This window comes from Antechinus flavipes, chromosome 6, assembly GCF_016432865.1.
Source record: "Antechinus flavipes isolate AdamAnt ecotype Samford, QLD, Australia chromosome 6, AdamAnt_v2, whole genome shotgun sequence".
Lineage (NCBI taxonomy): Eukaryota > Metazoa > Chordata > Mammalia > Dasyuromorphia > Dasyuridae > Antechinus > Antechinus flavipes.
This window is the reverse complement of record NC_067403.1, coordinates 57,081,704-57,225,882: the sequence shown is the minus strand read 5'-3', so window position 1 is coordinate 57,225,882 and position 144,179 is coordinate 57,081,704.

Sequence of the window (144,179 nt, the reverse complement as noted above, 5' to 3'; positions counted from 1 at the left end):
TTGTAGGATACCTGTGGGGTTCCATTTTTGATGAGCTATTTAATATTAATCTATATTTTCTATCAAGATTAGTTATAGAAATATGTATGAATACATACAATTAAATCTACATGAATTTTAGATATATAATTTCTTGTTTTGTTTGGTTATCTAAAATTATTCTTTCTAAAATTTTAAATCTTTAAACAAATACAAACAACATCTTTCTATCCTAAAGGAGTCTGACCTTTCATTTCTAATTAGTTTTTATTCCAGAAAAGGGGAAAAAACAGGCTTCTAATTCTTAATTTGGCAACTTTACATATTGTTCTATATTTATAAGTATGGAGATAGATACAATATACTGTGTATATAGGAACCATTAATGTGAATATACTATTATTTCAGTCCTGAAATGGCCATGATTTAGTTTACTGAATGATCAATTAGTATTTATTATGTACCTACATGTTCCAAGCACTGTTTTAAATGTGGGATAAAATTTTGAAAAAAGCAAAGAAGATCTTAAAATCTAATGAAAGAAGACAAAACACCAAAAAATGCTTGAAAAGAAGCTGGGAGAGAAACTATGCAGCACAAAGAACGTTGTGGAAATCGAAAAGATCAAATGTGTGTATTTATGCAGCCTGGTAAAAAATAAGGAAAAAAATCAGGGACCTAAGGAAATGTCTCCTTTGTTTCTTTTCCTTAAATGTTTATAGCTCCAACATTTAATCAGAAGGGCTTGTGAATCTGAATACTAAGGCTGCCTGGATCATGCAAAATGTTGAGATTTCATAGTGATTAGTTCTTCAGAATATGGGAGAGAAACCAAAATCTAATATAAGTGTTGTAGAGTAGTAAAGAAAAGACTAGAATGAGTATGAACCAGTGGAAATAAAAATATATCTTGTCATGCCCAAAATAGCTTTCTGGAGGATCTCTGGGTGGGCCTTGGTCTTAGGCAAAGTGATAAAGGCAGGAAAGCCACCACTAGGATGGTCAAGGATAGAATCTGGAGTCTGACTTTCCAGTCTTCTCAGCCCTTAAATACCTCAGTATGATTACACTGTTATGTCACACTAAGTATATGTCAACTAGAGTGATTACATCATTCTATCACACTAAGTATGTGTAACTAGAGAACCATTATCTCCTCAATCACACTGAATAAGCACCCTGCTGTGAAATATCCTTGCTTCAAGTAGAACACATGGGGTCATATCCTCCCTAACTTTTCAGGGAGGGAGGTGAGAAATTCCAAAAGGAAAACTGGGAAGCCAAACCAGATATTTTTAGACTTAAGGGTCTTATACCTCACTCAGAGTCCCCCCACTACCTGCAGCCCTCTATAATATCTGGTGAAATTGTACAATGATAATGAGAAGCAACAAAACAATAATACAATCAAATCTTCAACATTGTTATTTTTTTTTGTTCTGTTTTGTTTTTTATTCATGTCAGTCTTGTCTGACTCTTTGTGACCACATTTGAGGTTTTCTTGGCAAAGATAATGGAGTGGCTTGCTATTTGGGTCTACAGTCATTTTATAGGCAAGGAAACTGAGGCAAATAGGATGAAAAGACTAATCTAATGTCACACAGGTATGAAGTATCTGAGAACAGATTTAAAATCAGAATTTCTTTACTCTAGGCTCACCTAGATTGCCCTATGAAACTCCTAACATACATACATATGTGGGGCAAGCATATGAGCTAGAGATAACTCATGAGCCAAGACCATAGTTTGGCATGGAAACACATTTTAAAAGACAAATGAACTTTTTTCTAGAGTCAAGGGTTTATTTTGGGAAAGAAAGGTTATAAAATTGGATAGGAGGCATTATCTTATATTGTGAATGGATGTGAATATCCGGTTATGAAATTTGGGATATGCTGTAGGCATAGCCATTCCAATAGGCAAACATTGTTTTTGAATATGGGGATAACCTGTTTTCAACTCTAAGTTTGTATTTTTAGTGTTCTTTTACTTATAAAGGCAAATTCTGTAGCAGTTCTGAGCAGACAAGGGACATAATGAAGCGACGCAAGGAGATTATTGAAGTAGTCCAAACTTGAAATAATCATCAAATAATTTTCTGAAATAAGGAGTTGGTAGTGGAAGTGCAAAGGGAGATTTAAGTTGAAGAGACGATTTCAAGGGAAATGAACAGTTGTAAGGGATAAGCAAAGCAATGAATTTAAAAATCTGAAAAAAAGAATATGAATTGGAGTGTAAAGAGAAAATTCACTTTTGTGAATTTGAATGATAAAAAGAAATACCTATCAGAAAGCTGAAAGTGAAACATTGTTACTCAAGAGAAAAGTCAAGATGGTTAGAGGTATAGAAACCATACAAATATAAGATACAAGTGAAGCTTTGGCAGTGGATAAAAAAAAATCTACTTGATATATATTTAAAAAGATAGTATTTATTTGACCTACACTTCCAATTCTATGCTTTAAGTAACTTCCAATGTAGAAAATCTCTTCTCTGTTGAAGGGTAAAACTTACATGTATTAAGTAATCAGAAAATTTTCTGAAAGAATATCAAGTTTGAGTGACTTGGTCATGGTAACCTGGCAGGTATGCTTCAGAGACAGAAATTGAATCCATGTCTTAGTGATGACAAAGGTAGTTTAAACTAAGCTCTATATAAGCTAGATGGTACATCTAAAGAAAATCTTAAGGTTAAAGTTAACATTTCTGAAAAGATTCATGTGAATAAGACAAAAGGGGAAAAAAGAAAAACCTATAAACGAAAGACATCAATTTATTTCAGTAAATATTAGATGCATATTGTATTTGAAATATACAAATATGAACTAAATAATAATAGGTGGAAGACAGATCAAAAATAGATAAGTAATAGATAGATCATAATATAAATTGCCAATAATTATTTATTGAACAATGGCTCTTTGCCAGGCTCTGTGATAAGCAATAGGGATAAAAACACATTAAATTAAATACAGCTGCCCTCAAGGAACTTACAATCTAATGGAAGAAGATTAAAAACAAAAAAAAGTTTGAAAAGGGGGTGGGATGAAGAGCACAGAAAATCCAATGTAGGGAAGCAATTAAAAAGTCAAGGGAAATAGCAAAAGTGCAACCAAATAAGAAATGAAATTTGCTAGGTTTAGCTCACTCTGTAAGTGGAAGTTTTGGGGTTCTAGTTTTCGTCTTTCACAGTTAAGGTGGAGAGTAGGGGTAAGGTAGCATCCTGCGACTGGTGTGATTTGTTTCCCCTATAATGAGATTCCTGGAGTATGGTGGAAAATCAGAAAAGTCATTAAATAGTAGACCCACTAGAAAAAAAATGAAGAAAAAAAACTTTCATTACATACATATCTTCATTCCATTATCAAACAAAATTACTGCTTTTATAATCCTTTACCTCTCTGCTCTAATAGCAATACTTTCTGAAGCAGAACCAGAAAAAGTCAAGAAATTCAAATAATACAGACATTATACTGGATAGAATCTCATCAAACAGCCTTCTTATCACAGAATTTTACTTTACTTTATAAGCAATCTATCTCAGAATAAGGCTCAGTGCCAAGAGTTTGCCAACCTCATATATATATATACTCACTAATTCACTGAATCCTTTCACTATACAATCATGTTGTGCACTATCATCCTTCACAAGCTTCTTCAGTCAAAACTTACTCATTTATGTCTTCACTCCGCCATAAAAATAGTTCTTGTACTTCCCAAACTTTTTTTTTTACCATAATTCCTGAATTCTTCAAATCTAGAACTCATTTCCTATCCAGGCTTGCAGTATTCTTATCTAGAAGGGGACCTTCCTTATTGCTTTTCTCAATTAGAATGTAAGTCCTTTGTAGCTCTTTTCAATAATGAGATGTGTTAGGCCAGCTCTAATGATCTTCTGATGAAGAGAGAGGATTGGAAACTGAGTGTGGATCACAACATAGCATTTTCACTCTTTCTGTTGTTGTTTGCTAGCATTTATTTTCTTTCTCATTTTTTCCCTTTTTGATCTGATTTTTTTCTTGTGTAGCAAGATAATTGTATAAATATGTATACATATGTTGGATTTAACATATATTTTAACATTTTAACATATGTTGGATAATTTGCCATCTAGGGGGAGAAGTAGAGGGAAATGGAGGGAAATTTGGAGCACAAGTTTTGCAAGGGTCAGTGCTGAAAAATTATACATGCATATGTTTTGAAAATAAAAAAAAAACTTAAATAAAAAAGACTAAAGTGGTATAAAGCCAAAACATATCATTGACATAAATATGTATTTAAACATAGTTAGGCAATGATAAATTTCATTCAGAAGTACTCACTTTTTGATAGAGAAGAATAATGGGACTACATTTATACATAGAAAAGAAGATCCCAGCATGCTGAAAAGGATATTTTGGAGAGAAAATGGAATTAGCAGGAAGAAAGAACCTGTCAAGAGTCTATTGAAATAGTGTGGCCAATACCCTATAGCCTCCATGATTAAATATATTTTCCCCATATTTTGATGTTATTTACTTAATATCTTGAAATTTAAGTATTATACAGCTCTTATATATCACTCCACATCTCTCAGATTGGCTAAAATAACAGAGAAGTGTAATGATGAATATTGGTGGTGATGTGGGAAAAATGGGGATACTAATGCATTGTTGGAGTTGTGAAATGATTCAACCATTCTGGGAAAGCAGTTTGGAACTATACTCAAAGAGCTATAAAATGTACATATCCTTTGGTCCAGCAGTGTCTCTTTTAGATCTGTACCCCAAATAGATCATAAAAGAGGGGAAAGGTGCGCAAAAATGTTTGTAGCATCCCTTTTTTTAGTGGCAAGTATTTGGAAATTGAATGGATGCCCTTCAGTTGAGGAATGGCTGAATAAGTTATAGTATGTCAATATAATGGAATATTATTGTTCTATAAAAATGATAATCAGGATGATTTCAGAAAATCTTGGAAAGATATAATGAATTGATGCTAAGACAAGTGAGCAAAACTAAGAGAACATTATACACAGTAACAACAAGATTATGTAATGATCAGCTGTGATGAACTTCCCTCTTTTCAATAATCAGGAGATTCAAGATCATTCCAATAGACTTATGAAGAAAAGTGCCATCCATATGCAGAGAGAAAACTATGAAGATTAAATGTGAAACAAAGCAAAGTATTTCCACGTTTGTTGTTGCTGCTGTTGTTTGTTTGCTTGCTTATATTTCCCTATTTATTTATGTTTGTTTGTTTTTTACTCAGCATGATTAATATGGAAATATGTTAAGAATAGAATGCATTTAACTTGTAATCTTTCTTGCTGTTGGGGTGAGAAAGAAGGAGGAGATGGAGAAAAATGGGAAATGCAATATTGTATGAAGATGAATATTGAAAGCTATCTTTGCATGTATTTAGAAAAATAAAATATCATTTAAAAACAAAATTGCGGGAGGAAAGGAATGTAAATCCTTGAGGGCAGGGACTACCTTTCTTTTTACTGATATTTGTATTCCTAATGCCACACAGTGTCTGAAATATGGTAAACACCCAAGAAAGGTAGTAGTGAATGGCAAGCCTGGAATCAGAAAACTCATCTTCCACAGTTCAAACCTGCTTTCAGATGTTTACTAGATGAATGATCCTGCACAAGTCATTTGCCTCAGTTTCCTCATTTGTAAAATGAGCTGGAGAAGGAAATTGAAAAGCATTGCAGTATCTTTGCCATGAAAAAATCAAATGGGGTTACAAAAGTCATACATAAGTGAAAAAATGAAAAAGAAAACAAACAAAAGCTTATTAACTTAAATCTCACTTCGTTTACTTTTGTTTGATCAACTCAGAACACTTTTAAGTGGGAGGAACAACTCATTATGCCTAATCCTTTTTGAACTGTTATCCTTAAAACAAAAACCAACCCTGATACACTAAAATAGGCCCATCAAATAAATACTAAGCTGCTTTTTTTTTTTTTTTTTGGAGTTCAAGTTCAATAACAAAACCATTTGGTATTGGCTAAGAAATAGAATGGAATCAGAGAGAATGAGTTTGAATATGGGCTCTGTCACTTACTACTCATATGGCCAAGTCCTTTAACTTCCTTGATCTCAGTTTCTTTCTATATGAACTCAGGAAGCAGAACTAGATGGACTCTAAACTCTTTTCTAGTTTAAATCTTTGATTGTTAGCAGCACAATCTTTAGAACTTATCATAGAATTGTCAGCGGGATATAATATGTATACAAATTTCATTAATATGAATCAAAATATGAGATTCACATAAAATTCAAAACAAGATAATATGAGAAGCATGAAAGATTAATGTCACTTTTACTTGATTGGAGGTGATAAGGTGATATAGGATGAGGGATTATACTAGAATATTTCTGAATATCTTTCCTGAAAGAAGTGATGCTAGAACTTGTTCTCAAAAGAGAAAAAAATGTTACAAATCACAGAATATCAGAACTGAATAGCAGGCATTTAATCCAAACTCTTATTTTATAGATATGAATAGACAGCAGGAATGGAGATGTGCAGAGAGACCTATGGATTTTAACACACATTTGGAGAATCCTCTTTTGTCTATGAAAGATTGCAATACAAATATTATCAATTTCCTTTCTCAGCTGCATTATTATGTGATGTTCACTGAGTATAGATAATGGTCTGCAATAAGCTTATTTTCATAAAGTTGTGTGAATTTTTTCACTAGGCAATCTGAACTAGTCTTAGATATGGAAAGTGTTATTTTTCCAATATCACTTTGAATCAAATGACTCTCTTAGTGTGTTTTTAAACTCAATGTTAAAAATTTTCAGAAATCTGTGATCTCATTATATGAATAATTAAATTAATGTTTATAGAGGATTTAACACTTTTATAATTCTTAATATGCTTATATTATCCTTTTAATTATTTTTAAACAAAGTTTTTTGGGGACACACTATGTCTATAGAACACTGAAAGCATTTGAAATCTGAGAGAAAATATTCACTACTGCAACAAGTTCATCTATGTTTAGCTTTTGTTGTTGTTTAATATAAATTAAATAAATATCTTATTTCTATTTATTTCTTTTTATTTATTTATATCTGTTATATATATATTATATACATTTATTTATATCTATTTTCTATTTTTCTTGATATCTTTTCCCTAACTATTTCTTAAAAACAAAACACTCACACAACAAAAAGTAAAGTTATTCTAGGATATATTTATTTAGAATTTAAATGAAAAATAAGCAATGTCATGTATTGTCACAAAGAAATAAAAAGCATGTAAGCAATATTTTAATGGCATAGAAAATAAAGACCTCTAGCTTATTGAGATAAGGGGATGGTGGTAGGATATGCTTTCTGGATGTTCATTAGGAAAATTTTGAGCAGGATTTCATTGGTTGAGAAGAGACATCTTGTGATATTCACCAAATGGGATAATATGCATGTTGATGACTATATACTCATTGAAGAAATGAATGTGGCTAAATTAGAAATTTAATTAAATATAAAATGAACTGTATTACATATAGAAGCTTATGAACAGCTAGTTGGATTGTATGCAAGTGGTTGTTATGAAGATTAAATATTATAATGTCTATAAGGGATTTGCTAAAATTTAGGGCCCAATATTTTGTATATTATAGACACTTGATAAAAAATGTTGACTTGTAAATGTAGATAATGTAAATAATGAGAATGTAAAGAATTGGGTGTATTGAATGGAAAGAAAAGGGGAAAAAAGCTCTCTTTTATCCCATAAATATTCATTTACTGACAACTTTACAGGTGAGATTCTACCTTTCATCATGGCCATCAGAGTTCAAATATTAATTTGGTGATAACCTGGATTTACCCAAATGCTTTATTTTGTATTATTGGATTGGCTAAAATCATTGGGGAATGGATTTGGTTTACTTGGATAGTCAAGTCCATCTTTGCTTTACTTCACTTATATCACATTCAGAACTCATAATTCCTCTGTGACAAAGGACAACTATACTTGGTCAAATGGAACAATGAAAAGGTAGTTCCATTATGATATCCAAAAATTGTTAATAAATGTTTCTTAGTCCATTATGATACCTTCCATAAAATGTTTTATTTTTATTGTTTTCCAATCCAAATATATATATATATATATGTATATATATATATATATATATATATAAAACATAAAAAAGAGAATGAAACTGATAAGTCACCGAATTGAGTCATTTTTTGTCCCACATGATCCAGCACAATTGTGGAAACAAAAGATTCCATGAGGTCAAAATAATTTTCTAGTGGGCTTGCAAGATCTTCCATACACTATATAGTTATAAAATATAACATATGCAATTTAATTCTATCCAAATGTGGTTAATTGCTTATTCAAAGATGTCCCATATTAGTCTGTTCTGAAAATTTCAATGTTAATAATAGTCCTTTTAGACTTGCATTCTCTCCAGTCATTTGAATTGAAATCTGTGTCACACTTTCCTATCATTGAGGTAATATGTCCAAAAAAAAATCATGGTCTCATAACTGACAAAAGGATGAAGTAAGAGTTCATGAAAGAGCTCATTGCATCAATCTGCTATACATGAATAGAGTAAAATGGTACCAATTTTTTTTAAAGAACAAAAAAAAGAGAAAAAGATAGAGAAGCCTAACAAAATTCCCTTGAAAGAGAATAGCTTCTCAGCTAAGAGAAAAGAAAGGATAAGGAAATGAGAAAACAGCAGAAGATAAAACAAAACAAAACTCTGGAACAATGAACAATTGTTTGAACATGAAATTATATTAATTCAACAGGGCAGATCAGATTAAATAATGTACTTTAAAAGGATTAAAGAAGGATACTGTTACAGAAAGATGAGGTTTTAATAAAAGGGGGAAAATTAATTATAATGATTGATTATAATCAATATGATGAGACCTGAAAAATTCATAAGAAAAATAAAAAATAGAAAAGGTGCTGGAAAAAAATAGAATAAATGAATAAAATTAATAGGAAATAAAATGATTAAGGCAGAAGGCCAGGTAACAGAATATGAAAAAGTATAACATCAAAAAACAAATCAATGAATGAAAAAAATTACTAAAAATATAAGTTGGTTTCAAGATGAGATGCTTTTTAAATATATGCTTCAAATTGTCCATTTACAAAATAAATTTTATTCCTTAATTAACTAATTTGAAACCTTTATTCATTCTTCACATTACTCAATCATTATTTCTTTCATATAATGAGACTAAGAGAGAGAGTGACTTATTGTATTATCTTAATCTTCCTACTTAAAGATGGCACTTCTACCTTTAGGATTGATGGGAAAAGATAACCTAGAGTCCTTATTAAATTGTATAGATAATATATAGTTTTTTTTTTATTTCACAATTACTATTTTTATAAATTTAAGGAAAATTTTTATAGTTCTGCATTTCCATTTTTCCAGATTTCTTTGCTTAAAAAGAATCAATATATTAGTTTTAAAACAGGCTTTTATTACTTCCCAGTAGCCCATAGCTACCCTATTATTTAAAGCCTTGCTTCACTAGACATATTTCTGGTCTATTGACTTTGTGATTTTCATTTCAGAACATCATTTGCTTAGCTATTCTGTTTTGTTCTTATCCATGGCTAGCCCAATGCATTAATAGTGCTGTAAGCAATACTTCAGAATTGATGAGTAGATTAAGCATGTCTAGTGATATGATTTGAGGGACAGTTGGACAAATGTGTTTGCTTCTTATTTAGAACCTATTTTTAGTTTTTTCTATGCGTGAATTAATTAAAGTATATCAGAAAAAAAAATTTTTCTGTCACCTCCATAGTTATTCTTATATTCAACATTGTTTATCTCTTCTCCCTTTTCTGTTGAATTTGTAGGTGGCAGAATAGCAGACACAATTTTCATTACTTCCATTCCTCTATGTATATAGGATGTTTTTATTTCTAAATATGGAACCTCAGAGTAATAAAAAAAATAAAAACTTGGGAGTTGATACATTCTAGCCTTTGTTTTAGGACATCTAATAAAGAGATCTACATAACACTTGATGAAGCACTCCGTTCTACTTTTTACTACTATCATCAATGACATGATTTTCCTTATACAACAATAAAGTGGAATCCACACCTTTCAACTTCCATCACTTTAGTAAGAAATAACCAACAAAATCCAAAAGCAAGAGATACAAAGAGAAATTCCATTCAAAATAACTATTGACAGCATAAAATATTTGGGCGTCTATCTACCAAAGGAAAGTCAGGAATTATATGAGCAAAATTACAAAAAACTTTCCACACAAATAAAATCAGACTTAAATAATTGGAAAAATATTAAGTGCTCTTAGATAGGCCGAGTGAATATAATAAAGATGATAATAATCCCTAAATTAATCTATTTATTTAGTGCCATACCAATCAGACTTCCAAGAAAACATTTTAATGATCTAGAAAAATAACAAAATTCATATGGAAGAACAAAAGATGGAGAATGTCAAGGGAATTAATGAAAAAAATCAAATGAAGGTAGTCTAGCTACACTTGATCTAAAACTATATTATAAAGCAGCAGTCACCAAAACCATTTGGTATTGGCTAAGAAATAGATTATTTGATCAGTGGAATAGGTTAGGTTCACAAGACAAAATAGTCAAATAGACAAAATAACTATAGCAATCTAGTGTTTGACAAATCCAAAGATCCCAACTTTTGGGATAAGAATTCATTATTTGACAAAAACTGCTGGGATAACTAGAAATTAATATGGCAGAAATTAGGCATGGATCCACACTTAACAGTGTATACCAAAATAAGATCAAAATGGATTCATGATTTAGGTATAAAGAACGAGATTATAAATAAATTAGAGGAACGTAGGATAGTTTATCTCTCAGACTTGTGGAGGAGGAAGAAACTTGTGAACAGAAATGAACTAGAGACCATTACTGACTACAAAATAGAAAATTTTGATTACATCAAATTAAAAAGCCTTTGTACAAACAAAACTAATGCAAATAAGAGAAGCAACAAACTGGGAAAACATCTTCACAGTTAAAGGTTCTGATAAAGGCCTCATTTCCAAAATATATAGAGAATCGACTCTAATTTATAAGAAATCAAGCCATTCTCTAATTGATAAATGGTGAAAGGATATGAACAGACAATTTTCAGATGATGAAATTGAAACTATTTCCACTCATATGAAAGAGTGTTCCAAATCACGATTGATCAGAGAAATGCAAATTAAGACAACTTTGAAATACCGCTACACACCTGTCAGATTGGCTAAGATGACAGGAAAAAATAATGATGAATGTTGGGAGGGGATGCGGGAAAACTGGGACACTGATGCATTGTTGGTGGAGCTGTGAATGAATCCAACCATTCTGGAGAGCAATCTGGAATTATGCCCCAAAAAGTTATCAAACTGCACATACCCTTTGATCCAGCAGTGCTACTACTGGGCTTATACCCCAAAGAGATACTAAAGAAGGGAAAGGGACCTGTATGTGCCAAAATGTTTGTGGCAGCCCTGTTTGTAGTGGCTAGAAACCGGAACATGAATGGATGCCCACCAATTGCAGAATGGTTGGATAAATTGTGGTATATGAATGTTATGGAATACCATTGTTCTGTAAGAAATGACTAGCAGAATGAATATAGAGAGGCTTAGAGAGACTTACATGAACTGATGCTAAGTGAAATGAGCAGAACCAGGAGATCATTATATACTTCAACAACGATACTGAATGAGGATATATTCTGATAGAAGTGGATTTCTTTGACAAAGAAATCTAACTCAGTTTCAATTGATCAGTGATGGACAGAAGCAGCTACACCCAAAGAAAGAACACATGGAAATGAGTGTAGACTGTCTGCATTTTTGTTTTTCTTCCTGGATTATTTCCACCTTCTGAATCCATTTCTTCCTGTGCAACAAGAGAACTGTTTGGTTCTGCACACATATACTGTATCTAGGATATACTGTTACATATTTAACATGTATAGGACTGCTTGCCATCTGGGGGAGGGGGTGAAGAGAAGGAGGGGGAAAATTAGAACAGAAGTGAGTGCAAGGGATAATGTTGTAAAAAATTACCCTGGCATGGGTTCTGTCAATAAGACAAATTACTTTAAAAAATTAGTAGGAAATAAATTCCCTAAATGCAGGTATCGTTTCCTTTTTTTCCCTTAATATCCTCATTGTCTACCACAGCACGTTTAGTAATACGTGTGTGCAGATTGTGTATATGTGTGTATATATAATCTATATAATGTATTTTTATGTGTGTATGTACACTTGTATAAATGTCTTAATTTGCATTTCTCTGATCAATCGTGATTTGGAACACTCTTTCATATGAGTGGAAATAGTTTCAATTTCATCATCTGAAAATTGTCTGTTCATATCCTTTCACCATTTATCAATTAGAGAATGGCTTGATTTCTTATAAATTAGAGTCGATTCTCTATATATTTTGGAAATGAGGCCTTTATCAGAACCTTTAACTTCTACACTTACTAAAATATATTATAAGTTGAAATGACCCAAATTCAATTGCTTCTGCTTCTATTCACAAAATACACATAGAAGACAAATCTGTTTTTCCCCTATCTAATGAGTTTTTTCCCATTCTTGAAAATATTTATCATTTCTTTCTTTAAAATTTTATTTCCTTGGCTAAACATTCTCTATAAATCTCCTTATTATAACAATGGATTTCTTAACTATCATGATTTGAAGTTTTCTCACCAACCTAATTTCCCTTTCCAATCCAGTCTCCAGTTTGTCAGTTATTCCTAAAAACTTGCATTTAGATCTGATCACAAAATAAAAAAAATGTCTAACCAGGACACATATAGAAAGGCTTTATTAAAATGTATCAAGGTTGGTCCATATCTTAATCAAAGGAAAATAGCAAACTCTCATTCTTTTGTTCTTCAATGTGAATTGAAATCTTCTTTATTAAATTATCTGTATTAGAATCAAAGTGAGTATAACAATGCAGATATGTAAAATTCAATAAATATTCTGTGATATTTTTGTTCATTTTGTTAAATATTTTCTAATTTCATTATAATTTCTTTCATGCTATGCTGGGTAGTGTTTCTTTCTTTATAAATCAATATATCAAGTTTAATAGCATATGCAAAGTTCATAGAATCATGGAATCATAGACTTGAAATTCAGAAAAAAACTTAAAGATCATCTTCCTTAATCTCTTCCATTTTTGTCTCTTCCTCACTTAATGATATTTTATTTGTTTCAATTACATGTAAATATAGTTCTCATTATATACAATCTTTGCACATTTAAGGCCTTTTCCTTTCTCATGATCTCCTTGGGACATAGACCTAGTAGTTTTATTGATGCATCAAAGGTTATGTACAGTTTTATTTCCCTTTCAGCATAGTGCTCTCCAGAATGACTGAATAGATTCACAACTCCAAACAAAGCATTTGTGTTTCAATTTTCTTGCATTGTCTCACAAATATATATATATATATATATATATATATATATGTAATTTTCTTTTTCCGTCATATTAGCCAATCTGTGAGGTGTGAGTCTTTAGCTTAGAGTTGCATTTTCTATAATCAATAGTTATTTAGGGCACATTTTTGTTTCCCTCCTCTCTGTTTTAGGTTTTTTTTTTTTTTTTTTTTTTTTTTTTACTTTCCAGATCCAATTTTTCTTGTGCAGCAAGATAACTGTATAGATATGTACACATATATTGGACTTAACATATACTTTAACATATTTAACATGTATTGGAATATCTGCCATCTAGGGGAGGGGGTGAGGGGAAGGAGGGGAAAAGTTGGAACAGAAGATTTTGCAAGGGTCAATATTGAAAAATTTCCCATGCATGTGTTTTGTAAATAAAAAGCTATAATTTAAAAAAAAAAAAGAAAAAAAATTCTAGATTTGTAAGATAATTTTTTTAAATTTTGATTCATATGGCTTTAAATAACTAGATTAACTTAGGCAGTATTGCCATTTTTATTGTATTTGCTCAGACTACCCATGAGCACTTGATATTTTTTTAATTGATTACATCTGACTCTTTTTGTATGGAAAATGATTTGTATTTGTGTTCATATAGTTCCTGACTTTGCCTTGGCAGGTAGACTCCTAAATATTTGATATTATCTACAGTTATTTTAAATGGTATTTCTATTTGTATCTCTTGATGCTGAACATTGCTGGCAATATATTAAAAAAAAATTCTGAGGAGTTATGTGGATTTATTTTGTATCCTGTAACTTTGTTATAGTTGTGGATTTGTTTCTAGTAGATTCTCTAGGGTTCTATAAGTATCATAGATCAAAGAGTAATAATTTGGTTTCCACATTACTTAGTCAATCTTTAATTTCTTTTTCTTCCCATTGCCAAAGCTAACATTTCTAATACAATATTGAATAGTGATGGTGATAGTGAGCAAACTTTTATTAACCCAGATCTTATTGGATATGGTTCCAGTTTGTCCCCATTACATATGATGCTTCCTGATGATTTTAAATCAAAGCCTTGATCATTTTTAAGGAAAACTCTATTTATTCCTGTACTTTGTAGTGTTTTTAATATGAATGGGTGTTGGGTATCAAATGACTTTTCTACATTTATTGAGATAATCATATGATTTTTGTTTATTGTTTTAGTCAATTATACTAATAACTTTTTCAGTATTGAACTAGCTCTGCATTCCTAGTATAAATCCTACTTTGTCATAGTGTATTATTCTGGGAATGACTTTCTGTAACCTTTTTGTTAATGCCTTAAGATTATTGCATCAACATTCATTAGGAAAATTGGTCTATAATTTTCTTTCTCTGTTTTCATCCTACATGGTTAGGTATCAGTACCATATCTGTGTCACAAAAGGAATTTGGTAGGTTCCCCATTTTTTGCAAATAGTTTGCATAAGATTGGAATTAATTGTTATTTAAATGTTTGATAAAATTCACATGTAAATTCATCTGACCCTGGAGATTTTTTCTTAGGGAATTGATTAATAGCTTGTTCTATTTCTTTTTTCTAAAATGAGACTATTTAAATAATTTATTTACTCTTCTGTTAATTTAGGCAAGCTATGTTTTTGTAGATATTCCTCTATTTTACTTAGTTTATTTAATTTATTAACATATCATTGGGCAAAACAACACCTAGTTATTGCTGTAATTTCCTCTTCATTGGTGGAAAGTTCTGCCTTTTCATTTTTGAGACTAACAACTTGATTTTCTTTTTTTTTTCCTTTTTCTAATCAACTTAATTAAATGTTTATCTATTTTGTTGATTTTTTCCATAAAACTAAAGAATTATTTTTATTTAATAATCTTGCCTTTTATTTTTAGAATTTCAAATTTGGTATTTACTTGGGGGGTTAATTTATTCTTTTTTTTTTTTTAGATTTTTTAAAGTGCTAACCCAATTTACTGATATTCTTTTCTCTTTTATGCAAATAAGCATTTGGAGCTTTAAAATTTCCTTTAATAATTGTTGTGGCATTCCACAAAAATAACTCACAAATAATGAGTATGTTGTCTCATTATTGTCATTCTCTTGGATGAAATTATCAATTGTTTCTATGATTTGTTGTTTTACCTACTCATTCTTTAAGATCAGATTATTTAGTTTCCATTTAATTGTTGGTCTATTTTCCCCTGGCCTTTTGTTTCATGTAATTTTTATTGCATTGTGATCTGAAAAAAAATGCATTTACTAAGTTTTCTGCCTTTCTGCATTTGATTTGAAATCTTTAAGCCTTAATATATGGTTGCATTTTGTATAGGTTCCATGAACTGCTGAGAAAAAAGTGTACTCCTTTCTATCTCCATTTAATTTTCACCAAAGTTCTATCATATCTAGCTTTTCTAAAATTCTATTTACCTCTTTATTTTTTTTCTTATTTATTTTGTGGATGAATTTATATAGTTCTCAGAGAGTAATATTGAGATACTCCACTATTATAGTTTTGCCATCTATTTCTTCTTTCAGCTCTCTTAACTTTTCTAGAAATTTGGATGGTATACTACTTGGTGCATATATGTTTGGTATTGATATTACTTCATTATCTATGGTACATTTAGCAAGGTATATTTTCATTCCTTTTCTCTCTTATTTAAATCTTTTTTGCTTTTGCTTGAACTGAGATCAGGATTGCTACCCCTGCTTTATTATTTTTTTTTTTCTTTACTTCACCTGAAGCATAATAGGTTCTGCTACAGCCTTTTGTCTTTATTCTAAATATATCACTCTGCTTTGAGTGTGTTTCTTGTAAACAACATATTGTAGGATTCTGGCTTTTAATCCAGTCTGCTATCCATTTACATTTTAGGTAGAGTTTATGCAATTTATATTCATAATTTTGTATTTCCTGGCATCTTATTTTTCCCAAGTTATGCTTTTCTCTTTCCTTTCTCCCTTTCCCTCCTTCTCAGTATTTTCTTCTGACCATCACCTCTTTCAAGCAGCCCTCTCCCTTAATAGCACCTACACTTTTGCCCTACTACTTCTGTTTTCCCTTCTGTTATTATATTGACTTGGCCAACACATGAGCAACTGGAATTTTCCCAATGATTTAGAATTAATTTTATTTGTACACAACATGTTTTGTAATTATGTTCATATAGTTCTTAGGTTTGTCTTGGCAGAAGGCTCCCAATTATTTTATATTGTCTACAATTATTTTAAATGGAATTCAAAATGGAATCTCTATCTCTTGTTGGTATTTTTTGTTAGTAATATATAGAAATATTGGTGATTTATGTGGGGTTATTTTATATTGTGTAGCTTTACTTAAATTGTTATTTATTTAAAGTAGTTTTTTTTTCACTTGATTCTCTATAGTTTTTAAAGTATAATATCATCTCACCTAGAAAGAGTGATAGTTTAATTTCTTCATTGGCCTTTTATGTATTTCATTTTTTTTTTCTCTTCTTCTCAAAGCTAACATTTCTAGTACTACATTGTAATACTAAAATGTAGTAATAATATGCATTATTGCCTCACTCTAATCATATTATGAAGAAGTCTTCTAAGCTGATCCCCTTTATATAAAATGCTTAATGATGATTTCAGATAGATACTGCTTATTATTTTAAAGAAATCTCCATTTGTTTTAATGCTCTCTTGTGTTTTCAAAGGTTTATGTAAAGATTGTTTCAAAGAGAAACTGGAGTGAGTTCAGTCAACTTCCTGTATTCTCTCTGTCATCTTATCATCTATTGGTATTGTTTCAGGCAGGGTTTGTGACAACTGTAGAGTTAGGAAGGTATAATTTTTAATCTAGCCTTATACAATTACTGGCTGTATGAATGTAGACAAGTTCCTTAAACTCTTTCAATTTATTTTATCATCTTTTAAATATTTCAATAACTCACCTCACAGGATTGTTTCAAGCATCAAACAATATTCAAAAGACTTTAAAAATATTTAATAAATCGATACAAACATTAACTCTTTTTATTATAGTCATCATTACTATTTTTAGTGGTCAAACTTTTAAAAATACATTGATCTCTAACATTCTTTACCACACATTACATTATATAAAATATTTTGAATTGTTTTTCTGATTCACAGATTTTAATAGGATTCATAACTGCATAAGAACTTCCCAATTTATTTGAACAAAAATATTAATAATAAAAAATAATAATAATAAAAACAGCAGTAATCCTATATGGTATTTATGTAGTATTTTTTGGAGCTTATATTTCACTTGATGTTTTAACTATTATTAGGCACTTATTGAGTCCAGGATTCAAAAGGAGTAAATAGTACAATAGGGTTTTAGAGCTTTATAAATCACCATTTTTTTAATCTATGAAGAAAGCAAAGCTTAATAATGTTAAATGGATATCCCAAGATCACAGATATAGTAAGTTGCAAGATGAGGCCTATTATAAAGTTTTATCTAAAATTATTTTGGAAATGACTTATGGCATTTCTCTTGCAAAAATATTTTCTAATGTCTTCCATGTTTCAATACTTCTACAAATCTATGATTTCATCAAACTAGATACTGCCTTAGATTATAACTAATTCAAACTTAGTCCTTCTGAACATTTCTTATTCACATCTTCCAGTAAGCAATGCATCAAATATAAAACAATAGTGTAATATGTGTACAGGAAAATTAATGTTATAATCTAATTGATAAAAAAGAGTTAAAATTTAGAATGATTGACCCCACTGAAGTCAAATGATTTTTTGACTACTACTAATAATAATTCTGTCTTTAGGGCAATAGAGGTTTTCTAAGCAACCACAGCTGTGCTGGGTCAGTGTTGATTCAACTTGGTGCTGACTTTGCCAAGTAGAGTCATTAGCAATGCCCCAAGGCTCTGTGGTGTCTGTCTGGTATTTATGGTCAGAGTCTGCTTAGGCACCCTGAGATTGATTGCACTGTTTCTGGACTCTGAGCTGTCTGTGCTGACATCTGTGGTCAGCTGCCTGGGCCTCACTGTCTTTCTCCTGCTTCCAATTGAAACAGATCTTCTCTGGTCCACTTCCTCCCACAAACTCTGCCCTGTGGAAGTCTCACCAACACACTGAGACTGTTCTGCCTCGGGGCCCTGTTCTGTCTGTGCTGGTGTTTGTGATCAGCTGTTTGTGCTTAGCTACCTCTCTCTCCTGTCTGATTGAAAGGGATCTTTTTCTGGTCTGTTTCCTCCTGCAAATTCTGTGCTCCAGGACACTGATGTTTTTGCACTGGCATTTGTACTTGTTGCCTTGGCTGCCTCCCTCCTGTTTTCAATTGAAACAGAGCTTTTTTGGTGATCTTTGAAATTACCTTCCACTGATAATTTGTAGCACTCCCAATATTTGTGGCTTCTGTCCATCTAGAGCTACTTCAGAGGCTGGATTTCATATTTAATGTGAGGGTTATAAAGGTCAGAGAGAAATGTGTGTCATCTCCACCATCTTGGCTCTAGCCCCCAGAAGTCCTATATATATCAGCTCTTTAAGGAACTTCAAGAGCAAGTGAGAAAGCATCCAGGTAAGATTTATATCTTGCATATGCACTCTCATAGTGGACTTCCAGGTTTTATTTTTGATGGAAATTCAAAAACAGATAGCCTTCTAACCATGTCAGCCAATACTCCTTTATTTCAGGCAGCCCAGGAATCTCATTCTACATATCATCAGGCTGCTTGAGCTTTGAGCTTTACATTTGAAAGTTGGGATAACAAAAAAGGAAGCAAGTAGTATATTAAAAAGCTGTACAGCTTGCCTTCCTTTCCATGCTCCTATGCTCCCTCCAGGGAAAAACTCTTATGGTTTGAGACCCAATGAAATTTGGCAAATGGATGTGACCCATTATAAATTTTTTGGTCATCTGTCTTTTATCCATGTTGTAGTAGACACCTTTTCAGGATTCACTTTTATAATACCAGAAGCAAAAGAGACAGCCCAAGTGGTCACTGAATTCCTTATGCAAGCTTTTGCAATTATGGGTGTGCCACAAGCAATAAAAAAACAGATGGATCTGCTTATACTTCTAAACATTCTGTACACTTTTGTGAACAGTATCAGATTTTACACACCACTGGCATACATTTTAATCCTCAAGGACTGACAATAGTAGAGAGGAGAAACAGAGACATCAAGACGCTCCTCCAAAAACAAAAGAAAGAGGGAGCCACAGATAACCCTAGAGAACTTTTAAATTTAGTTCTTTATACTATTAATTTTTTGGCTTTTGATAAAGATGCACTGGCTCTAGCACACAGGTTTTATAACATACCAGATGGGCAGTATCCAGTATTAGCAGTTCAACTATCTTTAGATAATTGCCTATATGGAGAGATGCAGAAAGTGGTGAATGGAAGGGACCAGATAGGTTAACTGCTTGGGGGAGAGGGTTTGCTTGTATCTCTACAAATGAAGAAGGAATCAGATGGGTGCCAATGAGCCATATTCACCTTGTCCATCTGAGAGAAATGGATAAGACCCTTGAAACAAAGGAAAAGACCCAAGAAATATCTGATGGTTCCATCCCTGAAAACATGTGCCACTGAAACAGCCTGACACCTATATGTATGACAATTAACTCCTAAACATCAAAAATTGTTCAGGAGACTGATGCTGGACTTAAAAATCATTGGATTCCCTGAGACATAAGATTGTTGGAGGACTTCAAAATCTGCCGAAATCATTATGTTTCTTAACACATAATAAGACTGTTGCAGGACTTCAAAATCTGCAAGAATCATTGGATTCCCTGACACAAGATGAGAGTATTGCAGGACTTCAAAACTTGCAGGAATCATTGGGTTCTCTGACACATAAAATACTGGACAATAGATTGGTTTTGGACTGTCTCTTGGCTACTGAAGTTGGTGTATGTGTGATTGTTATTTATATACCCTCTTTCTAGAACTTTATATTCATATTGTTTGTTATATCACTATGTTGATTCATGCTGTTTGTTACCCCACTACTAGCCTGAGTTATATTAATATGTGCTTGTGTAATACCTCCCATGTTGATAGATTTATGTATACCCGTTTCAATTTCAGCTCAAAGGAAACCTGCTAATAATATCTGGTTTGGCTCCCCATTTCCCTTTGGTGTTCTCACCTCCCTTCCTGAGAAGTCAGAGAGGGAAATCAGGGAGGGCATGATCACTTCCTTTTTGATGTTTTCACCTTCCTTCCTGAGAAATCAGGAAGGGCATGACCACCTGTGTTCTAAAACAAAAGAAGGCAGGATATGTAGAGGGCTGGAACTCTGAAAAGGTATACTTAAGATGTTGACAGCAGTGTACTTATAGTTAACTTATAGTTAAACAGTGTGATTGATGAGATAATGATTCTCTAGTTAAGCACATACTTAGTGTGTTGTAATGATGTAGTCACTCTAGTTAAGCACATACTTAGTGTGATACGATGATGTAACAGCTCTCCTAACAGTTGGAGCATGTTCAGTATGCTGTAGTGATATAATCACACTGAGGTATTTAAAGGCAGAGAGAACTAGGGGTCTCAGACAAAGAAGAGTCTCAGTCATAGACACAGAAGATTTGGAACTCCATCTTTGACCAGCCTCATGGTGGCTCTCAAGCATTCATCACTTCTCCACCTAAATACTAAAGCCTGTCATGAGACCCTCCAGAGAGCTTGACTGGACATTATAATTATTAAAACAACAATAATAATAACCCCATTTCCTGCTCATAGTGTAATAATAGACAAATAAATTTGCAAGTTGTAAAGTAAGATAGAAATGCCAAGGTTTTTTTTTTTTTTTTAATATTCTTGTTGTTTTCTTTTTCATTAAATAACATTTCTTCCAATTACATGTAATATGACATTTAATTAAAATGAATTTCAAATTTTTCACTTTTTCATTTTTCTCATTTCTCATTGAAAGAATGAACAATTTGGTATAGGTTGTACAGCTGTGATAATGCAAAACACATTTCTACAAAGTATCAAAAAATAGTAATATTAGTAAAATAAAATGCAGACAAAATAATAAAAAAAAAAGTATGTTTCAATCTATATATCTATACTCAGACTCCATGAATTCTTTTTCTGAGGGTTTATAACATTTTTCATCATAAATCCTTAAGAATTTTCTTGGATTTTTGCATGATTGTACATAGCTGTTATTCACAATTCATCTCTACACTATTGCTGTTACTATATACAGTGTTCTACTCTCTTTCTGCTTATTTTACTTTATATGAATTCAGGTAGGTCTTTACAAGTTTTCTGAAAACATCATGTTCTTCAATTCTGACAGCACAATATTATTTCATCACAAGCTTGCAACTATTGTCCAACTGATGGATACTCTATTTCCACTTATTTTACATGACAAATGAGCTGCTATGATATTTTTGTATATATAGGCTTTTTCCCTTAAAAAAAAAAAAAAAAAACTTTTTGGAATACAAATGTGGTAATGCTATTGCCGGGTCAAAGAATATGCACAGTTTTATAACTCTTTTGATATAGTTCCAAATTGCTCAGCACAATGATTGGGTTAGTTCACAACTTCATCAACAGTATACTAATATCTCACTTTTCCCTCATTCCATCCACAATATGTCATTTTCATTTTCTTCCATATTAGCCAAACTGATAGCTATAAGATGATACTCAGAGTAGCTGTAATTTAAATTTCTTTTATCAGTGGTGATTTGGAAATTTTTATATGACTACAGATAGCTTTGATTTATTCATCAAAATTACCTATTTTACATACTGCAATAATCCTCTTACTTGTTCATAAATCTTTTTTCTCATCCAGAGATCTGAAATGTAAACTACTTTGTGATTCCTTAATTTGCTTATGTGGTGTCATGCTTTATATATAAATCACATGCTATTTTGAAAGGGACTATTTAATTATTACATTTATGTCCTTTGGGAAATACAAAACATAAGATGTCTAAAAAATAACCAAATTGAGAAGCACAATAGGACCCTGCAGAGATGATACTGGAATTTAGAAAAGAAATTAGGACTGAATAAGTAGATATGACAAGGATCTCTACTATCCCTGCCCTGCCCCCCACCTCAAAGAAAAAATCTTTTAAAGAGAGTTAATGATTACATCAAGATTTTTTTTTAAATAGCTAAACAAAATAAACCAATAACTACAAAATGAGTGTTTTTTACATTAGAGGAGGAAGATTTCCCATACTACTAAATTCAAAAGATCATATCAAAACACAAATAAAAGAAACTACGAAGGCTGTCTCTTTTTTCATTTTTTTTAAATTATTAAGTCTATAGTGTGTCTTCTCTTTTGCGGGATCTATTAGTAACAATAAAAAGAAGGGGATTGTTCTGTTATAATGAAAAATGCTTTAAAAAATAAATTGGTCACCAAGACTTTTCATTGGATAGAATCTATTTCTTACTCTGTCTTTGATTCTGTGAAGGAGTAGAAAGAAAGAAATAAGCTCCCTGCTGAATCTAAAGTGGTTAAATTATTAGATCCAGGGGGTCAAATGATCTCTTCCAATGTGAGCCATTTGCTTTGTATGTCTAAGCACTTTCTCATAATTTTTCAGGACACTTAATTTCCTTTATTTTCTCTTGTGCTTATAACATTTTATCCAGTTGTAGAGTTTCTTACTTTGAAAAAGGGGGGGAGCCCATTTAATCATCAGAGTAGGAATTGGATTAGATCCCTTATGCTTTTGTTAAAAGAAAATGAGGTCTACTTTAATACAAAAAGCTAAAGGTTTCTTAATATTTCTTTGATTTTTCCCCTTATAAATAGCCAGAAAATACAACCACCTGCTTAATCTCTTAAAGAAATAAAAATACACCTGCATCCCCCTGGATAGATTGAAGGACCATTTCTTAGCTTTGTAATTTGGGGTAAAGTATAAGCTATGTAAACTTTTGTTTCCTTATCTCTTCATTGAGAAAAATTTACTAAGTGAAATATATCTCTGCTTTCCTTGCCATCTTTTCTTTCACAAAGACAGTTTATATATACACTTCAATGGGAAGACATGCAAATTTTTCACTATAATAAAAGGAATAGTTTAGGGATCACAATTTAATGACATTATTGATGATCAATCTAGCACTGAAATTTACTTCTTAGGCCACATGATCTGATTGTCTTTTTTTTTAATAAATGAGGAAATTGATCCCTAGAGTAGTTGAATGATTTTCTCCAGATCATACAGATTATTAAGTATCAGAGGTAAAATTTTAACCCAAATTATTGAATCCTGAGTCATTGATGTCCTCACAATACACTTGGAAATTAGAATATCTTAATTTAAATTTGACCTCTGCTATTCATTAGTGCTATGAACCTGATTAAATTACTTTTATTTGGGCAGCTAGATGGTACAGTGGATAGAGCATTGGCCCTGGTGTCAGGAGGACCTTAGTTTAAATCCAACCTCAAACAACCACTGTCTTTGTGATCCCAGGCAAGTCATTTAGCCTTAATTGCCTCAAAAAAATTACTTTCTCGATGATTAACTACCGAAGATCCGCATTTCAAGTCCAAGCTAGTTTGACCTATGCTGTAGTGAAAGAAGTTCCCATTATCCACAAGGAATTCCTTACATTAATGATGTCATTGATCCTTCCATTATTCATAAACTCATAGTATTTTATACTAGCACTATGGCACACAAATTGTTGTAGGAAAAAAAAACAATTCTGGGGGAAGGAAGTATAAAATTCAATAAAACATTCAACCAATAATCATTTACTAATTATCTGCTAAGTTTCAGCTATTCTGCTATATTCTAGGAATACCAAGACAACAATTAAATGGCTCCTATCCTGAAGAAGCTATTAGTCTATAAAGGAAATAACATATTTGTTATTGGTTACTGGTTCAAAGCATTAATAAAGATTTAATGATTGATATTGTGGGGAATAATATGAACACAAATTATCAGGTGTGATAGTGCCATCTTTACTGGCTCATGAGAGTTAATTGTTTGAATTTCTTTTAGTAGTTGCCCCTCATCCATTACCAAACATTACAAATTATATCTTTATTTGTTCTGTTGGTTGTATAAACATTAAAAAAAATAGTGAAGAAAATGTGAATAATTAAGAATAAACTTATAAGTTTGTTATGTTTTCACCTACTTCCCCACACACTCAAGATCTGGTTTCTAAACATTTTGTACTATAAGCCTGCATAAAAATATATATAGAAAATATACAAAGTAAATGTGACATTTTTCAATAGGTAATTACTAGCAGTCGGGAAATCAGAAAGTTTTTTCAAATGAAAGTGGGGCATTTGAAATGAGTTTAGAGAAGAATTAAGAATTCTAAGAGTAAGAGATAAGGAATGTTTCTAGAAATGAGGTATAGACTGAATAAAGACATAAAATAGTCAGGAGCAAAGAACTCTAAGCATGTTAACTATAGGTTTGTCTGGCAATTTGATCTCACAGAATTAAAAAGAGGGAGTAAATTTGCCATTGTACTACTTGAGACAAAGGAGGCAAGAACAATGGGGCATTCTACCAAAAAAAAATTAAGTCAAAAGATAGGAGCATGTATGTCATAATCATCACTTAAGAAGCACCAGAAAAAAAAAAAAAGGATAACCTGTGAATAAAGGAGAGAAAAACAAGATGATTCCTGAGTTCCTGCAGGTGTTTTTAAATGTGATTTCATTGTCTTGACTGACCAATAAATCTTTAAACTTGAAGTTAAGAATTTAATCTCCTTAGTGAGCTGCACTGAGGATAAAGACACCAAAAGTTTATCCCACGTGGTTTTTAATCCAATTTTTTCTTTCTTTTTTTTAATAGCTTTTTATTTACAAGTTATATGTATGGATAATTTTACAGCATTGACAATTGCGGAACCTTTTGTTCCAATTTTTCACCTCCTTCCCCTTCCCCCCTCCCCTAGATGGCAGGATGACAGTAGATGTTAATTATGTTGAAGTAGAAATTAGATACACAATAAGTATACATGACCAAACCATTATTTTGCTGTACAAAAAGAATTGAACTCTGAAATATTATACAATTAGCCTGTGAAGGAAATCCAAAATGCAGGCAGGTGAAAATATAGGGATTGGGAATTCAATGTAATGGTTCTTAGTCATCTCCCAGGGTTGTTTCACTGGGCATAGCTGGTTGAGTTCATTACTGCTCCATTGGAACTGATTTGGTTCATCTCATTGCTGTAGATGGCCAGGTCCATCAGAATTGATCATCATATAGTATTGTTGTTGAAGTATACAATGATCTCCTGCTCATTTCACTCAGCATCAGTTCGTGTAAGTCTTTCCAGGCTTTCTGAAATCATCCTGTTAGTCATTTCTTACTGAACAATAATATTCCATAATATTAATATACCACAATTTATTCAGCCATTCTTCAATTGATGGACATCTACTCAGTTTCTAGTTTCTGTCTACTACAAAGAGGGCTGCCACAAACATTCATGCACATACAGATCTCTTTCCCTTCTTTATGATCTCTTTGGGATATAAGCCCAGTAGTAACACTGCTGGATCAAAGGTTATGTACAGTTTGATAACTTTTTGAGCATAGTTCCAAATTGCTCTCCAGAATGGCTGGATGTATTCACAATTCCACCAACAATTTATCAGTGTCCCTGTTTTCCCACATCCCCTCCAACATTCCACATTATTTTTCCCTGTCATTCTAGCCAGTCTGACAGGTGTGTAGTGGTATCTCAGAGTTTTCTTAATTTGCATTTCTCTGATTAATAATGACTTGGAGCATCTTTTCATATGGCTAGAAATAGTTTCAATTTCTTCATCTGAGAATTGTCTGTTCATATTCTTTGACCATTTATCAATTGGAGAATGGCTTGATTTCTTATGAATTAGAGTCAATTCTCTATATATTTTGGAAATGTGTCATTTATCAGAACCTTTGACTGTAAAAATATTTCCCAGTTTATTGCTTCCCTTCTAATCTTGTCTGCATTAGTTTTGCTTGTACAAAAACTTTTCAGTTTGATATAATCAAAATTTTCTATTTTGTGATCAGTAATGATCTCTAGTTCTTCTTTGGTCATAAATTCCTTCCTTTTCCACAGGTCTGAGAGGTAAACTATCCTTTGTTCCTCTAATTTATTTATAATCTCATTCTTTATGTTTAGGTCATGAACCCATTTTGACCTTATCTTGGTGTACAGTGTTAAGTGTGGGTCGATGCCTAGGTTCTGCCATACTAGTTTCCAATTTTCCCAGCAATTTTTGTCAAACAGTAAGTTCTTATCCCAAAAGCTGGGGTCTCTGGGTTTGTCAAACACTAGATTGCTATAGTTATTGACTGTTTTGTCCTTTGAAACTAACAATTCCACTGATTAACTAATCTATTCCTTAGCCAATACCAAATGGTTTTGGTAACTGCTACTCTATAATATAATTTTAGATCTGGTACAGCTAAGCCACCTTCATTTGATTTTTTTTTTTATTAATTCCCTTGAAATTATTGACCTTTTGGTTTTCCATATGAACTTTGTTGTTATTTTTTCTAGGTCATTAAAATAGTTTTTGGGGAGTCTGATTGGTATAGCGCTAAACAGATTAGTTTAGGTAGTATTGTCATCTTGAATATATTTGCTTGCCCTAGCCAAAAGCATTTACTATTTTTCCAATTACTTAGATAAGACTTAATTTGTATGAAAAGGGTTTTGTAGTTTTGCTCATATGGTTCCTGATTTTCCCTTGGCAGATAGATTCCTAAATATTTTATACTATCAGTAGTTACTTTAAATGGAATTTCTCTTTGTAACTCTGACTATTGGATTTTGTTAGTGCTATATAAGAATGCTGATGATTTATCTGGGTTTATTTTGTATCCTGCAACTTTGCTAAAATTGTGGATTATTTCTAATAACTTTTTAGTAGAATCACTGGGATTCTCCAAGTATACCATCATATAGTCAGCAAAGAGTGATAATTTAATTTCCTCATTGCCTACACTAATTCCTTTAATCTCTTTCTCAACTCTTATTGTCAAAGCTAGCATTTCTGATCCAATATTGAATAGTAATGGTGATAGTGGGCAACCTTATTTCACTCCTGATCTTATTGGGAATGGTTGCAGTTTTTCCCCATTACATATGATGCTTACTGATGGTTTTAAATAGATGCTGCTGATTATTTTAAGGAAAAGTCCATTTATTCCTATTCTCTCAAGTGTTTTTAATAGAAATGGATGTTCTACCTCTATTGAGATGATCATATGTTTTTTGTTAATTTGGTTATTAATATGGCCAATTGTATCAATAGTTTTCCTAATGTTGAACCAATCCTGCATTCCTGGTATAAATCCTACTTGATCATAGTATATTATACTGGGGATGATTTTCTGTAGTCTTTTTGCTGATATCTTATTTAAGATTTTAGCATCAATATTCATTAGGAAGATTGGTCTATAATTTTCTTTCTCAGTCTTCAACCTACCTGGTTTAAGTCCAATTTATTTCAATCAACAAGTATTTATTAAGTGCTTAGTATATTTCAGGCACTGAAAATAAAAAAAAAGAGAAAGAGAAATGGAAAACATTCAGATAATGATTCTATGTATTACTTAAATAAAGAACCAGTTTTATAATTTACAAAAATTCTAAAAAACACCATACTTAATAAGTTGGCACTTCATATATCTTTGATAAATTGTTGCAAATGTAGTAGCAAGGGACTTTGAGGAATTGTCCTATTATATGGAATGGAACCAGAGAACATAAGGTTAAATCTGGAAGTGAAAATTAAGAAGACAAGTTATATTGCTTTCTGAACTAGTGAAATGAATATCCATATAGATAAAATCAAAAATTTACAGAATCACTGTTAAATAAATAAATGTGGGGGCATATCAATGATTTCTTTGTAAAAATTCATCACAAAGAGTTAATTCAATGTGCTGGCACTCTTAATCACTCACTTTAGATATTTCAGGATTAAAAATTGATTATATAGTCTATCCATTGATCATATCTTGCTCTTAGTACACAATAAGGGTCTTTGGGGGGCATTAGTATTTCATTTTATGACAACTTTATAATTCATTATGGGTAATATTCCAGCTTTCTCACTCTTAACTCGTACCATTCTATTGACCTTTCAATGTTTTTCAACCTTAATTATGTTTGTATATAGGGGCATATATATGTAGATATGCATGCAAATATTATGCACACATATTCATGCATGTTTATAGAAACACACATCATATATATGTGCATGTACACACAGGTACGTATGTTTTACATTTTTATGTTGTGTGCACATTTCTATTATGTCACATATTTTAATATTTCTAACAAAATCTATAATCATACTCATTGTAGGAATTTTTGATAACAATATTTGAAAGGCCCAAGCAGGACTTTCCAATTAATTATACTTAGTAGGCAATCACTAAGAGAATTTCTTTCAAAACATGCAAAATTAAGATTAAAAAATAAAACATACTGTGGAAAATACTTCACAGAATAAAACTATATGATCCAAAAATACAATAACCAATCAAATATCTATTTCAAAATAGTTTTTATGTTTTGCAAATCAAACCACTTACTCAATATAGAGAAGAATCCAAAAAGAAGCTGGGAGATTACAAAAAATAAACTGTTCACAGACTCAGTATTTCATCCATATAAGTATTTTTTTTTTATTTCTTCAGTGAGAAATCTAAAACATATGATACAAATTTGAAAATACATTGACACATGATAGACCAGCTGAAGCAAGAAACTTTAAAAATCCTACCAGGATTAGATCTTTATTTATGTTTCCCAATCAATATTTTTTTGTAAAGGGTTTTGAAATATAAATAAAAAGTTCAGTGTACTTGAATAGGAATAGAGCCCTACAATTCAAGGTAGATAGCAGGTGGAAGGCTTAAAGACATGAAAAAATATTCAGATGAAAAATAAACTGATTTAACACCCACTTTTTTTTATAAAATAGCAATGATTTGAAAGAAAGCCAAAGCAATTAAAGGAAGAGATTGCAGACTTCCTCTAAACCTTCATGACAAATCCTCATTATAAGACCAAATACCATAAAGAAAGAGGGAAGGTATTTGAGCATTTTTCTTAAAAAATGATCAATCTTGACAAAAGGTTAATTATTCTATCATGCGACTTTCATATAAGTTTATTCCTCTATTACACACTTATGGAATGAGGTTGTTACAAGAAAATATAAATTCTCAATAATAGTGAACATTATAAAACAGATGCTACTATGAATAATCAGCAATTTTAAAAAGCAAGAAAAAAGTTATCAGTAACCAAATATGACTTAAATATCAATCAAACTAAATTTCTTGAGATTTCTCAAAAAGGATGCTTGATTTTCCAAATCTTGTCTTTCACTCTCAGGTAAAACATTGCATACTACATGAAACCCTCCCTTATTCTCCCAACTACTTACACACACATGTATGAATATATACACGTATATGCATATACACACATGTGCATTTAGATAAATATGTACATGTATATTTAAACATACATATACACACATATATACACATGTATACACAAATATGTGCATTTATGATATAACTACAATATGTAACTATATTCAAAACAGTTAACATAATATAAATATTACTACATAGCTATTTTGTATACATAAAATCACCTGTTTCTTCTCCTATATCCTTAGGATATGTACTCACTAAGTTTTGTCTTTCCATTCCTAGTACTTAGTAGTTACTTGTACATCATAATTGCTCAATACATTTGCAAATTAAATGATATTAAAAACTAAAAGTTTATTTTAGCTATAACAAATTAGATTTTCACATAAAACATAATTTGTTCTCTTATGGAAATAATAGGTATACATACACATATATTTATTTATTTATGTATTTATTTGTTTCTTTGTTTATTTATTTATTTGTTTGTTTTTGCAAGGGCTATCAGGCACAGGAATTTTCCTGAATCAATTAAGTAATGACAGTTTCTAAGAAAATAGTAATAATGATATTTCTGTACTATATTTTATAGACACATTCCTTAAATTAATGCAAACAATTTTTTCCCTATTCATAAGAGATTGTTAATGAAATCCTTTATTTTCTTTGCCAGGAATACATACATGCATGCACACATACATATATACTGGTTATAGAGTTCAAAGTTTTAGAGCTAAAATGGGCTTAAGATAAATACCTAGTTCAACAATAAGTTCATCATTTAAAAATTTAATAGAAAATTGTATACTTTTCTTTAGACATATTACTATTCAGACGTGTTCACATTTAGTATGAACTATGAACATTTAATAATGAACATTAGCTTTGGAAAAATAAAAAGTAACCATTATTTTGAAATTTCTGAGTTAGAAGGAATCCTATGAGTTATTTAGCAAGACCTTTTACCCCATACAGAAATCAGATTTCAAATATTTTTTGACAGAATACCATACAATTCCATTGAGAGAATGCTTCTCACCATAGGAAGAAGCTTATTTGATTTTGGGGAAAATTCTGATTATTCCAAAATTCTTCTTCTAATCAATCTGAAAACCTTTCAATAACTTCTTCTAAGTGTCTTTTCCACTTTCTTGAATTAAAATGTCTTCTGCTAAATTTAGTATACATTCATACTAGAACTGTTTATATAATTATAGTTTTATAGCAACTCAAACATGCTTTAAAAATTGAGAAATGATTTAATAAAAATGTAAATTATAGTATTGTCCTTTTTTCTTGGCTCTACAAGTCATCTCTATAAGTCTGTTATGTCCAATCTGACAAAGTTTGTGATAGTTCTAATTTTTCTTAAAATTTAACAACTCTTTGAGGGCCTTCAATAATTCATTCAAAATAAGTAGGTTTCTCTCAACATTTCTCTATTACTTAAAAAAAAAAATCTAAATAGTTTCTGGCTTCATAGGTCATTTATTTTTTGTATGTTTATCTCTGTGTGTATGTGTTTGTGTATATGCATATCCATTTATATATAATTTTGTGTGTACTATAATGGATTCATTGAAAGACTTAGATGCAAAATATAATTGTTTCACATTATGTCTTTGATCCTTGAACTATCCATGGTCAACTCTCAACCAATCTGATCCTCAGTTTCTATGTATAAAATGGGGTATAAATTAAATCTTAAGTTCTTACATAATAGAACATGTAAAACTAATATATAAAGAATATTTTGCAAACTTAAAAATCTACACAATAATTTCCCATAATGTTATTCATTGTATGGTGACAGAAACCAATTTTATAATGTCCTTTTAAAATATTATGCATAAGTCCATAGATATATATATATATATTTAATATTTTAAAGAAAAACTGCCTATGTCTTTTAAAAGAAAAAAATGAGTGTCAAAAATCAACGTTGGTGAACTTATTTTTAATAGAATGTGGGCAGTCAATTAGAAAATACTGATCACAGCAAAAGATTCAGCAAAGAGCAACATGGCTTTGTTTAGCTTAAACTATGACAGTTTTAGAAATCCTAATATTTTATTTTTATAGATACTTATCATAGACTAAATTAAGGTTTCCTTTGAAAAATAACACATGGTAAATGAATAAAATATTGTAATGAATCAGTGTATAAAAACAATTTGAACTTGGTTATGACTTATAATCAATTTTAATTAACTAAATTTCTAAAAGATTTTTGAGTCTGGCTGGCCTGTTGGCTATAATACTCTTCTTGTCTCTATCTCTTGGTTTCCTTGCTACCTTCAAGATTCAATCAAAATTTTCTTTGTCCAAGAAGCTTTAGCTAATCTTCAGTCTTAGTCCCTTCACTGCAGAGCTATCTCCAATTTAGGCTGCATATATCTTGTTTGTACTTATTTGTTTGCAGATTGAAACTCTTGAAAATAAGGACTAGTTTTCTTTTTTAAAATCCCAAGTAATTAGCCCAGTGCTAGCACATAATAGGTATTTCATGCATTTTTTTTGTCTGAACAAAATAAAATTGAAATTAAAGAAGTAAATGTCCATTGATTATGGAAGGACTAAATAATTCATTTTATGTGAATATAATCAAATGCTATTATAATATAAGAAACAATAAAGGATGTGAGTTCAAAAAAAAAAGATGAAACATGAAACTTGTATGAACTGAAGAAAAATCACATGAACAAAAAAGAAACAAAACTGCTAATAGTGTAATCACAATATTGCAAGAACAAATAATTGTGAAATAATTGGGAACTCTGATCAGCACAATGATCAATCATGTTCTAGAAGATTTTCAATCTTAAATCTAATATATGTAAACATACAATTCTCTTGCTGAACAAGAAAAACCAGATAGAAAAGGAAAGAAAACAAAATGCAAACAAACAACAAAAAGAGTTGAAGATGTTATGCTGTGATCCACAGTCAATTCCCACAGTTCTCTCTTTCTGGGTGTAGATGGCTTTTTTTATGACAAGATCGTTGGAACTGGCCTCAGTCATCTCCTTGTTGGAAAGAGTCATGTCCATCAGAATTGATCATCGTATAATTTTGCTATTACCATGTACTATGATCTTCAGGTTTTGCTCATTTCCCTTCGCATCAGTTCATGTAAGTCTCTCCAGGCCACTCTAAAGTCATCCTACTTATTGTTTCTTACAGAACAATAATGTTCCATAACTTTAATATACCATAATTTATTCAGCCATTCTCCAATTGATGGGCAGCTATTCAATTTTCAGTTTCTAGCCAGTACAAAAAGGGCAGCTACAAATATTTTTGCACAAGTGGGTCCCTTTCCTTCTTTTAAGATCTCTTTGGGATATAAGGCCAGTAGTAATACTGCTGGATCAAAGGGTATGCACAGTGCATAGTTAACAAAGCATTTGATAACAAAGCATAGTTCCAAATTGTTCTCTAGAATGGTTGGATCTGTTCACACCCCCACCAACAAGATATTAGTGTCCCAGTTTTCCCACATCCCATCCAACATTCATCATTATTTTTTTCCTGTCACCTTAGCCAATCTGAGAGGTGTGTAATAATATCTCAGAGTGATCTTCCTTTGCATTTCTCTGATCAATAGTGATTTGGAGAATCTTTTCATATGATTAGAAATGGTTTTAATTTCTTCACCTGAAAATTGTCTGTCAATATCATTTGGCCATTTATTAATTATCTATATATTTTAGGAATGAGGACTCTATCAGAGCCCTTAAATGTAAAAGTGTTTTCCCAATTTATTGCTTCCCTTCTAATTTTGTCTGCATTAATTTTGTTTGTACAAAAACTTATTAACTTAATATAATCAAAATTATCTATTTGGTGTTCAATTGTGAGTTCCGTTACTTCTTTGGTCACATATTCCTTCCTTCTCCATAGATCTGAGAAGTAAACTATCCTATGTTCTTTTAATTTGCTTGTAATATCACTTTTTATTTCTAAATCACGAACCCATTTCAACCTTGTCTTGGTATGTGGTATTAGGTGTGAGTTAATATGTACTTTCTGCCTTATTAATTTCCAATTTTCCCAGCAGTTTTTTTTTTCAAATACTGAGTTCTTATCCCAAAAGTTAGGAGTCTTTGGGTTTGTCAAACACTAGATTGCTATAGTTACTGATTATTTTGTCCTGTAATCCTAACCTATTCCACTGCTTGACTATTCTGTTTCTTAGCCAGGACCAAATGGTTTCGATGATCACTGCTTTATAATAAAGTTTTAGGTCTGGGAAAGCTAATCAACCTGCATTTGCATTTTTTTAATTAATTCCCTTGAAATTCTCGACCTTTTCTTCTTCCAGATGAACTTTGTTATTATTTTTTTCTAGATCTGTAAAATGATTTCTTGAGAGTTTTTTTGGCATGACACTTAATAAATAGATTAATTAGATAGTATTGTCATTTTTATTATATTTGTTCAGCCTATCCATGAGCACTTGATATTTTTGCATCTCATTAGATATGACTTTATTTTCATGGAAAGTGTTTTGTATATTGGAATCAGCATATATTTAAACATGTATAACATAAAAATAGAAAATTCTTAATCTTCAGGTTAAGAACATTGCCCACACTCTGATTGAGAGGTAATATACATAAAATAAAAAAATAAGACTGACAAATTTTTGGATAAGGCCAACATTGGAGTTTTTTAAGTAGAAGGGAAGGAAATAAATTATTATTATTGTAAAATGAACTTAAATTGCCATTAACTTCTAAATTATCTTTTAAAGGGAATTATTCATGTGTGCTCCTATTGGTGTTTATTGAAGAAAGAGAGACAGACAGACAGACAGAGAGAGAGAGAGAGAAATAAAGAGAGAGAGAAATAAAGTGAGAGAGAGAGACAGAGAGAGACAGAGAGACAGACAGAGAGAGAGAGAGAGAGAGAGAGAGAGAGAGAGAGAGAGAGAGAGAGAAAAGGGAGAGAGATAGGGAGACTTTAAACATTTTGGCATAGAGCCTAAAAATCAGCAGAACTAATGAGAATAATCAACTGAACCCAAAATAAATGAATAGCTCTCTTTTCAATACATTTCTTTCTGTTTTTTTTCCCTTTACAATGAGAATTCTTTTGTGTGAAAGTTCTGAAGATGTTCATGTAATAAAAATACTAATATTCATATGACAATCTGTTTAGAGTACAAGACAACAATTTAGTAATAGGAAAGTTTTTTTTCTGGTAGAAATAACTGGTTCTGTATGCTTGCTCCCATGCTTTTTAACATTATGTTTTCAGTGATGTTGTCACTTGCCTTCAGTGTGGGTGAAAATAGCATCAACGTCAGCTACTCCATTAATGATAAATTATTTAACTTGAAAAAGTTATAATTCAAGAATAAAATGGAAAGAGAGTTAGTGTATGACTTTTTGTTCATAGATGATTGTGCACTGAATCTGTATCTGAGGATAAGATGGAACAAAGTATGTTTTTTTTTTTGTTGTTGTTGTTGTTGTTTGATCTGTGCTAATTTTGGTCCAATAACATTGGAGAAAAAGGGGTCTTTCATGAGCCAGCACTATATCTTCCATTCATACAACCACTGATTACAACAACTGAAGAAAGTTTGGAAATTGTGATTCTTAGTATCTTCTTAGTATCATTTGCAGGTTTGTCTATGTAGATGATGTGGTTGATGTATGCATTATTAGAGCTAACTGGCTTAGTATTTGGGAGGCTCTGAAAGAAAATGTGAGAGGGAAGAGGGATCAGCCTTCCACTGAAAGTCTATAAAACTATTAATCTGGCTTCATTGTAGTGTGTCTGAGAAATTTGGACAGTCTACTAGCATGATCCCAAAACATCGATTGCTTGTATGTGAATTGTCTTAGTAAAATGCTGAAGATCGCTTGGCAAGAAAAGAAACTGGATGCTGAGGTCCTTTCTTGAATTCAACTGCTTAGAATTAAAACTATATTATAGAGAGTGAAACTCTGATAAGTTGGCCAAAATGTTTGAATGCCAATATACATTTGTTTAAAAGATTACTTTATGAAAAACTCACACAAATCAAACCCTCACAAAGAGATCAGAAGAAGTGATATGAGAACACTCTCAAGATCTCTTTAAAGAATTTTGGTATCACTTGAAAATTTATCAATTGAAAAATGGAACTAATTTATGTATAAATTTGACTAAGTTAACATACATTTAACAGATGAAGTTTTTATATTTTTGTATTTTTGATATTACTTTATCATAAAAAGTACCTTTTAGCAAAATATAGTTTCTATAATTATTTTTTAAAGTAGCTTTTTATTTTTTTCTAAATTCATAATTCTGCCCTTTTTAACTTCAGTTGAAGCAAAATAGATCTAACTCCAGGCCCTTATTTTAACTCTGTGCATCTCTTTCTCTTTAAAGCATGTCTCTTTAAGCTATCTATACCCAGACAGAGATCTGTGGAAAGTGAGTGTAGAGCACAAAATAACATTCTCACTTTTTTTGTTGTTCACTTAAATTTTGTTTTGTTATTTATTTATTTTTCTTTTTGATCTGATTTTTCTTGTACAGCAAGATAATTGTAGAGATATATTTACATATGTTGGATTTAACATATGTCTTAACATGTATAATATATATTGGATTGCTTTCCATCTAGGGAAGAGAGTAGGGGGAATGAGGGAAAATTTTTGGAATGCAAGGCTTTCCATGGGTCAGTGTTTAAAAATTACCCTTGCATATGTTCTGAAAATAAAAAGCTTTAATAAAAAAAAATTTCCTAACAATTTCTCAAAAAAATAAACTTGTCTCTTTAAAAGAATACATAATTTTGTATTCTAATTTTGTTTTCTTTTATTTTTTTTGTAAAAGCTTTTTATTTTTAAATCATATGCACTGATAATTTTTCATCACTGACTCTTGCAAAACCTTGTGTTCCAAATTTCTTATTTCTAATTTCTTGCCGCACAAGAAAAATCAGATCAAAAAGGAAAAAAAAATGAGAAAGAAAATAAAATGCAAACAACAAAAAAGAGTGAAAATACTATGTTTTGATCTACTAAGTTCTCATCATTCTCTCTCTGGTGCAGATTGCTCACTTCATCACAAGATCATTGGAACAATGGAATTTATCATTGTTAAAAAGAGCCACATTGCATTGTAATTTTAATAAATTCTTCTATATACTTCTGTTTATGGATGAACTCATTTCATATGTAGCATTTTACAATAAAAATAATCTGTGCATTGAAAGTATAAGCAATTAAATTAAGTAAGCTATTTTAAAGCATTTGCTATATGCTATTTGCTTAGCAAATAATTAAAGAAGCAAGCTACTCTCTCCTCTCAAGGAGCTTACTTTCTGATAGAGAATTTTTATCTATTTCTTGTGATGAGTTATCCTTTGTATTACTTTCAAATAGTTGAGAGTTCACATTAAAAAGTGTCATGATGGCTACTCTGTGAGTATGATTAGCAATAAGATAACTTTTTTTTTCAGCATAATGTGAATAAATTACCACCATCCCAACTTGATTTTCCTTCAGTCCCTAATGATAATGCCCACAGTTCTCTAATGGATATTTGCTTGTCTATGAATATTTTAATAACAAAATAGTCTCAACAAATCTAGTGCCATTATGCTCACAAGTGACATCAGAGATCCCAAAATCACAATTCCCCTTACCATTTTCTGAATATAGCTGAATGACAAGTTGATGATAAAAATAAATCATTTATGACAAGAAAAGAAATATGACTTGAGGGAATCTGTGTTAGAATGAATATCTTAAAGGTTTCTCATCACAATTGTTAAATATGAAATCACATTTTAAGTTACAGAGCTCAAAGTCTCTTCATATCCCATAGATGAATATGGGGACAAGCACTGAATGAATCCATTCCATGGGTAGCTCGGTGACTAATTTTTATTTCATTACTTTTACAAAATGTAATTCTACTCTCTCCTCTTTAAGACAATTAATTTTCTTATGGAAACCATAATTTTGTACTTAGCATTTTAATAGTCTATATGATTTTTGCTTTTTCCTCAAAAATATGATTTCAGGGAGAAAGAAAATTTCAGACTAACAATTTTTACATTGGGTGAAAATTATACTTTGCTACGTTTTGTATTTAATTTCACTACTTATTTTGCAAACAAATGAGTATAAAATGACTTCAATATTTTCTAAGCAAGTATTATTTTATTAATAAATATTTAAATCCATTTGCTATTTTAAAATGTCATGAAAAATATAGAAAATTTGCTTTGGAAAAAAAATTTATATTAGTCAAATATAGACCAAGTTGAATATTTCTTTGAAATTTGAAATTTCTTGCAATAAAATACAAAATTCAAGCTAATAAACATTGTTCTAACCTTCAAACCTGTTATTGAAATATTAAAAAATTCAATCCAATAAGAATATTAGATGGCTATTATTATATGTAAGGCACTCTGATTGGTATTAATAAAGACATTGTTATTAAAAGAAAAGAAAAGAAACAACTGTGACCTAACATTTCACACCCATAAGATTGGCTAAGATGAAAGCAAAAAGATAATGATAACTATTGGAGAAGAAATAGTAAAACAGGAACACTAATGCATTATTGATGTACTTGTGAACTGATCCACCTGTTCTGGAGAGCAATTTTGAACTACACTTTTATAAAGAGTATACTGTGCATACCTTTTTCATCTAGGATTGTCACTATTGGGCCTGCACACCAAAGAAATCATAAAAGAGGGGAAAGGACCCACATTTACACAAATCTTGAAGTAGCTCTTTTAATGGTGACAAAGGTTTGGAAATTGGTGGAATGACCATCAATTGAGCAATAGTTGAACAGGTTATGGTATATGAAGGTAATCAAATATTCTTTTTTCTAAAGAAACAGTGAGTAGGGAAATTTCAGAAAAAAAAAACTGGAAAAACTTATATGAATTGATGCTGAGTGAAGTGAACAGAATAAGGAGAACAATGTGCATAGTAACAATAGCATTGTGCAGTCAATTCTAATTGACTTGGCTCTTCTCAGCAATACAATCCCAAAAAACTCCTGATGGAAAATGCTATCCATATCCAGAAAAAAGATTCATGGAGTCTAAATGCAAATAGAAGCAAACTAATTGGTTTTTGTTTCTCATGACTTTTTTCTTTTGTTCTGTTTTTCCACAACATAACGAATGTGAACATATGTTTAATATAATTACAGGTGTGTAATCTTTATCAAAGTATTTGTGTCTTAGGAAAGAGGTATGGGAGAGAGGAAGAGGAAAAATAAATTTGTAACTTAAAATCCCATAAAAATGAATCTTGCAAATTATTTTTACTTGTAACTGGAAAAAAATAAAATATTACTTTCCTCCAAAAATAATTATAAAAGACAATTCTTTATCTCTATAAAGTTCACTGATAATATTTCTTACTTTTAATTATGAGTATCATTATTAAGCTTTATTTCTTTTCTTCTTTTTATATATGATCTTCCTTCATTTGAAAACAATAAGGAAAGATAGAGTATGCATTTTGAGGAATAATTTTTTGAAGTCACATATTCCATCCCTTGTCCCCTTATTTTAGACAGGAAGCAAAACAGTTTCCAGTGTTTTGCTTAAGACTTTGAAGATGTTAAATGACAGAGCTAATATAGTATTTGAAATACTTATATTTTGTCTGGCTAAGAAATTTTTAGTGGCATAATTTTATCAGAAATGAGTAGAGCAGAATCTTATAGGAGATATTCTGAAAAATTGCATTGAAATTCTACCTCTTCTATTTACTAGTTCTTCTATCAAGGGTAAGGGGACTTGCCTTCAGTCACCTTAGTATCATCATCTACAAAATTCTAATGAAAATACCTGAGGCCAGTCAAGAAGCAAAATAATTGATGAAGAGTTGAGGTAAAGATCACTCAAAGAGAAATGGAAAAATAAATGGAGACTATCAGAAGGTTACAAAATACTACAAATAAAGGATTGTGCTTGAGAAAAAATGCATAAAGAATCTCATCAAATAATTATCTTAGCCAAAACAAGTTCCAAATGAGGTCAAAAAAGTGAGACAAGACTGAACAACAAGAAGTACCTCAGTATTCTTAAAGTGAGTCACAACATAAATATTAATCTGACAAATCTGAAAACTCTTGGAGTAAATTAGTATTGTGGGTATATTATCTCCAAGTTGATCTTTTAATGTTTCCTAACCTAAATACATTATAATCACCGGCTAATATCTGAGATATGTGTATTTGAAGTAATAATATCACTTCTCTCACCCTGAATAGAAAGTATTTGGACTAAAGGATGTCTAAGGATTTTCTAGTTTTAAAGGAAGCAAGAAAGATTTCCAGTGACTATCAAGTCCAACTCCTTCACTTTATAGATGAAGAAAGGGTGACAGAAGGAAATGAACTGATTTTCCCAGAGTCACACAACTAGTATCTGAGGTATGAGTTAATCCAGAAATTTGAACTCCTTCTCAGAATTAGAATTCTCTTCACATTTATCATTCCTTCCTTACCACAAGACCCTGAAAAGAACATGAGTGAAGAATGTCATCAAGTAATTTGCCCTCAGAAATTATGATGTTTTAGTTGAACAATAAGATTCCTTTATTTGTACTTTGATATTTTGAAAGAAACTCCAGTATGTTGGGTCGATGCTTTGTAGTGAACAATTGAAAGAACATTGTGAATTGCTGCATAAGTTGGATCCTATTAATTATCCCTCTACAACATCTCATATCTGAATCCTTTCTACTAAAATTTCTACTGATAGTTAACACAATGTTGATTCCTCATTTCTATTATAATAATAACCTCCTAACTGGTCTACTTGCCTCATCCTTTCCTTTCTCCAGTCTCCTCACCATACTGATAACAATTGATTTTTCTTTCAGAATAGATTTGAACTTATCAGGCTTTTATTCAATAATCTCCACTGAATTGCTAGTAGATATGTAATCAAAATCAAACTACTCTCCTTTAACATTGTAAGGTTTTCACCTGCAGACTATGGCATACTTTTCAAGGCTTGTTATAGATTACTCTACTTCTTGCTTGTTATAATCAAGGCTAATGATTTATTAATTTCCATCACATATTTCTACTGTCTTTATTCTTTTTCACAAGTTGTTCCCTTTACCCGGAATGCAGTGAATTTTTACCTTTTCATTTTATAAGTTCTGGCTTCCTTTAAAGAATATTGTAACAATCACCTTCTATAAGAAGGCTACCAAATTCATGACTATATCCACTTCTCTATCATTATATATCTTTACATATTTATCTACATTTCCTATATAAGTACATCTATAATTATTTCTAACTTCCAACTAGAGATACAATTATTAATGCCACACACATATACCCATACATATGCATATGTGGATAAGACATAAACATATAAGGGAATGCATATCAATTAAATATTCACTGATTGAATGACTCAATGAAGAACTTTAAAGATCCATAAGTAGTTACCCAATTTTATAACACACGAGAGCAATACTATTACAAATGGATGGCTCCTTGAAAGCCTCAGAAAATAGATTTTATACTTTTTATATCACTAAGTTTGTGTAGCCGATAATATGGCATATGTTATATACAAATGTATAAATGCATGTTTTGATCAGAATCTATGACAATTTTTATGAATGAGTAGTGTAGACACTCAGCTATATAATAGATCAGTACTTTGTCAATAATATGTCATACACATATAAAGTTAATATTCTCTTTTAATATACATATATATATTCAACTGAGATCAATGACAGATTAACTGTCTTGTCCCTGTTCACAAATCTAGTCTGTGGCAATGGCAAATCTTGAACATAAGCTTCCTTGGGTCTAAGACTAGGCTGCTTTCTTCTAAATCACAGTATCTTTCCACATATAAATATGTGTATATTAAGCATATGTTTTATTTTCAAAAAGCTCTCATCTTATGGTTTGAGCTTATAATATGTTTATTGTATTATATTCCTTACCAAAATGATACATTTCTATTTAGTGGTTGCTGACCACAGAAGGAAGGTGTGATTTTGAGTTGCATCCCTAAAGTGTGACTATACAATAATGAAGTTGATTCCAGGAGCCACATGAAAATGATTTGGATTACTTTACAGTCACACCTTGCATGTTTCTGAATTATCAGGGAGAATTTTCATCAACACTGAATATGGTATGACCCTTTTTCAGTATATCTTAAATCTACAGAAACTTCACTGTTATTGCCAAAAAATAAAAACAAAGCAAAATGTCTGTTATAAATATGAAGGCACTGGACAGATTCTGCTTCTAAGGCAAATGACACAGTATCTTTAAAGAACATTGCCTCAGAATGCATGAAAAACTTGTGCAGTGTTTGTGAAAAAGCAATGCTTCATTCCACCAGACAAAACAGCAGTATTCCTTCTCATTCTCATTGAAGTCAGTATGAGATGCTAGATATAGTATTGACATTCAAGTCAAAAAAGTACAGAATTAAAATCCCACTTCTAACATTTGGTAACTAGATAATTTGAGGGAAAATCATTATTTCAGCAACCTCAAAGGAAAAAAAAATTCAGAGTAATTGTGAATCTTCATTATTAGAGATAGGTTCCTTCCTTTAAGGTACTAAGCCTATAAATCCATAGGTCTTTCCCAAATAGCAAAACATTTGTAATCCTATTCTTGTATACCTGTTTTTTTTTTTTAAGAATTATGTCTGATCGACAATTTTCAGATGAAGAAATTGAAACTATTACCACTCACATGAAAGAGTGTTCCAAATCACTATTGATCAGAGAAATGCAAATTAAGACAACTCTGAGATATCACTACACACCTGTCAGATTGGCTAAGATGACAGGAAAAAATAATGATGAATGTTGGAGGGGATGCGGGAAAATGGGGACACTGATGCATTGTTGGTGGAATTGTGAACGAATCCAGCCATTCTGGAGAGCAATCTGGAATTATGCCCAAAAAGTTATCAAACTGTGCATACCCTTTGATCCAGCAGTGTTTCTATTGGGCTTATACCCCAAAGAGATACTAGAAAAGGGAAAGGGACCGGTATGTGCCAAAATGTTTGTAGCAGCCCTGTTTGTAGTGGCTAGAAACTGGAAAATGAATGGATGCCCATCAATTGGAGAATGGCTGGGTAAATTGTGGTATATGAATGTTATGGAATATTATTGCTCTGTAAGGAATGACCAGCAGGATGAATACAGAGAGGCTTAGAGAGACCTACATGGACTGATGCTAAGTGAGATGAGCAGAACCAGGAGATCATTATACACTTCGACAACGATATTGTATGAGGATGTATTCTGATGGAAGTGGATTTCTCTGACAAAGAGATTTAACTGAGTTTCATTGGATAAATGATGGACAGAAACAGCTACACCCAAAGAAGGAATACTGGGAAATGAATGTGAACTATTTGATTTTTGATTTTCTTCCCGAGTTATTTTTACCTTCTGAATTCAACTCTCCCTGTGCAGTGGGAGAACTGTTCGGTTCTGCAAATATGTATTGTATCTAGGATATACTGCTACATATTTAACATATATAGGACTGCTTGCCATCTTGGGGGGGGGGGGAGGAGGGAGGTAGGGAGGGGAAAAAACGAAACATAAGTGATTGCAAGGGATAATGCTGTGTAAAAATTATCCTGGCATGGATTCTGTCAATACAAAGTTATTATTAAATTAAAAAAAAAAAGTAATCTCAAAAAAAAAAAGAAAAAAAGAATTATGTCTGATTTGAAATTTCATTCTTCTTAGAATATAATAAAAGTGAAAATTCTGGCAATGCCAAAATTTAAATATTTCATATAAATTTGTTTTATTGCCCTATTTTCTGATTAATAATCATATTATTGCCTTTTGAAATTTTTAATTAAACATTGATTGTAGAAGAAAAATGGAGTAAGATCAAAATAAATACTATTTGTCTCTATGACTGAATCCTTGAATAGCACATCTCAAGCCTCATTAAAGATTTGCTTACTATGGATTGTTACAGTAGCACCTATACAACATCTACCAATGAAATGGGATGCCATGATCAAATAATCTATCATACGAATAACCTACCATTACATGCAGGGATCATAGATTTGGAGCTAGAAAGGACTATAAAGTTGATCCAGTTCAATTCTCTTTGGCAAGGGAACCAATTTAGAAATGTTGATGGAATTCCTAAAGGTCACATGGGTAGTAATTGTCAAATGGGAAAGCTGCTCAACATTTCTTATAGCATAGTAATGTTTCACCCAAATAACATATTATAACTTGTTCAACCATTTGCCAATTGATAAGCAACCCATATCTCTCTATTTTTGCCACCACACACACAAAAAATAATTACTACATTTTTTTTTAATATTTTGTAAAATGGATACTTTTCCTTTAAAATATATATTTTTTTTTTACATCCTTCTTGTGATGACCGTGTATTTAAAATCAGCCAGAGTCAGGAATTCAGGTTAAGGGAAAAATCTTCAATTTTTATTCTTTTTGAGGTGAAGGGGGATTGCTATAGCAATATGGGCAGCTGTGACAGGAAGCCAGCCAGCAGAGGTGAAGGGAGATTGCAGGTGAAAGGGGGATCAGAGGTGAAGGGGAGTCACGATAGCAATGCGTGCAGCTGTGTCAAGACGCCAGCCAGCAGTCTCTCTTTCTGTTTCCTTCTTCCACTCCCCAGCCTCCACCCACCAAAATCATCATTTCTATACAACAATTCACAAATCCTACTTTCCTGGGAGTTCTTTACCTTTTCCAATTCACAAATTCTGTTTCCCTGCACTTCCTATGAGTTCTTTATCTTTTCCAATTCAAATTTCAGGAAATTGTTAGTTTCTTGCATAGCTTCTCTTTCCTTTCCTCATTTTTCTTCTAGCTCTCTTTTAAGATTTTTAATAATCTCTTCTAGGAGAGCCTTGTGTAATGGGGCCAAATTAGATCCCCTTTTGGGGTATTGTCTGAAACTGTCTGCTATTAGTCTCCTTGGTGTTAAAAACCTGCTCTCTTTCTGTATAGAAGCTATTGGTTGTTCTTTTGATTTTTTTACTCATTTTTTAAAAAGCCTGTAGGGTCTTCTTTCAGGGCAAGGAGGTTGCCAGCTTCCTTTGCAGAGCAGGGATAAAAGCTGTTCTGCAAATGGGCTGCAAAGAGAGGTGAGGTACAGGAGTGCTCTGGAAAAAAGTTCCTCACTGAAAGTGAATCAGTTCTGGATGTCATGGCCATGCTGTGGAAGTGCCCAGCAAAGAACCTTACTGTGCAGATTAACAACTGCCTGGGGCTAGAGGCTGAGCAATGAAAGTGTCACTAACCCAAGCCAAAGCTCACTGTGGGGCTGTGGGTATTAGCAATTTCCCAACGAATAGTCCCAAAGGCATCGGAAGTGACTTTGCCCAAGGAAGCTCTTGTACTACAGAAGCTCTATTGTCCCAGGCTGAGCCCCCCCCTATGCAGATTAGAGGCTGCCCAGGTCTGTGACCCCCTGTTGTGCAGATTTGTGACTGCCCTGGCCTGTGCTGCAGAATTCACCTGCACAACTCTGCTGTGGTCTATGCTGAGTCACTTCTGGTTTGGGGTGGGCATAGCCAGATCTTGTTAGGTTCTGGCATTTTTTAGAGTACCCTCTATCTTTGGCTTCAAGTTCTCTGCTGGTCTACTGCTTTGCAAGCAAAGCAGAGCAGTTAGCCTATGGCAGAGTCGTCTCTATAAATTTTCTAACCATGGAGGTCACTCCTAGCCGGTCTGCTCAATATGCTAGCCTCTAATTCTATGCCTATTTGCATTGGTCTGTTCCTGCCACTCAGGACAAATCTTTTCTGGCAATCTTCCAGATTATCTTCGGCTGGTAAGTTGTTACACTTCCAATCTTCATGAATTTTACCAGTATAGCACTATTTTTGAGGCTGAATTTAACAATTGGTAGTGAGGGTATGAGAGAGCTCAGAAAGTTGTGTGTCTCTTCTCCACCATCTTGGCTCCACCCCCTTACCCCCCCCCCAGGTAATATATTTCATCCTTCCCTAATTAGGGTTTGATAGCATGATTTATGTCTAAATCCCCATTTTTACTTAATTCAGCATACACTGTGAGATGCTGGTCTTTAGCCAGGTTCTACTGAACTACTTTCCAGTTTTCCCAACATTTTTTGTGACTTAGTGATATCTTGTCCTAAATTTTTTTTATTTTGTATTTATTAAACATTACATTGCTATGAACATTTACTACTGTGTATTGTGTGCTAAATCTATTCCATTGGTCTAACACTATTTCTTAGCCCATAGTAGATTCTTTTTATGGTTAGAATTCTGTTGCTACTAGGACAATCCTCCCCCCGCCCCGCCCCGCCTTTTTTTTTTTCATTTATTCCTTTCATATGCTTGACTTTTTGTTTTTCAAGAAATTTTATTATTTTCTAGATATATAAAATATGTATTTATTAATTTAATTGTTTTGTCACTTAGTAAATATATCAGTGTAGGAAGAACTATCATTTTCATAATAACTGTATTTCTCCAGTTTAAATCAGACTTTTTTTAAAAAAAATTTTAATAGCCTTTTATTTACAGGTTATAAGTGTGGGTAACTTTACAGCATTGACAATTGCCAAACCTCTTCCTCCAATTTTCCCCTCCTTCCCCCATCCCCTCCCCAAGATGGCAGCATGACCAATAGATGTTAAATATGTTAAAATATAAATTAGATACACAATAAGTATACATGACCAAACCATTATTTTGCTGTACAAAAAAAAAAAAAAAAAAGGACTCTGAAATATTGTACATTTAGCCTATAAAGGAACTCAAAAATGCAGGTATGCAAAAATATAGGGATTGGGAAATCAATGTAATGGTTCTTAGTCATCTCCCAGAGTTCTTTCACTGGGCATAGCTGGTTCAGTTCATTACTGTCCATTAGAACTGATTTGGTTCGATCCCGGAGGACTTCCGGTTAAGATGGCAGAGAGGAGGCTCACAGTTGCATAAGCTCCACGCTTTCTCTCACCATCCACTTCATTACAAGCCTCTGAATCAATGCTTGACTGAAAAAAACCCACATATAGTTACCAAGAGAAGCCATCCTTGAGATCCGCCAAGAAAGGTCTGTCTTTACTGGAGGGCTGGGGCAGTTTTAGATCGGGCGCAGGCTGAGGGCAGCGGCAGTGAGAGCACGGGAGCAGACTGGAGAGGGGGTGGGGAGTGATCGCAGCCGTCTCTGCGGGAAGAGCTTCGCTACAGGTTTGAATACTTTGCTCCGGCAGCAAGTCAACAGCCCAGCAGAGAAGCTAAAAAACACCGGGGATGAAGAATACAACCCCAAACAGCTGGAGTCTCTCGGGACCTGGCCGCCCCCCCCCTTCCCCCCCCCACAGTGACTCAGCACGCTTTGGGATCTCAGAGCGCAGGCGCAGCACAGTCCTGCTAGTGCCTCACTGTTGCCCCCTGCAGTCTGTAGAGGAAGCTCGATAACACACCCAGCTCCCCCCCCCAAAGAAAGACTCCAGCTTTTTCTGTTTTTCTTTGGTAGTTTGTCTCTGATTAATAGACAGAATGAGCAAGAAGCTGAAGAGGACTTTAACCCTTGACAGCTTCTATACAGATAGAGAGCAGACTCTAAATCCTGAGGAGACTAAAAACAGGCAGTCCCCAGGTGAATCCCCAAAGGAGGAGAACATCTGTTCGTCAGCACAGATGAACCTCATAGAAGTGATTAAAAAGGGTCTCACAAGGGAGCTAGAAGAAAAATGGGGAAAGCAGAGTGAGGCTTGGCAAAAGGAGAGGGAGGCTTGGAAAAGGAGAGGGAGGCTTGGCAAAAGAGCCTGGAGAAGTCAGTTAAAGAGAGAGTGGATAAAGAAGTAAAATCCTTGAAAAATAGGATTAGTGAACTGGAAACAGAAAACAGCTCTCTAAAAAACAAAATTGGCGAAATGGAAAAAAATTCCACAGAACAAAAGAACTCAATTGGACAATTAGAAAAAGATTTTAAAAAAGTGAGTGAAGAGAATACTTCACTGAAAATCAGAATTGAACAAGTGGAATTGAATGACTCGAGGAGACAAGAAGAATCAGTCAAGCAAATCCAAAAAAATCAAACAATGGAGAAAAATGTGAAATACCTTCTGGGGAAGACAACAGACCTGGAAAACAGATCCAGGAGAGACAATCTGAGAATCATTGGACTCCCAGAAAAACATGATGAAAAAAAGAGCCTGGACACCATTTTCCAGGAAATTATCAAAGAGAACTGCCCAGAAGTCATAGGAACAGAGGAAAAAATAAACATTGAAAGGATTCATCGATCACCCACTGAAAGGGATCCTAAAATCAAAACACTAAGGAATATAGTGGCCAAATGCCAGAACCCTCAGATGAAGGAAAAAATATTGCAAGCGGCTAGAAAAACCCAATTCAAGTATCAAGGAGCCACAATAAGGATCACCCAGGATCTGGCAGCATCCACATTAAAAGATTGAAGGGCCTGGAATATGATATTCCGAAAGGCTAAGGAACTTGGTATGCAACCAAAAATAACTTACCCAGCGAGAATGAGCATCTTTTTCCAGGGAAGAAGATGGACATTCAATGAAGTAAGCAAATTTCATCTATTTCTGATGAAAAAACCAGAACTTAACAAAAAGTTTGATCTACAAATATAGAACTCAAGAGAAATCTAAAAAGGTAAAGATTAATCTTGGGAACTATATTTTGATTATATAGATGTATAAAGAATACATGTATACCTTGTTCTAGAAATTGATGTGGAAAGGACATTGTACCAGAAAAAGGGTAAAGTGGGGGTAGTACATCTCATGAAGAGGCGAAGGAAACCTATTATATCTGAGAGAAAGAATGGAGGGGGATGAATATAGTGGGTATCTTACTACCTTCAGAATTGGCTTTAAGTGAAAAATCTTAAGACATATTCAATCTATGGTGAAACTTCTCCCATCTCATTGAAAAGTGAGAAGGGAAAAGTGAAAAGGGAAGGAATAAGCTAAGGGGAAGGGAATACGGGAACTGGGAGGGAAAGGGGTAAGATAGGGGGAGGAACTCTAAGGCGGGGGGAGGGATACTAAAAAGGGAGGGCTGTGAGAAGCAAGTGGTGCTCACAAGCTTAATACTGGGAAGGGGGGAAAGGGGAAAGAAGGGAGGAAAGCATAAACCGGGGTTAACAAGATGGCAAGTAATACAGAATTGGTCATTCTAACCATAAACGTGAACGGGGTAAACTCCCCCATAAAGAGGAAGCAGTTAGCAGAATGGATTAAAAGCCAGAATCCTACAATATGTTGTTTACAGGAAACACACCTGAAGCGGGGAGATACATGCAGGTTAAAGGTAAAAGGTTGGAGCAAAATCTACTATGCTTCAGGTGAAGTCAAAAAAGCAGGGGTAGCCATCCTGATCTCAGATCAAGCTAAAGCAAAAATTGATCTAATTAAAAGAGATAAGGAAGGACACTATATCTTGCTAAAGGGTAGCATGGATAATGAAGCACTATCTATATTAAACATATATGCACCAAGTGGGGTAGCATCTAAATTATTAAAAGAGAAACTAAGAGAGCTACAAGAAGAAATAGACAGTAAAACTATAATAGTGGGAGATCTTAACCTTGCACTCTCAGAATTAGATAAATCAAACCACAAAATAAATAAGAAAGAAGTCAAAGAGGTAAATAGAATACTAGAAAAGTTAGATATGATAGATCTCTGGAGAAAATGTAATGGAGACAGAAAGGAATACACTTTCTTTTCAGCAGTTCATGGAACCTATACAAAAATTGACCATATATTAGGACATAAAAACCTCAAACTCAAATGTAGTAAGGCAGAAATAGTAAATGCATCCTTTTCAGACCATGATGCAATGAAAATTACATTCAACAAAAAAGCAGGGGGAAGTAGACCAAAAAATAATTGGAAACTAAATAATCTCATACTAAAGAATGATTGGGTGAAACAGCAAATCATAGACATAATTAATAACTTCACCCAAGAAAACGATAATAATGAGACATCATACCAAAATGTATGGGATGCAGCCAAAGCGGTAATAAGGGGAAATTTCATATCTCTAGAGGCCTATTTGTATAAAATAGAGAAAGAGAAGGTCAATGAATTGGGTTTGCAATTAAAAATGCTAGAAAAGGAACAAATTAAAAACCCCCAGTCAAACACTAAACTTGAAATTCTAAAAATAAAAGGTGAGATCAATAAAATTGAAAGTAAAAAAACTATTGAATTGATTAATAAAACTAAGAGTTGGTTCTATGAAAAAACCAACAAAATAGACAAACCCTTAGTAAATCTGATTAAAAAAAGGAAAGAGGAAAATCAAATTGTTAGTCTTAAAAATGAAAAGGGAGAACTCACCACTAACGAAGAGGAAATTAGAGCAATAATTAGGAGTTACTTTGCCCAACTTTATGCCAATAAATTCGACAACTTAAATGAAATAGAAAAATACCTCCAAAAATACAGCTTGCCCAAACTAACAGAGGAAGAAGTAAATATCCTAAACAGTCCCATCTCAGAAAAAGAAATAGAACAAACTATCAATCAACTTCCTAAGAAAAAATCCCCAGGACCAGATGGATTTACATGTGAATTCTACCAAACATTTAAAGAACAATTAACTCCAATGTTATATAAACTATTTGAAAAAATAGGGATTGAGTGAGTCCTACCAAACTCCTTTTATGACACAGACATGGTACTGATACCTAAACCAGGTAGGCTGAAAACAGAGAAAGAAAATTATAGACCAATCTCCCTAATGAATATTGATGCTAAAATCTTAAATAAAATATTAGCAAAAAGATTACAGAAAATTGTCACCAGGATAATACACTATGACCAAGTAGGATTTATACCAGGAATGCAGGGCTGGTTCAATATTAGGAAAACTATTAGCATAATTGACTATATCAATAACCAAACAAACAAAAACCACATGATCATCTCAATAGATGCAGAAAAAGCATTTGATAAAATCCAACATCCATTCCTAATAAAAACACTTGAGAGCATAGGAATAAATGGACTTTTCCTTAAAATAGTCAGGAGCATATATTTAAAACCATCAGTAAGCATCATATGCAATGGGGAAAAACTGGAACCTTTCCCAGTAAGATCTGGAGTGAAGCAAGGTTGCCCACTATCACCATTATTATTTAATATCGTATTAGAAACACTAGCCTCGGCAATAAGAGTCGAGAAAGATATTAAAGGAATTAGAGTAGGCAATGAGGAAACCAAACTATCACTCTTTGCAGATGATATGATGGTATACCTAGAGAACCCAGAGATTCTACCAAAAAGCTATTGGAAATAATTCATAATTTTAGCAAAGTAGCTGGCTACAAAATAAATCCCCACAAATCCTCAGCATTTTTATACATCACCAACAAAACCCAACAGCAAGAGATACAAAGAGAAATTCCATTCAGAATAACTGTTGATACCATAAAATATTTGGGAATCTATCTACCAAAGGAAAGTCAGGAACTATATGAGCAAAATTATAAAAAAGTCTCCACACAAATAAAGTCAGACTTAAATAATTGGAAAAATATTAAGTGCTCTTGGATCGGCCGAGCGAACATAATAAAGATGACAATACTCCCTAAACTAATCTATTTATTTAGTGCTATACCAATCAGACTTCCAAGAAAATATTTTATTGAGCTAGAAAAAATAACAACAAAATTCATATGGAACAATAAAAAGTCGAGAATCTCAAGGGAATTAATGAAAAAAAAATCAAATGAAGGTGGTCTAGCTGTACCTGATCTAAAATTATATTATAAAGCAGCAGTCACCAAAACCATTTGGTATTGGCTAAGAAATAGATTAGTGGATCAGTGGAAAAGGCTAGGCTCACAAGACAGAATAGTCAATTATAGCAATCTAGTGTTTGACAAACCCAAAGCCCCTAACTTTTGGGAAAAGAATTCATTATTTGATAAAAACTGCTGGGATAATTGGAAATTAGTATGGCAGAAATTAGGCATGGACCCACACTTAACACCATATACCAAGATAAGATCAAAATGGGTCTATGACCTAGGCATAAAGAACGAGATTATAAATAAATTAGAGGAACATAGGATAGTTTATCTCTCAGACTTGTGGAGGAGAAAGAAATTTGTGACCAAAGATGAACTAGAGACCATTACTGATCACAGAATAGAAAATTTCGATTACATCAAATTAAAAAGCCTTTGTACAAATAAAACTAATGCAAATAAGATTAGAAGGGAAGCAACAAACTGGGAAAACATTTTCACAGTTAAAGGTTCTGATAAAGGCCTCATTTCCAAAATATATAGAGAACTGACTCAAATTTATAAGAAATCAAGCCATTCTCCAATTGATAAATGGTCAAAGGATATGAACAGACAATTTTCAGAGGATGAGATTGAAACTATTACCACTCATATGAAAGAGTGTTCCAAATCATTATTGATCAGAGAAATGCAAATTAAGACAACTCTGAGATATCACTACACACCTGTCAGATTGGCTAAGATGACAGGAAAAAATAATGATGAATGTTGGAGGGGATGCGGGAAAACTGGGACACTAATGCATTGTTGGTGGAGTTGTGAACGAATCCAACCATTCTGGAGAGCAATCTGGAATTATGCCCAAAAAATTATCAAATTGTGCATACCCTTTGATCCAGCAGTGTTTCTATTGGGCTTATATCCCAAAGAAATACTAAAGAAGGGAAAGGGACCTGTATGTGCCAAAATGTTTGTAGCAGCCCTGTTTGTAGTGGCTAGAAACTGGAAAATGAATGGATGCCCATCAATTGGAGAATGGCTGGGTAAATTGTGGTATATGAATGTTATGGAATATTATTGTTCTGTAAGAAATGACCAGCAGGATGAATACAGAGAGGACTGGCGAGACTTACATGAACTGATGCTAAGTGAAATGAGCAGAACCAGGAGATCATTATACACTTCGACAACGATATTGTATGAGGACATATTTTGATGGAAGTGGATTTCTTTGACAAAGAGACCTGAGTTTCAATTGATAAATGACGGACAAAAGCAGCTACACCCAAAGAAAGAACACTGGGAAACGAATGTAAACTATCTGCATTTTTGTTTTTCTTCCCGGGTTATTTATACCTTCTGAATCCAATTCTCCCTAAGCAACAAGAGAACTGTTCGGTTCTGCAAACATATATTGTATCTAGGATATACTGCAACATATCCAACATATAAAGGACTGCTTGCCATCTAGGGGAGGGGGTGGAGGGAGGGAGGGGGGAAAAAAAATCGGAACAGAAACGAGTGTCAATATAAAGTAATTATTAAATAAAAAATTAAAAAAAAAAAAAAAAGAACTGATTTGGTTCATCTCATTGCTGAGGATGACCAGGTTCATCAGAATTGGTCATCATATAGTATTGTTGTTGAAGTATATAATGATCTCCTTGCCCTGCTCGTTTCATTCAGCATCAGTTCATGTAGGTCTCTCCAGGCCTTTCTGAAATCATCCCGTTGGTCATTTCTTATCGAACAATAATATTCCATAATATTCATATACCACAATTTATTCAGCCATTCTCCAATTGATGGACATCTCAGTTTCCAGTTCCTGGCCACTACAAAGAGGGCTGCCACAAACATTTGTGCACATACAGATCCCTTTCCCTTCTTTATGATCTCTTTGGGATATAAGCCTAGTAGTAACACTGCTGGATCAAAGGGTATGCACAGTTTGATAACTTTGAGCATAGTCCCAAATTGTTCTCCAGTATAGTTGGATGTATTCACAATTCCACCAATAATCAGATTTTATTTTTGAGAAACATGGGTTTTAATTAAGGTCTTATAGTTTCTGGCTTGGTCTTGAAAGATATGTTTGAAGTATTTTGCATTTTTTTACAGTACTTTACAAGGAATGTCTCTTTCTATTACTTTTGGTGGAGTTTCTTGATATTCTATAGAAAAAGATATCAATTATGGGCTTTTATTTTATATCCTGCAACTTTGCTAAAGTTGTTGATTACTTCAATTCTTTTTAACTGATTATCTAGAATTATTCAGGTATACCTACATATCATCTGTAAAAAAGGATAGTTTTGTTTCCTCGTTGCCTATTATGATTTTTCAATTCCTTATGTTCCCTCATGCTATAGCTAGCATTTCTAGCATATTATTACTCAATAGTGTGATAATGAGAATTCTTGCTTCAACTGTGATCTTATTGGGAAGACTTCTAGCTTATGTCCATTACAAATAATGATTGATAATGGTTTTAGACAGGTGCTATTTATCATTTTAAGGAAAACATCAATTATTCCTATGCTTTCAATGATTTTTATTAGGAAAGAATGTTGCCTTTTGTCAAATCATATATATATATATTGAGGTAATCTTATGCTTTTTCTTAATTTTGTTAATGATACAGCCAATTCTGCTACAATCCTTGCAATACTGGGCTAGTTCTTACCTAGTCATGGTGTATGATCTTTGTGCTATATTGCTCAAATCTTCTTTCTAATATGTTATTTTAAAAATTTGTTTCAATATTCATTAGGTAAATTAGTCTATATTTTTCTTTCTCTGTTTTGCTCTTCTTGGATTAGCAGTAAGCACCATGTATGCCTTTTAAAAGAAATATGGTCAGAACTCCTTTATTTTTCTCAAATTTTCTCAAATACATTGTATAGTATTGAAATTAATTGTTCTTAAATACTTGATAGGAAATATTTATGAATTCATCTTTTCCTGGACATTTTTCCTTAGGAAGCTCATTTATGACTTGTTCAATTACTTTTTTCTGTGACAACATTATAAAAGTATTTTATTTTCTCTTAAGTGACTTGAGCAATTTATATGTTAGTAAATATTAATCATTTTCATTTAAATCATCAGGTTTATTGGCATATAATTGGGCAACATGGTTCATAATAATCAATTTAATTTGCCCTTCATTAGTGGTAAATTCATCTTTTTCATTTTTGATAGTTATAATTTTATTTTCTTCTGTTTTAATCATATTAATAAATGATTCACCTATTTTATTCTTGTTCTTGTTTTATCACTTTAAAAGGTTTTTTTGGTTTTTTTGTTTTTTTTGTTTTTTTACTTTTAATTTTTTAAATCTCTTGTATGGTTTTCAGAATTACCAATTTCATGTTTAAGTGAAAATTTTAAAGTTGTTCTTTTTGACTTTTTTTTCACATGCATTCTAGTTAATCTGTCCTTTATTTTATTTATGTAATTATTTGAATGTATAATTTTTCTCCTAAGTGCTGTTTTGGCTGCATCCCATAAATTTTGGTATGGTGTTTCACTGATGTCATTCTCTTTAATAAAATCATGCGTTGTTTCTGTGATTTGCTTTTTTACCCAGGCATTCTTTAAGATATTACTATTTAGTTTCCAATTAATTTTAATCTATGTTTCAATGCTCCTTTATTGAATCTAATATTTATTGCATTATGATCTGAAAGAATTCATTTAATATGTCTGCATTTGGTTATCAGGCTTTTACACTCTAATGCTGTCATTTTTTGTGTAAATGCCACATGTCACTGAAGAAAAAAAATAATAAATTCCCTTCAATACTATTCCATTTTTCCCCAGAATCTATCATCTCAACCTTCTAAAATTCCATTTACCTCCTTAACATCTACTTTACTTTTTGGTTAGATCTATTTGATTCTTAGAGTGAAATATCAAGGTCCCCAACTAGAAAAATTTTTATCATCTATTTCCTTCTGTTTAACGTCTATTTTCTATTTTAGTTTTCCATTAAGGATCTGAATACTATATCATTGGATACATATATGTTCATTATCGATGTCGCTTCATTGTTACTTTCTTTTTAAAAATTTACTCAAAACTATGTATAAAATTAGAAAAAAAACAATATATTAAAGAATAAAAGAGAAAAAATAACAAAACAAAACACTGTCATGTTCTCAGTGGAACATTAGGGAGGATTCAAAATACTAAACAATAAATTTTCACTTCAAGAAAAAATATCTAATAATAGTAGGGATTATATATTCATACTGTGCATTTTTTTCCTTGCTTCCTAGTAAGTTATTCTTTTGTCATCTGCTGTGCACTTTTTACTTCATTCTTTTTTTTTTTTCATTTTTTATCTTCCTTCCCCCACCTCTCTCAAGCAGGCTACAGTTTTCAGATAGTGCAATTATTTTTATGTTTTCTCTTCTTGATCTGTTCTCCTGATGTGTTTTGTCTTTTATTTTCTATAAGTTATTTCTCATACTTTTCTTTTTTCATTCTTTCCATTTTGTTTTGCTAAACATGGGGATTTTTCTATACCTATCATATCCATATCTATATATTCAAACACAAATATATCTATATACATATATAGATACACTTACACACATATATAGAAAGATAAACATTTACACCTTTGTAAACATACATCTAAAACAATATTAATGTAGCTGACATATAATGTAAATTCCTCTCTTGATTGAATCTTTAAGTTTGATTTTATCTGAGATCAGTATTTACTAGCCCTACTTTTTTTTTCTTTAACCAATTGTACTCTGATGCTTTTTATTGTGTTTGTGTATATCTCTTATTTTTTATTACTGTTAAATGTTCTTCCTTAATTGTATTCATTATCTATTACTTAACTTCCCCCCACTCATGGATCCCTCCTTTTTCTTCTCCTCCCAATTTTTTTCCCTCCTTTTATTTGTTTCCCACCTTATCCTATTGCCTCTCCACATGATTCTATATTAAACCTTATTCTATTATGCCCATTCTTGTGTAACTTCTTCCTACTAATTTCATGTAGGATATTATATGTTTCTATATTCAATTCAGGGCACATACTAGTCTCCTTTTTAGCCAAATCTGATAAGATTAAGGATTGTCATCTCCATCTTCCTCTCCACTATTAAAAATCTTCATTGTGAGCCTTTTTTCTGTGGGATAATTTATCCCATTGTAGTTTTCACTTCTTGATCCTCCCTTTCTATCTTTCTCACACTTTAATTTATTTTTTAATTATCCCATCATAGAGAACTTACATCCACATTTTTTTTTCTGTGGGTATTCCTTCTAACTGACTAAAAAAGGTAAGGGTCTTAATGGTTACAATTATAACCTTCCCATTTAGGAATGTCAGCAGCTTAACCTTAGTAAATCCTTTATGACTTTTCTGTATTGTTTTATTTTTTTATGTTTCTCTTGAGTCATGTATTTGGCAATTAAAGTTTCTGTTTGGCTCTAGTATTTTTCTTGACATACTTTAAAATATGGTTTTTCATTGAATATCCACATTTTGCCCTGAAAGATTATATTTCATTTTGCTGGAAATGTTATTCGTGGTTTGTAATCCTGGCTCCTTTGCTCTCCAGATTATCATATTCCAACCTCCTTTTTTTTAAATGTAGAAGCCACTAAATCTTGTGCTATCCTGACTAGCATCATGATATTTTATTATTCTTGATCTATTTTCTATATCAGTTGTTTTTCAAATGAGATATTTCACATTTCTGTATGTATTTTTTCATCCTTTTGATTGTTATATTGCTTTTTTCCTCATATCTATTATTTTTTTCCATTTATATTTTTTTAGATGATTTTCTTGTATCACTCCCATTTCTTCCCTATTTCCATCTACTTTTTAAATTTGATTTTACCAAGCTTTTTTGAGGTATTTCAGAAATTCTTCTTGAGCCCATGACTAATTTACACCCCCACACACACACACACACTTTTTTTAAAAAAAATTTGCAAGCAATTGTTTTGACTTTGATGTCTTCTTATAACTTATGTCTTGGTCTTCTCTGTCAACATTCTAACTTTCTATTATCAATTCCATTGCTATTGTTTACCCATATTTCCTAGTCTATTTATTGGCTTTCAGTTTTATGTTAAGTTGAACCACTTCCAGAGTGGAGAGTTGCTGTTCCAAGCTTCAGTATTTTCTTGCTACATTTTATAGACCTAGTTCTTAGGGGTCTGTAAATTTCTTTTTTCCAAAGTAGTATGATCTAAGAAGAATCATCACTTCTCTCTTATTTTTTTCTTGTGATGTATGAGTGACTAGAAGAACTTTGCTCCACCCTAGAACTATGAACAGGATTTTGCACATGCTTTCAGATGAAATTGCCATTCTGCTTACCTCTGGTACTGCAACAACTGAATCAGGTATGAGCAATGCACCAGAGTCCTATTTCCAATGCTTGCAAAGAGTTATCTCTATTCTTCTTCTAATGATTTTACCCCATTTCTGTCTATGAGATGGGAGCTCTTGAAGCTGCTGCTGCCACTGATAAACTGTCTGTAATGCTTGAATCTAGAATTCCAGCAATGTCTATGGAGTACAGTCTGAGAAGAATTTCATATGGGACCCCTTTTTGCTGAGACAAACTTTTTTTCTTTCAGATTCCTAAATTATCCTGGACTAGAAATTTGTTTCAACTATACCATTTTTATTGTTATTCTCCTACTCCAGGATTTAACTTGAAGCATTATTTTAAAATTGTTTGAAGGGAAATTTGAGAGAATTCATGTGAAAACTGTCTGCCTTCATTTCACTATATCAATTCCATTTCAAGGATTATAATTTAATTTTTCAAATTGGAAGGCTGTCACTCACTACCTGCCACCCTCAACCAATAATTTAACCTCCATTTTAATGTATGGCTCATAGGAAATATCATACTGGAAGTTCTCTTTAGTGATAAATTTGTAACATAATCAGATATTTGAATTTCTTCATGTAAAAAACTTAAATAATTGACTGAATTTTCTACCTTTCTCATAAAGTCATTATTGACTTAAAGACAAAGTCCTAAATTAAATTTGGTCATATTTAAATCATTAGGTAACAAATATTTGTTTAGGACCAAACACTGAGTAAAATGAAACAATGTTTATTTTTAATGATCTTACATTCTATGGGAGACAATATTTACATATATAAATATGTACAGAAAATATGAATAATGCACATAAGATATTTAGGGAGTAAAGGAACTAGGAGTTAGAAGATGAGAACAATTTGTGAAGATGGTGATTGAGCCAAAGTCACCTACTGCATTCTTCACTATTACCAGATATCTTAAATTATAATCTGCTATTGGACTTCAATAACTCTAGAAGAGAGAATGAAATTGATGATTTTGTGCAACACTTCCTCACGAAAATCCAATTCATGGAGAAATCAAGATATCATCAATCATCTACTATTTTACCCCAACATCATGGTGTTACTTATCCTCTTGACAAACAAACAAACAAAAAAGGACAAACAATGGCAAGGTAAACTAAGCCATATTTGCCAAATTCACCCATCTGAATCAGATTAAAATGTAATTGAGAAATGTTTAACAAAATAAAACATAAACACACACACACACACACACACACACACACACACACGAAAACACAGATGATGCTAATTTGTCATTTTCTGTAAAGAGATGAAACTCAGACAACCAAGCACTTGAGGCTAATTACCTATTGGACAATAGCTCTATTAGCATATGCTTGGGAAAATGGTACTTCTCACTATTCTGTGCTGGCTCTATCTTTTGGTGTGTACAGATAATTGTAAGAGGGATTAGGGGGTGGAAAAAGACAAGCCAGAGTCACTTTGGAGGAGGACTAGGGGAAGCGAGGCTGGTGGAGAGCTTGTGGCAGTTTTGTCTGCCCCCTTCACTTCTCCCCTTAAAGACTAAGGACTTTTGCTTATCCTCACTCTGGCTGATTCTGAGGCCTTCAGGGAGCTAGCCCGGAACTTTACATTTTGGTGCCCAATGTGTGAACCAAGGACCCTAATTTGACTGAAGAAGTCTTAGGTGACCAAGAAATAGGGTGAGTATTTTAATAGACAAACAGAGAACTTACTTAGTTAAGGGCTAAATTAGTAACCTTTTCAAACTGAAATGGGGCAGATATTAGGAAAAGATTTTCCCCCACCCCCATCTCCACCCTCATTTTCACCCCAAGGGAAGGCTAAGAAAAAGCATAGTTAAGTTGATCAAGAGACAAAATTTGTTTGTATTATGGGAGCAGATTGGTGGACTTATGGATAGATTAGAATGTATGTCCCCTTGGTTCTTCAAGGAAGAAGAAATAGAGGCAGATAAGTGGAAACTGGTAGGAGATCAACTATGTGAATACTACAATGATAATGTTTCTGATTCAATTTCTAAGGAAACATTATATATATATACAACATAATATAATTGGCCTTAAAGTTATAGAAATTGGCCACAAGTTATAGAAAAAAGGAAAAGTTTTAAGAACAGCCAGATGAGGAAGTGTGAGGAAAAAGATGAAGACAAAGCACAGATTAATGGCAATATTGCCAGAGGGCATGGGGAGTTAAGTGAACTTGAAGGGCCTAGTGATTCTTACTCTCACAGCCCAGCTTCAACTCCACCCACACCAGAGCAGGTCCTTGACACCTCCCCATCAACTTTACCTTCTTGGATGGAGGGAGGAGGAGGAGTAGGAGGGCAGTGATACCACCAGCATCTCTCCCCTGCCCAGCAATCATCCCCTCCTATGATTAGATTGCAAAAGGCATTACTTAAAGCCACAAGAAAAGGGCAGAATACAATTGAGTTGAGAATAGAAATGTATCCTGCAACAGTTTAACTCTTCAGGTCAAGAAAGTAGAAGATATATTCTTTTTGATCTAGAAATCCTCAAAGACCTGAAAAAAGACTTGCCTTCTTTAGGGACTAAATCATCTTATGTTAAGATGTTATTACAGAATTTGGCTTATGAAGTCTTAATCCCTAGTGCCTGGAAATCTATAGCAAGGAAAAGCTTAGAATCTGGACAAAACTTGTTGTGGCTTTCTGAATATAGTGAGCTCTGTAGGATACGAGCCCTATGAAATAGTCAAAGCAGAGCTAATACTCCAATCACCTATGGCCAACTAACAGGTGTAAATTCTTATGTAGACATTTCAGTACAGATTAATTACCCCATAGCAGCATATGAATAAATTGCTTCTGCTGCTATCAAAGCATGAGGTTTTATCCCAGGTAAACAGAACAAAGGAGAGGCCTTCACAAACACAGCACAAGGGCCAAATCAAACTTTTGCTGATTTTGTGGGACATTTGCAGATAGCTGTCAATACAAACTATTGGTGAAAATGCAGCAGCAGAAATTATGATACGGTAACTTGCTAAAGAAAATGTTAATGAAGTTTGTAGAAGAATTATACTAAGATTACACAAGGGTGCTCCTTTAGAAGAGATCATAAAATGCTGTGCCACAGTGAGCACAAATATCTTTTATAGTCAGACTATGATGCAGACGTCCCAAGATCTGAATGTGGGAAGACAGGGTCCCTTTTGGCAAGAGCTCTCCAGAGAGACTTGTCAAAGCTTTCAATGTAGTAAAGTAGGGCATCTGAAAGCTCAATGTTGGCATAGAGACAGAGTGACAAAACAGGATGGGAGAACAAGACCCCAAACCCTATGTCCAAAATGCAACAGAGGCTTCCATTGGGTATCAGAATATAGACTGATTCAGGGAAACAGGATGAGGGGCCCAATACCAGGACCTAAGGCAAAAAATATGTGGGGCATGATGGCAGCCAATGCTACACCCAGAGAGCCTTTAGAACTTCAATACCCAGACATGACTAATTGCCAGGAAGCAATCTGATGGAGAAAGGGATTACACAATCAATCAGCCAGGAAGCAAGCTGATGGAAGAAAGGGATTACAATTAGGGAGAATAAAGTTGTATGCAGCTGGGATAACCCCCTGGAGAAGTGAAATTTGTTCTTCTCCAGCCTACGGATCCCTTGCCTCCAGGCACAGTAGGCTTGACCATTTCACTTCCTGAGAGTACTTACAAAACAGTATTCATCCTTACACTGATGTGCAAAAGTGGGGAATATGTAAATAATATCCCAGTCACTAATACAGATAGACAATGTGTGACTTATTAACCAGGAGTAGTAGCATCAGGTTTACTGATACAGACTCCTAATAAGCAATCTGGTGATAGTTGCCCAAATTCTGATTCTAAGCAACAAAATCCAGGAATATTCTAGATAGCAGCTGTGACAGCTGACCGGCCTATGCTCACTATCTATATAAATGGCATACCATTAGAAGGATTGGTAGGCACAGATGCAAATTGTACAGTCATTAGAGGTGCCGACTGGACCAGTCATTAGCCAAAGATTAAGGCAGACACCTATATGTCTGGTGTAGGAAGATCAATAGCAGCTGAAATTAGTGTTACCCCTTTGAGATGGACTTCTGAAGGCGAAAGAGGAGTTTTTACTCTTTTTATAGTTGAAAAAATCCCCATCATTCTGTGGGGAAGAGATATTTTACAACACCTCTAGTGATAAAATTCAGGCCTTATTAGATATAGTACAGGAGCAACTTGACCAAGGATACTTATAGCCTTCTCTAAGTCCTTGGAATTCCCCTGTATTTGTTGTAAGAAAAAGATCTGGAAAATGGAGGATGTTGACTGATTTAAGAAAGGTAAATGAACAGATGGAAACTATGAGAACTCTTCAACCTGGACTTCCATCTCCTAGTCAGTTGCCTAGAGAATGGCCTCATTGGGTTATAGACATTAAGGATTGTTTCTATTCTATCCCTCTAGATAAGGAGGATATGAAAAGATTTGCCTTTTCAGTGCCCAGAGTTAACTTAGCTGAGCCTTACAAAAGATACAAATGGACAGTTTTGTCACAGGGAATGAAAAACAGCCCTACTATGTGTCAAATGTATGTTGCTGCTGCTCTTACTCCAGTAAGAAAAGCATTTCCAAAAGTAATGTTATTAAATGACATGGATAATATCTTTGGATATGCACCTGAGGAACAAATACTAGAAGTATGTCTACAAAAGACCATAGAAACACTAAGATACTACAAATTGTACATAGCTGAAGAGAAAATTCAAAGACATGCTCCTTTTCAATATTTAGGATATGAAGTATACCCTAAGGTGCTTACAGTACAAAAACTGTCCTTAAGAACAGAGAAGCTAAACACCTTAAATGATTTTCAGAAATTGATAGGAGATATCTAATGGATGTGTCCAGTGTTAGGCTTGAGTATCTATCAATTGCAACCACTATATGATATTTGAAGGGGAGACAGTGCTTTAAACTCACTAAGCCAGCTTACAAAAGAAGCCCAGAGACTTTGAGATAAGTCAAACTGGTTTTATCCAATGTGATTGAATGAGTCACTCAAAAACCTTTGGAAATATCAGTTTTTGCTACACAAGAGGCACCCACAGCAGTCCTTCATTAAAGAGACAGTGTGATAGAGTGGGTGAACTGCCCAGCACAACCAAAACAAAGCCTTACTCCTTATCCAGTGCTTGTGGCTAGAATTTTATTTATTTATTTATTTATTATTTTTTATTATTATAACTTTTTATTGATAGAACCCATGCCTGGGTAATTTTTTGACAACATTATCCCTTGCACTCACTTCTGTTCCAACTTTTCCCCTCTCTCCCTTCACCCCCCTCCTCCAGATGGCAAGCAGCCCTATACATGTTAAATATGTCACAGTATATCCTAAATAGAATATATGTGTGCAGAACCAAACAGTTCTCTTATTACACAGGAAGAATTGGATTCAGAAGGTAAAAATATGGGGGGGGGGCAGGAAACAAAAATGCAAACAGTATCCATTCATTTCCCAGTGATCTTTCTTTGGATGAAGCTGCTTCTGTCCATCTCTGATCAATTGAAACTGAGTTAGATCTCTTTTTCGAACAAATCTACTTCCATCAGAATACATCCTCATATGGGATCATTGTTGAGGTATATAATGATTTCCTGGTTCTTCTCATTTCACTTAGCATCAGTTCATGTAAGTCTCGCCAATCCTCTCTGTATTCATCCTGCTGATCATTCCTTACAGAACAATAATATTCCATAACGTTCATATACCACAATTTACTCAACCATTCTCCAATTGATGGGCATCCACTCAGTTTCCAGCTTCTAGCCACTACAAACAGGGCTGCCACAAACATTTTGGCACATACAGGTCCCTTTCCCTTCTTTAGTATCTCTTTGGGGTATAAGCCCAGTAGAAACACTGCTGGATCGAAGGGGATGCACACTTTAATAACTTTTTGAGCATAATTCCAAATTGCTCTCCAGAATGGCTGGATATATTCACAATTCCACCAACAATGTATTAATGTTCCTGTTTTCCCAAATCCCCTCCAACATTCCACATTATCTTTCCCTGTCATTCTATGTCTAGAATTTCATTAAAGGCCATTAAGCAAGCAGCACAATTATCTAGGATAAGACCTGATAAGATATACACATTTTATACTAATGCACAAATTAATGTATGCTGTGAGACCATCCCAGAATGGCAAATTTTATTGGGCACAGCTCCAAATCTTACACCTGGTCTCTATTAAAGATAACCAGACTATTACATAATTGGTGATGGATTCTTGAAGAAAAAGTTTCTATGGTTCCTCTTAAATTACCAACTATCTTTACAGATGCATCCAAACATAACATTTGTGCTATATACTCTCATGATTTAAATACCAAGAGAGTACTAAGAACTTCTTTTCAATCTACTCAATAGAATGAATTGTATGCAATCATTCTAGCTCTTGCTTATTATCCAGGAGATACAAATATAATATATGATTTGGCCTATTCAGTAGATGTGGTACAAAGATTTGCCAAAGCCCAAATAAAATTTGTAGCTTCCAATATATATCAGCTCTTTAAGGAACTTCAAGAGCAAGTGAGAAAGCATCCAGGTAAGATTTATATCTTGCATGTCCACTTTCATAGGGGACTTCCAGGTCCTCTTTTTGATGGTAATTCAAAGGCAAATAGCCTTCTTACCATGTTGGCCAATACTCCTTTATTTCAAGAAGCACAAGAATCTCATTCTAAATATCATCAGGATGGTCGAGCTTTACGTTTACAATTTGGGATAACAAAAGAGCAAACTAGGAGCATAGTAAAAGCCTGTACAGCTTGCCTTCCTTTCCATGCTTCTATGCTCCCTCTAGGGAAGAACCTTCATTGTTTGAGACCCAGTGAATGTAGCAAATGGATGTGACCCATTATAAACCTTTTGGTCATCTGTCTTTTATCTATGTTCTGGTAGACAACTTTTCAGGATTCACTTTCACAATAGCAGCAAAAGAGACAGTCCAAGTGGTCACTGAATTCCTTATACAAGCATTTGAAATTATAGATGTGCCATAAGCAAGAAAAGCAGATAATGAACCTGCATATACTTCTAAATGTTTTGCACACTTTTGTGCGCAGTATCAGATTTTACACAGAACTGGCATACTCTTTAATCCTCAAGGCCAGGCAATAGTAGAGAGGAGAAACAGAGACATTAAGACACTCCTCCAAAAACAAAAGAAAGGGGGAGCTACAGGTAACCCTAGAGAACCTCTAAATTTAGCTCTTAATACTATTAACTTCTTGATTTTTTACAAAGATGCACTGGCTCCAGCAGACAGGTTTTATAACCCACTAGAAGGTCCAGTGTGAGCAGCTCTACTATCTTTAGATAATCACCAGGTGATGTGGAGAGATCTAGAAAGTGGTGAATGGAAGGGACTAGGTAGATTAACTGCTTGGGGGAGAGAGTTTGCTTGTATCTCTACAGATGGAGAAGAAGTCAGATGGGTGCCAATGAGCCATATTCGTGCTGTCCATTGGAGAGACACTGAGCAGACCCCTGAAATGAAGGAAACATCAGGTGGTTCCATCATTGATTGTGCCCCACTACTGAAAGAGCATTGGAGTTATAGCAATTGACTCAAGGACATCAAAAATTGTTGGACTTCAAAACCCTCAGGAATCATTTGATTCTCTAAGGCATCATAAGACTACTGTAGGACTTGAAAACCCTCAGGAATTATTGGATTCTCTTAGTCATGATAAGACTGTTGTAGGACTTGAAAGCCCTCAGAAATCATTGGATTTTCTGAGAAATGATAAGACTATTGCAGGACTTCAAAATCTACAGGAATCATTGGATTCCCTAACACATAAAAAGACTGTTGCAGGACTTCAAAAACTTGCAGGGATCATTGGATTACCTGACATGTGAAGCAATGGACAATAGATTCATTTTGGACTATCTCTTGGCTGCTAGAGGAGATATGTGTGTGATTATTATTTACATACCCTTCTTCTAGGACTTCTGGAAATCTTTTACAACACCATATTGATTCATATTGTTTGTTATATCACTACTTGCATGTACAATTCATGTTTGTTACACCACATTGTGTCTGCACTGGCTATGGGAAGAGTCATCACTGTTAGTCTGTGCTTTATTGCTATGTGCTTGTGTAATACCTCCCATGCTGATGGGTTTGTACATATTTGTTTCTAGTAAAACCATTCAGCCCAGAAACCGCTAACAATATCTGATTGACTCCCCACTTCCCTTTGGTGTTTTTCATCTCTCTTCCTGAGAAGTCAGGGAGGGTGTGATCATCTCCTTTTTGGTGTTTTCACCTCCTTTCTTGAGAAGTCAGGGAGGGTGTGATCATCTCCTTTTTGGGGTTCTCACCTTCCTGAGAAGTCAGGGATGGTGTAACTATCTGTGTTCTAAAAGTGGGAGATGTAAAAGGCTGAAACTCTTAAAAGATATGCTTGAATCAGACAACCAAGCACTTAAGGCTAATTACCTATTGGACAATAACATTATTAGCATATGCTTGGAAAAATGGCCCTTCTCACTATTCCGTGCTGGCCTGATCTTTTGCTGTATACAGATAATCGTAGAAGGGATTACAGAGTGGAGTGAGATGAGTCAGACTCACATTGGATGAGGAAGAGAAGGGAGGTTGGTGGAGAGCTTGTGACAGTTTTGTCCATCCCCTTCATTTCTTCCCTCAAAGACCAGGGACTTTTGCTTATCCTTACTTAGTCTGATTCTGAGGCCTGCGAGCTAGCCCAGAACTTTACAATTTTCCAAGCCAATATGTAGCCTGTAGATATCTACATTTGTAATAATTACAGTGTTTTAAGGATTTTTTTTTTAATCTACAGGTAAGGAAGCAATACATATTAGGAATAGAAGACAACCAATATTAAGCATAGAGATTAGAATTGTTTTTGTTGTTTATTCTTTGTTTTTGAAGAAGTCATGCAGGTGTTGTCTTGTCAGTGAATTGGATTTAAGTGAGAGAGAATCTGTAATGCCATATGTGAAAAAATAGAGAAACGCAAACTTGACTCATGTAATGTAATCAGGAAGGTTAAGAATAATAAAGTGAGGCTAGAAATATAGTTTTAAAGTAGGCTGAATAGAGATTTAAAATCCTCCCAGAAGATGATACATTTTATGCGAAATGTAATAGAAAGCCAATGAAATCTACTGAAATAGAAGTATAATTGTCTGATGTGCTTAAGTAAAATCACTTCACTAAGTGAATAGCGGATGAATTGTAGTGGAGAGAAATTATGAGATGTATTAAAAGGCAACTTCTTGAACTTTCAAGCAGGAAATGATAAAGATTTGAACAAAGAGAGAAAAATGGTTAAATTTGAATGATTATGTCAGTGTAGAAATAACAATATTAGGCAATTGATGACCAAATTTGATAAAAGAACATAAGTAATCAAAGATAATAATGAACTTATTTTAAAAAGAAAAGATTATAAGAATGTTAAAACCATCAAAAACAGAGCTTGGTAGAAGGATGAGATTGGAGGGACATAATAAGTTGCATTTTAGAGATTTTAACTGGGAAGATCTAACAACTATTTGCAAACCATGTATAAAATGGTGGAGAAAATTTATCAGCAGAATGGTAATATTCATATTTCAGTAACAGTAAGTTCATGATTCTATTCTCCTTTTGCTAGCCTGACTTTAAAATACAAAAGAAATGGATTCTGACATGAATAGAAAAATAATAATAAACTTTATATTTCCATAGTTTTTTAAAGGTGACAAAGCATTTTTCACATATAAACTCATTTGTTTCTCACAACAATATTGAAACAGACAACAGGTTTTATTTTTCCCATTTCATAGATGAGGAAACTGAAGATCAAAGAAATTACCACAGTGTCACTGCCAATTAATAACAAGGAAAAAATTATCCCTCATTTTTCCAAAAGCAACATTTCTACTATTATATAAAGATATCTCCCACCGTCCATGTTATGAAACATAACTCTGAATCATAATTTTTAAGTTAGCTTTTTAAATGTTGTTGTTATATGTGTTCTTTAATTAAGTTACTATTTGCCAAAATATTTAGGTAGCAGAAGATGTGATAGCTCATTAGCAGATGATTTACTATCTTTACACATGAAGCCCAGTATGAATTCATTCTTGGCACCTGTGACTAAATGCCATTTGGAACAGCTTTCCAATAAGAAGACACTGGAGGAAAGTGATTCTATGTACTGAGTGTTCGTTCTAGCAAGGCAGATTACATATAACCCAAGAGGGATGATAGGATCCAATAATTGTTTTTAATGCATTTAAAAAGCAGTTTTGCTGAAGCCAGAGCATTTGGCTCAAAGGGAAGAAGATAGAAGAATATAACTTTTGTATGTCACTGTCGTCTTTTGACATATTTAAGTGATGCAAAAAAAAATTGATAATAGCAGGAATCAATTGAAAATATATATATATATATATGTACATATTTAAATATATATTTATACATATTTAATTAAAAAAATATAATAGAGGAAACAAGATTTGTAATGAGAACTTCACACTTGAGAATAAAATGTGCTGCTGTCAATTGTATGTTTTCTCTTATATGAAGATTTCCCTAATGATCATGGTGTTGATTATAATTATATAAATTGAAAAGAGAGTATTACAGTGAGGAGTATGCTGGCTGGAGAGTCAGAAATACTGTTGACATTTGATTACAATGTCACCCTGGGCAAATAATCTTCTTGAATTTTTGTTTTCTTATTTATAAAGTAAGGTTACCTCATAGTGTCACACAAAGATCAAATTAAAGGCTGTAAAGTGGAAATGTGGTAAGTTGAAAGAGATCTGACTTTGGAGCTTGACTAATATCCTCACAGATTACCATAACTGACATATCGGCACATTTTTATAACCACTCTATACACATTCCTCATATGTAAAATGAGATTGGACTAGATGATAACCTTAGAATCCTGATAGGTCAAAATCTATGATTCCATGTAAAGTACTTTATGAATTTTAAATTGCTAAATAATTGTGGGAAATTGTTGGTTACAATAAATATCTATAATGAATTTTGTGATTTATAAAGACATGCATAAGTTATCATAGTGAATTTTATAATAACCTTGTTAGGTAACTGATACAGGTATTATTTTTCCCATTGTATGGATGAAATAACTAAATGGCACAGTGAATTGAGTGTTGGGGTCATAGTCAAGAAGACTTATCATATTGAGTTCAAATGTGCTCTTAGACATCTCCTAGCTATTCAACCCTGAGGAAATCATTTCACTTTGTTTGCTCTGTTCACATATCACTAAGATAAACTGGAGGAGAAAATGGTAAACCACTTTAATATCTTTGCCAAGAAAACCACAAATGGAGTTATGAAGAGGTTATGGGAATATTGGAATGACAGAATGTGACCATCCAGGTAAGTGGTCTCCAGTCTTACCTTATCCCAGGTTTTTGGATATCTCTGGCCACTGCCCTGTGGATCAGTAGTTCTTTGTTCAGCAGAGCACCCCCAACACAGGAACATGCAAGCACAAGTCTTTATTGTACTATATCACATCTTGCACTTTTCTACTTCTTGTTCCCTACTCCTTATGTTGGGTCTATGAGGTCACATGTACAACCAATAAGAAGAGACATTTCCTGTTGATGGTGCATCCTCAATGCAACCAGAGTTTCCACACTATGGCAACTCCTGCTAACTACAGAGATAACATCTGGGTGCTTCAGGCACTAAAGCCTTTTTATTTCCTTACTGCATCATGGGAGGTTCCTCCCTTCACCCTTACAACTCCCTTTACTTGTTTAGTGGTACCACTCATAACATCAAACTAGCTTTGATATCAACAATAGCTCACTTAATTAATGAGATTACAAAAATAGGACAAAAATAAACAAAAGGTAAAAATGTATGAGCTGGGCCAAACAGAAACAAAACTGAGAAAACATAAAGTTCTGTGGTTTCAATTGTATACACCTGTTGGTATCCAGCAAGGAAAGATATACAAAAAAAGTCATGTTCTTCAGCACTGCCTCACTAACTTTGGCAGGTGAACTTGTTGGATTTTCACCCACTAATTTAGAGGTGTTGCCTACAAGTGGAAAACAAGGCAAAGCCTCCCCCCATCCCACTATATGAATAGGAAGAAGCCATGGGAGAAGCACCCAAGTCCATTGTCCAGTTTTGTCAGCCTCTAGGCATTGCACCTCAACCAGGGCAGCCTAATTCAACACTGATGCCATGTTCACCGTCTTTGGTGTCAGGATTGGGGGGACATGACTGTCATCAGTGTTTGAAAGGCTGTTGACATCTGGCTGATTTTTCAGGGTTGTCTTTGAGGACGGTACTGTCTGGTCCTTCTTTTCTTGATTCCCCAGGTCACAGATGTTGCTGGTTGGGATCCACTCCTCTGCTGTTGGGTCTGGAATGACAAGATCATACCCGGGACCCTAAACTTTGACTCCACCTGGACCCTTCCAGATGCCATTCAAGCCCTTCCATATCACTGTGGAGAGAGAACTCTTGCTCACCTTGTCAGCCAATTTATTGTTTAATCATGATTCTTTGTGTATACTATAAGCACATTGCTGGGGTAAGGTTCATGAATGTGAAAATTGCAAATAATTTACTTATATGTGGCTACATCTAATTGGGCTTGCATAAGCTGGGTGGGGGGCTGTGTGAACCCCAATACTCCCTTTTCTTGTTTAGACAGGAGTGTTTTTAGGGTGTGATTAGCTGATTTCACAATGGCTTGGCCAGTGGGATTATATAGGATCCCAGTGGAATGGGCAATGTCAAATTCAGTGCAGAAGAACAGAAAGGCAGAAGATGTGTAAGGGGCCCATTATTTGTCTTAAGTGTACGTGGGTCTCCTACAATAGAAAAACAGTAATAAAGATGGTTGATCATATGTCTAACAATTTCCCCAGGGTGGAGTGAAACCAAGAGGAATTGAGAGTACATATCCATGGTTACATGGATGCACTGCTTCTTAACATGAGCAACATCCATTTGTCATAAAGCATTAGGCAACTTACAACAAGGATTCATCACAATATTGTGTGGAGCAGCATGAAAAAGAAGCATAAGTAGTACAGTGGCGAATGATAACCATTGCTCCTGCTTTAGTGATACCATATAGCCTTCACAATTGTAATGTTGTTGTTAGTTTTCTGGGAGGTCTTTGAGCAACTTTCATTTCAGTTCTGTAATTGCCACAAGAATAGCCAGGTGTTAAAGTCCAAACATCTTTATTTTCTCCTTCGCCTGTTGCTCAGCTATCTTTCTTGTGGCCTTCAGAAGGGACTTGGTTTTCAGTGGAGAGAATGTAGGAGGAAGGGCCACCACGGTGGTGTGAGATGAAGTGAATCTGAGTCCAAGGGTTTGTTCTTCAGCCTCCAGCCACCACAAAGGTGGACAATGGAATTAATCTGTCTCTCCTCTCTTGGCTGAGTTTGTCTCAACCATTATTTATTGTAAGAGTAAATCAATCATACTGAACTTAGAGAACTACTAAGCACCAAGCTAAACTAGATAACCATTGTATTTATCAATTTCACTGACTTAACATCTTGTAAAAATACTTGTTTCAGAGTTCTGGCTCATGACACACAATGAGCAGGAAGATAAATGAAATGAAGCATCAAATGATGTGTTGTACAATGTATTGCAACTGTGATTCTTCCTTTGTGGCCACCAGTATATCATCCATATAATAGAGTATATAGGTATTTGGGCATAATCTTCAGACTGGTGTAAGAACCTTGTCTACATACCATTGACAGAGAGTGGAATTGTTGACCATCCCTAATGGTAATACTTTCCACTGCCACCTGATGGCAGGAGTTTTTAAATTAATAGCTGAAATGGAGAAGGCAAACTTCTCTCTATCAATAAGATGTAAGGGAACAGAGGAAAAGCAATCCTTTATGTCAATAATCACCATATGATATTTCCTAGAGAACACTTTAGGGGATAGAAGGCCTGGTTGTAGGGTACTCATTGGTTGCATAGCAGCATTCACAGCTCATAGATCAATTAACAAGAGCTATGCATTTTTCTTTTTTCAAATTCCCCAAACAGGTGAGCAATAGGCACTAAAGGAGGGTTCGATATAACCCAGTTTCTCTTGCTCAACAATAATTGATTTTAGGGAAGTAATCTCGGAGGGGCCACTTATTCACCCATGTAGGACAATCATGTTTCCATTTTAAGGGTGGTACTGCCAAAGCCTTCTCAATGACCCCTATTAGTTTTCCTCAATGTGTAATGTTCTCCAAAGAGCTTTCAGCAGGTTTCTTCCCCACAAGTTGATGGGGATCTTCTTTTACTACAAAAGGAGTAAAAACTTCTGTCTTATCTTCAAATTCCCATTTCAAAGGGGTAGCATTAGCATCTGCTATTGATTCTCCTGTGCCAGACATATGGGTGTTTGCTTTAATCTTTGGCTAATGACTGGGCCAACTGGCACTTCTGATGATTGTACAATCAGCACCCATGTCTACCAATCCTTTCAATGGTATACCATTTACATAGATAAGTAAACATTGGATGATCAGCTATAACAGCTACAGTCCAGAATGTTCCTGGATTCTGTTGTTGGGAGTCAAAATCTGGGAAAATGTCACTAAATTACAAATTAGGAGTGGTATCAGGAGGCCTGATGCTACTACTTATCCTGGGTGATAGATCACACATTGCCTACCTGTTGTGATATGGGAACCACTTGCCAGTGGCTGCTGGAGGTCTAATTCAGATCTGTAGAATGGATCTCGTCATGTGAGAGGATGATGATGATAGAAGGAGACTGAGAGACAATCTCTGACCTCTTCACTGAGAGGCGGTTGTGTTATCTCACCTCTCTCTTCTTCCCTCTGCCTCTAATTTATTTCATTCTGAGTCCACAAGCAACACCTTTGTCAGTAAAGGCTGCTTTGCAACTCCTTCAGACGTTATGATCCACAGCTGTGGAGACTCTCAGAGAATTGACCTGCCCTTTCACTTAGGCATGATCCTTAACACCTACCTATATTAGTGACTGGGACATTAGCTACAGCTTTCCTAGTTTCCCAAATTAGTGTATGGATAGACACTGTTTTGTAAGCACTCTCAGGTGAAATGATCAACCCAACTATGTGTTGCAGCAAGTGGTCTAAAGGCTGGACAGGGACAAGTTTCAGCTCTCCAGGGGATATCTCGCTAGTCCCAGCAGCATACAACTCTATTCTCCTTAATTACAATCCCTTTCCCCCATCAGATTGCTTCTCTGCTGACTGATCATGTGAGAGTATTGAACTTTTTAAGACTATTTGGGTGTAAGGGGAGCTGCCATCATGCCCTGATTGTTTTTTGCCTAAGATCCTGGAGTCAAGCCCCGCCTCTCATAATGAGCACATAGGGGGTGGGTAAAACTGCTTCATGGGCAGTGCTGATGATGTCATTGCCCTTCCCACTCCTCCTCCTCCTCCCACCCATAAAGGCAGAATTGAGGGAGGACGGTCAGGAGATGGGGATTACCCTGAGGGTGCCTGCTTGGGTGTAGGCAGAATTGAAACCAAGCTTTGAATGTGAAAAGCATCATCATCAGCAGCAAAGTACCTAAAGTACTTAATTCCTTTTCTGCCCAACTCACCATGGTGCTTAAAATACTTAACTATTTTACCTCCCAACTGACTCTGTGCTACAGATCTTCTAGAGCAGTAACAAGCAAAATAAATCAGTAAAATTCTAAAAAAAATCTTCCTTAGTTCTGCCCCAGGTGCTGAACCCTCCAGGGCTTTGAGCACCAACTCTCTGCTTGCTTTTCTCCTCATCAGGCATGTTTTCTGCTAAAGAATCACCCATCTGACTCTCAACTTATATACTTGAGCTGGGTGCATGGCTGTGTCCTCAGGCCTGATCAGGGTCCATTATGCTTCCCTACCTTCCTGTCTCTCTATGAGGCTGTTGAACCTTCCCTGGTGACCCTGAAAGTGCTGTCCCACGTTGGGCATTACTTATGACCATCCAAGTTACTAGTCACTGCTCTTAGCTTATCCTAGGTCTTCAGACATCTCTGGCCACTGCCTCTTTGAGCAGTAGTTCTATGTTCAACAGAGCACTGGACACAGGAACTTGCAAGCACAAGTCTTTATTGTACTAAATCACTTCCTGCACCACACTACTTCCTGGTCCCCACTACTTATATTGGGTCTATGAGGTCACATGCACAGCCAATAAGAGAAGGAGACATTTCTCATTGATGATGCATCCTCAATGCAGCCAGAGTTTCTGCACTCGTGGCAGCTCCTGCTAACTACAGAGATTACATCCAGGTTCCTCAGGCACTAAGCCTTTTTAACTTCCGTGTTGCACCATTAGAAGTTCCTCCTTTGACCCTTACAACAGAACAACAATAGCAGATTAGGAAATTGAGGCTAATGGAAATCATGATTTGTTTAGGATTACACAAACATTGCCTGACTCAACATTTGAAACATGATCTTGTTCTAAATACAAAGTTAGTTCTCTTTATGCATTCCCTAGGAGTTTTTATTGTTGTTGTTTTTTGTTACAAAGCAGCATCTGACAGCTAAACGTGTATAGTAAGCTGATTTATAAACAGTTCATTTGGGGACTTATGTTTGTTTGCCCTTCTTTCTCAAAGAGAACCATAACTCAAGAAGGTGATTCCATGATATGCAAGAGAATTTAATTTGAGTGAGGGAGGGTTGTGTCAGATCACCAGTCTCACTGTTTCCTCCAGAGCCACCTGGGTCCAGTGTCCAGATATAGATTAGAATGACTGGAGATGGTCTTTGATACAGAGGGAGATCTTGTCCTTTTAAGCTAAGATCTTTGAGAGATCTCAATTTGACTCAGACAGCCATCCAATTAATGATGAAGACTAGGTTAAAAATGAGGCAGTAAATTGCCTTTTTTATCTAGTCAAAAAAATCAGTCTCGAAGGGGAAGACCCTCAGAGTTTCTGGCTAAAAATAGAATAAATGTTTAGATTCACTCTGAGGCAATTCGGGCCCAACTGATGATTGAGTGGTGCTGAACCTGGCTTTTATAGTCCTGTAAGAGCCAAAGTTTATACCTGGGATTAAGACATGGTCCTACTTACATGAACTGATGCTAAGTGAAACGAGCAGGGCCAGAAGATCATTATATACTTCAACAACAATACTATATGATGATCAATTCTGATGGACCTGGCCCTCTTCAGCAATGAGATGAACCAAATCAGTCCCAATGGAGCAGTAATGAACTGAACCAGCTATGCCCAGTGGAAGAACTCTGGGAGATGACTGAGAACCATTACATTGAATTCCCAATCCCTATATTTTTGCCCACCTGGAGTTTAGATTTCCTTCACAGGCTAATTGTACAATATTTCAGAGTCTAATTCTTTTTGTACAACATTGGTCATGTGTACTTATTGTGTATCTAATGTATACTTTAATATATTTAACATCTACTGATCATCCTGCCATCTAGGGGAAGGGGTGGGGGGAAGGAGGGGAAAAATTGGAACAAAAGGTTCTGCAATTGTTGATGCTGTGAAATTACCCATACATATAACTTGTAAATAAAAAGCTATTAAAAAATAAAAAAAAACCAAAAAGACAGGATGTAATTCCATAAAATCCAAGATAGTTTACAAGGTTTTAGTGATTGAAATTTGAATTCCTTTGAGTAGAGAACCCACATTAAAATTAGGGTTACTCATATAGATTGTTGCTTGTTCTTCCTTCTGGAAGAGGATGTGACATGAGGGAGGCGATGTCATGGCATAAAAGGGAATTAGATTTAACAGAGGGGGGGCTCAGTCACCAATCTTAAGTGCTCTTCCACAACTATCTGGGCCCAGTGGAAAAATATAGGTCAGCATGACTGAAGATGGCCATGTATGCAATGAATAGCTTGGCCTTTCTAAGGTAAGGTCTTGATGCTATGTACAAAACTAAGGAGTATAATCCACAATTCAATGATTATTGAGCTCTCAAATACCAGATCCTTTATCTTTGGGAAAAAAAGCTCAAATCAGTTGTTAAGTTCTTATTACTAACTTGGTCTAGATAAAAGTATTAGATGAAAAAAAATAATTAAAATGAAGTAGAAATGTGATGGAGGTCTGTCTGAGAAGACAGTCATGTGAGTAGAGAGAAGGGCATGTATACAAGAGATTGAGAAGATGGAAGAGAATTTATCAACAATTTATATTTGTGAGTTGAAGAAGAGTAAAGAGTTGAGAATAGCATCAATGATCAGAACCTAGATGATTGAGAGATACACCTAGTAATACAGGAAATTTAAATATAGGAGAATTTGGGAAATCATGAATTCTCATTAGACCATTCTGTGTTCCAGGTGCTTCATTAGACAGAAAATTTTTAATGACAAAAAGCTGGGTGTTTATGTGATCCTGTGGATGCACAGATACAAAAATATATACATATGGATATACTATATTTACATATATGTACATATATACATACATAAATATATTTACATTGCATATGCACCTCCTGGGAGCATTTTTCCAATACTGATTGCTCCCTTTATTTCATATCTTTTAAAACAATGTTTCCTAAAGAAATTTAGAATTATTTTTATTCTCCATTTCTAATTTTTTAATGTCCTTCATTCTTAACTGCAACTTCTCTTCCCCTGTCATTCACCAAATCTAGGTATGTCATTCTAAGTGTTTCTTGTTGGCAGTTAAAATTACAGGCTCACCACCAATTTTTCTTCTTTTCTAAAAAAAAAATTCCTAATACTATCCTCTCCTCTCATTAACATAAATTATTATTATCCTTCAGCTGAAAACCTACTTTTGACTTCATTCTTCACCTTTATAGTCAAATATCAACATTACTGTTTGGCATTTAAAACACTTTACAGCTTGATTCTAATATATAACATTAAACTAATATTATGCTTCAGGGTTTTTTTGTTTGTTTGTTTTATTTTGTTTTGTTTTTACAAAGTAAACAATGAAATAATCCCTGCTTTCAAGAAGCTTATATGTTATGATAACAAGGAAAAAAAAATGTGCACAAATAATAAATACATCATTGAGATAGATGAATATAAGGTGGGGAAAGCACATTTTGGAAATACCCCATGAATGATTCATAGGGGCTTATGGAAAAGAATTACATACTCTGAGGGGATGCAGAAGAATTGAAATTACACCAAGAGAATAAATATTTGAATCCATCTGAGTATTAGAATCATAATTTATAAATAAATATTGTCATAAAAGCATCATGACATAGGACAAAGGCTTGAGTTAGAGAAAGGAAATCTTGGTAAAATTTCTGTCTTTGACATAGTGGATCCAAGTAGCCTTTCCCAAATCACTGAGAATTCAGTGTGTCAATTATATCCTTAGCTATGTTGTCACATTTGTTGAAGCATGGAATTCTTAGAGCCTAAATTCCCACAATATGATGACCGCGTATTTAAAATCAGCCAGAGTTAGGAATTCAAGTTAAGGGGAAAATCTTCAATCTTTATTCTCAGTAGAGGTGAAGAAAGCAACATGGGTAGCTGCGACAGGAAGCCAGCTAGCAGAGGGGGATCAGAGGTCAAGGGCGACTGTGATAGCAATGCGAGCAGCTGAGTCAAGATGCCAGGCAGCAGTCTCTCTTTCTATTTCCCTTTTCACTCCCCTGATTCCACCCACCAAAAACGTCATTTCCTATACAACACATCAGGACTTGCACAAAGAGTAGCCGGGGGCCATTCTTTCTCCAAGCATATATATTAATAGAGTATGGTCCAATTACTATTTAGCCTCATGTACTTGGGACCTCAGTGTATCAACTTAAGCCTCAGCCCATTACATCTCCCATTTTCTTTTGTTTTAGAACACAGGTGGTCATGTCATCCCTGACTCCTCAGGGAGGTTAGAGCCCCAAAAAGGAGGTAATCACGACACCCCTGACTTCTCAGGAAGGGAGGTGAAAGCACTAAAAAGGAGATAATCATGCCCTCCCTGACATCTCAGGAAGGGAGATGAAAAGCACCAAAGGGAAGTGGGGGTTGCTAGCAGGTTTCTGGGCTGAAGGGTCTTATTAGAAACAGGTATGCACAAACCCATCAGCATGGGAGGTATTACACAAGAATACAGTAATAACACAGAGGCTATTAGTGATGACTCTCCCCATAGTCAGTGCAGGCTTGATGTGGTGTAACAAACATGAATTGTAAATGCAAGTAGTGGTATAACAAACAATATAAATCAACATGGTGTTGTAAAAGATTGCCAGAGGTCCTAGAAGGAGGGTATGTAAACAGCAGTCACACATATGCCTTCTTCAGCAGCCAAGAGATAGTCCAAAACTAATCTATTGTCCTTTGCTTCACATGTTTTAGAACACAGGTGGTCATGTCATCCCTGACTCCTCAGGGAGGTTAGAGCCCCAAAAAGGAGGTAATCACGACCAATGATCCCCCCAAGTTTTTAAAGTCCTGCAAAAGTCTTTTTATGTGTTAGGGAATCCAATGATTCCAGCAGATTTTGAAGTCCTGTAACAGTCTTATCATTTCTCAGAAATAGAGTATGGTACAATTACTATTTAGCCTCACGTACTTGGGACCTCAGTGCATCATCTCAAGCCTCAGCCCATTACACCCCAAATTGGTGAAATCATATTATCTGCATTTAGAAATAGATAAGAACTTCATTAGATTTTATATAGAACTTTTATATTAAGGTGTAAGTTTGGGACAGACACGTTTTCATTCTTTTCCAAGATGCATTCCTGTCATGAGTTGCTCCTCAACTGCAATATTTCTTCTTCCTGGAAGTTATCATCTGCATTTCACATTGAAGAAATATCCTTGATTTTGCATCAGTTCTCTCTGATTGTCCCCCCCCCCCCGAAACTATATTTTAAAGACAATGTCTAGGATAACCATGGGCTCATTCTTCATCATATTGTATTCATTAGTGCTCAGGTTTTGTCTACAATATGTCTGAGGTGGATATCTCCATCTCATTCACCTTCCCACAAAACTTTTCTGCTTCTTTTAAAATGCTGTGTTCTACTATTAGAAGATAAGTACCCTATACTTATTTACCCTGCAGTCAGGTTTTCTGCTTGTATTTGTATTCTTGATGCTTAGCACTGTGACTGTTATATAATAAATGTTTATTAAATACTCAGAGATGCGTTGGATAATCTTTATATGTTGCTGTGATTGAATTTAAGTCAATTCCAGCAAATTAGAAATTTAATGCAAACTATGTTTTCTAATAACAAATTAGAAATGTGTTATTAGAAAACATAGTTTGCATTAAATTTTACAAAGAATTATAACAGGGAGCAATGAAGATTTAAAGAATGAAGATTAGGTACTGAAAAGAAAAAAAAAATTATACTGAGAATATTGTTACTTCAGTATAGAAGAATAATAGAATTACTTATAAAAGTAATTTTTCAATCTTTTGCTATAGCCAAAGATCTTATAAGTTGCTGATTGTCTCAAATCAAATACTTCAAAGAAAATCTTATTAGAGAAATTATTTATCAAAAAAATCTTCAAGCAATATCAACATGTAGTTATAAAAGTGTGATTTTTTAAAATAATCAATTAAGAGATAAAGTTTCAACTTCATGGTTCCCTTTAATGTATGTTATACAGAAATGAGAACAAATATAAATCTCAAATGATGATTTTAACTTAGTACCAAAGGACACGAATGGAATCAATGGTCCTGAAGAGGTAAAATAACATCAGTATTAGATATGGGGTGGCAGTAAATGGTTCAAATTTTGTCTCTGTTTCTTACTATCTTAATATTATTATGCTAATTTAAGTGAAGTAAGTCTATTACTCAGATACTTGAGGAAATCAACCTATCTAAAGTTCACTTTTTTTAAAGTCTGTCAAACTATGTCATAGAGCTAAATAGCTTTCAAGGACTCTTACAACCCTAAATTCATGATTTCAGGTTGTAAATAGAAACACTGAAGTGATTTTTTTTTTGTTTTTTAAGAAATAACAACAGCAACAAACCTCATTAATGATTTAAGTAATCTAGGAGTTCCCTAGGCTGCCTCAGGAAGTAAACAGTCAAGTTTGGGCAGAGACAAGATATCAGACAAAAGTTTTTTTTTTTTTTAATTGCTGATATTCCCCCAAATTGCCCCAAATTCCTTTAAATAATGACTCTAAAATTTTTAGAGTGTCAGAATAGAAAATGAGAGAGTAGAATATTTTCCATGCAAAGATAACTTAGAAGGTTAATAGAAAAGATCTATAGAATCAGGATGTGGGCCAGCATCTAATCCCAGCATAGGCCATAGTAGCACAAACCATGCCAGCCCAACTCCAGCTTCAATATCAGCAAAACAGGAAGAGGTCTCTGAATTAGTAGCAGCACTGGTAGTTTCTATACTTCTCAGACCAAAGACAGCAAAGAATTTAGGATTGGAAGAGCCCTTGAAAGCTATTTAGCTCAATGACATAGTTTGATGAATTTGTAATATTGGCAGGAAAAATTTGTCAGAAGAGTGAAAGGACTTTGGGAAACAAGCATGTCTCGTGGTGACAGTGGCAGATTCTGGAACCATCTGCTCACAGGGAGGTGTCTTTACTAGCACTAAGGAAGAACTCTGTTGCTTTAGCACATTATATCTTACAGCTACAGTGGGGCAAGAAACACTCCTAACAGTTCCAGGGCAGAAAAGATTGCTTATGGTCAGGTCTCTGAAAGGATCTCTGAACATAGCTTTAAAAAATGAAATTAAGGGGTGAGAGAGGAATGTATAAAAAGAAAGGGAGTGACAGAACCCATGAATAGTGGGAGTGTAACAAATTTCTACCTGAAGATAATATTTAATGTGTCCAGAAAATGTCTGCTTCAATCATGCAAGGAGGAAGGCTAGCCAAGCCCAAAAGTCTATTGCAAGCAGCTCACATGCCTATCTAGCAGCCACTGTGCCTTGTAGAGGAAGCTTGGACAAACTCCTCTTTGACCTAAGCATACCTCAACTTTAAAAGAAACGAGCAATAAAAGCAAAAATAACAACAACACTAACAACAAAAAACAAACAAACAAACAAACAAAAAACCCTCTCTGACCATATACAGTTTTTATGGAAAAAGAGACCAGATTCCAAACTCTGAGGACACTAAAAGCAGATCATCTCCAGATGAAGCCCCGAAGGGTGATATAAATTGGTACCCATCTCAAAAAGCTCTCTTGGAAAAACTCAAAAAGGTCCTTGAAAGAGAGTTAGAAGAAAAATGAGGAAATGAAATGAGAACTTTGTAAAAGGGTTTGGAAAAAGAAACAAAAATTATCTGAAGAAAACTCCTTATAAAATAGATTTAGTGAAATAGAAAAAGCATATAACTCATTACAAAATAGATTTGACAAAATGGAAAAAGAAAACAACTTCCTGAAAAACAGTAGTTGTGAAGTGGAAAAAAAATCATAGAACTCTAATGATTAGGTCTCATTCAGTGCACTAGGGAAGTAAACAAGCAATTAATGCTGGAGACCCTTGGAAGTGATTTCTGTGAGCAAACAGGGGCTGCCTTATGAATGGGAGCTCTGGCCACTTGAGATCACTTCATTAAAAGCAGGCATTTTCTTCTCTGATTGGCTATGCATATGATCTCATAGACCCTATTTAAGCAGGGAGATGAGAAAGTAGGTCCTCTTTGACCTGGTGTTCATTTGGGAGTTAACAGGAGGTCAGCTAGGCAGGATGTGAACACATGAATAAAAGACCTTGAGCTTGCACCATGAGTGTTCTCTAGTGTGCTATGGCGTATTTAAACCATTGTTCTTATGAAACAATGGCCAGAGATTTGTGAAGACTTCATATAGAGGTAAGCTTGGTAAAATTGGCTTAAGCACTGCAAAAGACAGTCACTGGAGATTTCTCTGAGAGACTGGAAATTAGGAGAGACAGGCAATAATAAATGTAGAGTGATACAAGGGTGTTTGCAAATGAAATGAATGCACAGAGGCCAGCATTTACATAGAACAAAACAACTCATTTAAAAATTCAATTGGCCAAATACAAAAAGAACTAAAAAATATAAAGAAAAAAATCACTAAAAATTAGAAGTGAACAAATGGAAATGATTGACTCAATCAGACATCAAGAATCAGTCAAGCAAAAAAGAAGAAGAAGAAGAAGAAAATATAGAAGAAAATGTAAAATGCCTCCTTGGGAAAACAACTGTCCTGGAAATTAGATCTAAGAGAGACAATCTAAGGATTATTGGAATCCTTAAAACCATGAAGAAAAAAAGAGCCTAGACATTATCTTTCAGGAAATGATGAAGGAAAACTGCACTGATGTCCTAAAATCAGAAGGTAAAATAACCATTGAAAGAATTCACAGATCACTACCTGAAAGAGACCTTAAAAAGAAAACTTCAAGGAATAATTGTATCTAAATATCAGAATTTTTAGACCAAACTGCCCAAAAGAAACAATTTAAATATCAAAGGAACCATAATAAGCATTACCCAGGACCTAGCATTTTCTATCTTAAAGTACCTGGAATCTGATATTATGAAAAGTAAAAGAACTTGAAATGCAATCAAGAACAAACCAGCTACATTGATCATTTTCTTTCAGGGAACAAGAGAACATTCAGTGATACAGGTGAATTTCATCTATATCTGATAAAAAGACCAGAGCTGACCAAAAATTTTGACCTCCAAATATAGCACTCAAGAGAAGCATAAAAAGGTAAAAAGGAAAGAGCTCTTCACAACTATATCTCTGTCATGGGTATACATGGAGAGTGCATGTATGATTTAATTTTATTATGATAATATTTAAAAAAAAACTAGAATTAATAAAGGGATTGTGCCAGAAAAAAAAAAAAAAAGAAAATGTATGTAAAATTACATCTCATGACAAGGCAAAGAAGACATTGTAATTGAGAAAAAGAAGGGAGGGAGATGAACATTGCATGAATCTTACTCTCATCAGATTTGGCACAGAGAGAATATTAGACATATTTGGCTTGGACTTCCGGCCAAGATGGCGGAGAGAAAGCACACTGCTGTGTAACCTCCGTGTTTTTCTCTCACTATCCATTTCATTTCATGCCTCTGAATTAATGCTCTACTGAAAAAAAACATACAATTACTTACCAAGAGAAACCATCCTTGAGACTCGTCAAGAAAGGTCTGTTTTTGCACGAGGGTGGGGATGGTATTTAGATCGGAAGCAGACTGCGGACAGTAGCTGCAGTGAGAGCACAGATAGCAGCTCAGAGCTGAGTAGAGCGGAGAGGGGGTGGGGCGTGATCGCAGCCTTTGTACAAACAGAACAAATGCAAACAAGATTAGTAGGGAAGCAACAAACTGGGAAAACATCTTTACAATTAAAGGTTCTGATAAAGGCCTCATTTCCAAAATATATAGAGAACTGACTCAAATTTATAAAAAATCAAGCCATTCTCCAATTGATAAATGGTCAAAGGATATGAACAGACCATTTTCAGATGAAGAAATTGAAACTATTACCACTCACATGAAAGAGTGTTCCAAATCACTATTGATCAGAGAAATGCAAATTAAGACAACTCTGAGATATCACTACACACCTGTCAGACTGGCTAAGATGACAGGAAAAAATAATGATGAATGTTGGAGGGGATGCGGGAAAACTGGGACACTGATGCATTGTTGGTGGAGTTGCGAACGAATCCAGCCATTCTGGAGAGCAATCTGGAATTATGCCCAAAAAGTTATCAAACTGTGCATACCCTTTGATCCAGCAGTGTTTCTATTGGGCTTATACCCCAAAGAGATACTAAAAAAGGGAAAGGGACCTGTATGTGCCAAAATGTTTGTAGCAGCCCTGTTTGTAGTGGCTAGAAACTGGAAAATGAATGGATGCCCATCAATTGGAGAATGGCTGGGTAAATTGTGGTAAATGAATGTTATGGAATATTATTGCTCTGTAAGGAATGACCAGCAGGATGAATACAGAGAGGCTTGGAGAGACCTACATGGACTGATGCTGAGTGAGATGAGCAGAACCAGGAGATCATTATGCACTTCGACAACGATATTGTATGAGGATGTATTCTGATGGAAGTGGATTTCTCTGACAAAGAGACTTAACTGAGTTTCATTGGATAAATGATGGACAGAAACAGCTACACCCAAAGAAGGAATACTGGGAAATGAATGTGAACTATTTGCATTTTTGATTTTCTTCCCGAGTTATTTTTACCTTCTGAATCCAATTCTCCCTGTGCAGCGGGAGAACTGTTCGGTTCTGCAAATATGTATTGTATCTAGGATATACTGCAACATATTTAACATATATAGGACTGCTTGCCATCTTGGGGGGGGGGGAGGAGGGAGGGAGGGGAAAAAAGGAAACATAAGTGATTGCAAGGGATAATGTTGTGTAAAAATTATCCTAGCATGGATTCTGTCAATACAAAGTTATTATTAAATAAAATTAAATTAAAAAAAAAAAGACATATTTGGCTTGACAGAGAAAGTTCTTTCACCTTATAGGAAAGTGGGAGGAGAAAGGGGAAAGAAAGAGGGAGACTAATAAAAAGGAAAACATAAGTAGCAGGGGAAAGGTATAAAAATGGGAGGGACTATAAAGGGGAAGGGCTACTTGAGGGAAATGGTGGGCAGAAGCAAAATGCTGGAGAGGAAGGAAAGGGGGAAAGAAATTAGAAAAACATAATTTAGGGGGAGTAAGATGCTGGGAAATACAGACTTAGTCATTTTAACTGTGAATATGAATGGCATGAACTCTCCCACAAAATGGAAGCAGCTAGTAGACTATATTAAAAGCCAGAATAGTACAATATGCTGTTTACAAGAAGCTCATTTATAGCACAGCAAAATATACAAAACAAAGGTAAAAGGCTGTATCGCAATCTATTATGCTTTAAGTGAAATACAAAAAAAGGAGGGGGAAGTAATCCTGATCTGAGGTCAAGCAAAACTAAAAATAGATCCAATTAAAAGAGATAAGGAAGGAATTTGTATCTTGTTAAAGAATACTATAGATAATAAAATAAGATCAATACTAAACATATATATGCACCAAGTGGCATAGTATTTAAATTCCTAAAGAAGAAGTTAAGAGAGCGGCAAGAAGAAATAGACAGCAAAACTATAATAGTGGGGGATTTCAATCTTGCTCTCTCTGAACCAGGTAAAATGAACCACAAAATAAATAAGAAAGATGTTAAGGAGGTAAATAGAATTTTAGAAAAGTTATATATGATAAATCTTTGAAGAAAATTAAATGGAGACAGAAAGGAGTACACTTTTTTTCTGGGTAGTTCATGCATCTTGTACAAATTGGACGATATATTATGGTATTAAGACCTCAAAATCAAATGCTGAAAGATTGAAACAGTAAATGAAGTTTTTTTTTTTTTCTTCAGATCTTGATGCAATAAAAATTACATTCAGTAAAAGGCTAGAGAAAAATAGACCCAAAATTAATTGGAAAAAAATAATCAAATCCTAAGGAATGAATGGGTGAAAGAGCAAATTATAGACACAATCAATAATTACATCCACAAGAATGAAAATAATGAGACAACATACCAAAATATGTGGGATGCTGCTAAAGTGGTAATGTGGGAAAATTTTATATCTCTAAATACTTACTTGCACAAAATAGAAAAAGAGAAGATCGATGAATTGGACTTTCAACTAAAAATCTAGAAAAAGAACAAATTAAGTACCTCCAATGTAATAACAAATTTGGAATTCTAAAAATAAATGGGTAGATTAATGAAATTAAAAGTAAGAAAATATTGAATTAAATAAAACTGAGTTGGTTTTATGAAAAAAATACCCCCAACAAAATAGGTCAACTTTTAGTTAATCTGATTAGAAAAAGAAAAGAGGAAAATTAAATTGTTAGTCTCAAAAATTGAGAGAAAACTTTCTACCACTGAAGAAGAAATTAAAGCACAATAGTACATAGTTATTTTGCCCAACTATATGTCAATACATTTGATAATCTAAGTGAATTGAATAAATGCCTACAAAAATATAGATTGTACAGCTTAACAAAAGAGGAAATACATTACTTAAATAGTCCCATTTTAGGAAAAGAAATAGAGCAACTTATTAGTCAACTCCCTAAGAAAAAATCTTAAGGGCCAGATGGATTTACATATGAATTCTGCTAAACATATAAATAACAATTAACTTCAATACTTTGCAAACTATTTGAAAAATTTGGAAAATAAAACTCCTACCAAATTCCCTTTATGACACAGACATGGTATTGATATCTAAAGTAGATTAAGGGAAAACAGAGAAAGACAATTATAGACCAATTTCTCTATGAATATTGATGCAAAACTCTTACATAAAATATTAAAAAAAAAAGATTACAGAGAGTCATTCCCATTATAATATACCATGATCAAGTAGGATTTATAGCAGGAATGCAGGATTGGTTCAATATTAAGAAAACTATTAGCATAATTGACTATATTAATAACAAAATGAACAAAATTATATGATTGTCTCAATAGATGAAAAAAGCATTTGATAAAATCAACATCTATTCCTATTATAAACACTTGAGAGAAAACTATATTGTAAAGCAGTAATCATCAAAACCATTTGGTACTGGCTAAGAAATAGAGTAGTTGGTCAGTAGAATAGGTTAGGTTCACAGGACAAAATAGTCAATGAGTATAATAATCTAGTGTTTGACAAACCCAAAGACACCAGCTTTTGGAACAAGAACTCACTATTTGACAAAAACCTTCTGGGAAAATTGGAAACTAAGATGGCAGAAACAAGACATTGATCCACATCTAATACTGTATACCAAAATAATGTTGAAACAGATTCATGATCTAAACATAAAGAATGATATTATGAACAAATTAGAAGAACATAGGATAGTTTACATCTCAGATTTTGGAGGAGAAAGGAATTTGTGACCAAAGAAGTGGAGATCATTATTTATCACAAAATAGATAATTTTGATTTTATTAAGTTTAAAAGATTTTGTACAAACAGAACTAATGCACACAAGATCAGAAGGGAAATACTAAATTTGGAAAATATTTGTACATTCAAAGGTTATGATAAAGGCCTCATTTCCAAAATATATAGAGAATAAATCATAGTATATGAATGTTATGGAATATTATTGTTCTCTAAGAAAAGATCAGCACAATAATGACAGAGAGGCCTGAGAGACTTACATGAATTGATGCTGAGTAAAGTGAGTAGAACCATTAGAAGATTGTACATGGCAACAAGAAGATTATATAATAATCTATTCTGATGGGCATGGCTCATTCTTAAACAATGAGATGATTTAGACCAGTTCCAATAATCTTGTAAGAATGAGAGCCATCTACACCCAGAGAGAGGATTGTGTGAATTGAGTGTGTTTTACAATGTAGCATTTTCACTCTTTTTGTTCTTTGTATTTTATTTTCTTTCTCATTTTTTTTCATTTTTGATTTGATTCTTCTTGTTCAGCATGATAATTACATAAATGGGTATTAATATATGGGATTTAACATATATTTCTATCATGTTTAACATATACTGGACTACTTGTCATCTCAAGGGTGTGGGGAAAGGGGTGGAAAATTGGAACATAGAGTTTTGAATGGTTAATGTTGAAGAATTATCTATACATATGATTTGAAAATATAAAATTTAATTAAAAATAAGAACCATATCCTAATTGATAAATGATCAATAGATATGAACTATACCCAAAGGGCTATGAAATCATCTATATGCTTTGACCTAACAATACTACTATTAGGCCTCAATCCCAAAATATATAGATTTAGATAGATAGGTATTTAAAAGAAAAGAATATATTTGTACAAAAAATATTTATAGTAACTCTCTTCTCATGGCAAAACCAAACGAACAAACAAACAAAAAAACCTGGAAACTATGGGAAGCCCATCAATTGGGGAATGGCTGAATAAATTGTGGTATGTGATTATGATGGAATATTATTATTCTGTGTAAAATGATGAGCAGCATGCTCTAAGTAAAACCTTTAAAGTCCTCCATGAACTCATATAAAGTGAAATGTGCAGTGTAGAAAGGAATAGCAATGTTTTTGGATGATCAGCTATGAATGACTTTGCAGTTCATAGCAATTCAATGATCCATGCCTGACTATGCTAAAGAATTTATAATGAAAAATCCTATGCATGCCCAGAACATGAACTGGTTGTGTCTGAATTCAGATACAAGCATATTTTCCCTTCCTCCCTTCCTCCCTTCCTCCCTTCCTCCCTTCCTCCCTTCCTCCCTTCCTCCCTTCCTCCCTTCCTCCCTTCCTCCCTTTCTCCCTTCCTCTCTTCCTTCGTCCCTCCATCTCTCCCTCTCTCCCTTTCTCTTTCCTTCTCCTTCTCCCTCTCCTTTTCCCTTTCTCTTTCTTTCTCTCAGTTTTCCTTTTTCTCTCTCACACACATATTTGTGTCTGTCTCTCTTTTTCTCTTTCTCTGTGGCTTTATATCTTTGTCTCCCTGTATCTTCTTTTATCTTTCTTTAGAATTTTTTTGGGTGGAGTGGGAGATCAGGTGTTCTTTTATGGAAGTGTTTCGCACAATTTCACATGTACTTCCTTAATTGAGGCATAATAGTGGGGGTAAGAGAGAGAATCTAGATTTCAATGGTTTAAAAACAAATGTAAAGATTGTTTTAGATGTAAGTGGGAAAAAATGAAAATATTAAATATTTTTTTTAAAAAAAGGAACTAACCAGTCCTCCTATATTGGACACCTTAAAACAAAATCTGGATGCTTGCTTGTGCATAAAGTTGTAAATGACATTCTTTTTTTCCCAAATTTCTATTGAACTAGGTCAAATCTGATACCTCTTTTACCCTTGAATTTATATAATTCAACAAAAATAGATAAGAATAAAAATTTTCATTTTTGATATCAAAATCTAATGTTTATCCTATGAAACTCTACAGTAGTGCATAAAATGTTATTTCTTAGTTCTTTTAGTCATATGTTAAAGATTTCCTTTGAACGTAAGATTGTCAAGTACCATTAATAAAAACATGCAGGTTTTATTTTTCTTATTCACCATTATGACATATGAGTGAATATATAGTGCTTTAAGATTTGCATATACTTTACAAATATTATCCCATTTATCTTCAAATCAATTATATGAAGTAGGTGATAGCAGGATCTATATTTTATAGATGAGAAAACTGAGAGAGAGATTACACTAATTATGCCTAAAGTTACAAAACAAGTAAATGACAGTCTGATTTTGAATTCTGGTCTTCCTGAATCTGAATCCAATTCTCTCTCCACAGTTATCTAACTATAGAAAGCATTCTTGATTAGCAAAGGAAACATGACATGGTAAATAGAGAGCTAGTGTTTCAGTTAGGAAGTATAGGTCCAATTCTCCTCTCTGATACATTCTCCTGATTTGAACCCTTATCAAGACACAATAACTTTTCTAGCAGATTCTCTACATCTTACCTTTACAAAACAGTTATATTACTGTATTAGTAGAGGGAGTTTATGCACGATAATTTCCCTATATATATATAAAATCACAAGTCCAGAACAAAAACTAACAATAAAACTTTGTCATTAGGCTTATGATAATTTTCCTGGTACGAAAAGCAAAAAGGTAATTTTTATTATACATATTACTTGCATATTACTTTCTACTCATCATTAAGAAATTAAAATACATATAAAATTAAATTCTTGAAAGAGGGATATGTAGGGAGAATTGGCATACATGCATGATAGATGCTCTTAACATTCCCAAACCTTTTCGTTATTGGCTGGAAGGTAGCAGAGAATCACTTTTTCTGGGTGTGTGTGTGGGGTCTCTACCTCTCTGTCTCTCTGTCTGTCTATCTGTCTGTCATTCTCTGTCTCTGTCTCTGTGTTTGTTTGTGCCTTTGTACCATATATGGTACAAACAATAAACTGAACCCTGGTCTTGTATATATTCTTTGCTTTCCAATTTCTGTGTAGCCATATTCCTATGCAAGGAATAAACATATTTTCCTCTAGCAACATCTAGAACTCTTTGAAATATATTGAAGAGAGAAAAGAACTTAGCAAATTGATTTCAGAGATATTCATATTTATTGAGCAATTCTAGCATGAACAGGTAGCCCTGGAGTAGAAGAGAAGGAACATGCCAATGGAAGATTAATATACCGTGGCATAAAATCCTTTGATTCAGATATCAGGAGCAAAGAAAAAAAATTTAAAGCTCTTAACACAAAGACAAAACAGTCAAATAGCTCAAAGGGATTTTAATCAAGGTCTTGTACTACACTTTCTATAATGCAATCCCTACAGTAGAACTGGGCAATCTTCCCAAGGCCACACAGCAAACTTTTAGTAGAACTGAAAATATTTTTTTTATGTCAGGTAGAAAATTTGTATTATCTCAGAATTTTCTTTCAAGGAATATTTAAATACCCCTTTTCGCTTTTCAAATTTAATTAATCATATTGTCTTATTTTTAATATCTCAAAATCTTATTTTATTATTTCTTTTCCTTGTAAACTGGTAAAAATTCTAGTAATGTTATTAAATTAGAATAGTTCATACTAATGTATTTTTAAAAATATAGTCATTTCAAACATCGTGTTACAACTACATTCCTTGATGTGAACCATTTTATTTTCAATTGTTTTAATATTATTTTCTTCATTGTTTATTAGCATGTCCACCAGAAAATTACTGGTGAGAATGGTGAGAAGAAGAAATTTACTTGGTCAGCTTTGTTAATTTTAAATGCTAGGATTATCTTTTTTTCTATAGACAATGTCATAGTAATTCAGGATTCCTTGTCATTTCTATCAACAGAAATAATTTTTCAATGGTACTTTGATAATCAACATTAAGCCCAGAATGAAGAACAATAATGGTTCATCAAAGGTACTTCCAACTTGAAAAAATACATTGGCATATGTTGCAAACCAGTATGTGCTATATAGACATTCAGCTATTTTATTATTATTAGTGGTGGTGGTGGTGGTGGTGGTGGTGATGAATTAATTACACCTAGATAGAGATGCAGTTCAGAGGCTTCTCTATACTTACATTGTATTGATAACATCAATCCCCAAACAATATTGTAGAGTTTTGTAAAAGAAATCTGGGATCAATCATAGGACTTTGAAGTTTAGTCCACATTTGAAAAAATAAATATACTGGTTATGATTTTCATTATTGGAGAGACTTCCCACAGTTATAAGGTAAAATTGTCATTAAAATATCAAAGTAGGTATTGCTAACATAAGAGACCAGATTTTTCTGAAATTCCAAAGAGTGTGACAAACCTTTACATCATAAAACAATGTGTTATCTTTTTGGTGTTGATTCTCAATGTCAAGAAGAAATTGTCAGTAATTTTGCCAACATAGCTGAAACATCAGAGAATGGCAATTACCTAAGGTAATTCAAAGAAGTAAATAAGATCTCTCTCATTCTTGAATTCATAGAAAAATATAATCTCATAGTTTGGAAGGACCTAAGCAGCTACTTAACAACCACTATTGACCCTGAATCTATTTTAGGATATATCTGACAAGTGGTCAGATTTCCCTCAATCACTTTCATTGTTCGCAAGTTCATTATTCCTAGAAACATCCCATTCCAATTTAAGATGTAAAAATTATAGATTATTTTAAATTAAAAAAAAAAAAACTATCATAACAACTTTTTGTTCATTGTTTCCCTATTTCCAACATCTCCCTTTTGAACCAAGTATCATAGGCCTCACACCTTACTTAGCTAACAACTATTCAGATACTTTATATAGCTATGATTTCCTCATTATGTCTTCTAACCAGGCTAATAATCAACTCTTTTGTTAAACAAAGTTCACAGAAGTATAATTTCAAGTCATTCACGTTTTTACAACCTTCCATTGGATTCTGTAAATATTTATAATATCTTTTGTACAATGTCATTCATCAGTCAGCTTTGTTAATATTCACTGCTATGATTTTACTTGACTTTGTTTGCAAAACAAATAACAAAATAATTTAGAATTCTTTGTCATATCTGTCAAGAGAAATTACTTTTCAATGATTTTCTTATAATAAATCTTAGAAAAGTAGTAAAATTATGAAATGAATGATCATCAAAGGTATTTGTAACTACATTTGAAGAAATTCTATAAGCATAAAATTCTTTGCAAAACTTAAAGTATTATATAAACACTGTAATTATTATTATTTTTTTCACGTCATTGTTTTAGGTACTCAGGACTAGATATAACATTTTAGATATTGTTCAAGTAGGGTAAAGTATGTGACCAGTCATGTATAAATTTTTAGGACAAAATTAAATAACAATCTTTAAAACATTTTATATCTTAAAAGTGAACATAAAATATAAAGGCTTTTTGATTTAATCATTCATTTTACATAAATTCACATTGAGTTCTTAATATTTTACAAGATATTCTCTAATTTTTAATATGGAACCACTCAATATTGTTACTGGATGTTAAGTTAATTTTTGAACAGTCCATTTTATATGTCTAAACTGTGATCCATGGTTTTTAATATGACTTAAATCAGGTAATTTCCCAGATTATTGGAACATGTTAATTGGCCTATTTTGGATACATTTCTAAAAGTTTCATAATTTGGTCTACCATGTAAGGTCATGTGCAGTATTCTATTTCCACTGGGAAATTATGTTATTTAAAAAAGTGCTAAATATATTAATATTGTGTCAAGTCTAAATATCACAGTAATATCACAAGATATATTAAGATGGATTGTCAACTACCCATTTCTAGTGACTTATATTAGTGCAAACAGCATTTCTACATGTAACTGAAAACCTGCTGCCAATAGTTATGTCAGTGGTAAAACATTAAAGAGCAGAAAAATATGTTTTCCCTTTATATCTGGCCAATTAAAGCAAGTGATTCTGAAGAGAAAAAAGTTAAAAAAATGTTTTAATAAGGTCATACTTGACCTTAGTTATAGATTTCTAAGCAATTAGCTTGTAGTAAATTGAATAAACAGAAGCAAGTAAAAATTAAATGAGTTTTCTAATATTCCAAGGAAAATACCTGAATGTACTATTTGAGATATAGTTGTTGAACACTGAGGAAAGGAAGTAGAGATTTCAGTTAAGAACAGGTGATTGTCAGATTGACTTATTTTCTGAAAGAATTATGTACCTAATAGAAGTGGAAATTATGTAGATATAGCTTATATATATTTAGCTAATTTTAAAAGTATATTATAATAATTATCAATGAAATGGAAAGATATGGACTAGACAATAGTGTAATCAGATGGATTCAGATCTGATGGAATGAATTTTCAGAGAAATTGTTAATTTTTAGTATCAAAATGTCAGGAAATATCCAATTAAATCTTCTAGAAATTTGTTCTTGGCACTATGTTGGTGAATGTTTTGGGCAATAAATCAGAAAAGGGAAGACTGGTGAATATACGTAATTATCTGATTATTCAGTGATGAGTGCCATATATCCCAGTTTAGCCAAAAAGATCTCAACATTCTAAATCATTGGGCTTCATCTAATGAGATACAAAGTCCTGAATTTAAATATTTTTAAATCAACTTTGCAAATATAAGATGGTAAAATATAGTTGTTTGATAAATGACTGCAACAACAATTAGTTGTTTAGAGGCCTAAACATTCAATGTGAATCAGTATTATGAAATTAAATCAAATAAACTAAAACAAGCCTGGATTCTATTAAAAATGCATAGTCATTGGCAACTGATAATCCTATTATAATGTGCCTTCAGTAGAGGTCCTCAGATATAGAACTCTTGCATTTGATTTCAGAGAATTAAATTAACAACAGTAAATGAAAATTAGAAAAGGAAGAAAAAAAACAGGTTTAATGTGAGAGGTGCTTCACAAAAATTAGAGGTATGTGATACTGAAATGGAATAGTAGCTGATTCACCCTTCCTTTAGTTTTTTAATCAGAGACTTGACTACAATTTACCAGATCAATGTTACATTGCATTAAGTGTTCCTTTTGTAAATAGATTGATCAAAATGACTTCTAAGTTTCTTTTGGAGTGTCAAAATATCTGATTTTAGGTAAACTCCCATGCTTTAAGTACCTCTGTGAAGATCTCTCCATGTTTTATAAATAAGTAATTTGGCTCTAATACTTTTCTGAGATTTTGGTATTGTTGATATGGTGAATGGGAGGCTGCATTCTATTTAGTATATTTGGCATGACTAATTCTCTTACATTATGCTCTTAACTATTCCTTGACTTCCTCAGGTCATAGGTACAAGAATATCTTTTATAATTACTCAAGTGTGCTCATTAAAAGCTGCAGCTCTTATAACTATCCTTGGAGCAATATATAATCCTTAAAACCAGGGAATTAAAAACAACAAAATGTGTGTGCATTGGAATGTGTGTGCATGTGCATTTGTTTATTAGTGGTACAGGATACAACATTCAATTGAGACAGAAATAATAATTGGGAAACTAACAGATATTTGTTTCATCAATTGAAGATTATCTTATATCAAACTATTGTTTTTAGAAGCATATAGACAATGGAATTCTTTCCTCTAAATGAAATCATGCTGAAAATGTTCCATGCATCAAATATTTGAACATAATTATTTCATCATTAGCCCCACATTCACCATATCAACAATTATTTTATCAATCTCAAAACTATTTCATTATATAGTTTGAAGCTTTATTAACTTTTTGGGGGAGTCATATTATACTGATATTTTAACATCCTCTGGCTTTTCCACTACCACCATTCTCTGCAAAATTTTCATACAATTTTTTCAGCTATGTCCACCAACTTATAGAGTAACTCTATAAATTATATTCAAATAATCAAAAAAGTTAAAAGCAAAATACATATTTCCCTTTTGGCTTGTTATAAGAACTTTTTTTGTAGCCAAATATATTAGCTTGTAGTAAGTGAGGAAGTTAAAGTATTAAAACTCCAACTTTGAAATTTTAGAGAGTAAGAATCCCCTCTAAAACTTTGTCACATTATATTTGAATTAAAAAATATTAAATTATTTTTGCAAAAGCATATTATTTCAAAAGTGTAGGGTTTCTTTATTTTTTCAGAAAGCACTTTGTTGTGAGGTTGATGCTTTTTTAATAATGGTTTTCATATAATAGATGGAATGAAATGTTAATATTCCAGGGAGTAATACTTTAACTTTATTACACCATAAATACAGATAATTCTAAGAGCAGTAATTCTTTAATTCCCATTGTTGAAATAAATATAAAATGATTTTCCATTGGTTTTCTTCAAGTTCCTTTCTCAATCCTCTTCTCCCAAAGGCAAGATGTTTGTTCTCCCAAAGTATAGGTTTATTAAAGCCCAAACAACAATTTAGTTCTCCCTCTAAAATATTCATTGGAAGAGGGTCTGCAATGGTGCAAATATTATTAATAATTTGTTGTCTTATTATGTGGCATATGTTTGGCAGAGAACTGGAGTAATATGCTTTGAAGTGTGAAAGCAAGTTTGGAGAAGGGAGCTTTCACAGGTGCTGAAACCGTATAGGTCTCAGATGTTCTTAAAGATCTAAGACAACAGAATTTCTCTCCAAACCATTAGAGTTTGAAAAGCGACTGAGCAGATGTTCATTCTTTCATTTAATATTTCAGGCAGCTGTGTAACTGTGCCATGTTGTTTTTGCACTGCTTTTTTTAAAATAACATTTAAAAACTAAATTGGGTTTAAGGTCAAGATGGACGATGGTTTGAACTGGTTCTGACAGCTGTTTAAATGTTCATGGCATCTGCCTAGGAAGATGGAATTCTTGTCTTCTGCCTGAACTGACACATATCAGTGTTTTTTTTTCCTTTATTATTTCAGTGAATTGCTTCTCCAGACTCAGAGATGTTGAAATAATTGTAGAATACTAGTTCATGGAATGTGCATGTCTTTATGTACGCATGTTTCTCTGTGTATGTGTTTGTATACACACTTATAAAAAACACAGATGGATGTGTATAGACCTATGTATGTATATGCAGATATATCTAAATAGCTTGATTTACCTATACATGTATCTTTTTTTTTACATTAAATAGTGTTTTCTTTCAATCATCTATCTAAATTAAGTGTGCTGTAGTAGTAGTATATCTCAGAGTCTAGAAAATCTAGATTCATGTCCTACTTTTAAAATTATTAGCTAGATGACCCTTTTCAAGTCATTTACCTTATCAGTAACTCCAGAGAATCCTTTAAAACTTTATTTTGCAGGACAATTACTCATTTATTTGGGGAGATTTCTCACCATGAGGAGATCCTCAATTCTTCAAAGCAATGGATTCACTGATCTGCATATAGAGAATCAGTGAGAGAATTCAATTTCTACACAGTAGTCAGTACTACATAAATGTTATGTTTTTTTTTAAATTTTTAAAACTTCTTTCATTTATCTACATGTATAAATCTATGATCTATCTAGATATGAATAGATATATGACAGATATAGATTTACACATATATGTATGTTTATATATACATGTACACATATGTATTGTGTATATATGTGTATGCATACATATGTTTGTATGTTGATAGGCAATATAGGAAAATGGAAGCTGCCATTGGTCACAATGAATTGGGTTCAAGTATCCTTATTAAGATCAAGTGGTTATGTTACCAAGGGGCAAATCACTTGAACTCCCAGTGGTCAACAGCTCTTTATAAATGAAATTATTCTTTTAATTCAAATGCTTTATAATACAGTCTCATTCTCTTGCAGAGTTGCTTGAGGTAAGAGATTGCGACTACACCAAGATTACGCAGTATAAAAAAATGGTGGAACTTTAATTAAAATTTCTCTAATTTTGAATTTCTTTCTTTATTCACAATATGATATATGATATATCATTTATCTACACAAATATATAAAGTTTTCTCAGTGAGAATATGCTGTAAACCCCTTTACTGATAACTGGACTTAAATGTGCTTGTTTCATTGCTACACTATTAACTGTAATACACTATAGCTTACAAAAAAAAAAATAATTCCCAAAGGGTTCTGTTTTACTGTCTCAAGAGACAGAGTAGATGTGAACTAAAAATGTATTAAATATAACTTGGGTAGTGAAACAATGAGTTTATATTCTAACCAACATAATCCTAAGCATTTACAATTTTCCCACCCCCTGACCAATGGAAACCTTTGTTTCATTGTTTTTGTTTGTTTGTTTCTTTTTCTTCACAAAGCTGTTCATCCATTCTAAGTATAATTATTATGTCCTTTATGTTTCTGCCTAGTGCTCAGATTTTATAAAGAATATGTGGAATTTTCATAAGAGGCTTAAAGGATGAGATATCAGACTCATAGACCATGATGCTATGGAGTCTGCAAGAAATTCCTTTGTTCCTGAAAATTGATGATAGGATATAATAGAAGTTCATAATGTTTGAAGATGGAAAGAATCACAAGAACATATATTTTGAGATAAAAATAATTTTAAAAGCTAAGCATAGACCTCTCTGTCTTACAGACGAGGAAAAAGAAGTTAATAGCACTTGGTGTTACATGGTTAATAGGTGACTGAAGAAGAATCTGAACCCGTCTTTTAGATACCTAGTCCAGTTCTGTATAGCAGAATCTTTATTTTCTTTTTAACCTTAAGATAATGACATGACAAACATGATTGATCAAGTAGCAAATAAAAAGCAGTGCTCAAAAGACACAAAGAGCTAGTCTAATCAATTAAATAAGCATTTATTAAGCCTCTACTATAAAGAAAACATTGTGACACATGATGAGGAGACAGGGCTTTTTTTAAAAATGTCCTTAACCTCAAGGAATTTGCATTATGCTAAGAATCAGAGCAAAACAAAAGATTAATAGATCTCATATTACATGCATTATATGATATTTTAAAGTTTGTAAAGGGATATACATATATAATTACTTTGATTTGGCACACATCATAACTTGAGTTTCACAACAATTTAATTAGGTAAATATTATAATATCCACTATATAGATGGGAAAATTGGAGTAGAAAGAAATTAAGGAACTTGGTCAAGAACACATAAATCAAGAACACACAAATAATACATATCGTTGTAACTCCAAGTTCTTTACTGAATACAATAGTGAAGAGCTTTGCTTAGCATATAATTATAGTGAGAAATTTTAATGTACCATAAAAAACATAACAATGACATGTTAAATGAACTTCATTTATCCACACAGAATATAAATTCTTTGAGGTCAGAAACTTTTTTTTTTTAAACACTACTCCTAACCCTACTGCCATTGGTTATTTCCTTTTGGAGTTTTTAGTTTGTGGAAGGGCCTGTGCTGATCCATATATACTGTACTTCAAGTCTAAATTCAAAATTTCTCTTTACTACAGATTCATGCTTCTTTGCTAAGGGCTTTTATCATCTTCAATCTAACACATTTTGCATATTGTTTCCCACATTACAATGAAGGTGCAGAGGGCAAATATTATGATTATTTTTCTTCTATTTGTAAATCCATTGTTTAGCACAGTGCCTGGCACTTTGCAAATATTCAATATTTGCTTTTCTAATTTTTTTGCTTAGTTTTGCTTTCTAATTCAATATCCTGGAAAAGTAACTACTGCAGAGGAAAACTGTGAAGTCAGAAGACTTGGTTAAAATCTCATCTCAGTCACTTAACATGTCCTGGCTGTGTCATCCTGAGCAAGTCACTTAAAACCAATTGCCTCAGCAAATAATGATAATGATAATAATAATAATAATAATAATAATAACAATAAATAAATAATTTCATTTCACCAAATCCTGAAATAACCTGAAATACCTATTTCTCTAGAAATAGATAGATGTTATTATCCCTTTTAAACTAATTTTTGTTCCACATAGTATTAAATATTCTAACATATTGTTTGATATCCTCCTTTAACCAATTTCTATATCACAGAATTTATAGATTTTGCCCACTTAGATTTTTTTTTTTTTGCTCTTGTTAAACACTTTTAGAAGTATCAATTCATGAAGAAAGGAATAGCACAGAGACCTCGACTTAGCGAATAAATTATCTTGTGTCCCTAATCATGCAGGTTAGTTCTAATGTCCTATCTATCCCAAGATCACTTGCTTTTTGATTAGTCATGTGATATATTTGTCTTTTCTTAGTGTTGGCAGCCCCAAAGACTTCTGATTTATCTTCTCATTTAGCAAAATGTATGTCCATAGAGATAATGTATTGATAGTGTATATTTGATATAGGAACCAACTTATTGTAGCTGCTACCAATTGTAAAATCCTCATCTCCCATTATAGAATATATTACTTTCCCTATGGGGATTATTTTTCAATGAGACCTCTTCCTCTCCTTGGGTTGAGACTTGCCTTTGTGAATTCCTCTTTTCACCATCTCTCCTATTCATTTGTATCCTTTATTCTGATTGAGAGACTACAATTGATACATCTTTTTTGTTTCTTTATTCATGGACTTGTTCATGGTAGGTGAAATTTTGTTCATGTCATTTCAAACATGGTCCTCTATTATTACTTGTCCTATTTATACTAAAAAAACTCTTTAGGATTCCTCGGTTATTATTGTTTTAAAGCATCTTTGTCTTTCTGTTTTAATTTTTACTTATTTGTGTTACTGATCTCCCTTCAACATTTTGAAGTAAATGAAATTTCAAATTTAAAAGTATTTAATGCTTGATTTCTATAATTTTATGATTGCATTTTTGGTATTCCTTTATTGTTAAGAGTTCAAATGTTGGAGTTTGTTCTTCTCAGAGCACAGCCGGTTTAGAGGCTTAGAGCGGATGTCTCCAAATCCAAAGGTTCTGTCCTTTAGCCTCTGCCTCTGCTTTCTTCTGCCTCCAACAGAGATGGAAGATCTCTCTTATCTCCTTCTGGGGAGCCCAGTCACCAACTTGCCGCGGAGAGAGGGCTTCTGGCGTAGCTCCACTGAAGTCCGTCAAAAGTGTTCTCTGCAGCAGAGTCGTTCCTCTCGAGTCCAGCGCGATCAGCCAGCCAAGAGGAAAAAAGTGTATTCTGGAATGGCTGTCTTGCCTTATATGTGAACCTTCTGAGAGAATGGGATTATGGGTTTTCTCCCATAGTGCTCTCTGGCCCAAAGAGCTTTAAGGTGTGGTGTAGAAAGTGTACTTTTTGAAGCTAGCATACTTGTGGAGTCCAATGAGTAAAGGTGGGAACACAAGCCTTGTCTTGATTAGTTCTACTTAGTACCTTGTTTCAGGTTCTGGCCAAAACAACTTCTTGTAAGATTAGATCAACTCTAATTACTTAGCAGTTAGTAAGGATTCCAACATCTCCCCCTTTCTTTTGTTTTAAAACATAGGGGGTTTCTGAGGGGGTACACATAAATCCATCAATATGGGCCAGAACTTTGTAACAGATATACATGGTATACATAAATCCATCAATATGGGAGGCATTATACATAATTTACATGAGCACATAGCAATATAACACAGGCTAGTAGTAATGTAACAAATAACAAGAATCAATCTGAAAATTTACACATGTCCATAAGTCCTAGAAACAGTCCAATAGGATTCCATTGTCCATTAGTTCATGTGCCAGGAATCTAATAATTCTTGTGAGCACAATCAGCAACAGAACCACCCGATATTTCTTGGGTCTTCTCCTTTGTTTCAAGGGTCTGCTCCATCTTTCTGCGATGGACAAGGCGAATGCGGCTCGTAGGCACCCATCTGATTCCTTCTCCACCTGTAGAGATGCAAGCAAATCCTCTCCCCCAAGCAGTTAGCCTATCTGGTCCCTTCCATTCACCACTTTCTGGGTCTCTCCACATCACCTGGCGATTATCTAAAGATAGTGGAGCTGCTCGCACTGGACACTGCTCTTCTGGTGGGTTATAAAACCTGTCTGCTGGAGCCAGTGCATCTTTATCAAAGATTAAAAAATTAATGGTATAGAGAACTAAATTTAGAAGTTCTCTAGGGTTACCCATGGCTCCCCCTTTCTTTTGTTTTTGGAGGAGTGTCTTAATGTCTCTGTTTCTTCTTTCTACTATTGCTTGACCTTGAGGATTGAAGGGTATGCCAGTAGTGTGTAGAATCTTATACTGTGCACAAAAGTGTTCAAAATGTTTGGAGGTATATGCCGGTCCATTATCTGTTTTTATTTCTTGTGGCACACCCATAATTGCGAATGCTTGAATGAGGAATTCAGTGACCACTCGGGCTGTCTCTTTTGCTGCTGGTATGGCAAAAGTGAATCCTGAAAAGGTGTCTACCACAATGTGGATAAAAGACAGACGACCAAAAGATTTATAATGAGTCACATCCATTTGCCAGATTTCATTGGGTCTCAAACCACGAGGGTTCTTCCCTGGAGGCAGTGTAGGAGCGTGGAAGGGAAGGCAAGCTGTACAGCTTTTTACTATGCTCCTAGCTTCTTCTCTTGTAATCCCAAACTGTAAACGCAAAGCTCGAGCAGCCTGATGGTATTTAGAATGGGATTCTTAGGATATATTTCATATCCTAAATATTGAAAAGGAGCATGCCTTTGAATTTTTTCTGTAGTGATATGAAGTTTGTAGTATCTTAGTGTTTCTATGGTTTTTTGTAGACATGCTTCTAGAATTTGTTCCTCAGGTGCACAACCCAATATATCATCCATATAATGTAATAGCATAACTTTTGGAAATGCTTTTCTTATTGGAGCAAGAGCAGCAGCAACATACATTTGACACATAGTGGGGCTGTTCTTCATACCCTGTGGCAAAACCGTCCATTCATATCTTTTATAAGGCTCAGCTAAATTGACACTGGGCACCGAAAAGGCAAATCTCTTCATATCCTCCTTATCCAGAGGAATGGAATAGAAACAATCCTTGATGTCTATAACCCAAAGAGGCCATTCTCTAGGAAGCTGAGTAGGAGATGGAAGTCCAGGCTGAAGAGTTCCCATAGTTTCCATCTGTTCGTTCACTTTTCTTAAATCAGTGAGCATCCTCCATTTTCCCGATTTCTTTTTCACAACGAACACTGGTGAATTCCAAGGACTTAGAGAAGGTTGTAAATGCCCTTGTTCAAGCTGCTCCTGTACTATATCTAATAAGGCCTGAATTTTATCGCTACTTAAGGGCCACTGTTCTATCCACACTGGTGTATCAGTTTTCCATTGGATAGGAATAGGTGAAAGTGTTGGCAGGCCTTCAACAGCAGCCCTGCTTAAAAAACCGAAGTACTCATTTTTAACCCCAATTGTTGTAAAACGTCTCTTCCCCACAGATTGATGGGGATTTTTTCAACTATAAAAGGAGTAAAAACTCCTGTTTTGCCTTCAAAAGTCCATCTCATAGGGGCAGCACTAACTTCAGCTGCTATTGATCCTCCTACTCCAGACATATAGGTATCTGCTTTAATCTTTGGCTAGTGACTGGGCCAACTGGCACCTCTAATAACTGTACGATCCGCACCTGTGTCTACCAATCCTTCCAATGGTAGGCCATTTATATAGATAGTGAGCATAGGTCGGTCAGCCGTTACTGCTGCTGTCCAGTATATTCCTGGTTTTTGTGGTCTGGAGTCAGAACCTGGGTGACTATCACGAGGCTGCTTATTAGGATTCTGTATGAGTAAACCTGATGCTACTACGTCTCCTGGGTGATAAGTCACACATTGTCTACCTGTATTAGTGACTGGGATATTATCTACACATTCCCCAGTTTCCCACATCAGTGTGTGGATGGACACTGTTTTGTACATACAAGGAGGTGAAATGGTCAAGCCTACTGTGCCTGGAGGTAAGGGATCCATAGGCTGGAGAGGAACAGATTTCACCTCTCCAGGGGGTATCTCAGTTGTCCCAGCTGCATACAGCTCTATTCTCCCCAATTGTAATTCCCTTCTGCCATCAGGTTGCTTCCTGGCTGGTTGACTGTGTAATCCCCTTCTCCCATCATATGGCTTTCTGGCTGATTGGTCATGTCTGGGTACTGGACTTCTAGGCACTCTCTGGGTGCACCATTGGCTGCCATCATGCCCCAAGTGTTTTTTGCCTTGGGCCCTGGGGCTGGGCCCCTCATCCCGTTTCCCTGAATCTGTCTGCATTCTGAGGCCCAATGGAAGCCTCTGTTGCATTTTGGACATGGGGTTTGGGGTCTTGTTCTCCCACCTTGTCTTCCCATTCTATCTCTATACCAACATTGAGCTTTCAGATGTCCTACTTTTCCACACTGAAAGCATCTACGAGTCTCTCTGGAAGTCCCTTGCCAAGAGGGATTCTGTCTTCTCATGTTTGGATTTTGGGAAGTCTGCATCATAGCCTGGCTATAAAAGGCACCTGTGCCCACTGTGGCACAGCGTCTTATGAGTTCCTCTAAAGGAGCATCCTTGCGCAGTCCTAGTATAATTCTTCTGCAAACCTCATTAGCATTTTCCTTAGCAAGTTGCCTTATCAAGATGTCTGTTATTGCATTTTCTCCATTTGTTCTTATGATAGCTGTCTGCAAGCGTCCCACAAAGTCAGCGAAGGGTTCATTTGGCCCTTGTGTTATTTTTGTGAAGGCCCCCCCCTTTGTCGTCTTTATTGTGAAGAGAAGCCCACGCTTTGATAGCATTATCAGCAATTTGCTGATATGCTGCTACAGAATAACCAATTTGTGCTGTGACATCTGCATAAGGACCTGTACCTGTTAATAGGTCACAGGTGATTGCAGCATGAACTCCACTTTGAATATTTTGTTGGGCTTGTATCCTACAGAGCTCACTATATTCAGAAAGCCACAAGTAGTTCTGTCCAGGTTCTAGGCATATTTTTGCTATCGATTTCCAGTCATTAGGGGTCAAGATTTCAAAAGACAAATTTTGTAATAGCATCTTAACATAAGCTGATGTAGCCCCATAAAGAGTGCAAGCTTTTTTCAGGTCTTTGAGGATTTCTATATCAAAAGGTGAGTATCTTCTACTTTCTTGACCTGAAGAATTAAACTGTTGAATTACAGGAAAAATGTGGTGTTGAAATTCTGATACATTTTTCCCTTCTTCTCTGGCCTTAATTAGTCCCTTTTGTAATCTACTCAAAGGAGCAGCTGGATGCCGGGGGAGAGGTGCTGGATGCTGGGGGAGAGGTGCTGGATGCTGGGGAGGAGGTGCTGGATACTGGGGGGGAGGTGCTGGATGCTGGGGGGAAGATGCTAGATGCTGGGGGGAGATGCTGGTGCTGTCACTGTCCCCCCCACTACCCCTCTTCCCTCCATCCCGGAGGGTGGAGTTGATGAAGGAGAGTCAATTACCTGCTCCTCAGGTGGGGCTGAGGCTGCCTCAGATTCACCCCACCCTTGAGCCTCACTTAAGTCTCCCTGCCCTGTGGGGATATGGCCATTAATCTGTTCTTTGTCTTCCTCCTTTATCTCAGGCTTCCCCTTTTGGCTATCCTGGTATTTTAAGGCCATCTGTATTGTATTGTATAAATAGAACACTGCAATGGAAACTGAACGAGGACCGTTTTCATTGTTATATGCAGAGATCTGTTGACCAACCAATGCCCAGTTTTTTAGAGAGATTTGCTTTTCCTCTAAGAACCAAGGGGAGGTGCGTTTTAATGTAGCCAGAAGTCTAGCTGTCTGTCCCCAAGTTACAAGTAGCCCTTGATCTTCTATCAGCTTAAGCAGGCTTTCTATAGCACCACTCTTGGGTGGGTCTGGGGTTGGGGGGGTTGGGGTGGGGGATGGAGAATCTTTACCTAGGATCTGTCCCATTTCAGCCAAAAAAGGTTGTACTCACTCAGTTCCTGGTCACTGGAGACTTCTTCAGTGAAAGTAGGGTCCTTGGTTCCCACGCTTGGGCGCCAAATGTTAAGAGTTCAAATGTTGGAGTTTGTTCTTCTCAGAGCACAGCCGGTTTAGAGGCTTAGAGCCCTTCGGATGTCTCCAAATCCAAAGGTTCTGTCCTTTAGCCTCTGCCTCTGCTTTCTTCTGCCTCCAACAGAGATGGAAGATCTCTCTTATCTCCTTCTGGGGAGCCCAGTCACCAACTTGCTGCGGAGAGAGGGCTTCTTGCGTAGCTCCACTGAAGTCCGTCAAAAGTGTTCTCTGCAGCAGAGTCGTTCCTCTCGAGTCCAGCGTGATCAGCCAGCCAAGAGGAAAAAAGTGTATTCTGGAATGGCTGTCTCACCTTATATGTGAACCTTCTGAGAGAATGGGATTATGGGTTTTCTCCCATAGTGCTCTCTGGCCCAAAGAGCTTTAAGGTGTGGTGTATAAAGTGTACTTTTTGAAGCTAGCATACTTGTGGAGTCCAATGAGTAAAGGTGGGAACACAAGCCTTGTCTTGATTAGTTCTACTTAGTACCTTGTTTCAGGTTCTGGCCAAAACAACTTCTTGTAAGATTAGATCAACTCTAATTACTTAGCAGTTAGTAAGGATTCCAACACTTTATATGCCAGGATAAAGTAGGAAAATCCTCTGAGATCTATAGAGTCAATACCAATATTATAAGATTTCAAATTCATGAATATGGTAAGCAGATAGTCAATCATCTGTGGTTGAATTGAATTGGATTACCATTATTATTTGTTTCTTCTACTTGGATAACTACATGGAGAAGCTTAAATTATCCTTCTTCCTTGCTTTCTTTTTTTTTTTTTTCATAAGTCAATACTTCTAGAATTCAGACCACTAGCTATTAAGATGGCATATGATTACACCTGTGACCACATGGACATATTAGCACAAAAATGATAGAAGCCACAAAATAAGGTCAAAATTTTGGTGACAAGATGTATAGCATCATATTATTAGAGCTTTCAAGGATCTTAGACTCATATTTACAAAGATGGCTAAGTTGGATAAAAAGTCAGTTCCTCTAATACACCATGTATCTTATTGATTAAGCACTGACATCCTGATATGAATCCTTACTGCAGAGTTGCTGAAGAAATTGATATTTGAAGTGAAATTCCCTTCTGATTTGTGATTGGCCATGCAATCATTGATTTCTCTCCAACCTCAGTTCAGTTTTATATTATCTTCCCACACATTTTACATTCTAAGCAACTTAGTATATATTAAGTTCTCCAGATATGCGGTTCTATTTCCTACCTCTTGGAACATACTGTTCTCTATTTTCAAAATACTGTACCTTCTAATCTCCCCTTGTTAGCATCTGTGGGTTCCTAAGAGGTTCATGCTGGGTTCCCTATCCCTGTTCCTTTAACTCTCTATCAAGCCCCTTGGGATAGAGCAATGCTTTGAAATTTTAGAAAGTAATTGTTTCATTGAATCAAATGTTGTATTTTAAAATATGTATGTGAAAACTTTCTACATGGAAAGTACTTTCCTTAATAATCTATGTTATTTTTTATTTTGTTTTTGTAAATCTATACTTTCAAGATATTTTTTGTTTTTAATTTCCCCCTGAAAAAAACTTTTGTTCCATGCTAGAAATAGAAATAGAATGATAAATTTGAAACTGAAAGAGACTTTTAGCCAGCCCTCTTATTATGAAATGACAAAAATGAGGCTCACACAGGATGAAATGAATTTCCCCAAAAAAATACAAATTATAAATGATATCACCAGGATCTGACTCCAAATCTAGTATTTATCATATTGAATATAACATATATCATATTACATTCATTTAATAAGAATGGGTCTTTCTACTATTGCTAGCAAAAATTTTGAAATTTAATGAATTATCTTTAAGTATTCCTTTTAAATAGAGATTAAAAAGCAAGTTTATATATTTCGTTTTTCTTTGACACCTCATAGTAGAGCATTAATAAAGTGATTTTTTTGCCCTTTCCCAAATCTTATTAATTTAACATATGGTTAGTGTGAAAAAGTGGCCTTAAATATAAAACACTTCTGCCAAAATCTTTTAAAATCCAAAATGAAATTTTTCAACATTTTTCATCTTCTAATCATACTCTATAAAGATATGTTGGGTTACATCAATATTCAATAAGATAGCCAGGCAATGCAATAGAGTGAAGCCCTTTTGCCTTCCACTATCTCCTGAAGTGTGTCCAAGCTTACACTCATTGCTTCCATATAACTATCTGTTGATCTCCTTCTCTTCCATTTCCTTTCCCTTTGCCTTTGATCTTTCCCAACATCAGGGTATTTTCCAATGAGTTCTTTTTTCTCATTATGTAGCCAAAGTTTTGAAGTTTCATTTTAGTATTTGATCTTCCAATGAAGAACCTGAAGTAATTTATTTTAGTATTGACTGATCTGATCTCTTTTCTGACTCTTAAAAGTTCTCTACAGTACCACAATTTAAAAGCATTGATTCTTTAGTGTTCAGTTTTTCTTATAGTCTAACTCTCACAGTCATACATTGCTTCTGGAAAAGCCAAAGCATTAATTATATGGGCTTTATGGGCAATGTAATATCTCTGATTTTTGGTATGCTGACCAAATTTTCTATAGCTTTCAAGGAACAAACATTGTTTGATTTCATGGCTATAGTCACAATCTGCACACAGTCACTGTTGACCAACTATTAGTTACTACTCTGCTTCATTTTGTATTCCATGGCCAAATTTCCCTGTTATTCTGATAATCTTCCGATTTTCTACCTCAGCATTTCAATCCCCTATAATGAATCTGACTTTTGAAAATGTCATTTCTAGAAGATGTTGTAGATTTTCATAAAACTGATAAACTTTGACCTCTGGAATCATTGGTTGAAGCATCAACTTGTATTACTATGAAGTTAAAGGACTTGCCTTGCTATCAATTTTTGAAATTAATATTATTTTGCTCCCCCTTTTATTGATTATGAAGGTTACTCCATTTCTTCTAAGGAACTTTTGCTCATAGTAGTGTATGTAGTGATCAATTGAATCAAATTTATTCTTCCCATGCATTCCCATCCATTCTCATGACATCCAAGATTTCAATATTTATTCCTTTTCTTTCTGTTTACAAATCCAGCTTATCTTGGTTCATAGATCTTACATTCCAGGCTTTTAAGAGATATTGTTCCTATCAGTATCAGACTCTCTTTTTGTCACTAGACGTACCTGCAGTTGAGCTTTCTTCCATCTTTGCCCCAGCCACTTCACCAATATTGCAGGTACTTATAGTTCTCTATTCTCCCTCACTAGCAGGAAGGAAAACTCCCAACCTGAAGGTCTCACCTTTTGTTATATATTTCATAATTTTAACATTTTCCATAATGTTTTTTTGTTTTGTTTTGTTTTGGCAAAGATATTGGAATGGTTTTTTATTTCCTCCTTTAGCGTATTTTACAAGTGGAGCTAAGGCAAAAAGGATTAAGTGACTTGCTTAGAATCATACAACTAGTAAGTATCTTGAAGCCAGATTTGAAGTCAGGAAAATGAGTCTTTCTGAATGGAGAACTAGTACACTATCTACTCGACCACCTTAATGCTCTGTGGAAAGGTAGGCAATATCTTTTGCATTATTCACTTTCTTTCTTCTTATACATCTACGTTATTACTTCAGACCTATATTATCTTTCTCATAGAATATTGCAATAACATGTTCACTCAGCTTCTTGTCAATGAAGCCATCTAATCTGATCCAAAGAAATAATGACAGTGATTCTGCTATATTCTGTTGTGTGTTTGGTTGTGGAATGTCAATAATTTAATAAAATATTTTCAACTAAGAAAACATAAGTATTATCCAAAAATTAAGAAAGATAAGGATAGATAATATTATATGTATGTCATTGTATGAAAATTTAATGTTGATTACAAAGGAAAAAACTAATTAGTGTAAACCAACCATGCATAGGAAGAAGACAAAATAGATGACTCCATAGAAATTATGATGTGATTCATATTGTAGTTAAAATAAAGCCTTTGTATGAAGAATTGTAATAATTTTCTTCAAAATCACTATCAAATTATCACAAGGATTATATAATCCATTTATCAATGCAGTATCTATCTATCTATCTATCCATTTACCTAATTATAAATGTAATTCTGAACTACATGTAATGAATATTAACTTGATGATGGATCAAATTACAAGAGAATGAATATGCTTGTTAAATCATACAATGCTTTGAAAAATTCTAGTTTACTTATTGCCATAAATATATAGTTTATAATACTATTATATAATTCAACTAAATGTAAAAAAATTAAATCATGAGTACAAAGTCAAATATGACAAAATTTTCTTCCCAAGAAGACCTTAAATTCAAATTACAAGAAGAAAACGAACAAAACATACATGAAGTAAAGTCATATATTTTATGAAGAGCATGAATGCTAAAAATAGTATCAGGAAAGGCCCATTGTGGGATGTACCACCAGAATTCTGTTTTGGAGAAAGCTAGAGAGTCCATAAAGCAAAGTTTAGGATATTAAGCATTTCAGGCATAGGAAACAGCCCTTGGGAAGGCAGATAATTAGTAAAGCATGCTGCACGTGCTCAGTTGGATATAAATGTATGTGTGTAAACCATATATATATGAATATATGCCTGTATATACATCTATGTATGTACACATACATGCATATGCATATGTGTATTATATATACATGCATATGTATATATACACATAAATTTGGAAGTTTATGCCTGCATATACATATACATATATATTTCCAAATTGTTTTTACCTAAAATCCCTTTTTGCTTTTAAAATTTGTTTGAAATAATTGTTTTCTTAAATGGGAGGTAGAGAACAAAGGAAAATTAGGTAATGGAGTAAAATTAGATAAAACCAAATGATATCAATACAATTTTTATTGTTGTTGAAGAAATTGGGGTTAAGTGACTTGTCTAAGGTCACATATCCAGGAAGTGTTAAGTGTCTGAGATCACATTTGAACTCAGGACCTCCTGACTTCAGGGCTGGTGCTATATCCACTGTGCCACCTAGCTTCCCCAAATGCAATTTATTTTAATATATATGCAAAACATATAATTATTTCTCTAGTTTCTAGATAGATATTAGTCCATATTATGTACTTTGAAGATATAAATCTAGTTCTAGAACAAGATGTTAGAAGAATTATAAGGAGTTTTCTTTGATAGAGTATTGAAAATTATATCCAATATTACAACCAATGTTTTAAAGATATTTTATATGTTTTGTACACACACTCACACACACACACACACACACACACACACATATATGAATCCAAAATCTTCAAAGGCATTTAGTCAGAGGAAATTCTCATAAATTAGGATTTAGAATTTCTTCTTTGTCCCAGTGCATTTTTAAAACTCAGGTTTATGAAAAATATTATCATCTCACTTATGGATGAAAATCAGGACTTGTAATAGCTATTGCTCTTTTTCTCAGAGGAAAAAAAAATCTCAAAGAATATCTCACTCCATTCAATCTTAAATTAGGCTTTTAGAATTTAATTCTCACCTCATCTTTATAAATTCAAGTAACTCCTACTAACATTAATGGGAATTATATGCATATTTAAGGAAGAATAGACCCTTCTGGCCTTTCTAATTCTAATGGCTCAGTTCAGTAAGCATCACCTATTATTTTGTGGCACACACATTTATACCTCCAACACTTAGAAAACCAAATATAATTATTATGGTAATTACAGGCTATTATTATAGTGACTGAAATGGAAGCTTAGGTTCAGATATGCAAAATGTTAAATTATTGAATTGTAAATATTCTTTAAATGATGATTATTAATATTAATAAAAATGCTTTTTAAATGAATCTGACCTGGTAGTGATTTAAGGGGAAATGAAGTTCCACTAGGATGCAAAGTTTTAGATGCTTGCAGATTGATTTTAGATGAGTCTTTCTGGAAAGGAATAATAAAAAAAAAATCTATTTGTTCCTCAAAGGCAGTAGGAGGAAACATAGTAACATAGAGAAATAAGCTTTATTTTCTTCTCCTGGGGTAAGTATTCAGATACAATGTCAAGACAAAATAAGCTTTAGCCTATGAAAAGGAAATCAGTCCATAGTTTAATCCAAAACATATATTAAATGCTTACTATACAAAGTCATTATATTAATCAATAAATAATCAACTAATATAGATGGGGATACAAATATAATTAGTAAAATAATCCCTTTGTATAAGTTGTTTACATTATAATTGGGAACACAAATAGTTGTTTATAGTTTAAATTGTCAGTGCATTATTAAGCTTTAATGGCTTAAAAAGTGCTCTAAGACTTTTGGGACATAATGTGTGAGTAAAAAAAAAAGAATAATTATTAAAAGAATAAATATAAATCAAAGCAAAGTTAAATACATATGAGTTTGAGAGCAAAGGAACTAGCAGAGTTGGTGATTTAAAAACTTTATGGATAACTAACTTAAGTTGAAGATTTTTGCAATGAAGCAAAGATTTTAAGTTGGAGGTGGGGAGAGAGTACATTCCTGAAATGGGGACATCCAAAATTAGTTCATTTGAAAGATTTTGTAAGGTGCAAGTGGATTGGTGTTGGCTGTGTGTGTGTGTGTGTGTGTGTGTGTGTTCATATGTTTGTTAGGTGACAAGTATGGGGACAAAAGTGAGATGATTGTTAATAATTTATAATTATTGATCAGAGGATTTGGAAGTGTGAATTATGATGGGGGATAAATTATATAATTTAGAGCAAAAGTCACATCTTTTAATCCAATCATCTTATTTTTGGCAGAGGCAGAAACTGAGATCAATGAAAAGACTATATGTCTAAAGATCTCTTTTCCTAGAGAATTTTATCTATTTTTTAAAGCTCTTTTTCAGTATTTGTTGTTCTGATAATTGAATCCTAACTCACATGAGCTACCAAGTTTAGTCAGCCCCAGATCATGTTTCTCATCTCATATACCCATTCACTCTAGGCATTTTGCCATCTGCCCTTAGGCCCTGACTATATACACTTACACTCTGCTATTAAATTTAAGTACTAATTACCCTTTAATAAAATATAAATTGGGACCTATTTCTCTACGATATATTCTTAGAAGGATGGGTGGGGTTAATATTTTCAAAAAAAACAAAAAAACAAAAAAAACAAAAACAAAAAAATACTTTTCCTGTTCTCTTTTTGAATGGTTTCAGATTTTTTTTTTGGTAAGCTTGTTCTTTTTTTTTTTTTTTTTTGGTAAGACACACACATATAAAAAAAAAATGTGTGTGTTCCTCTCGTCTCATATTATTTTCAACATTATATCTTCCAGTTTTTACTAATTTAATAGATCTGTTTGTTCAAAAAAAAGTTTGTTAAGGCCCTGCTAGAAATGATAGGGAATGATCTGAAGTCTGGGCACATTTAGGAATTTTATACCAACATAAACTAATTAGTTCCTGCCATCCAATTCTATATAAATATCTGCAACCATAATTTTTGAACCAGAAGACAACCAATACACTTTGATAGCAAAAATGAGGAATGGATAGTGATGGGTTCAGCTCTGTACTGACACTTCTTTCTAGCTCAGATCATGTTTTTTTTTTTTTTTTTTTTTTTTTCCTTTTGTGGTATCACTGGCACCTTTGTATCTGGCCCATTACAACTAAGACCCTTTCTTCTGTTTATCAGGTGACATCACCATTATCTGCTTTAACTGTCACGATTAGTGATAGGGAAGTGGCCATCAATAGCCTTTGGCCAAAGAAACTTCTTCACCTCCTTTGAATTCTGGGCTAATGAAATAGAATCTTTGTGTTCCACTTCTACCATGTAGTATCAAGATTACATATCAAAATTTCTGGGCAGAAGGAAGACAAATGTATTTGTGTTTCTAATGAGACTTTTCAGGACTTTTTAATTTGTAAAGCTACAGAGAAAATCCAGTGCAAAATAAAAAGAACAGACTTAGCAGAAACTAACTTCATATAGCCAAAGTATGTTATACCACAATTTTTTCTGTCGCTGTTTTTGAGAGTAATAATCAAACCAAGATTGGCAATGTTCTTGAAAAGATATATCATCTGCCCCTCTACAATCCTGATGATTGCACAGGTCTTTCTCTGACCATCACCTCATTATATATAGTGTCTTATTTTATTATTATTTTATTAAGATGTAGGTCCTTGAAGTGAGGACTATTAGTTTTGGATATTTGATTCCCCGGTGCCTAACATAGTGCTTAGAAGAGAGTAGATTAAACATTGTCACCTATTTATTCAAAAACATAAAATCCCAGAAAAATAGGTTATAGCTGTTTAACTTTGATGACATCAACATTTCCAATTTTTCTACTAGTCACCTATGAATATAAGGTATTTCATAGCCGATAAATCATTGTTGCTGCTGTATTATCTTAAATATTATTGTAAATATTCCCATTGTGTGTAATTATTCCACACAATAGCTAGCTGAATAGGTCTTAGGAAAACTAGAATGAATAAAATGTATTTTTAATAATTAAATAAAAATTTAAAAAATTATTCCAGAAATATAATCTGAGTATCTTATAGACAGGATACATGCTCAACTGAAATCATTGCATTGCCAAAGAAAATATTGTAGGCACCCAGAATGTTTAGTGGAACAGACCAATTGAAGAAAATAAAGCAGGAACAGATTACATTCTACATTACTGGAGAGCATACATACATTCCTGAGATGAATTTTAGTATCAATGTCAACATTGTACATTTATATAGCAATTTAAGGTTTTTGACACATTTTACATAGATTATCTCTTTGATCCCTAATTTTCAATCCCTTCAGTCCCTATCAATTGTTTCTCTGTTGCCTACAAATATGTTCATGTCTATTTCATCCATAAAAAGAATCACTTTTCATTGCTCACAATTGTTTGTATAGTGTTTCCCCACTTTGGAATTCATGTCCCTACTAAGGAGGGACCGTATTTCTGCTTTTCTTTGTATCTTTAGCATTCATCACATAGCTTGGTACAGATCTGGCACTAAATGTTGGCAAGCTGGTTGATCTTTCTGATACCTTGAGATAGGTAATAATCTCCAAATTTTTCATACCGTAACAAATGGATTCCAATGCTTGTCCTCTTAATCCTGATCCAGTACTCTTTCTACTTTGATAATTAACTCTTTGCATCATTGGAGAATGTTAATAAACATCATGTAGAGATGATATTTGTAAGATAAAATCTGGCATTAGAATTAGATTTTTACATCTGGTTGAATTTGTTAATATATATGGTTAATTCATATATGAAATCATCATTTTTTGTGTCTTTAACCTTAATAAGGAAACTAAGTGCCAATTTCTTTTATTAAGAGGTTAGGTTTAAAAGAAAAACAAAAGTAAAATAAGATTTTTATCACCTGCCCTTCAAAAAAGTGAAATTTTAACAGTTAAAATCATAATTAAATATGAAAATGTTTATTGAACCAAAATTCTTATTCCACAGACATCATATTGAGCATGACACATGTATTAGTAATATGTTATTGATATTTTCTCTTTCAATCATTTTTCCTTATTTTTTTAAGACACATCAAATATAAATTTATCTAGCTTTATAGAGTCAAACTGATTATTTCAGAAAGTTAAAGCATACTTTCATTTCCAGGTTCCTGAGATTTCACTTCTAAAGCATTTGGAATTGCTTTTCAGGGAGGTATTTATTAGAAAGGGGGAGGAAGCCTTCTCCTTTTAAGAAAATAGTCAATAGAACCTTTACCTTTTTGCAAACAAAGAAATAAAACTCATTTTTGAAGACTTTACTATCAGACTTTTTCATGATTGCTCTTCAAAGTCAAGGTAACTTTTGCCCTTTGAGCTCTGATTCCATTCCATTTTTAATCTAATTATCAGCTAACTCACCTTGCTGAACTTTCCCAGACAGTATTTTCTTCAAAATTAAGACTATAAAAATGACAAAAGAAAGTACCATTCATATAAAGAACACTACTAAGATGGAAAGAACATTGTTGTACAAAGATATGCAGCAATATCACCACTCATCATTTAAAGTGATATTCACATTTCAATAATTGAAGATTGGAAGTAACTTTACCAGAGGCAATGACAATATGTGTGTAAATGTGTATGAAATTTTTGTTATATATATATATGTGTGTGTGTGTGTGTGTGTGTGTGTTACAATGACATATGAAAAAATATCAAAAAGATTTATTTGAAAGGATATTTTCTTTTAAACACTTTGATCAATTTATGAAGAATATTCTTGAGGATAGTATTGTTAGTGCCTTATTAACCAGTGATATTGTGGTAAGTAGAGAATAAATGTATCACTATCATATTAAATATGCATCCTAGATACAATATATTTGTGCAGAACCTAACAGTTCTCTTGTTGCACAGGAAGAATTGGATTTAGAAGGTAAAAATAACCTGGGAAGAAAAGCAAAAATGCAAACAGTTTCCACTCATTTCCCAGTGTTCCTTCTCTGGATGTGCTGCTTCTGTCCATAATTGATCAGTTGGAACTGAGTTAAATCTTCTCTTTGTCAAAGATATCCACTCCCATCAGAATAAATCCTCATACAATATCATTGATGAAGTATATAATGATCTCCTGGTTCTGCTCATTTCACTTACCATCAGTTCATGTAAGTCTCTCCAGGCCTCTCTTTATTCATCCTGCTGATCATTTCTTACAGCACAATATATTCCATAACATTGATATACCACAATTTATCCAATTATTCTCCAATTGAGGGACCTTCATTCATTTTCCAGTTTCTAGTCACTACAAAAAGGGCTGCCACAAATATTTTGACACATACAGGGCCCTTTCCCTTCTTTAGTATTTCTTTGGGATATAAGCCCAGTAGTAGCACTGCTGGATCAAAGGGTTTGCACAGTTTGATGACTTTTTGGGCATAATTCCAGATTGCTCTCTAGAATGGTTGGATTCATTCACAACTCCACCAACAATGCATCGGTGTCCCAGTTTTCCCCCATCCCATCCAACATTCATCATTATTTTTTCCTGTCATCTTAGTCAATCTGACAGGTGTGTAGTGGTATCTCAGAGTTGTCTTAATTTGTATTTCTCTGCTCAATAGTTATTTGGAACACTTTTCATATAAGTGGAAATAGTTTCAATTTCATCATTTGAAAATTGTCTGTTATATCCTTTGACCATTTATCAATTGGAGAATGGCTTGATGTCTTATAAATTAGTCAATTCTCTATATATTTTGGAAATGAGGCCTTTATCAGAACCTTTAACTGTAAAAAATTTTCCTAGTTTGTTTCTTCCCTTCTAATCTTGTCTGCATTAGTTTTATTTGTACAAAGGCTTTTTAATTGATGTAATCAAACTTTTCTATTTTGTGATCAATAATGATCTATGGTTCTTCTTTGGTCACAAATTCCTTCCTCCTTTACAAGTCTGAGAGAGAAACTATCCTATGGTCATTTAATTTATTTATGATCTCATTCTTTATGCCTAAATCACAGGTCCATTTTAATCTTATCTTGGTATATGCTATTAAGGTGGGTCCATGCCTAATTTCTGTTATACTAATTTCCAGTTTTTGTAGCAGTTTTTGTCAAATAATGAATTCTTATCCTAAAAGTTGGGATCTTTGTGTTTGTCAAGCACTAGATTGCTATAGTTATTGACTATTTTGTCCTGTGAATCTAACCTATTTCACTCATCAACTGATCTATTTCTTAACCAATACAAAATGGCTTTGGTGACCACTGCTTTAAAATATAGTTTTAGATCAGATACAGCTAGGCCACTTTCATTTGATTTATTCATTAATTCCCTTGAAATTCTCAACCTTTAGTTTTTCCCTATGAATTTTGTTGTTATTTTTTCTAAGTCATTAAAATAGTTTCTTTGGAGTCTGATTGGTAAGGCACTAAATAAATGGATAAGTTTAGGGAGTATTGTCATCTTTATTATATTTGCTTGGACTATCCAAGAGTTCTTAATATTTTTCCAATTATTTAAATCTGATTTTATTTGTGTGGAAAGTGTTTTGTAATTTTGCTCAAAAAATTCCTGATTTTCCTTTGGTAGATAGATACCCAAATATTTTATGCTATCGACAGTTATTTTGAATAGAATTTCTCTTTGTATCTCTTGCTGTTGGATTTTGTTGGTGATGTATAAATGTGCTGAGGATTTATGTGGATTTATTTTGTATCCTGCAACTTTGATAAATTTATGAATTATTTCTAATAGCTTTTTAGTAGAATCTCTGGGGTTCTCTAAGTATACCATCAAATCATCTGCAAAGAGTGATAATTTTGTTTCCTCATTACCTAGTCTAATTGCATTAATCTCTTTCTCAACTCTTATTGCTGAGGCTAGCGTTTTTAATACAATATTGAATAATGGTGATAGTGGATAACCATGTTTCACTCCTGATCTTACTGGGAAAGGTTCCAGTTTTTCCCCATTGTATATGATGCTTACCGATGGTTTGAAATATAAGCTCCTGACTTTTTTAAGGACAAGTCTACTTATTCCTGTTCTCTCATGTGTTTTTATTAGGAATAGATGTTGGATTTTATCAAATGATTTTTTTGCATCTATTGAGATGATCATGTGTTGTTTGTTAATTTGGTTATTGATATAATCAATTTTGCTAATAGTTTTCCTAATATTGAACTAGCCCTGCATTCCTGGTATAAATCCTACTTGGTCATAGTGTATTATCCTGGGGAGGGTTTTCTGTAATCTTTTACTAATATTTTATTTAAGATTTTAGCATCAATGTTCATTAGGGAGATTGGTCTATAATTTTCTTTCTCTGTTTTCAACCTACCTGGTTTAGGTATCAGTACCATGTCTGTGTCATAAAAGGAATTTGGTAGGACTCCTTCAATCCCTATTTTTTTCAAATAGTTTATATAGCATTGGAGTTAATTGTTCTTTAAATGTTTGGTAGAATTCACATGTAAATCCATCTAGTCCTGGGGATTTTTTCTTAGGGAGTTGATTAATAGCTTATTCTATTTCTTTTTCTAAAATGGGACTGTTTAGACTATTTACTTTTTCCTCTGTTAACCTAGGCAAACTATATTTTTGAAGGTATTCTTTCATTTCATTTAAGTTATCAAATTTATTGGCATAAAGTTGGGCAAAATAACTCCTAATTATTGCTCTAAGTTCCTTTTCTTTAGTGGCAAGTTCTCCCTTTTCATTTTTAAGAATTATGATTTGATTTCATTCTTTCCTTTTTTTAAATCAGATTTACTGAGGGTGTGTCTATTTTTTTTTTCATGGAACCAACTCTTAGTTTTATTAATTAATCCAATCTTTTTTTTTTATTTCCAACTTTATTGATCTCTCCTTTTATTTTTAAAATTTCAAGTTTAGTGTTTGACTGGGGTTTTTTAATTTGTTTCTTTTCCAGAATTTTTAGTTGCAAGCCCAATTCATTGACCTTCTCTTTCTCTATTTTATGCAAGTAGGTCTCTAGAGATGAAATTTCTCATTATTACCTCTTTGGCTGCATCCCACACATTTTGTATGATATCTCATTATTGTCATTTTCTTGGAGAAGTTATGAATTATTTCTATGATTTGCAGTTTAACCCAATCATTCTTTAGTATGAGATTATTTAGTTTCCACTTTTTTTTTTTTTTGGTCTATTTACGCCTGGCTTTTTATTGAATGTAATTTTAATTGCATCACGGTCTGAAAAGGATGCATTTACTATTTCTGCCTTACTTCATTTGAGTTTGAGGTTTTTATGTCCTAATATGTGGTCCATTTGTGTATAGGTTCCATGAACTGCTGAGAAGAAAGTGTACTCCTTTCTGTCTCCATTTAGTTTTCTCCAAAGACCTATCATATCTAACTTTTCTAAGTATTCTATTTACCTCTTTGACTTCTTTCTTATTTATTTTGTGGTTTGATTTATCTAATTTTGAGGGTGCAAGTTTGAGATCGTCTGCTATTATTGTTTTGCTGTCTATTTCTTCTTGCAGCTCTCTTAATTTCTCTTTTAAAAATTTAAATGCTACACCACTTGGTGGATATATGTTTAATATTGATATTGCTTCATTATCTATGCTATCCTTTAGCAAGAGATAGTGCCCTTCCTTAACTCTTTTAATTAAATCAATTTTTGCTTTAGCTTGATCTGAGATCAAGATGGCTACTCCTGCTTTTTTGATTTCACCTGAAGCATAGTAGATTCTGCTCCAAAAAGTTTAGCTTTACTCTGTATGTATCTCTCTGCTTTAGGTGTGCTTCCTATAAACCACATATTGTAGGATTCTGGCTTTTAATCCAGTCTGCTAACCACTTCCTCTTTATGGAAGAGTTTACCCCATTCACATTTATAGTTGAAATTATCAATTCTGTATTATTTTCCATCTTGTTAATCCCTGTTTATGCTTTTCTCTTTTCCTTCCCCTTTATCCCCCTCCCCAGTATTAAATCTGGGAGCACCACTTGCTTCTCACAGCCCTCCCTTTTCAGTATCCCTCCCCTCACCTTAGAGTTCCTCCCCCATCATACCTCTTTTCCTCACAATTTCTGTATTCCCTTCAGCTTAGCTTACTCCTTCCCTTTTCACTTTCCCCCTCCCACTTTTCAATGAGGTGGGAGAAGTTTCACCTCAAATCGAATATGTCTAATATTTTTCTCTTTAAGCCAATTCTGATGGCAGTAAAATATACATTATGTTTGTCCTCCTCCATTCTTTCTCTCCTATATAATAGGTTTCCTTTGCCTCTTCATGAGATGTAGTACCCCCATTTTACTTTTCTGGGTACAATTTCCTTTCCATCTCTAGTTTCTAGAACTAAGTATACATGTGTTCTTTATATATGTTTATAGCAGAAATATAACCCAAGATTTCTTTTTACCTTTTTAGGTTTCTCTTGAGTTTTGTATTTGTAGATCAAACTTTTTGTTTAATTCAGGTTTTTTTCAACAGAAATAGGTGAAATTCACTTATTTTATTGAATATACATCTTCTTCCCTGGAAAAAAGATGCTCATTTTGGCTGGGTAAGTTATTTTTGGCTGCATACAAAAGTTCCTTAGCCTTTCGGAATATCATATTCCAGGCCCTTCGATCCTTTAATATGGTTGCTACTACATCCTGGGAAATCCTTATTGTGGCTCCTCTATATTTCAATAGGGTTTTTTTTTTAACACCTTGCGGTATTTTTTTCCTTCATCTCATAGTTCTGACATTTGGCCACTATATTTCTTGGTGTTTTGATTTTAGGATCCCTTTCAGTAGGTGATTGATGAATTCTTTCAATTTCTATTTTACCCTCTGTTTCTATGACTTCTGGGCAGTTCTTTTTAATAATTTTCTGGAAAATAATATCCAAGCTGTTTTTACATGATATTTTTCAGGGAGTTCAATAAGTCTCAGATCGATTTTCTCTCCTATATCTATTTTCAGGTCTGTTGTTTTCCCAAGAAAGTATTTGACCTTTTTTTCCATTGTTTCCTTTTTTTTTTTTTTTTGGTTTTGCTTGACTGATTCTTGGTGTCTCGTCAAGTCATTCAATTCCATTTGTTCAATTCTGATTTTCAATGAAGTATTTTCTTCACTCATTTTTTATATCTTTTTCTAATTGTCCAACTGAGTTTTTAAGTGAATTCTTTTGTTCTATGGGATTTTTTTTCCATTTTGTCAATTTTATTTTTTAGAGAACCCTTTTCTTTTCCCAACTCACTAATTCTGTTTTTCAAGGATTTGATTTCTTTATCCAGTCTGTCTTTAAATGAGTGGGATGACTTATCCAAACTCTTTTGCCAAGCTTCCCTTTCCTTTTGCCATTTTTCTTCTAGCTTTCTTGTGAGAGCCTTTTTAATTTCTTTTATAAGAGTCTTATGTGTTGAGGACCATATCATAACCCTCTTTGGAGATTCATTTTGACACAGTCTGTTTTTAGTCCTCAGTGTTTAAAGTCTGCTCTCTATCCATATAGAAGCTATCAATAGTTAGAGGGTGCTCATTTTCTCAAAGAAGAGTCAAAGAAAACAAACTAACAAGAAAAACAAATGGTCTGCTTTTTTTTTTGGGGGGGGGGGAGCTGGCATTGCTGGATGGTATTAACGAGATTCCTCTACAGACTGCAGGGAACAGCAGCAGGCACTAGCAGCACAGCAATGGCTGCACTCCATCTGTGCTCTAACACTCTCTAACTGAGAATGTGCTCAGATACTGTGGGTGGGTGACACTGTGGGTGGGTGGCCCCAGGTCCCAAGCGACCCTAGCTTTTCGGAGTTATAGTCTTCATCCCCTGTGTTTTTAGCTTCCCTGCTTGTCTACTGGGTTGCTGCTAGGGCAAAATAGCCAACACCGTGTTAAAGCTCTCTCCACAGAAAAGGCTGAGATCATACCCCACCTTCCTCTGATCTGCTCAGCTGTGAGCTGCCTGCCTTACTCTGTCTATTGTGCTGCCACTGCCTGCCTTCAGTCTGCGCCCAATCTAAGCATCCCCACCTACAAGCAAAAACAGACCTTTTCTGGCAAATTTCAAGGATATCTTCTCTTGGTAATTATTTGTGAGGTCTTTTTCAGTCAAGCACTAATTTGGAAGCTTGTTATGGAATAAATTATTCTGAGAGAAAACACAGAACTTAAGTAGATGTGTGTGTCCTCTCTGCCATCTCGGCCGGAAGTATGTTTTCAAATTTTAAATGAAGATAATACCAGTATTACCTATCTTACAATGTATTTTTTTTAATTTATATGTGAAATGCATAAAATGACTAAATTTTATAAAGCTTTTTATTTTCAAAACATATGCACATATATTTTTTCAACATTGACCATCGCATAGCCTTGTGTTTCAGATTTTCCCCTTCTTCCCTCTACTCCATCACCTAGATGGCAAATATTTCAATATATGTTATACATGTTAAAATATATATTAAATCCAACATGTGTAAACATATTTATACAATTCTCTTGCTACACAAGAACAATCAGATCAAAAAGGAAATTAAATGAGTGAGATCACAAAATGCAAGGAAACAACAACAAAAGGAGTGAGAATGTTATGTTGTCATTCACATTCAGTTCCCACAGTCCTCTTTCTTGGTGCAGATGGCTCTCTTTATCACAAGATTACTGAAACTGGCATCAGTCATCTCATTGTTGAAGGCAGACATGTTTATCAGAATTGATCATCATATAATATTGATGTTGCCAGGTACAATGATCTCCTGGTTCTTTTCACTTCACTTACATGAGCATGTAAGTCTATCCAGCCCTCTCTAAAATAATAACTTTTTTGTAGAAAAATAATATTCCATAACATTCATGTAACATAACTTATTCAGCCATTCTAGAACTGATGGACATCTACTCATTTTCCAGTTTCTTCTAATATGAAAATGTCTGGGGACTTCCGGTTAAGATGGCGGAGAGGAGGCTCACAGCTGCATAAGCTCCACGCTTTCTCTCACTATCCATTTCATTACAAGCCTCTGAATCAATGCTTGACTGAAAAAAAACCCACAAATAGTTACCAAGAGAAGCCATCCTTGAGATCCGCCAAGAAAGGTCTGTCTTTACTGGAGGGCTGGGGTGGTTTTAGATCGGGCGCAGGCGGCGGGCAGCGGCAGTGAGGGCACAGGAGCAGACTGGAGAGGGGGTAGAGAGTGATCGTAGCCGTCTCTGCGGGTTTGGATACTTTGCTCCGGCAGCAAGTCAACAGCCCAGCAGAGAAGCTAAAAACACCGGGGCTGAAGAATACAACCCCAAACAGCTGGAGTCTCTCAGGACCCGGCCGCCTCCCCCTTCCCCCCCCCTCAGTGACTCAGCACGCTTTGGGATCTCAGAGCGCAGGCGCAGCACAGTCCTGCTAGTGCCTCACTGCTGCCCCCTGCAGTCTGTAGAGGAAGCTCGATAACACACGCAGCCCCCCCCCCCCCCCCCAAAGAAAGACTCCAGTTTTTTCTGTTTTTCTTTGGTAGTTTGTCTCTGATTAATAGACAGAATGAGCAAGAAGCTGAAGAGGACTTTAACCCTTGACAGCTTCTATACAGATAGAGAGCAGACTCTAAATCCTGAGGAGACTAAAAACAGGCAGTCCCCAGGTGAATCCCCAAAGGAGGAGAACATCTGTTCCTCAGCACAGATGAACCTCATAGAAGTGATTAAAAAGGCTCTCACAAGGGAGCTAGAAGAAAAATGGGAAAAGAGCCTGGAGAAGTCAGTTAAAGAGAGAGTGGATAAAGAAGTAAAATCCTTGAAAAATAGGATTAGTGAACTGGAAACAGAAAACAGCGCTCTAAAAAACAAAATTGGCAAAATGGAAAAAAATTCCACAGAACAAAAGAACTCAATTGGACAATTAGAAAAAGATTTTAAAAAAGTGAGTGAAGAGAATACTTCACTGAAAATCAGAATTGAACAAGTGGAATTGAATGACTCGAGGAGACAAGAAGAATCAGTCAAGCAAATCCAAAAAAATCAAACAATGGAAAAGAATGTGAAATACCTTCTGCGGAAGACAACAGACCTGGAAAACAGATCCAGGAGAGACAATCTGAGAATCATTGGACTCCCAGAAAAACATGATGAAAAAAAGAGCCTGGACACTGTCTTCCAGGAAATTATCAAAGAGAACTGCCCAGAAGTCATAGGAACAGAGAAAAAAATAAACATTGAAAGGATTCATCGATCACCCACTGAAAGGGATCCTAAAATCAAAACACCAAGGAATATAGTGGCCAAATGTCAGAACCCTCAGATGAAAGAAAAAATATTGCAAGCGGCTAGAAAAACCCAATTCAAGTATCAAGGAGCCACAATAAGGATCACCCAGGATCTGGCAGCATCCACATTAAAAGATCGAAGGGCCTGGAATATGATATTCCGAAAGGCTAAGGAACTTGGTATGCAACCAAAAATAACTTACCCAGCGAGAATGAGCATCTTTTTCCAGGGAAGAAGATGGACATTCAACGAAGTAAGCGAATTTCATCTATTTCTGATGAAAAAACCAGAACTTAACAAAAAGTTTGATCTACAAATATAAAACTCAAGAGAAATCTAAAAAGGTAAAGATTAATCTTGGGAACTATATTTTGACTATATAGATGTATAAAGAATACATGTATACCTTGTTCTAGAAATTGATGTGGAAAGGACATTGTACCAGAAAAAGGGTAAAGTGGGGGTAGTACATCTCATGAAGAGGCATAGGAAACCTATTATATCTGAGAGAAAGAATGGAGGGGGATGAATATAGTGGGTATCTTACTGCCTTCAGAATTGGCTTTAAGTGAAAAATCTTAAGACATATTCAATCTATGGTGAAACTTCTCCCATCTCATTGAAAAGTGAGAAGGGAAAAGTAGAAAGGGAAGGAATAAGCTAAGTGGAAGGGAATACGGGAACTGGGAGGGAAAGGGGTAAGATAGGGGGAGGAACTCTAAGGCGGGGGAGGGATACTAAAAAGGGAGGGCTGTGAGAAGCAAGTGGTGCTCACAAGCTTAATACTTGGAAGGGGGGGAAAGGGGAAAGAAGGGAGGAAAGCATAAACCGGGTTAACAAGATGGCAAGTAATACAGAATTGGTCATTCTAACCATAAACGTGAACGGGGTAAACTCCCCCATAAAGAGGAAGCGGTTAGCAGAATGGATTAAAAGCCAGAATCCTACAATATGTTGTTTACAGGAAACACACCTGAAGTGGGGAGATACATGCTGGTTAAAGGTAAAAGGTTGGAGCAAAATCTATTATGCTTCAGGTGAAGTCAAAAAAGCAGGGGTAGCCATCCTGATCTCAGATCAAGCTAAAGCAAAAATTGACCTAATTAAAAGAGATAAGGAAGGACACTATATCTTGCTAAAGGGTAGCATGGATAATGAAGCACTATCTATATTAAACATATATGCACCAAGTGGGGTAGCATCTAAATTCTTAAAAGAGAAACTAAGAGAGCTGCAAGAAGAAATAGACAGTAAAACTATAATAGTGGGAGATCTCAACCTTGCACTCTCAGAATTAGATAAATCAAACCACAAAATAAATAAGAAAGAAGTCAAAGAGGTAAATAGAATACTAGAAAAGTTAGATATGATAGATCTCTGGAGAAAATGTAATGGAGACAGAAAGGAATACACTTTCTTTTCAGCAGTTCATGGAACCTATACAAAAATTGACCATATATTAGGACATAAAAACCTCAAACTCAAATGTAGTAAGGCAGAAATAGTAAATGCATCCTTTTCAGACCACGATGCAATGAAAATTACATTCAACAAAAAAGCAGGGGGAAGTAGACCAAAAAATAATTGGAAACTAAATAATCTCATACTAAAGAATGATTGGGTGAAACAGCAAATCATAGACATAATTAATAACTTCACCCAAGAAAACGATAATAATGAGACATCATACCAAAATGTATGGGATGCAGCCAAAGCGGTAATAAGGGGAAATTTCATATCTCTAGAGGCCTATTTGTATAAAATAGAGAAAGAGAAGGTCAATGAATTGGGTTTGCAATTAAAAATGCTAGAAAAGGAACAAATTAAAACCCCCCAGTCAAACACTAAACTTGAAATTCTAAAAGTAAAAGGTGAGATCAATAAAATTGAAAGTAAAAAAACTATTGAATTGATTAATAAAACTAAGAGTTGGTTCTATGAAAAAACCAACAAAATAGACAAACCCTTAGTAAATCTGATTAAAAAAAGGAAAGAGGAAAATCAAATTGTTAGTCTTAAAAATGAAAAGGGAGAACTCACCACTAACGAAGAGGAAATTAGAGCAATAATTAGGAGTTACTTTGCCCAACTTTATGCCAATAAATTCGACAACTTAAATGAAATAGAAAAATACCTCCAAAAATACAGCTTGCCCAAACTAACAGAGGAAGAAGTAAATATCCTAAACAGTCCCATCTCAGAAAAAGAAATAGAACAAACTATCAATCAACTCCCTAAGAAAAAATCCCCAGGACCAGATGGATTTACATGTGAATTCTACCAAACATTTAAAGAACAATTAACTCCAATGTTATATAAACTATTTGAAAAAATAGGGATTGAAGGAGTCCTACCAAACTCCTTTTATGACACAGATATGGTACTGATACCTAAACCAGGTAGGCTGAAAACAGAGAAAGAAAATTATAGACCAATCTCCCTAATGAATATTGATGCTAAAATCTTAAATAAAATATTAGCAAAAAGATTACAGAAAATTGTCACCAGGATAATACACTATGACCAAGTAGGATTTATACCAGGAATGCAGGGCTGGTTCAATATTAGGAAAACTATTAGCATAATTGACTATATCAATAACCAAACAAACAAAAACCACATGATCATCTCAATAGATGCAGAAAAAGCATTTGATAAAATCCAACATCCATTCCTAATAAAAACACTTGAGAGCATAGGAATAAATGGACTTTTCCTTAAAATAGTCAGGAGCATATATTTAAAACCATCAGTAAGCATCATATGCAATGGGGAAAAACTGGAACCTTTCCCAGTAAGATCTGGAGTGAAGCAAGGTTGCCCACTATCACCATTATTATTTAATATCGTATTAGAAACACTAGCCTCGGCAATAAGAGTCGAGAAAGATATAAAAGGAATTAGAGTAGGCAATGAGGAAACCAAACTATCACTCTTTGCAGATGATATAATGGTATACCTAGAGAACCCCAGAGATTCTACCAAAAAGCTATTGGAAATAATTCATAATTTTAGCAAAGTAGCTGGCTACAAAATAAATCCCCATAAATCCTCAGCATTTTTATACATCACCAACAAAACCCAACAGCAAGAGATACAAAGAGAAATTCCATTCAGAATAACTGTCGATACCATAAAATATTTGGGAATCTATCTACCAAAGGAAAGTCAGGAATTATATGAGCAAAATTATAAAAAAGTCTCCACACAAATAAAGTCAGACTTAAATAATTGGAAAAATATTAAGTGCTCTTGGATCGGCCGAGCGAACATAATAAAGATGACAATACTCCCTAAACTAATCTATTTATTTAGTGCTATACCAATCAGACTTCCAAGAAAATATTTTATTGATCTAGAAAAAATAACAACAAAATTCATATGGAACAATAAAAAGTCGAGAATCTCAAGGGAATTAATGAAAAAAAAATCAAATGAAGGTGGCCTAGCTGTACCTGATCTAAAATTATATTATAAAGCAGCAGTCACCAAAACCATTTGGTATTGGCTAAGAAATAGATTAGTGGATCAGTGGAAAAGGCTAGGCTCACAAGACAGAATAGTCAATTATAGCAATCTAGTGTTTGACAAACCCAAAGCCCCTAACTTCTGGGAAAAGAATTCATTATTTGATAAAAACTGCTGGGATAATTGGAAATTAGTATGGCAGAAATTAGGCATGGACCCACACTTAACACCATATACCAAGATAAGATCAAAATGGGTCTATGACCTAGGCATAAAGAACGAGATTATAAATAAATTAGAGGAACATAGAATAGTTTATCTCTCAGACTTGTGGAGGAGAAAGAAATTTGTGACCAAAGATGAACTAGAGACCATTACTGATCACAGAATAGAAAATTTCGATTACATCAAATTAAAAAGCCTTTGTACAAATAAAACTAATGCAAACAAGATTAGAAGGGAAGCAACAAACTGGGAAAACATCTTCACAGTTAAAGGTTCTGATAAAGGCCTCATTTCCAAAATATATAGAGAACTGACTCAAATTTATAAGAAATCAAGCCATTCTCCAATTGATAAATGGTCAAAGGATATGAACAGACAATTTTCAGAGGATGAGATTGAAACTATTACCACTCATATGAAAGAGTGTTCCAAATCATTATTGATCAGAGAAATGCAAATTAAGACAACTCTGAGATACCACTACACACCTGTCAGATTGGCTAAGATGACAGGAAAAAATAATGATGAATGTTGGAGGGGATGCGGGAAAACTGGGACACTAATGCATTGTTGGTGGAGTTGTGAACGAATCCAACCATTCTGGAGAGCAATCTGGAATTATGCCCAAAAAATTATCAAATTGTGCATACCCTTTGATCCAGCAGTGTTTCTATTGGGCTTATATCCCAAAGAAATACTAAAGAAGGGAAAGGGACCTGTATGTGCCAAAATGTTTGTAGCAGCCCTGTTTGTAGTGGCTAGAAACTGGAAAATGAATGGATGCCCATCAATTGGAGAATGGCTGGGTAAATTGTGGTATATGAATGTTATGGAATATTATTGTTCTGTAAGAAATGACCAGCAGGATGAATACAGAGAGGACTGGCGAGACTTACATGAACTGACGCTAAGTGAAATGAGCAGAACCAGGAGATCATTATACACTTCGACAACGATGTTGTATGAGGACATATTTTGATGGAAGTGGATTTCTTTAACAAAGAGACCTGAGTTTCAATTGATAAATGACGGACAAAATCAGCTACACCCAAAGAAAGAACACTGGGAAACGAATGTAAACTATCTGCATTTTTGTTTTTCTTCCCGGGTTATTTATACCTTCTGAATCCAATTCTCCCTAAGCAACAAGAGAACTGTTCGGTTCTGCAAACATATATTGTATCTAGGATATACTGCAACATATCCAACATATAAAGGACTGCTTGCCATCTAGGGGAGGGGGTGGAGGGAGGGAGGGGAAAAAAAATCGGAACAGAAACGAGTGTCAATATAATGTAATTATTAAATAAAAAATTAAAAAAAAAAAAAAAAAAAAATGGCTGCCACCAACAGTTTTGCACATGTGAGTCCCTTACCTTCCTGTAAGAGTTCTTTGGGATATATGCCCAATAGAAACACTGCTGGATCAAAGGATATTCATAGTTTGACAACTTTTTGAGCATAGTTCCAAATTGCTCTCCAGAATGACTGGATCCATTCACAATTCAACCAACAATGTGTCAATGTCCCAGTTTTCCCACATCCCTTCCATATCGTTATCTTTTCCTGCCATTTTAGCCAATCTGAGAGGTATGTAATAGTATCTCAGAGTTGTCTTAATTTACATTTTTCTGATCAATAGTAATTTAGAGCACCATAAAATTACTAAATTAATATTATTTTGTATAAACAATAGCAAACTGTGATCAAGTGTGATCTCAAAGATCTTCACTACTTTTTCACTCTTGGATTGAAGTTTTCCAACTTATCAATACTCTTCTTAAAACATAGGACTTGGAAATGAAGAAAATACTTCAGATATTACCTGATTGGAAAAGAGTCAAGCCAAGAATATCACATTCTTCTTTCTATAATTTGTGACTCTCAATGCACCCTATAATAGAATTAGCTTTTTTTTAACTGAAATATCATGCAATTGATTAATATTAATCTAAAAATTATCTTAAAACCTTATTTTTTTCACCTAAATTATAATCATCTAATTAGGTTTTTATGATGTTCTGGATTTGAAGAAGAGTTTATGAACCCATTTCTAGGAATTGTCTTCTTCTTATTTATCTAGGAAATGATTTGGATGTATGTTCTGTAACGCAGAACAAACTTCTTTAATTCTACCTTAAGCCTTTATATTTTTCAAGTAAAATTTCATGACAATGTGCATGACTCCAAAATTAGCTTCGATTTATATGATGAGAGTTCAGATGGATTAAGTCATTGCCACATTATTATTGAGCTGTCATTGAGACAATCCTGGTGGACATAGAGATAAACAGAAAAAAAGCCTGTATTAGAGGGGCTCTTTTGTTTTCTGGTCAGGTATGACAATTGTTCTAACTAAAAAAAGAATTGAAACCATGTTTCCTTTTTAAGGTTTGTTTTGATCAGGAAAGTCTCATTTTCTTTGTTTAAGGAATTCTAGCTGATCAATTAGGTTCCAATAGGTGGCAACATCTGAGTTGTGAAGTGCAATGGCTCAGTAAAGGGAAAAATCCTTATAATATATGACAGCAACAGCTACTTTATACTAAAACAGTAAGTATTGTGGGGGCTGATGCAACAATTGAGTCAAAGGGCAGCAGTAGTAAGGCAAGATAGCTGCCTAAGAAAGTGATACAATGAAAGCAGATGAGTTTTATGTCCTTAATTCTGTTTATTGGTCTAATGTTTCTTGAAGACTCATTGGGCTATCAGCATAGAACTTTGGATAAAATAGATGCTCACCAAAACTTACTCTGAACTTCAGACATAGTGAAATGTTCTAGATTTACCTGAGGAACTGAGAGAATTGCCTTTGTGCTACATTGCAATTCCCTAATTTTTCCATCCAGTCAAGATTTAGGAATCTTAGATAATTATTCAGTTCGTTAATTATTCTTCTCAGCATCATATAATTTCATATTTTCTATGATTGCATCCAAATCATTGCCCCCAGTTTTTTTGAACAGGACAGATTACAGGAGAAATCCCTATTTCACTTTACTTGCTATTTCTTTCTAAGCTGGATTTGAGCCATTTATGTCTGAGGTATGGTGATCCATGAATTTCTTGACTTCAAGTGCATAGCCATATTTTATGGAACCTATTATTATGGGAAATCCTTTTCTCTTTCTTTTTTTTTTCTATAAAGGGGCATTACACTTTTATTTCTACATAAAATCCATTATCCATTTATTTCTACTCATCTGCATTCATAATGACTATGACTTGAAATAATCTTCCTGTAGTACTCTAGAAATAATTCTATCTTTGGGGAATTAGTCACTTTATCTTGTTCTCCCCATCTTGCCCACACCCTTTTCTCTGAAGTTTCACCCATTACTTTCTACTTTCTTTTTCTTAAATTTTTTATGTCAAATAACTTCTGCTACTATCCCTCCAGGAATATCATTTTTTCTATCTTCACAAAGAAATAATATAATCATTTTGCATATAGGATTTAAGAAGAAAAATTTTACTTTCCAATTTCAAAAGCAAAGCCTAAGACTGCACAAAAATGTAACCATAACTTCTCCTCAATAGAAATGTTGGAGGAAAAGAAAAAAATATTGTCCAGTAGATTTCTCAGAATTACTTCTACATCTGAATGATATACCATATTCTGGCCTAAATTAATGTAAAAAGGACAACAGTGCATTTTTAGAAGGATGATAATGAAAAATAATAAGTTGTTTATCTTTTTTCTTGCTATGAATGTAGGCTTATGAGATTTAAGGAGAGTAAAGACAGTGGAGTAAGCAGTAAATTGGCATTTCTCCCTTATTCACAAACAACCATAATAATGCATTAAAAAAAAAAAAAAAACTTCGAACGCCTAGAACCAACAAAAAATAAAGTGAAACTTTTTTTAGCTCAATGGGTATGGGGTGAAATTCAGGACATAAAAATAATTAAGGGATTAAAAACAAGGAGTATATTGGGTACATAACTGAGAGGTAGAATGGAATAAGTTTTTTCACATGAAGAAGTACAAAAACTTATAGATAATGTGGGAGAGCAGGCATTGGGCATCAGCTGAAACTTACTGTCATCAATATTAACTTAAACATCAATACACAATCAGTTGAATATAGAAATCTATTTTTAAAAAGTATTTTTGTAATCACAGGATATTGGGCTTGTTACATTAAAATATGAACACCATTATTATCAGATACTGAAGTTATTCATGATGATAAACACTGAATTTAGTCATAATTCAATTGCATTCAACATCAAATTAATCGGTGCCTATCAGAAAATTAACTAGACTTTTTTTACAACTGAGTGAAGTAGCATAAAAGATACAATAGCAAGGGATGCTTTTTTGGGTTTGGGGAAAAAAAGGATTTGAAATAAACTAAGCTAGAATATTCTTACCATATATTTTCATCTTTCTCAACTAATTATACTTGTGAAAAGATAGTGAGATCCATTAATTCTAATTTCTGATTGACTACAGGAGATACATTTCTCTATGAATAGGCTAGCAAAAATTTCATAATTTTCCTATATCTCTTATTTCCATTATATTCTCAGTGCTGGAGATATAATGGCTATTATTAAATAATTCTTGTCCAAGGAGAATATATGACAAATTCACAATCTCATTGTTGATAATCTTCTTTATTGTTATTACAATCTTGCTAATTTCCCCTAAATCAGCTCATACACTGGATTAATTAGACGAATCCTATTTGTTCCTTCCATTTGGGATTTCATTTTGCTTTGTTCTTTTATTTAAAAATTGATTTTCTTTACTCAAATTCCCCATGTAATATGTAATCACCTTGACCTTATGATATTTAAGATGCATTCTTCATGTTTCCTTTTTACCTGAAGAAAATTGGTGTTAGAAATGAAGGTGATAAATGGAATAGAAGTTAGCTTTAGGCAGAGGTTTTTTTTTTTTTTTTTTTTTTTTTAAGCTGTGAGCTGTAGCAGTTATAAGAATATTCTAAAAATTAAATCGGAATTTTTGTAGATTAAATAAGAAAATTAAACAGCTATTGGTTGTTTTACATGAAAGGACATGTCTGCCTTCATATGGTGATTTTATTTTGTTAATGAGAATTTATTGGTTTAGCAGATAACTAGCATTGTCCCTGGAAAATACAAGGAACAGAAAGTAGAAAAGGAGAGAAAGGAGACTATTCTTTGTTTACATGATACCAAGTAAACCTAGCTTTCCTCCTTTGAAAAGCAATTACCTAATTTTAGCAAATGTAATTTACTAAGCTCTGAACATCTATATTGATAAAGAAAAGAAAATGTGTTAAAATACAGTTTTGAGCTAAAAGTTTTGCTCAAAAGTTTGCTAAAAGCTGTTAGGAATTTAAAAATCCTTTTGATTTTGTCTTTTGCATTCTAGCTTAAATGCTTCTATGGATTACAAGATAATAAATTTCAAAGCTGGAATGGATATTACATGTCATCTATTAAAATTTCATCATTTTATACATGAAGAAACTGAGGTACAGAGAATTAAATTGACCTTCCTTAGGTCACACAGGTAATGAATGAATGAAATTGTCAGAAGTAAAACCTAGACCCTTCGACTCCAAATTTAGCTTGCATTAAAATATGGATTTTATACACATGGAGGACAATGTGGATTTGAACTTTATCTCTGATACTTTTTGTGTTATCATGAAAAGTAACTTTCTCCCAGTAAGCCTCAGTTTCCTCATTTGTCAAATGAGGAATAGATAGCCTCTAAAATTTCTTCCAGATCAAAATAAATGATCTTATTTTTAAGAGATACAAAGATAAATAAATATAAAGCTATATTTATAAGATATATATATTTTAAGATATATAAAGATAATATTTTAAGATATATATGATACATATATATATAATTGCTATTTTTATTTTTTTAATCTCTGAAAATGGAAATAAGTCAGAATATATTGAACTTCAAATAATTTAATGAAATTTTCAAAAATTATAAATATTAGTTATTAGTTTTAGCTATTAATTATTAGTTATTAATTATCAATATTATTGGTTATTAATTTTGAATATTAGCTTTTATCAGTTATTATAAATAACTACATTTATAATCTCTTCCCCAACAGAAATTGTAAGGTTTTTTCATCCTGTTCCAAATTTGCTTAATCCTTATACAAGTTATCTATAAAACACCAACTATGTTTATTATAGATTGATGTATTTATTATCCTGTAATTATAAGAGTAATACTCAAAATGTTGTCAGTTAAGCTCTTTTTAGAGAGATTCAAAGCACTTAAAGAAGAAAATTTTTTAACAATTCTTACCAGAAAAAAATATACTGAAGAAGAATGGTATGGTTTTTATCAACACATATATTCTTTAAAAAATCATGAACTGATGCATTATTACATATATCCTTGTATAGACAGTAAAAATGAATAATTATGTGGACCCGAAGTTAAAGAATGTATAAAGAATACTCTTTGGAAAATGCACAGTACTCTCAGTTATCCCATGTTGTTGCCAGATATATATTAGTCATATTTTTAAAAAATCACTTTTAAAAAGGTTAATTAACTCTTCATTTGCTATAAATGACTGAAGCTTGCACCTACCTTCTTGAATTTTATTAAGAAAAATATTATGGAAGAGTTAACAAAAAAAGAATGAACAAATGTGGTTTTTCTCCTTCTTTTCTTTGATTCAAAGATATGATATATGTGCCAAAATCAGATGCTTCAGAAATGACATTAAAAGACAGTGATTGGTATATAATGAGAATAACTAGGATTTTTTTTGACATTTCTTATAATTATAATGTCAAAGTTGATGACTTTAGTCCATTAAATTATTGTTGAACTGTTTTAATTGGTGGCCTAATGACCTTCTAGCTATCATGGGGCCTTGATAGAATCCATCTCATTCTTTTGTCTAACTATGCTGTATTCATGCTTTGCAAAGATTTAACCAAAATTCACAGTTCTGAATGTAGGCCATATTCCTAAAATGAGATAGTCTTTTTTTTTTTTTTAAATTTGCAAGAAAGTTCTTTTGAAGGGATGTTGTTTCAAAGCTAGAACAACTTATTTAAAAAATAGTACTATTTGGTGTTCGTTGTCCTGGCATTTATATCTTTGCAATCATTCTACATAAGCTCTTAATATTAGTTTGTGTGCTATTTTTATTAACTTATCTTTACCTAAATCACTTGGGGCAGGAGGATTAAATATCTCAGGAAGGTGGTTTAATCTATTATTTTTGTATCATGTTATCACCAGTATATTTTCCAAAAACTTTTATTTTGTATTTCTGAGTTCTAAAATGCTATGGAATGTTTTTAATAAGGTAGAAGATTTTCAAATGCAAATCTGCCTAGAAGCCAGTCTATCTTTTTCTACTTCAATACTTGGATAATTAGGACAAGTTACCAGGAAAAGTTTGGGCCATAGATAGTTTGTTTGAGAGTCATTGTTAACCAAGTGTATAAAGGATAAAACACATATCATGTGATAGTTGTTCTAAGTGAAATTACAATGGGAAAAGTATAAAGTCAGGTGACTCAGAGCCCATCTATCAAAAAACTATTCATTTTACTTAAAGAGGACATTGATAACCAGAGACATTAAGAGAATTACATAATGTCACACAGATAGTAAATATTGAAGGCTGGATTTTTTTAAAAAAGGTCCTCTGATGCCAGGAAATCATTCCATTTCTCATTAAACTCTGATATTTTCTACTCTACAGGAATAAGGATGCATTGAGGGGAAAAATGAGACAGAAGTTGTAAATTTTTCAGGCAGTATTTTTAGTCTTTTTATGAACATTAACTTTATACTGTTCACTTTTGTCCCATGATCAACAAGATGATATACTACCATCAGGATTAAAGCACAAAGGAAATGAGATTCTTGCTAAAGTTGAACACATACAATAAAAAGAATATTAAGCGAAATAGAAGGATAGTTCTTTGGTAAGGTAAATAGTAAGTCTCAAAGTTGGTTGCATCATGTATGTAAGGACAATAAGAAGCAGCATTTTGTGAAAAACAGGGAAGGTTTTATCAGTGCAGCCTCATCTTCTGAGCCTGTGCAGCATCTTTTGCCTGTTAGTTTGCTTGGAATTATAACAGTATTCAGAAAAACAGTCTTTTTAAAAAAATAATTTATTTATTTTAATACACTTTGTGTTATAAATCATGTTGATAAAGAAAAATCAGAGCAAAAGGGATAAACCATGGGAGAGATAAAAAAGAAAAAAAAATAGACATATCATTTGTTGATTTACATTGTCTTTTTATTTCTTTTTCTGGATGTAGATGGCATTTTTTGTCCAAAGTCTATTGGTATTTCTTTGGATCACTGAACTAATGAGAAGAACCAAGTTTTCATAGTGGATCATCACACATTCTTGCTGTTATTGTGTACAATGTATTCCTGGTTCTGCTTGTTTTGCTCAGCATCAGTTTAATTTTCAGGCATTTCCAAAATCAGCTTGTTCATTTAATTTTAATAGAACAGTAATATACCTTTACCTTCATGTACCACAACTTATTCAGACATTCCCCAATTGATGGGCATCGACTTATTCTCCAATTTTTTTTCTATCACAAAAAGAACTGCTACAAACAATTTTGCACATGTGGAACCTTTCCCTCCTTTATAATTTTCTTGAGATACAGAAGCAGTAATGTCACTGCTGGATCAAAGGTTATTTATAGTTTGAAAACCATTTGGGCATAGTTCCAAATTGCTCTGCAGAATGGTTGGATCATTTCACAATTCCATCAACAATGCATTAATGTCCTAGTTTTCTCAGATCCCCTCCAACATTTATCCTCATTTTTTTACTGTCATCTTAGCCAATGTGAAAAGTGTGAAGTTATAATTCAGAGTTGTTTCAATTTGTATTTCTCTGATCAATAATGATTTGGAGCATTTTTTTATTAATTGGTGAATAACTTGTATTCTTATACACTTCCCCAATTAATAATGGTCAAAGTATATGAATAGATATTTTTCAAATGATGAAATTAAAGCCATTTGTAGTCATATGAAAAATCGCTTTTTAATTCAAAGTTGTCCGTTTTGCCTTTCATAATGTTCTTTAGTTCTTCTTTGGTCATGAATTCTTTCATTCTCCAAAGATCTGATAGTTAAATTATCCCTTACTCTCCTAATTTGCTTATGGGATCATCCTTTATGACCAAATCATGTACTCATTTTGACCTTATGTTAGTCATAACACGTAGGTCTATGCCAAGTAGTTTATGCCAAGTACTCAGACATTATTTTCCAGCTTTTTTCAGTATTTTTTGTCAAATGATGAGTTATTATCAGATAAGTTGGGGTTTCAGGGTTAACTAAATAGTTTACTGTAGGCCTTAATTATTGTGTGTTGTTTATTTAATCTAATCCATTGATATAACAATTTATTTCTTAGCCAGTATCAACTGGTTTTGTTAACTACTGCTTTATAATATAGTCTTAGATCTGGAATTATTAAGCCACCATACTTCGTAATTTTTTTTTCAAAAATTCCCTTGGTATTTTTGGCCTTTTGTCCTTCCAGATGAATTTTTTAAAATTTTTTTCCAGTTCTATATATATATATATTTTAGAAATTTGTTTGCATTGATATTTAACAAGTAGACAAATTTAAGCAGAAGTCTCATGTTCATTCTATTAGCTCAGCCTACCCACAAGTAACTGATATTTTCCCAATTGTTTAGATCTAACTTTATTTGTGTGAGAAGTGTTTTCTAATTGTGTTCATAAAGTTCTTGGGTTTGTTCTGGGAGGCAGATACCCAATTATGTCACTTTATCTAGTTATTTTAAATGGGATTTCTCTTTATATCTCTTGCTGATGGGTTTTGTCAGAAAAGTATAGAAACAATGATGATTTATGTGGGTTTGTTTTATATCCTGTAATCTTGCAAATGATGTGAATTGCTTTATATAGGTTTTTAAATGATTTTCTAGGATTTGTTAAGTATATCATCTGCAAAAAAATGATAGTTTTATTTGCTCTTTGCATATTCTAATTATGTTAATTTCTTTTTTCTTTTCCTATTGCTAAAGCCGGTATTTCTGGTACAATACTAAATAATATTGATGATATTGGTCATCTTTATTTCATTCTTGATCTTAATGGAAATGCATCCAGTTTCCCTACATTACAAATCATTCTTGCTGTAAGTTTTATATAGATACTGCTTATTGTTTTAAGGAACATTCTCTTTATCCCTATGCTTTCCTGATGTTTAATAGGAATAGGTGCTGTATCTTGTCAAAAGTTTTTTTTTTTCCTACATCTATTGATATTATCATGTTATTCATGTTAGTTTTGTTATTGATATGATCAATTATGGTAATAGATTTCCTGATATTGAATCAGTCTTGGCATGCCTCTTATAAATCCCACTTGATTATAGTATATTATCTTGCTGATAAATTGCTGTAATCTCTTTGCTAATATTTTATTTAAAATATTTGCTTCAATATTCCTTAGGAACATTGTTTTGTTGTTATTGTTGTTGTTTTTTGTTTTGTTTTTGTTAATTTTCTTTCTCTGTTTTTGCTCTTCCTAGTTTAGGCATCAGTACTATATGTGTGTCAGAGCAGGAATTTGGGAGAACTCCTTGTCAACTTATTTTCCCAGATAGTTTACATACTATTGCAATTAATTGTTCTTTAAATGCTTGATATAATTCAGTTGTGAATCCATCTTATCCTAGAGATGTTTTCTTAGGGAGTTCATTGATGGCTTCTTCAATTTTTTTAAAATTAAATTTGGACAATTTAATTTATTTCCTCTTCTATTAATCTGGGTAATTTATATCTTTAATAAGATTGTCAGACTTGCTGCCATATAGTTGGGCAAAATGGGTCCTAGAATTTTTGCTTTCATTTCTTTGTCAGTGTTGGTAAATTTGCCCCTTTCATTTTTGATGCTGGTGATTTGATTTTTCAATAAAACCAAGTCTTTTTTTCTATTAATTGGTTCAATACTTTTCTTAATTTCACTTTTATTAAACTTTCTTTTGAATTTCAGAATTTTTAATTTTGTATTTAATTGGGTATTTTAACAATTTCTTCTTTTTCTACCTTTTTAGTTAAATGCCCGATTCACTGACCTCCTCTATCTCTATTTTATTCATATAGCTTTTTAAAGATGTGTCCCCTAATAACTGTTTTGGTGTGTCTCATAAATTTTGATATGTTGTCTCATTACTGTCATTCTCTTGGTTGAAATTATGAAATGTTTCTGTGATTTGTTGTTTGACCCACTTATTTTTTAAATTAGATTATTTAATTTCCAATTGGTTTTGAGGCCATCTTTCCCTGGCTCTTTAATGAATATAATTTTATTGCATCATATTGCATGATTAATATATGGTCAATTTTTGCGTAGGTGCCATATACTGCAAAGAAATTTGACTTTTTTTCAGAGGTATATCATATCTAGGCTTCCTATGATCCCATTAGTCTTCCTAGTTTCTTTCTTGTTTATTTTGTAGTAGATTTCCCTGATTCTGAGAGGAGAACATTGAGATCTCCCATTACTACAGTTTTGCTTTCTATTTCTTCCTGTAACTGGCCTAATATTTTCTTTAGGTATTTGTACACTCTACCAACTGGTGCATATACATTTAATATCATTACTACTTCATTATTTATAATACCTTTTATCAAGAAATACTTTCCTTCCTTATCTCTTTTAATTAGATTTATTTTTGCTTTCATTTCTCTTTTTGTTCTTGATACTAATTCATATCATTCTTTGGATTTCCTGTTGAGATTTTCCTCCTTTGAGAAGTTCTCATGTGAGATGATGTTTTGGTCTTCTTTCTTACCAGAGTGGTTTTAAAGGGATGCTGTCCCAAGCTTCCTGTTTAGCTCTGAGGTTTGGCTTTGACACAGGACTCCCTTTTGTTTCTAGATATTAAATTTGCAAGCTCTTTTCAGGAAATAGCCTGGCTTTCCATTGTCTGTCTGAACTGGGCTGAACAGTCTTTTCACTTTAGTGAGATTGATCTTTCTTGAAGTTTTTCCAATGTATCTTGAACTGAAGAGTCCTTTCATTCTGTGAGATTCCGTTCAGAGGATTGATTTCATGCAGTTTCAAAGGGAAATTGGGAGAAGTTTAGCAGCTTCTAGGCTTCACACTGCCATCTTGTCTCTACCCTGCCATCTTGTCTCCATACCCAGAAGTTCAGAAAACATTTTTTTTCTTGATATCTCCAATTATTTGTTTGTTTGTTTGTTTTACTTGAAGCTATTTATTTTCAAAACATTTTTAAAAGATATACAAAAACAATTTTTTTAACATTGTTCCTTGCAAACTTTTGTGTTCCAATTATCTCCTCTCTCTCCAACTCTCCCCCAGATGGCAAGTAATGCAATGCATATTCAACAAAGTAAAATATATGTACATACAATATAAGCATACATATTTATAAAAGTATCTGACTTCACAAGAAAAATCAGATCAAAAAGGAAAAAAAATGAAAAAGAAAATAAAATTCAAGCAAACAACAACAAAATAAGTTAAAGTTGCTTTGTTGTGATCCACCCTCAGTTTCCACGGTCTTCTCTCTTGGTGTAGATGGTTCTCATCATCACAAGATCATTGGGACTGGCCTGAATTATCTCATTGTTGAGAAAGCCACATCCATCAGGACTGATCATTGTATAATCTTATAGTCCTTATGTACAATGATCTCTTGGTTCTGCTCATTTCACTTAGCATCAGTTCATGTAAGTCTCTCCAAATTTCTCTAAATCATCCTGCTAATCATTTCTTATAGAAAAATATTATTCCATAACATTCATATATCATAACTAATTCAGCCATTTCCTAACTAATGGGCATTCACTCAATTTCCAGTTTCTTGCCACTACAAAAAGGGCTACCATAAACATTTTTGAACACGTGGGTCCCTTTCCCTCCTTTTCTTTGGATATAAACCCAAGTATAACCTGGCTGGTTCAGAGCCCTTTTTTGCTCTCCAGAATGATTGGATCATTTCACAATTCCACCAGCAATGTATGTCCCTGTTTTCCACATCCCCTCCAACATTCATCCTTGTCTTTACCTGTCACTTTAGCCAATCTAAGAGATGTGTAGTGATACTACAGAGTTGTCTTAATTTGCATTTCTCTGATCAATAGTGATTTAGAGCACCTCTTTATATGACTAGAAATAGTTTCAATTTCTTTGTCTGAAAATTTTCTATTAAAATCATTTGATTATTTATCCAATGGAGGAAGGCTTTTTTTTTTTTTGTTTTGTTTTGTTTATTTGTTTTGTTTTGATTTTTTTTTTTTTTTTTTTTTTTTTTTTTTTTTTTACAAATTTGAGGCAATTCTCTATATATTTTAGGAATGAGGACCTTGAATGTAAAACTTCTCCCAGTTTATTGCTTTACTTCTAAACTGGTCTGCATTGATTTTGTTTGTACAAAAACTTGTTACCTTAATATAATCAGAATTGTCTAAGCTATGTTGAAATACTCCACTAGTGTAATTTGGCTGTTCTTTTCTTCTTGCAGCTCTTTTAACTTCTTTAGGAATTTAAATGCTTTACCACTTGGTGCATATATTTTTAAGATTGATATTGCTTCATTATCTATGGTACCCTTTAACAAGATACACTTTCCTTCCTTATTTATTTTAATTAGATCTATTTTTGCCTTTGTTTGATCTGAGATCAAGAGTGTTACTTCTGCTTTTTAACTTCACCTAGAATCTGTTCCAGCCTTTTACCTTTACTTTAAATATATCACTCTGTTTTAAATATGCTTCTTGTAAATAACACATTGTAGAATTTTGGCTTTTAATTCAGTCAGCTATCTGCTTCCATTTGATAGGAGAGTTCATCCCATTAACATTCACAGTTAACATGAGTAATTCTGTATTTCCCATCATCTTATTTATCCCAAGTTATTCTTTTATCTTTCTTTTTTTTCCCTTTCCCTCTTCCCCAGGATTTTATTTCTGACCACCCACCTTGTCAAACAGACTTCCCCCTTTACAGTCTCTCTCCCTCTTTTATATATCTTTCTGTTTTTTTGTTCTATTAGCCTCCCCCTTTCCTTTCCCCATTCCCCTCCCACTTCCCTATAAAATTAGAAAATGTCTCTATTTAACCAAATTTCTAATATTCTCTCTTTTGAGTCAAATATGATTACAGTAACATTTATGCAATATTCACCCTCTCCTTTTTCTCCCCCTCAATTACAGTAGGTTTTTTTTTTTTTTTTTTTTTGGCCTTTTCATAAGATCTAATTTCCCTCATTTTCCCTCTATTTTCCTCTTCATCCAGTACAATCCACTTTCTACCTCTAGTGTCTTTTTTATATTATCACATTAAAATCAAATGATGCCTGCACTTTCTAAGCATACCCATAACAGAAATATAGTTCTCAAGAGTTCTTTCCTTTTTACCTTTTCATGCTTCTCTTAACTTCTGTATTTGAAGATCCAATTTTTTTCAGTTCTTTTCTTTTCATCAGAAATGAAATTCACCTGTATTACTGAATGTCTATTTTCTTCCCTGAAAAAATAATGTTAAATTTAGCTGGATAGTTGATTCTTGGCTGCAATCCAAGTTCCTATACCTTTCAGAATATTAGATTTCAGGCCCTTTGATCTTTTAAAGTGGAAGCTGCTAGGTCCTGATTATGTATAGGAAATAGAGGAAAGGGTAATTATAATGGGACAATGAGTTCACACAAAGAAGTACAATATACTTATTTCAATCCAAGGTAAAAAGGGAGGTGGATGAGCATTGTCTGAAAATCGATCTGCTCAGTTTTGTTTTTAAGAGGGAATAATTTAAACATTCATTTGGTTATATAAATTTATCTAATCCTATAAAGAAATAGGAGGAGAAAGAGGAAACAAAATAAGAGGGACAGGATAGAAGAGAGAGTAGAAAGTTGCCATTTTTAGCTGAATGCTCATTTTTAGCTAATTTCTTATCACTGAAATTTACCAACCTACTTTACCATCTTCCCAATCAGATGTGTTTATATACCAAATAGTTTGTATACTATTCCCTCTTTGAGCCAAATCCAATGAGAGAAATATTCAGGTATTCCCTAACCCATCCATACTTCCCTTCCAATGTAAAACTTCTTTTCACACCTGTTCTCATAAGCAATAATTTCTTCATTCTACCTCTCTTTTCCCTTTTCTCAGTGTGTCCCTCTTTCTTACTTCCTAATTTTATTACATATTTTAGAAAAAATCATTCCATAATATTTAATTCATACCCAGTTTCTGTTTATGTATGTTCCTTGTAACTACCCAAATAATGAAAGAATTCTTAGGAATTACAAGTACCATTTTGTTATATGGGGATGAAAAATGTTTAAATTTATTGAATCTCTTATGATTTCTCTTTGTTTCACCTTTTTGTGGTTCTTTTTTAAGTTCAACATTTGAAAGTCAAGTTTCCTATTTGGCTCTGGTCTTTTCATCAGGAAGGCTTGAGAATCCACCATCCTTTGAAGTATTATACCATTTTTTCCTTATAGAATTATTTGCTGTCATCCTCTTCCCTCTGTCTCAGGGAATATCATCTTCCAAGCCCTATTGTTTTTTTTTTTTTAATTGCAATTAAATGCTGTTATCCCAACTGTTGGTCTATTATATTTGTATTTTTCTATCTAGATGCTGGTGTTATTTTTGCCTTAACCTGAGAACTATATTGCCTTATAATAGACCTAGGAGTTTTCATTTCATTTAGAAGATAATCAATGTAGCTTTCAATTTCTATTTTGCTTCTAGTTATAAAATATACTTTTCCTTGATAATATCTTGAAATATTATGTCTAGGCTCTTTTATTAAATCATGGTTTTTTGTACTACCACAATTCTTAAATTATTTGTCTTTGAACTTCCCATGTTAGTTCTTTTTTTGTAAATTAGATATTTCGTATCTTTTTTTTCATTCTTTTGATTTTGGTTTATTGGTTCTTCATGTATCATGGAGTCATTAGCTATCATTTGCTAAATTCTAATTTTTAAGAAAATCTTTTCTTCAGTGACATACTGTACCTCTCTTTTATATATGATCAATTTTACTTTTTAAGACTTTTTTATTGAATTTTTTTAAATTTTTTATTTGTTTTATTATTATAGCTTTTTATTTACAAAACATATGCATGGGTAATTTTTAACGTTGTTTAACAATGTTTAATATTGACCCTTGCAAAACCCTTTGTTCCCAATTTTTCCCTCCTTCCCCCACCCTCTTCCCTATATGATAGTTAATCCAATACATGTTAAATATGTAAAAATATATATTATATCTAATATATGTAAACATATCAATACAGTTATCTTGTGCAAAAAAAAAATCAGATAAAGAAGGAAGGAAAAGAAAAACTGAGAAAGAAAACACAAGGCAAGCAAATAACAGAGAGAATGAGAATGCTATGTTGTGTTCCACATTCTATTCCCACAGTTTTGTCTCTGGATGTAGATGGCTCTCTTTGTCACTGAACAAGTGGAACTGGTTTGAATCATCTCGGTATTGAAGAGAGCCACCTCCATCAGAATTGATCATTGTATAGTCTTGTTGTTGCCATGTATAATGATTCCTGGTTCTGCTCATTTCACTTAGCATCAATTCATGTAGGTTTCTCCAAGCCTCTCTAAAATGATCCTGTTGATTATTTCTTACAGAACAATAGTATTCCATAGCATTAATATACCATAATTTATTCAACCATTCTCCAATTGGTGGACATCCACTCAATTTCCAATTTCTTACCACGAAAAAGAGGGCTCCCACAATATTTTTGCACATGTGGATTCCTTTAGCACCTTTAGGATCTCTTTGGGATATAAGCACAGTAGAAACATTGCTGGATCAAAGGATATGCAGTTTGAGCATAATTCCAAATTGCTCTCCAGAATGGTTGGTTCTGTTCACAATTCCACCAATTTTGTCAGTATCCCAGTTTTCCCGCATTTGTCATTATCTTTTCCTGTCATCTTAGCCAATCTGA